The 141,739-nt window shown below is 35.1% G+C and overlaps 17 protein-coding genes and 7 pseudogenes across 23 annotated transcripts in view; 10 read left to right on the forward strand and 14 right to left on the reverse strand.

Annotated features, from left to right (window-relative positions):
- LOC120203943 overlaps positions 1-593 on the reverse strand; it is a 2,095-nt pseudogene extending 1,502 nt beyond the window's left edge.
- Positions 594-9,735: 9,142 nt separating this feature from the next.
- LOC120204178 lies at positions 9,736-12,059 on the forward strand (annotated as a pseudogene).
- An 11,763-nt stretch (positions 12,060-23,822) lies between these two features.
- LOC120204180 lies at positions 23,823-27,381 on the forward strand (annotated as a pseudogene).
- An 864-nt stretch (positions 27,382-28,245) lies between these two features.
- On the reverse strand, positions 28,246-31,019 carry LOC120204185 (probable glycerol-3-phosphate dehydrogenase [NAD(+)] 2, cytosolic). The gene is made up of 5 exons (XM_039204296.1): positions 30,344-31,019; positions 30,002-30,223; positions 29,320-29,567; positions 28,556-28,695; positions 28,246-28,458 (listed from the first exon to the last, which is right to left on the reverse strand). Exons 1-5 carry the CDS (start codon positions 31,002-31,004, stop codon positions 28,329-28,331), a joined length of 1,401 nt encoding a protein of 466 aa, XP_039060227.1. The 5' UTR covers positions 31,005-31,019; the 3' UTR covers positions 28,246-28,328.
- A 6,030-nt stretch (positions 31,020-37,049) lies between these two features.
- Positions 37,050-38,649, forward strand: LOC120204186 (transcription factor bHLH91-like). The gene is made up of 3 exons (XM_039204297.1): positions 37,050-37,883; positions 37,988-38,401; positions 38,482-38,649. Exons 1-3 carry the CDS (start codon positions 37,131-37,133, stop codon positions 38,587-38,589), a joined length of 1,275 nt encoding a protein of 424 aa, XP_039060228.1. The 5' UTR covers positions 37,050-37,130; the 3' UTR covers positions 38,590-38,649.
- A 224-nt stretch (positions 38,650-38,873) lies between these two features.
- Positions 38,874-40,534, reverse strand: LOC120204187 (protein IQ-DOMAIN 14-like). Its single transcript, XM_039204299.1, has 5 exons — positions 40,393-40,534; positions 40,059-40,316; positions 39,756-39,959; positions 39,550-39,681; positions 38,874-39,470 (listed from the first exon to the last, which is right to left on the reverse strand). The coding sequence occupies exons 1-5, from the start codon at positions 40,462-40,464 to the stop codon at positions 38,880-38,882; spliced, it is 1,257 nt and encodes a 418-aa protein (XP_039060230.1). The 5' UTR covers positions 40,465-40,534; the 3' UTR covers positions 38,874-38,879.
- LOC120204189 (U3 small nucleolar ribonucleoprotein protein IMP4-like) lies at positions 39,590-59,918 on the reverse strand. Its single transcript, XM_039204301.1, has 10 exons — positions 59,673-59,918; positions 59,513-59,596; positions 59,262-59,371; positions 59,114-59,164; positions 58,561-58,704; positions 58,384-58,473; positions 58,068-58,174; positions 57,785-57,869; positions 57,552-57,704; positions 39,590-39,842 (listed from the first exon to the last, which is right to left on the reverse strand). The coding sequence occupies exons 1-9, from the start codon at positions 59,782-59,784 to the stop codon at positions 57,567-57,569; spliced, it is 921 nt and encodes a 306-aa protein (XP_039060232.1). The 5' UTR covers positions 59,785-59,918; the 3' UTR covers positions 39,590-39,842; positions 57,552-57,566.
- LOC120204188 (G-type lectin S-receptor-like serine/threonine-protein kinase CES101) lies at positions 41,482-43,164 on the reverse strand. The gene is made up of 6 exons (XM_039204300.1): positions 43,063-43,164; positions 42,807-42,982; positions 42,512-42,722; positions 42,191-42,428; positions 41,902-42,052; positions 41,482-41,805 (listed from the first exon to the last, which is right to left on the reverse strand). The coding sequence occupies exons 1-6, from the start codon at positions 43,145-43,147 to the stop codon at positions 41,497-41,499; spliced, it is 1,170 nt and encodes a 389-aa protein (XP_039060231.1). The 5' UTR covers positions 43,148-43,164; the 3' UTR covers positions 41,482-41,496.
- LOC120204002 (G-type lectin S-receptor-like serine/threonine-protein kinase CES101) lies at positions 43,203-44,456 on the reverse strand. The gene has a single exon (XM_039204114.1). The coding sequence runs from the start codon at positions 44,421-44,423 to the stop codon at positions 43,203-43,205; it is 1,221 nt and encodes a 406-aa protein (XP_039060045.1). The 5' UTR covers positions 44,424-44,456.
- LOC120204179 (G-type lectin S-receptor-like serine/threonine-protein kinase CES101) lies at positions 45,702-48,773 on the forward strand. 3 transcript variants are annotated; one of them, XM_039204288.1, is made up of 7 exons: positions 45,705-46,947; positions 47,057-47,167; positions 47,247-47,422; positions 47,506-47,716; positions 47,800-48,037; positions 48,176-48,326; positions 48,423-48,773. In XM_039204288.1, exons 1-7 carry the CDS (start codon positions 45,777-45,779, stop codon positions 48,729-48,731), a joined length of 2,367 nt encoding a protein of 788 aa, XP_039060219.1. In that variant the 5' UTR covers positions 45,705-45,776; the 3' UTR covers positions 48,732-48,773. The 3 variants fall into 3 exon arrangements, with proteins under 3 accessions (XP_039060221.1, XP_039060219.1, XP_039060220.1); XM_039204290.1 differs by lacking the exon at positions 48,423-48,773 and having other exon boundaries at positions 45,702-46,947; positions 48,193-48,274; XM_039204289.1 differs by lacking the exon at positions 47,057-47,167.
- On the forward strand, positions 49,882-53,627 carry LOC120204182 (ubiquitin carboxyl-terminal hydrolase 24-like). Of its 2 annotated transcripts, XM_039204294.1 has the most exons (8): positions 49,883-50,258; positions 50,612-51,086; positions 51,120-51,298; positions 51,426-51,616; positions 51,843-52,090; positions 52,478-52,623; positions 52,772-52,948; positions 53,155-53,627. In XM_039204294.1, exons 1-8 carry the CDS (start codon positions 50,244-50,246, stop codon positions 53,341-53,343), a joined length of 1,620 nt encoding a protein of 539 aa, XP_039060225.1. In that variant the 5' UTR covers positions 49,883-50,243; the 3' UTR covers positions 53,344-53,627. The 2 variants fall into 2 exon arrangements, with proteins under 2 accessions (XP_039060224.1, XP_039060225.1); XM_039204293.1 differs by having other exon boundaries at positions 49,882-50,258; positions 50,612-51,298.
- On the reverse strand, positions 53,709-55,702 carry LOC120204003 (annotated as a pseudogene).
- A 1,422-nt stretch (positions 59,919-61,340) lies between the features above and the next one.
- Positions 61,341-62,947, reverse strand: LOC120204004 (annotated as a pseudogene).
- Positions 62,948-63,552: 605 nt separating this feature from the next.
- On the forward strand, positions 63,553-66,199 carry LOC120204181. 2 transcript variants are annotated; one of them, XM_039204292.1, is made up of 2 exons: positions 63,553-63,704; positions 64,295-66,199. In XM_039204292.1, exon 2 carries the CDS (start codon positions 64,296-64,298, stop codon positions 65,976-65,978), a length of 1,683 nt encoding a protein of 560 aa, XP_039060223.1. In that variant the 5' UTR covers positions 63,553-63,704; position 64,295; the 3' UTR covers positions 65,979-66,199. The 2 variants fall into 2 exon arrangements, with proteins under 2 accessions (XP_039060223.1, XP_039060222.1); XM_039204291.1 differs by having other exon boundaries at positions 63,553-63,712; positions 64,295-66,198.
- A 3,888-nt stretch (positions 66,200-70,087) lies between these two features.
- Positions 70,088-70,586, forward strand: LOC120204191 (wound-induced protein 1-like). The gene has a single exon (XM_039204303.1). The coding sequence runs from the start codon at positions 70,197-70,199 to the stop codon at positions 70,554-70,556; it is 360 nt and encodes a 119-aa protein (XP_039060234.1). The 5' UTR covers positions 70,088-70,196; the 3' UTR covers positions 70,557-70,586.
- Positions 70,587-80,214: 9,628 nt separating this feature from the next.
- On the reverse strand, positions 80,215-81,201 carry LOC120204190 (protein LURP-one-related 14-like). The gene is made up of 3 exons (XM_039204302.1): positions 80,952-81,201; positions 80,523-80,744; positions 80,215-80,357 (listed from the first exon to the last, which is right to left on the reverse strand). Exons 1-3 carry the CDS (start codon positions 81,180-81,182, stop codon positions 80,229-80,231), a joined length of 582 nt encoding a protein of 193 aa, XP_039060233.1. The 5' UTR covers positions 81,183-81,201; the 3' UTR covers positions 80,215-80,228.
- A 3,707-nt stretch (positions 81,202-84,908) lies between these two features.
- LOC120204005 (ent-kaurenoic acid oxidase 1-like) lies at positions 84,909-85,840 on the forward strand. The gene is made up of 2 exons (XM_039204116.1): positions 84,909-85,162; positions 85,477-85,840. The coding sequence occupies exons 1-2, from the start codon at positions 84,924-84,926 to the stop codon at positions 85,838-85,840; spliced, it is 603 nt and encodes a 200-aa protein (XP_039060047.1). The 5' UTR covers positions 84,909-84,923.
- A 2,881-nt stretch (positions 85,841-88,721) lies between these two features.
- LOC120204184 (ent-kaurenoic acid oxidase 1-like) lies at positions 88,722-91,326 on the forward strand. Its single transcript, XM_039204295.1, has 8 exons — positions 88,722-89,001; positions 89,322-89,799; positions 89,890-90,156; positions 90,263-90,352; positions 90,442-90,520; positions 90,638-90,744; positions 90,827-90,948; positions 91,046-91,326. The coding sequence occupies exons 1-8, from the start codon at positions 88,763-88,765 to the stop codon at positions 91,134-91,136; spliced, it is 1,473 nt and encodes a 490-aa protein (XP_039060226.1). The 5' UTR covers positions 88,722-88,762; the 3' UTR covers positions 91,137-91,326.
- Positions 91,327-91,997: 671 nt separating this feature from the next.
- LOC120204006 lies at positions 91,998-97,383 on the reverse strand (annotated as a pseudogene).
- Positions 97,268-99,490, reverse strand: LOC120204007 (annotated as a pseudogene).
- Positions 99,295-104,009, reverse strand: LOC120204192 (C2 and GRAM domain-containing protein At1g03370-like). Of its 2 annotated transcripts, none has more exons than XM_039204305.1 (9): positions 103,528-104,009; positions 102,068-103,297; positions 101,773-101,955; positions 101,371-101,654; positions 101,156-101,272; positions 100,777-101,039; positions 100,506-100,674; positions 100,040-100,312; positions 99,295-99,935 (listed from the first exon to the last, which is right to left on the reverse strand). In XM_039204305.1, the coding sequence occupies exons 1-9, from the start codon at positions 103,874-103,876 to the stop codon at positions 99,744-99,746; spliced, it is 3,060 nt and encodes a 1,019-aa protein (XP_039060236.1). In that variant the 5' UTR covers positions 103,877-104,009; the 3' UTR covers positions 99,295-99,743. The 2 variants fall into 2 exon arrangements, with proteins under 2 accessions (XP_039060236.1, XP_039060235.1); XM_039204304.1 differs by having other exon boundaries at positions 101,719-101,955.
- A 3,834-nt stretch (positions 104,010-107,843) lies between these two features.
- LOC120204194 (oligopeptide transporter 3-like) lies at positions 107,844-111,051 on the reverse strand. Its single transcript, XM_039204306.1, has 6 exons — positions 110,532-111,051; positions 110,312-110,409; positions 109,496-110,065; positions 109,154-109,409; positions 108,870-109,052; positions 107,844-108,778 (listed from the first exon to the last, which is right to left on the reverse strand). Exons 1-6 carry the CDS (start codon positions 111,030-111,032, stop codon positions 108,128-108,130), a joined length of 2,259 nt encoding a protein of 752 aa, XP_039060237.1. The 5' UTR covers positions 111,033-111,051; the 3' UTR covers positions 107,844-108,127.
- Positions 111,052-129,887: 18,836 nt separating this feature from the next.
- The window catches only part of LOC120204195 (protein PYRICULARIA ORYZAE RESISTANCE 21-like), a 22,189-nt gene continuing 10,337 nt past the window's right edge, over positions 129,888-141,739 (forward strand). The window contains exons 1-3 of one of the 2 annotated variants that reach the window (XM_039204308.1): positions 129,888-129,958; positions 130,196-130,277; positions 130,384-130,934. In XM_039204308.1, the coding sequence (XP_039060239.1) occupies positions 129,947-129,958; positions 130,196-130,277; positions 130,384-130,928 (639 nt within the window). In that variant the 5' untranslated portion in view covers positions 129,888-129,946 and the 3' untranslated portion in view covers positions 130,929-130,934. Of the gene's footprint in view, positions 129,959-130,195; positions 130,278-130,383; positions 131,000-141,739 lie in introns of those variants that run through there. The other variant, XM_039204307.1, reaches the window with a different exon arrangement.
- LOC120204197 (microtubule-associated protein 70-5-like) overlaps positions 139,036-141,739 on the reverse strand; it is a 2,848-nt gene continuing 144 nt past the window's right edge. The window contains exons 2-9 of the mRNA XM_039204311.1: positions 141,589-141,674; positions 141,438-141,503; positions 141,006-141,347; positions 140,766-140,921; positions 140,542-140,688; positions 139,907-140,470; positions 139,664-139,832; positions 139,036-139,308 (exon numbers count right to left, since the gene is read on the reverse strand). Of these exons, the coding sequence (XP_039060242.1) occupies positions 139,304-139,308; positions 139,664-139,832; positions 139,907-140,470; positions 140,542-140,688; positions 140,766-140,921; positions 141,006-141,347; positions 141,438-141,503; positions 141,589-141,674 (1,535 nt within the window). The 3' untranslated portion in view covers positions 139,036-139,303. The remainder of the gene's footprint in view (positions 139,309-139,663; positions 139,833-139,906; positions 140,471-140,541; positions 140,689-140,765; positions 140,922-141,005; positions 141,348-141,437; positions 141,504-141,588; positions 141,675-141,739) is intronic.

Raw genomic sequence — 141,739 nt, forward strand, 5'->3', positions numbered from 1 at the left:
GATGTATAACATTTCTAAATGGTGTTTTGTGTTTCGGCTTCGGGAAAGGGTAGGATTCTTCGTCTTTGGGACGGATGATGAGATCCCCATAAACGGTGGCTCTAACCCATGAACTGTGAGCATGCCACCACAATGTTCCCTCTTGACCTTGAACTGTAAACCTGTATGTGTAACTTCCTCCCGGCCTAATCGGACACTGAGTCATGGTTTCCGGACCATCGGCCCATCCCGTTCTCATTTGCCGAACACCATGCCTACATGCCAAATGTGCAAATGACTATATGTTAAAAGAAAGTAATAATCATAAGGATGATGGCATGCATGAATGAAAGAATTACCAGTGGATGGTGACATTATCACTAGCTTTGTTGAGAACAAGAACTTCAAGGGTGTCGCCATTGTTGATCTCCAAAGTAGGTCCAGGAAACATTCCATTGACAGTGATGGAGTTGTGAGTCTTGCACAGCCTCTTCACTTTTGTTGCCTCAACCTGTTTTACTCAAATCACCAACATCAACTCCTTGATCTAAATCAAATCAAAACAATGAAGAAATGAAGATCATGAGAAATAAATGAAGACGTACAACAAATTTGTAGAAAGTGTTAACTAGTTTTAGTGTAGTTGCGTAATATGTTAGTTTGTTAAGTTCGTTAGCTTTCAGTTATTAAGTTAGTTATAGGAGTTGTTTGTATATAAAGGACCTATTTGTTGTAATTGATACATTGAGGGAATAAAATATAATTCTACCCAGATATTCAATTTTAACATGGTATCGGTTTAGCCCAGGTTATTTTCGGGCCGCTTTCACTCTACTCGTTTGTTCCTTCAACCCATATTCCTTTCTTCTCGTTTAGTTATTGCTTTGGGCGATTCCTTTCGACGAAATGAATACTCTTGACACCACCGCCACCACCGCTGTGCTCGACATCAACCATCCCTTATTTCTGCATCCATCTGATACGTCGGGCGGCGTTCTTGTTTCACATCGCCTAGTTGGCATCGACAATTATAACATCTGGAGCCGCTCTATGAGAATCACGCTGCTGGCAAAGAATAAATTAGGTCTCGTTGATGGCACTTGCTGCAAAGAGGATTACGATGAGATCTTGCACTCTCAATGGGAACATTGTAATGCGTTTGTTCTGTCCTGGATTCTCAACACAGTGAGCAGTGATCTCTCGGTTGGAATTGTGTTTGCTTTAAGCGCTGCTCATGTCTGGAATGATTTGAAGGAGCGATTCGACCAGGTAGATGGATCTAGAATCTATTTCTTGCATCATGAAATTGCTACTTTAAATCAAGGTGTTTCAACAGTTTCGACCTATTTTACGAGATTGAAATTATTGTAGGATGAATATCACGCCCTAGTTCCTCTTTCAGCTTGTAATTGCGAGGCCTCTCAGCAATTGCAATTTCTTATGGGCCTTAATGATACTTACTCATCAATTCGTAGTCAAGTCCTGCTTATGCAACCTCTACCGAACGTGAATCAAGCATATTCTATGATTGTGCAAGAAGAAGCACAACGAGCTCAACTATCTGATGTTTCGGATGTTACTGCCATGTACTCCAATGCCTCTGGAAACTCTGATTGAAGGTGATTCACTGTCGTTTGTGATTTATGCAAAATAAAAGGCCATAAGCGTGACAACTGTTATCTCTTAAGAAGAATTCTCAAGCATCTCTTGCTACCAATCCCCCATTGCTTGAATCTGATCATGAGTCACATTCTGGTGATTCAAGCACAGTTCATACTGCTCCAGTTTTCACAACGGCTCAGTATCATCAGATCCTTGAGCTCTTGAGTAAAACTCCCTCGGTTGATGCAGCAGTCAACCTAGCAGGTATTATTTCTACGTGCTCACCTGCTTCTTCTAATTCATTTCATTGGATACTTGATACAGGGGCTACTGACCATATGGTGTCTGAAATCCATTGTTTGCAATCTCTAACTTCATGTGAGCCTAGTTCTGTCCACCTGCCTACTGGTAAAACTATTCCAATTACCCATAGTGGTAGTTTTCATTTTAACTCAGTTGATGTTATTCCAAATGTACTGTATGTTCCTAACTTTCATCATAACCTGTTGTCAGTGTTAAAACTTACTAAAGACCTCAATTGCAGTATTATTTTTTACCCTCATTTTTGCATTTTGCAGGATCTCTTAACTGGGAAGATGAGGGGGGTTGGTAGGGAAGCTCGTGGTCTCTATTTGTTTAATTCCAAAGACCTTGTTTCTGGTTTGTCTTCTACAAATGTTACTTCTGATTTGTCATCATCTGAATGCAAAATTGATTCTGGTTGTATGTCTGTTTCCTCTGATAATAATGTGATGCTTTAGCATGCACGTTTAGAGCATGCCACTTCTGTTAAAATGCATAAGACTCTATTTTTGTGTTCTGTTCCATTAAATGAAAATTCTGTTAAGCAATGTTCTATCTGTCCTCTTGCAAAACAATCAAGGTTACCCTTTCCCATTAGTTCATCTAGGTCACCTAAACCTTTTGATCTAATTCATGTTGACTTGTGGGTTCCCTATAGAATCTCATACACGGTGGTCATAGATCCTTTTTTACTATTGTAAATGATCACACTAGGTTGTCTTGGGTTTACTTGTTGAGACTTAAGAGTGATGCAATTCTCTTTCTTAAATAATTTTTTAATTTTGTTCGAAACCATCGTTCTGCTTTAGTTAAGTATGTTCGTAGTGATAATGATGGTGAGTTTTTTAGTGACAACTGTTATGAACTCTTCTCATCCCTTAGTATTATTCACCAAAGCTCATGTGTTCATACACCCTAACAAAATGGGTTGCTGAACGTAAACACAAACATCTTTTAGAGGTAGCCCATGCTCTAAGATTCCATTCTCATGTTCCTATCAAATTTTGGGGTGAGTGTGTTTTAACAGCCTGCTATATCATTAACATGCTTCCTACTGCTGTTCTAAATTGGAAAAGCCCATTTGAAGTTTTCTATCAAAAATCACCTAATCTTTCTCATATGAGAGTGTTTGGTTTTCTTTGTTATGCGACTAAAGTTAACTATAAGGACAAATTTTCTCCAAAGGCCTTACCTTTCGTTTTTATGGGTTATTCATCAACTCAAAAGGGCTATATACTTTTTGATCTTCATACAAAATCTTTTTTTGTCAATAGTGACGTAGTCTTTCATGAGACTATTTTTCCTTCCTCATTTCCATTAAACAAGCCTTCTCTTTTTTCCTGCTCAGCCTCTCATTGATGATTCTGATTTTCTTACTCTTGAAATTTCTACACCATCTAATCCAGTAAATTTTGTTTCACCTAGTCTCTCTTCCTCTTCTTCTTCTTTTTCTCCTCCTCCTCCTCATCCTCCTTCTTATTATTCTTCTGCTTCTGCATCACCTCAAGTTTCAACTAGTTTACAAATTCCATCTTCAAGTCCATGTTCTAGTTCACTTGCTCCACCTCAAAATTAGTGTCCACCTTAAAATCAGTGTCTGTCTCAGAGAAGGTCTACTAGGACTATCAAACCTCCTAATTGGCTACATGACTATGTTTAATCCTACCAATCTTCATATCTTCCAAGTAAGTATCCCATTTCCAATTTCATTTCTTATTCTCACTTACCTTCTAAAACTCAAAGTTTCTTATCTTTTATTTCTCACTTAAGTGAACCAAAAACCTATCCTGAAGCCATCACTAACCCTCTGTGGATTCAAGCCATGAAGGAATAGATTGATGCTTTGGAGTCAAACAACACTTGGACTATAGTTACTTTGCCTTCAGGGAAAGCTCCAATAGGTTGTAAGTGGGTATACAGAATCAAGTACAAGGCTAATGGAGATGTTGAGCGTTTCAAAGCTCACCTTGTTGCTAAAGGATTCAATCTAAGAGAATGAGTTGACTTTGTAGATACCTTCTCTCCAATTGCTAAACTAGTCACTGTTCGAACTGTTCTTGCTATTGCCTCCATTTTTTTCTTGGCCTCTTTATCAAATGGATGTGTACAACGCATTCTTACAAGGTGACTTAGTTGAGGAAATGTATATGGCACTTCCTGATGGTTTTTGCAGCCAGGGGAGTCCAAGGTTTGTAGGTTGCATAAATCACTTTATGGACTGAAACAAGCCTATAGGCAATGGAATTTGAAGCTAACAGAAGCATTACTTACAGCTGGTTACATGCAGAGCAAGTATGATTATTCAATGTTCACAAAACAACAAGAGAGTGATATAGTTGTTTGTTGGTATATGTTGATGATCTTTTAATCACTGGCAGTAATGAGATATTGATAACAAAACTGAAGCACATTTTGAATAAGAATTTCAAAATGAAAGATCTTGGAGAGTTGAAATACTTTATAGGATTAGAGGTTCTAAGATCAAAAGAAGGGATTGTGTTGAATCAAAGAAAGTATGCTCTAGAGTTTATTGAAGAAACATGAGTAGGGGGAGCTAAACCAGCTATGACCCCTCTTGAGCAAAACAAGAAACTTACTACAGCTGAGTCTGATGAAGCAGTTTGTAGCAATGAACAATTGTTGCAAGATAAATCTATTTTTCAGAGACTTATAGGCAGATTAATATATCTGACTCTCACAAGGCCATATATTGCTTATGTTGTACATTTCCTGAGTCAGATCATGCATAAACCAAAACAATCACATCTTGAAGCTGCATTGAGAGTGGTAAATACATAAAAAAAAATCCAGGACATGGGATTTTATTAAATGCAACAAGTGAGTGCAAGTTGTTTGCCTATTGTGATTCTGACTGGGTTGCTTGTCCTATGACCAGAAAGTCTATAATTGGTTTCTGTGTTAAGCTTGGAATGTCTCTAATTTCTTGGAAGTCTAAGAATCAGAACATTGTTGCACGCTCTTTTGCATAAGTAGAATATAGAAGCATGGCAGGGACGGCTGCAGAAATAGTATGGCTGAAGGGTCTGTTGGCTGAGTTGGGCTTGAAAAATATGACACCAGCTAAGCTAATGTGTGATAGTAAAGCGGCTCTGCAAATAGCAGCTAACCCAGTTTTCCACGAGAGAACTAAACACATTGAGATAGACTGTCACTTTGTCAAAGAAAAGATCCAAGAAGGCTTGATACAAACTGAACATATCAAGACAGGGGAGCAACAAGCAGATTTAATGACTAAAGCCTTGGGTGTACATCAACATGAATATCTAGTTTTCAAGTAGGGGTTTAAAGACGTCTTTGCAACCACCAACTTGAGGGGGAGTGTAAAAAGTGTTAACTAGTTTTAGTGTAGTTGCATAATCTGTTAGTTTGTTAAGTTCGTTAGCTTTCAGTTATTAAGTTAGTTATAGGAGTTGTTTGTATATAAAGGACCTATTTGTTGTAATTGATACATTGAGGGAATAAAATATAATTCCGCCCAGATATTCAATTTTAACAAAAATTTATGTATATGAACTTCAGCATTTGCAGACAATGCAGAACAGATGACAATGAAAACACCAAGGCAGACGAAGAAAAATGTCTTGAAAGTCTCCATTTAATCAAAGCTTGGTTAGCTAAAAGCTTTGCCTATGGCACTGACTTCTGAGATAGTGTATTTACAGGAAAACGAGGCAGTTATTTATCTACAAGTTAAAAATTTATTTTTTTAATCTCGAATTAACTTCAAGTTCGAATAAATTTTAAACCCAAAATTTCGAATTCGAACTTCTTACTACTACTTAAACACAAGAAGAGCTAAATTTTTTTAAACAAGTTTTCTTGAAATGACTAACCATTGGGTTAAAACATAAATGTAGTAGAGAGCGGACAGATTGAAAAACAAGTAAATAAAAAGTCCATTTTTATTAGGTGGTGATTATTATTAAAATAAAGAGAGTTTGATTGTCTAACAACAGATTTCTTAACGACATGTCGGGTGGAGACTTGAACCAATCATATGTCGGAATTAGTTAAGTTGTCGTAGAACAGTTAAGAGAAGATCCATGTGACGAATGCTTTGTATGCATGCTATCATGTTTGTTGAGCTAAAACATGATCATACGTGTATTGTTATATATCACGTTTTCATTTCAAACCGTTTTAGTCATATCGAAGACACGTTTAAGTATGTATTTTTTTCAATACTCCCGATTTCAGGGTTTCACTTTAATTAATCCGGATTGATACACGTCGCACATCTGATTTTGATATGCGAGTCTCTCAACGGGAATTTTCTGCATACACAATGACTCAAACCCGAGACTTTATTTGAGCGATATCAACCTGCTTACCAACACGGTTAACAATTTAAGTATGTACTTAACATCCATACGTGTAATGTTTTTAAACTTTAGGTTTAAGAGAAAGAGAAAGGATAAAATAGGTGAACAAAACAGGAGGAACAATTAACATAGTTGGTGAAGCTTGCTGCATACTTAAGAATCTTAGAAAGTAGATTTAAAGCACAATAAGAATGTCGTTATAAGTAATGAAACGAAATTTTCATAAAAAAATCCATCGGTCCATGACAGATTTAAAAATATTTGTTTTGAGATAGTTGTAATTAACAAATAAAATGAGGGGAGAGAGAGGACTTGTTACTGTAATTTTTTATTTATTTTAAAAAATATTAAATATAATAATAAGTATATTAAACTCGTAATTAAAAATTTAGATAAACTACAGAATTGGCCACTTTCGTTTGTGTTTTATAAACTTTTCTTCACTAAATTCAAAAACTATAATATTTGGTCACTTTCGTTTCGCATTAATTAAGATGTGACCACTGAATATTAATGGTAGTTATACGTTTAACGGTGTGCTGATGTGGTAGGGTAAATATTTAAAATTAAAATCACATCATTTCCACGTAGATAATGCGTAGATTAAGTTTTGGCCACTTTCTTTTAGGGGTGTTCATTCGGTTAAAACGATGGCCGATCGAACCGAATTAACCATAACCAAATTAACCAAACTTTTTTTTCTTTAACCGTTAACCGAACCGAATTTTTTTCGAACATATTAACCGAACCGAATAAATTTCGGTTAATTCGGTTAATTTCGAATTAACCGATTTTTTTTAAAAATTTTCTAATTTATATAAAATTAAATATTTTTTAATTCAAAAAAAGTTTATAATTAATTTAAATAATAAATAATTATAAAATAAAAATTTTAGATAAATTTTTTAATTAATTAATATTGATTTAAGTTTAAAAGTTATTAGATCTTAAATTATTAATTGGATTTTAAATGGTTTGGGCTTAGCCCATATGTTATATATAATATATTTAATATTTTTTAATTAAAAAATAATTTACAATTAATTTAAATAGTATATAATTATAAAATAAAGAATTTATTTAATTTTTTAATTAATTAATATTGATTTAAGTTTAAAAGATATTAGATCTTAAATTATTAATTGGGTTTTTAATGATTTGGGTTGAGCCCATATGTTATATATAATAATATATTTAATATTTAAAATTTAATTTCGGTTAATTAACCGAATTCGAACCGAATTAACCGTTAACCGAATTCTAAAAATTTTCTTAACCGTTAACCGACCGAACTAATTCGGTAACCGAACCGAATTAATCGAACTAATTCGGTTCGATCGGTTAACCGAATTAATTCGGTTATTTGAACACCCTACTTTCCTTTTATATTTGTACATTTTTGCTCGCCAAATTCAAAAATATAAGTTTTGGTCACTTACGTTATCGTTTTATTAAGTTTTGGTCACTTGGACGTTGAATGTTGTTAGTTTTTGACATGATTTGTTAATAAAATGGTTTAATTTTTATTTTAATCCCTAAACTTTAGACAAAATACTAATTATGGGTCCTTTTGTAAATTCAAATTAATTTAGGGACAATATTTAAATTTATCCATTTTTAATAGGTTTTCTTCCTAGCCCTATTTTTGTTCATCTTCTCCCTACTTCTTCAGACATCTTTGCTACATTACTCCTTTTGCCTTCTTTCAAGAGCGCATGTTGCATTTCAAGAATAATGCAATTCAACTTCCGATAACAAAAAGGGTAAACTATGCAAATAGTCTCCTATGTTTAGGGTATGACCGACTTTGGTCACTAATTTAAAAATTATGGAGAAATGGTACCTAATATTATCTATCTGTTCGATTTTAGTCATTCAGTCATTAATGTTCGTTAACCCCCTTTTGTTTAAGTCCCTAACATGACTGAGGGACTAAAATCGAATGGGAGTTAAAGGCTGAAGGACTAAAATCAAATAGATCGATAATATTAGGGACTAAAATCGGATGGATCGATAATGTTATGGACTATTCCCCCTTAATTTTTAAACTAGTGTCCAAAGTCGGTCAAACAAAAAACATAGGGGACTATCTGCATAGTTTATCCTAATAAATGGATCCAAAGAACCCGATAAATGAATATCACTCTTCGTGGTGATTTTCCCTTGAGAAAGCGCCTCCAGTGAGACATAATCAATAGATCTAAACAATCTGATAATAAGATCTGTGAATTCATCCACTGAACTCAATCCAAAATTCATGATATTCAACGTTGAATCTTTGTTTTGCTTAAGAATAAGTAATTTTTTTTATTCTGGATCCTTATAAACGATGTTCGCCTTAAGAATCACCATTAACACATGCGACTTGCGTGATCTGTCACACCACCACCATCGCGCCAGTCTCCAAGTATCTCATTTTCACGATGACCTGATCGAATAACTCACCGTTGAAATAGAGCTCCAGTACTAAGTGAATGCCGGTTTAATCTTCGTAAACTTTGTGGAGGTCGATCACGTTCATATGCAACGAAACGTTCTCAACGATCTTTTGCATCACGGGGATTTCATTAGTTAATGCGTCAGAGATGGAAACCTAGTTTTGTGTAGTCAATAACACTGTCATTGAAAAACCTCTAGTTTTATTGGCTCGAGACGGTGACATTGTCGTGGTGGCAAATCTTTTCGGACTTTTAATGGCGAATTCTTTGCATTCTTCACGATCTTCATTATTTCTTTTTATGCATTTTCTTATAATCCTAAACCCTAAACCTAATGTTATCCCTAAATTAATTTGAATTTACAAAAGGCCATAATCAGAATTTTGTCTAAAGTTTAGGGGTTAAAATAAAAATTAAACCATTTTACTAATGTGTCACATCATCAAACTAACGACATTCAACGTCCAAGTCACCAGTGACCAAAACTTAATAAAATTTAGTGAAAAAATGTACAAATATAAAATGAAAACGTGATATATAACAAAACAAGTATGTTCTTTTTTAACTCAACAAACATGACAGCATGCGTACAAAACATTTTGATACGTACATCTTCTCTTTTAACTGTTTTATGACAGTCTAACTAATTTCAATAAATGTCTGGTCCGAGTCTCCACCAGACACGTCGTTAAGAAATCTGTTGTTAGACACAATCGATATCTCCTTGTTCTGTCACCTAATAAAACTCGACTTCTTACCTAAACTAACTGAACTGTCTCAAAATTCTTCGCTTCACATTGTCATGGGGTCTGTATGGATGGACGGGTGTCGGAGCACTGTCGTACTTTTAAAATTCTCATATAATTTATGTATTTTTTTATATTTTCTATTAATGATATAAAATTATGTGTCCTTCTCTGAAGATGACATCGATAGATTGTGAACTACTTGCAGGTTTGAACTAAGTTTATGGCTGCAAATATCACCATTTTGCCGACCTCTAAACGACCATTTCTCTTCCCTATATAAACCCTTCTCTCAATATCTCATATCAGCACTCAAAACCCAAAGGCAAAGCTTTTAGCTAACCAAGCTTTGATTAAATGGAGATTTTCAAGACATTTTCCTTCGTCTGCCTTGGTGTTTTCATTGTCATCTGTTCTGCATTGTCTGCAAATGCTGAAGTTCATAGACATAAATTTGTTGTACGTCTTCATTTCTTTCTCGTGATCTTCATTTCTTCATTGTTTTGATTTGATTTAGATCAAAGAGTTGATGTTGGTGATTTGAGTGAAACAGGTTGAGGCAACAAAAGTGAAGAGGCTGTGCAAGACTCACAACTCCATCACTGTCAATGGAATGTTTCCTGGACCTACCTTGGAGATCAACAATGGCGATACCCTTGAAGTTCTTGTTCTTAACAAAGCTAGATATAATGTCACCGTCCACTGGTAATTTTTTCATCCATTCATGCATGTATGCATGCACCTTAACATATGGACATTTAAACATTTGAATTTACCATAACCGCTTTGATATATAGGCATGGTGTTCGGCAAATTAGAACCGGATGGGCAGATGGACCCGAATTTGTAACTCAGTGTCCGATTAGGCCGGGAGGGAGTTACACTTACAGGTTTACAGTTCAAGGCCAAGAGGGAACATTGTGGTGGCATGCTCACAGTTCATGGCTTAGGGCCACCGTTTATGGAGCTCTAATCATCCGCCCCAAAGACGGTGAATCCTACCCTTTCTCTAAGCCGAAACGCGAAACGCCGATCCTTCTAGGTAATATACTTCTTAACATCTGCAACTCCACTTAGAGTTAAATAGTGAATGGTGATCAAACTGAAATGTTAAGTGCTTTTGATGATTATGATTAGGTGAATGGTGGGATGTAAACCCCATTGATGTAGTGAGGGAAGCAACAAGAACAGGGGCAGCTCCAAATGTTTCTGATGCATATACCATCAATGGCCAACCTGGTGATCTCTATAAATGCTCCTCCATAGGCAATTTCCTTAATTCCCTTGGTTCAAACCGAGTGTTAACCGTAATAACCGAAATTCAAACTCGAGTTACTTGTGTTTATTTTTGCAGAGACTACAATAGTTCCGATCGACTCTGGCGAGACGAATCTCCTCAGAGTGATCAATGCAGCCTTGAACCAACCGCTTTTTCTTCAAAGTAGCAAACCATAAGCTCATTGTTGTTGGTGCTGATGCTTCCTATACCAAACCCTTTACCACTTCTGTCCTCATGTTAGGCCCTGGCCAGACCACTGATGTTCTGATCCGAGGTGATCAGAAACCATCTCGATATTACATGGCGGCTCGAGCATACCAAAGCGCGCGAAACGCACCATTCGACAACACGACCACCACCGCCATTCTTGAATACAAATCAGCTTCCTGCAATACCAAAAAATGCAAAGCAGCCACTCCAATCATGCCTTCTTTACCAGCCTACAATGACACCAACACTGTCTCCGCCTTCAGCCAAAGCTTTAGAAGCCGAGAAAAGGTCGAAGTCCCAACCGACATCGATGAAAGCCTGTTCTTCACAATCGGTCTCGGACTCAACAACTGCCCGCCGAATTTCCGCAAGCGTCGATGCCAAGGACCGAACGGTACACGTTTCACAGCAAGCATGAACAATGTCTCGTTCGTGCTCCCAAAGAACTTCTCACTATTACAAGCTCACCAACAAGGAATCCCAGGGGTGTTCACCACAGATTTCCCAGGAACCCCTCCGGTGAAATTCGATTACACAGGAAACGTGAGCCGATCGCTCTTTCAACCGGGTCCGGGAACGAAATTGTACAAACTGAAGTATGGTTCAAGGGTACAAATCGTGATTCAAGACACAAGCATTGTGACACCAGAGAATCACCCGATTCATCTTCATGGATACGATTTCTATATCATTGCACAAGGCTTCGGGAACTTCGATCCTAAAACAGATACATCGAAATTCAATCTCGTTGATCCGCCATTGAGGAACACAGTGGGAGTGCCGGTGAACGGATGGGCAGTCATTAGATTCGTGGCTGATAATCCAGGTAAAAAACATCATTAAAAAGACTCTTTCTTTGAGAAAATCATTGATTTTGTTTCTGTTTTTGGGAATAACAGGAGTGTGGCTAATGCACTGTCACCTGGATGTTCATATTAATTGGGGTTTGGCAATGGCATTTCTTGTTGAAAATGGAGTCGGAGAATTACAGACAATCCAACCGCCGCCGCCAGATTTGCCTATATGTTAACACACAGAATTCATCATCATCATCACCAAAAACTCTACAATTAGTGCAAATCATAACCCCAACGAGAAGGGTTAATTGCAAATTCATTTTATTAATATTTCTATTTGTTGGTGATTTGAATAGTGGCATTTGGGAAACTAGTTGCATCCTCTGTTGCATTGTTTTCTTTCTGTAGTCGTATTCTTTCATTACAGAAAACATTAATGGTAATTTTGAAGCCTTTCCTTTTGATTTCAGCTTGTTTATCTATTTTCATATTTTGTGAGATTTTCACGTAAATAGAATTCACATTCTCCCGTTTGGTTGGTCGGGAATGTCATTCTCGGTAATCTTACATTACCGTGGATTTTTTTGGGTATATTACCGGAAATGTCATTACCTCCATTTCTTTAAGTATTGTTGGATTACCGACGTTTTGGACTAAAATGCCCTTAAAAGAATTCTTTCAAAAATATCTTTATTATGTTATTGAATAATAAAAATTCTACGAAGATTAAATTACAAATTTATTCTTAAATTATTTTAGATTTACAAAAAAATATCTATAATTAAAATTGTATATGAAATTCAGGGTTAAAATAAAATTTTATCATTTCATTAAATCTTTTTATATTTTTAATTTTGTAAAAATATATATATAAATTTTATGAATTTAAATTTTTTAAAATTCTTTCAAAAATATCCTTATTATGTTATTGAATAATAAAAATTCTACGAATGTTAAATTACAAATTTATTCTTAAACTATTTTAGATTTACAAAAAAATCTATAATTAAAATTTTATATGAAGTTCAGGGGTTAAAATAAAATTTTACCCTTTCATTAAATCTTTTTATATTTTCAATTTTGTAAAAAATATATATATAAATTTTATGAATTTAAATTTTTTAAAGAAAATATATAAATATTTTCCAACTTGTTAAAAAAACAAATGTATAATATGGACAATTTGGTTAAATATACATTCCAATAATCTTTTATTCTTTTAACTAAACACAATAATCTTACATTCCTGCTAAATCAACCAAACACAAAATAGAACATTCTCAGTAATCGTATTCTCTGGTAATCTTACATTCCCACTGGTAATCTTACATTCCGTGAACCAAACGCACCCTTAGGGGGTGTTTGGATGGGGGAATGTGGGATTCCCATGGGAATGAAATCTACATTCCCCCGTTTGGTTAGCCCGAGAATCCCATTCCCGGTAATGTAAGATTACCAATAGTGGATTTTTTTAGGGTATATTACCGGGAATGTCATTACCTTCCTTTCCTTAGGTATTGTTGGATTATCGGTGTTTTGGACTAAAATGCCCTTAAATTTTTATTTTTTTAAAAAATATTATTATTCTGTCATTGAATAATAAAAATTCTACTAAGGTTAAATTATAAATTTATCCATAAATTATTTTAGATTTACAAAAAGAAATCTATAATTAAAATTTTATATGAAGTTGAGGGGTTAAAATAAAATTTTACCCTTTCATTAAACTTTTTTTATATTTTAAATTTTGTAAAAAAATTATATAAATATTATGAATTTAAATTTTTAAAGAAAATATATAAATATTTTCCAACTTGTAATATTGTACAAATATATAATAAGGACAATTTGGTCAAATATACATTCCAATAATCTTTTATTTCTTTAACCAAACACGATAATCTTACATTCTTGCTAATCCAACCAAACACAAAATACAACATTCCCAGTAATCCTATTCGCTGGTAATCTTACATTCCCACTGGTAATCTTATATTCCGTGAACCAAACGCACCCTTAAGGATTAATCATAAAATAAGTGCACAAAATATACAACTTTTCTTAAATAGGTGTGCATAAATATTTTTTTGAATTAATCAGGTGTCTAATGTTACAAATGTTACCTATTTAGGCGTTCGACCTATAACTGCTGTTAAATTCTGCCGTTAAAGGACACGTGCTATGTTCCGATAATTTTTAAAAAATTATTTAAAATTAAAATTTTATTTCAAAAATTGATTTTATTTCAAAAAACACGCAATTTTTGAAATACTTCAAAAGAGCCCCAAAGCTTTGAAAACTCTCATTTCAACCTCTAAATCCACGTCGGCAGCCGCCCTTTGTCATCGACAAAGCTCCACCCGACGATCGATAACCCTATGAAATCGCGACCAATCAATGTGTGTACCCTCTACGTAGCAAATTGCGACCCACGCGATCCCAACGACCAATCGACGATAAGTATGGCAGCGTATGATTAGGAAGATGACAAAGATTACATCTGCGGCAGTGATTGTGGCCGGCAAGGACGATATCAACGGGTAAGAGTTAGGAGTTTAGAATTTTTAGGGATTGAGTTTTTTTTAATAATTTAAGAGAAGTTAGAGTTTTTATAAAATAAATATAGTAATATTTTTATTTTTAAAAAAATAAAAAAATTCCAAATTATCATAACGTGACATATGTCACTTAACGAAAAATCTAACAATAATTACGGTCGGACAACTAAAATGGTAACTTTTGTAACATTAGACACATCATTTCACTTAAATATATTAATTTTAAAAAATTATTTTAACCTCATTAGTTTGAAAATCTAAAACTTCAGATTAAAAAAATACATTCGAACCGTAAAAACAATTTTGTTATGTTTCTATTTTATATTTTAATATTTACTTCCATGGCAATTGATTTAAGCGGGTGAATTCACGAGATAATGTTCTCGATTTTTTTTATTCACGATATAATGCACATTTCAGATTAATTGCTGGTATGGGGTAAATTCTACAGTGATCTCGTAGGACGCCATGCAATCCAGGCGACCTTGTAGGACGCCATGCAATCCAGGCGACATACGGGAGACATACGAGTGACATACGAGCCATACAAGCCATATACTCACCATGCAGACGAGCCATACCCATGCAGACGAGCCATACAAGCCATATACTCACCATGCAGACGAGCCAGCCAACGGAGAGGTCGCCATGCAAACGAGCCAGCCAATAGAGAGGTCGCCATGCAGTCTGGGCGACCTTGTAGGTCGCCATGTAGTCCCGGCGACCTTGTAGGTCGCCATGTAGTCCCGGCGACCTTGTAGGTCGCCCCGGCGTCCACTGCCTCCCGAGACCATGCATGCACATGCAGCCAAATAACTTCACGTGCTCCTGCTCCCGCTGCATGCCTGCATGCATGCCAAGATAACTTCACGTGCTCCTGCTCCCCGCTGCATGCCTACAGCATGCCATGTGATCCTAGCTCACGAGACGAGACCATGCATGAACAATAATTGAACCATTGTTGGTGAAATAATTGAGGCAGCCGGTTATATATGGGGTGTGCAAATTGCAAGAAGAAAGATCACACATAAAAGAAAGAAAGAAAGGGAGAAGAGATTCAGCCGAGAAAGAAGAAAGAGAAAGAAAAGTAAGAAGAAAAAGGGAGATAAGGTAAATTTGTTTATATTTAAATTAGTTTATTATTATAAATGTTAATTAGTTTATTAGTTTAGGGTTATATGATTGTTAGTTTAAGTTATAGTATACATAAATTAAAAATTATTTAATTAGTATATGTTTGATAGTTATATAGTTAAAAATAATTAATTAGTTTGTTTTGTTAATAGTTAGTTATATAAAAAAATTATTTAATTAGTTTTGTTAGTTAAATAGTTAAGTTATATTTGTTTGTTGAATATATATTATAAAAAATTAGTTAGTTTATTAGTTAGTTTTAGTTAGTAAGTTTATTAGTAGTATATTAAAAAAAAAAATAGTTTATTAGTTAGTTTTAGTTATATAAAAAATATTTATTAGTTGTTTAAGGGTTTGGTGTTTACGTTTATATTTTAAAAAGTTTAGTTTGTTAGTTTATTAGTTTATTATATTATAAGTTATTATATTAAAGTTTAGTGTTGTAAATTAGTTAGTTAGTTTATATTAGATTATATTAAATGATTTTTTAAATATTGTTGTTTAATTTTTTTACAGATTCATTCCAATGGCTGACCAAATTCCACTGTTGAGGCTTGACAATGAACATATTTCAAGTCATTTGGGAATAATGGTGAATAAAATATTTGTTTAATGAATTATAATTAATAAATATTTGAATATTATTTTATGATTGTGATAATTTTTTTGAAATATTTAATTGTTGGAGGACGAGCAGCGAGTCCTTCGTCTTCGACTACATAAAGTGCCAAGCCACACCCACTAATAGAAGAAAATTTGCAAGAGGCTGGATTTTGGTATGTCACATTTGTGCGAGATTACAAGTTGGTCCCAGGTTTGATCAGTGCGTTGATTGAACGCTGGAGACCAGAAACGCACACGTTTCATTTGTCGTGTGGCGAATGCACGATAACTTTGGAGGATGTGGCAATGCAACTCGGGGTCCAAACTAATGGGATGCCGGTGGTAATGTCACATGAGTTTAATAAGGTGGAACAACTTTGCAACTTGTTTCTTGGGAAGCGCCCGTACCACCAGAGTGTAAAGGGTGGCGGGTGAGGTTGTCATGGTTGAAGAATGAATTTCAACTTCAATCAAATAGTACGGAGCACGAATTATATATGCAACACGAGCATATATATTACAATTGATTGGGGGAATTTTGATGCCTGATAATCCGGTAGTTATGTTCACACTCAGTATCTTCTTTTTTTAACAAATTTTGAGAATTGTAGGCAATATAGCTGGGGTTCGGCGATATTGGCGTTCTTGTATCGTGAGATGTGCAAGGCGTCATTAGTCGTGAATGATAATAATACAGTAGAATCGGTGGATGTCTGTTGCTTCTACAATCATGGGCTTGGCATAGACTTCCGTTTCTGACACCGATTAGTCGGACTGCGGTTGACTTTCCACTTGCCGGACGGTAATATGAATCCTCTATTTTAATATAAAATATTAATTAAAATATTTATTTTGATTAAAATTATTGAACAAATGTCTCTATTTTTGTTTTGATTGATATACAGATGGAGGCATAAAATTGAAGGCACAGGTTGGTGCACAACAACATTAAAGAGTTCAGGTTGAAGATAGACATTAAGGCCAAAAAGGAGGTATGCATAATTTGTATTTTTTAATTATTATTTTAATTAACTATATTATCTAATTTAAATAAATTTTATTGTTTTTGTAATTTTACAGTTTAATTGGAGACCATACATGAATGAAGAATTATTTGCGTTGATACCGCACGATATTTTAGATGGGTTTCAATATTGTGTGCTGTTACACCATTGATCAATTTTGCTTTTGTTGAGATCCAATTTGGGGATAGAGTGCTGAGGCAATTCCACTTCCACAACCTATTCCGCGGAGTCCATGGGATCATGACCTCCTCCAAAACTTAGATGGTCGTCGTCCAGTGAATTGGGTTGAGACGCATGACGACCTGCACAGATTTGATGGTCGTCGTAAAGAAAGCGTTAATTGGGTTGAGAAGCATGCAACCTACATTAATGCTTGGAACAATAGGGCTTCATTCATGCCAACTCTTGACGCCATTCAAGACGACGACTTTAATTTTGAGACTTCGGCTTACCTTGCTTATTTTTTGGATAATGGAAAGCCGTTCCTCACAATAGTAGAGAGGCGACAATTTTTGAGGTTTAAGAAAAGATTTGGTAAAGCTCAATACTCTCTACCGAGTGGGAGTGGGAGTTCATCTCTACAAACTGAAGCGGAAATGACCGATGTGGATAATAGCGCACCACAATCGTTGCATCACGCAGTTGATGACTCTACTGGCCCGGCATACATACCAGAGTTTGTGCAGCCTGAGGCACCCATCTATTCTCCTACGTTTTCGTCGACGTATGACTTTGAACACATGACAGTTCAAATACCCCCAATGAATGAGGGGGATGAGTACAATACTCCTGAGCCACAACGCCACAACGTATCAGACGTCCGCCCCGACATTATCATTCAACAACACCCCGACATCGACAACAATTGTAAACTCGTTTGCTATTTATTACAAATTATTTATTGAAATTAGACTACTTTTTTTAACCTTAACAATGATGTTTAGTATCAATAATTACTAGTATCAAATAATTAGTATTAAATCATTAGTAATAATTAGTAAATCATTAGTATCAATCATTAAATATTTAAAAATCATTAATAAATTCGACTATGTATAAATTTAAACTCAGTAATCCACACTTGTACACTACTTGTTAGTATTCTATAATTATTAGTAATTATTAAATCATTATTATAATAATTACTAAATAATAACATAATTATTATAAAATCATTATTATAATGATTATATCAATCATTACTAAACATCAAATCATTAAATATTTAAATCATTATTAAATCATTTTTATAATGATTATTACTAAATCATTACTATAATGATTTATCAAATCATTACTAAATCATCAAATCATTAAATATTTAAATCATTATTAATCATTTTTATAATGATTACTAATCATTGTTCATTGTTCATTGAACCAAAAATCATTAGTTTGATAATTTTTTTATGGTTAATTGAACCAACATTGTTCATTGTTCAAGTCGTAATCATTACTATCAAATCATTACTAAATCATTATATCAAATCATTAAATATTAATAATAATTATTAAAAATTAATAATAATTTCATTATTACTAATCATTACTAAATCATTACTATCAAATCATACATAATTAATAAGTTCATTATTACTAATCATTACTAAATCATTACTATCAATCATTAAAAAATAATAATTTCATTATTACTAATCATTACTAAATCATACTATCAATCATACATAATTAATAATAATTTCATTATTACTAATCATTACTAAATCATTACTATCAAATCATACATAATTAATAATAATTTCATTATTACTAATCATTACTAAATCATTACTATCAAATCATTAAAAATTAATAATAATTCATTATTACTAATCATTACTAAATCATTACTACAAATCATACATAATTAATAATAATTTCATTATTACTAATCTTACTAAATCATTACTATCAAATCATACATAATTAATAATAATTTCATCATTACTAATCATTACTAAATCATTACTATCAAATCATTAAAAATTAATAATATTTCATCATTACTAATCATTACTAAATCTTATAAATACATAGAAATTCATAGAAATACATATCATTACTAATGATGAGGCCTATATCTTGGTAAATTAGGCAATTGTTTTTTGAATGGCCTTCACCCCTACATAATCCGTATCTCTTTGTTTGACCTCTCTCTCTAGCATGGAAATCCATACTGGTATGAATACGAGTGGACTCAGGTCGACCCTTTGGACTTCTGCGAAGCATTGGATTTGGCAGCCATTCGTCATGATCTTTTCTGAGCCAATGATTCATTTGGTATCTGTCTGAACTCATAGCTGTAGACATTTAATATCCTACGTAAGTGAAAGCACTCAACATAGTGTATGCGCTTACACCAGCATACATACATGTTGCGACTGCATGAGCACATGGATATTTCCATGCCTGAAAACGACCACAATCACACCATTTATGTCGTAAATCAACTCTAAATGTTTGGTCTTCTCCTCCGACGTTACGGCGTATGCACGACACGACAAAAGTATGACCAACTCGGTCGAAATTATGAACAACCATTGATGTTGCCAATCGCTCATTTGCTTCCATTGATTCCACCACTGGTAGGAGCCCAAGTTTTACCTCTATTTATAAGACTCTCTATTTCTTTGCCTTTGTCCGACCAAACTTTACCCAATCTAAAGTACTCTTTCATCACACTCGCAATTGGGAGATGGCGTGTACCTTTTAGTACCGAATTAATGGCCTCAGCAAGGTTTGTGGTCATATGTCCGTATCTCCGACCTTCGTCATATGCTTGTGACCATTTTTCCCGCGGTATTTTTGAAGCCCACTTCCAAACACGCTGATCATCGTAAAATACCTTCAAATTCTCCAATCTTATCAAAATTTGGTCGACGTAGTTCGTATCCTGTTTCATAATATACTGTGTTAAACCGCAATTAAAAAAACCATGTAAAAAATGCACAAATATTGAAATAAAACTTACCCATGCTGACTATCTCGCTACGAATGTGTGCGTTATGAAATTGGTCGATACTATTCTTGCCAATATGACGGATACAATATGTCGGATGCATACGGAGGTATCCAACGACTTCCTGGTCGTTCAATTGCCGCCAAAATACCCGTTCCTCTATCGGATATCAAGCAAACTCCATCTTCACGAACGACATTGACGTAGATTGGTCAGAAAGAAATCCCAAGCCTCTGTTGTCTCTCCTCAACAATGGCGAATGCAATTGAGAAGATATTTCGCTCACCATCTTGAGCAACTGCCATCAAAAGCACATGTCTATATTGACCATACAGCCACGTACCATCTACTTGGATCATACGTTTACAAAATGGAAATCCTTCAATACATGCCTTGAATGCCCAAAATAGTCTATGAAATATTTTCTTCCCTGGCAGAAGTTGACCTTCTTCGTCATATGCGGGCATGGTTTGAGACTTCACTATGGTTCCTGGGATAAATCGCTTCATTGCTTGTAGCAAATGTGGTAGCTCATTGTACGATGTATCCCAATCTCCATACGTCAGCTTCATTGCCTTCATCTTCGCATTCCACACCTTGCCATATTTTACTTGATATCCAAATTGGCTTCGAATAGATGCAGCTAACACTGAACAAGATATCCTTGGATCCTTTTCAACCATCGCCTTCACGTATTCACATATTACATCGGAGTCCATAGTCGGTGGTCTTGTTCGATGAAGTTTCGCAAACACGTGTGCGGACCATTGTACCTCGTGATGACCCAAACATCGTGCCTTTGATTTTTCGACACTCTGATCTTCCACTTGCACTCTAGGCCATATTTTACACACTTCGCGTATAGGGTTTTCTGGTTGGACTCTGCAACATGGATATCAACATGGCATTTTATGCAGTACTCTTTAATCGCTAGGGTAGCTTCATTTTTCCTCTGAATTGCACCCCAACTGAAAATTCACCAGAATTATCGAATGATGCAGTCATTTGGTATGGAGGTAAATGTGGCATGTCTGGAATTCAGGTGCCCTCATCGCATCATAGTCTATCTCGTACATGTGAGGAGTAGCTTCATACGGTGCCGGAACTTCATCAATTGCACCTCCACCAAAAATATTTCGTCGCCGCCCAAAACGGGTTCTTCGGTTTCTTCATCTTCGCTTGAATCATCATGAATTTCTCCCCATCGATTTTCAGCGTCAATATCAACCAATTCCGGTATGTTTCTCGTCTCACACTCTTCTGTTGCAGATGTCCCCCCGACTTCATTTACACTTTCCAATAGTGCCATAAAACTGTTCGGGAACCTGTATGTCGGTCCTCAAACTGACTATATAAAGTCATTTCAGATGGATTTTGAGCCACACCTCTTGATGACCCAGGAAACATCACATATGTTATGCACATCAACAAATAACTCAATAACTGCTATATTGGTTAACTCATGTAATCGAACCATGGTTCCAATATCATCATCTTCTTCAAGTGGAACTGCAGCATATTTGACTGGGTTGGGGCATATAAACCTATACCTCAAACCATCAACTGCAACTCGAATTTTCTTTCTATTATGCTTCATTTCTATAAATGTGATGTCTTTTTGAACATCATATTTATTGGTTTTTCAGACTGAAAAACTACTCCGATCTCATTTTCCATAATCTGTCCATTATAATGGACAATCGTGAAAAAGTTGTTGCTCATTCCTTTCCTTTCCTTTCCTTATTGTTTCTTTCTTCGAATCAATATGTACGTGGAAAAATGTTGTGGAATAATGCTCTGTACGTGTAAAAAAAATTTCTTTAAACAACAATAAATTAAAAAAATTAAATATATAATCTAATATATATAATAACTTAAACTAAACTTTTCTTTATTATAATATAATTTAGTTAAAATAACAACTAACAAACTAATTAAGCACTAATTAACTTTTTTAATATTTTAACTTAAACTTCAACAAACAACTTAATATACGTTTAAACACACTAACAAAAATTAAATATTTTTACATTTAATAACTTAAACTAAGAAACTAATTAACTAATTTTTTATATAATCTAATATATAACTTAAACTAACAAATTAATATAATATAACTTAAACTAACAAACTAATAATTTATACTAACAAACTAATTAACTAATTTCTGTTTTATCCTAAACCCTAAACTAACAAACTAATTATTTATAATTTCATATTAATAAACTAAATTAAACAATTAAAATTACTCACAAACGATATTTGAGCCTTTATCTCCATTTCCTCTTCTTCTTATTTTCCTTTCATTTCCTTTCTCTCGCCAAATTTTCTTTCTTTCTTATGATTCTACCCTAAACCCTCATATCCAATATATAATGATATTTCAACGGTGGTAGGTAAGTTGCAATCAATTTGAGCTGTATAATTCACGTTGAAAGCTGTAAATTTTTCAACCGTTGAACGCTGCAATAATACAACACAGCTGATTTTATGCTGCCCAATACATGATAACAAGAGTGAACAGTCTCGAAGCTATGGCATGAGGGACAAGCTATGGCTAGAAGCTAGGGCACGAATCTATGACACTTTGCAGCTCAAATCATGCTGCAATAATACAGCAGATGTAAGAGGAATCACGCGAGGAGCAGGAGGAATAGGTTCTCCTGAGCAGCTGCAAGTGGAGAGGATTGTATGGCTACCTATCCTGCATGGCCCAACGTTGTTCAGTCCAAGCATGGACTGCATGGTGACCTTTGGCGAGCTGGGCGTGCATGGAGGTCGTTGGGCGTGCATGGCCGTGCATGGAGGTCGTTGGACGTGCCTGGGCATGCATGGAGGTCGTTGGGCGTGATGGGCGTGCATGGGGGCATGGAGGTCGTGGGGTAGGTCGCAGGGCGTGCATGGCGACCTGGTGGTCGCCCGCGACCTGGTTGGGCGGGCGTGCATGGCGACCTGGTTGGTCGGGCGTGCATGGCGACCTACCCCCGGTATGTAGAGGACACTACTTTAGCAATTAATCTGGCGATCCCACTATTTAACGAATAAAAAAATTTCAACGCACTATCAACGAGATTTTGCCGTTTAAGTATCTATTTTGACATAAAAGACTTTAGATACCTATTTTGTCCTAAAAGATAACTTTAGGTATTTATTTTAACTAAAAAAATACTTTAGGTACTTAAATAAAAAATAGTCTATACTTTAAGTACTTGTTTATGATATAAGCTTTTTAGGTAAGGTGGTTAAGAGATGAATGCTTATATCAAAAGAGACTAACCGTCGTCATTTAACTGATTCTTGCCTTTTGTTGTTTGTTCCTCAATATGCGCGACTGAACTAACTTATAAAGCTAAATCTTCAACGTAAATGATTTTTGGGTAAATTACATGTTTAGTATCTATATTATTAGTTTTGATCCATTTTAGTATTTTAACTTTTAATTTTTTTCAAAATACACTAATATTTATTTTTTTGTTTTATGTTAGTACCCGCTATAAAAAACTTAACTCGTTTAATACTTAAACTATCAGTTTTAATACCTAAACTTTTAATTTTTTTCAAAGTTTAACTTTAGGTTTTTTTAGATGAATATAAGCATTTCATTCCAACTCAAAGCAAATAGCACAAACAATTTAACGTTAAGTTTTTAACGGATATTAAAATAAAATAAAAATTAAATATCGATATGATTTTAAAAACTGAAAATTTATGTATTAAAATGAATCAAAACTAATAATTTATGTATTAAACGCTGTATGAACTCGAAAGTTGAGAACTTTCTCTCATTTATATGTTACCCAAAGGTCGAAGCTTTGTTTGATTTTTTTCAAATCTATCCAAGCTTTATTAAGAAATTCAACCACCATGTCCATGTTTGCTTCTTTTGCTCCCTTTTTAAATCTCTTCACACGGGACTGGAATACTCCTTTTTGGCGCCTCTCTTTTCTCTTTTATTACTACTTTCTCTGCTGTATACGTTTCCTTCAAGCTCTCTCCCTTTTTTTTTCTCTTTCTTTAAAGATAAAGTACTTTTTTTTTTGTGGGAATAAATAAGATGGAAGGGATAAAGAGAGCATTGCAAACTGGTCACAACTCACCAGTTGGTAGGTGGAGCTTGTGGTTGATTAGAGAAAGATGTTTTACTTGTAAAAGACCTCACTCTCTCTCTTCTCTCAAAATCATACAAGGAATATAATACAGCAAGTGAAGGTTGTATTTTTTTTCTATTATGGATAGCTATGAAGCAACCAGAATTGTGTTCTCTAGAATCCGAAGTTTGGAACCAGAAAACGCTTCTAAAATCATGGGTTTGCTGCTGATTCAGGACCATGGTGAGAAGGAGATGATTCGTTTAGCCTTTGGTCCTGAAGCTTCACTTCACTCTGTGATAGTCAAGGCCAAGAAAGAGCTTGGTCTTCTACTTCCCTCTAACTCTCCTTCTACACCTTCAACTCCATCTTCTCCTTCTCCTTTTAGTATTCCAAGGCAAAACTCATCTGCTTCAAGGCTCATACCATCTTCTCTCACTATCCCTTCCAACCTCTCTTCTTCTTCTAGCACTTCTTCATGGAGTCCTTTGTCTGAACTACCAAACCCTGATGAGTTGATTAGTCCCAGCAGCGGCTCTTTAAATCCTTCTTCTTTGCCTTTCTATGGAAACGGGGGAGCCACTGATATGGTTGATGAATTTCAACTTCAAGATCAACTGGTTTTTCTCAACGAAAGCTCTCCCCAAAACCATGATTTCTTCTACCCCCAAACTGCTGACTTGTCCTCTAATTCTGCTGCTGGTGCTTGTGGTAGTAGCACTGACGCCATGGGGTTCTCTTCCTGCTGGGGAACCTCCTTTCACAGGAGGAGTAGCTCCATGAGTGATTTTTCGGGAGCTGATGACCAAGCTTCTGGGTTTGGGTGGCGACACTGCCTGTATTTTCTTAGAGGGTATTGTAAAAATGGGAATAATTGCAGATTTATCCATGGTGGACTTGGAGAGACTAGTTCAATGGTTACTGGAGCAGATGGTGCCACCATCGTTGGTTCACGTAACAAGATTGAGATGGATCAGTGCCATGAACTACTCAGATCCAAATCAGCTCAGCAACATAGGTTGGCAGCTGCTTCACAGCTCATAGGTTCTGCTTCTTTTCCTCCTTACTCCCTAAAGTGCATGAACTCGTTCCTTCAAAAGCAACAAAATGATTCTCAGAGGTACTTTGCAGTTGATCCCTTCTCTGTGTGCTATCTATCATGTAATACTTAAAGATCGAGTCTTGACTTCAATATGTGGTGTGTGGAAATGATCAAAGATTTCATTTTGGTTTGAAAATGTAGGGCTGCAGCTGCTGCTACTTTAATGATGGGCAATGATATCAACAAATTTAACCGTTCCCGGCTCGAAAGGAACGGCTTTTCGATAAACGGTGAAGCGGGCATGGTTAACCCGGCTTCAAGACAGATCTACTTGACTTTCCCAGCTGATAGCACCTTCAGAGAGGAGGATGTGTCCAACTATTTTAGGTATTTTGTTGAACACTCTACTTCTATATTGGTTCAGCTTGGTAGATTATGTCTAAAAACTATGTGTTTCTCCTTTGAAGTATATATGGACCTGTTCAAGATGTGAGGATTCCATATCAGCAGAAGAGAATGTTTGGATTTGTTACTTTTGTTTATCCGGAGACCGTTAAAATCATCCTGGCTAAAGGGAACCCTCATTTCGTTTGCGATGCTCGGGTTCTGGTGAAGCCTTACAAGGAGAAAGGAAAAGTCCTGGACAGGTACAGGCATCCTCTTTTCACTGTGAAATCTTTGTTCGGATGATTTGTTTACTTGGTCTAGATCTGTAAAATATACTTTGTTATCTTTGCAGGAAACAGCATCAAATGGAAAGTAGATTTCTCTCCTTGTGGTACTCCGATGCCCTTGATTCGAGCCCCCGAGACCTATTTGATCTTCAGCTGGTAAGCAGAAGCCATGGTCTATTTTCCTCGTGGTATATGGGATTGCCACTCTAACGATAACTGTGTTCACTGTAGGACCGAGGGCGTTTTACAATACCCAGGACTTGTTATGGAGGAGAAAGATGGAGGAGCAAGCTGAGCTTCAAATAGAAGGTTGATGGGCCTGCAACTCCTCGGTGCGAAGAGAATCACCATCACAGGGCTCTATCTAGTAGAAGTCCCATTCCATCACCTACTCACTCGCCAAACATGTTCAATCAGTCCCTTGTACTTCCTCAGTTTCACAACAGTGAAGAAGCTCCACAAGGTAGCTAACATGATTTTCATTTCGAATATAACAGTTTAATCTAGTCATTGTTTTCCTAATTCGTATGAAATGGCTTGCTATATCTCATTGCAGAGAATTGTTCTAGTCCTATGCCGACCGTATCCGCCAATGCTTTCGAGAAGCAAGTAGTGGGTACTGGTACTGCTGCTGGTAAAGCATCAGCCAGTGGTGACGAGAATGGTACTGGCAAGGAGAGCCCTCATCTTCCAGAAAGGTATTTAAGTAATTGAACTTTGGGCATTCAGATTGAAATTGTTTGCATTCAGATCGAACTTATTATGCATCTATTGTATCAAATTGCAGTTTGGAGCACAACCTTCCTGATAACCCTTTTGCATCTCCAACAAAAGCTTCTGGAGAGTACTTGTCTGCATTCTCTAATACTGAAGCGGATAGGGACGCATCAGTCTCGGCTTCTTCTATAACAAATAATTGGGTCCCTTCAACCTTGCTTCCAGCAAATAATGCATTAGACACGGCATCGTTCAACTCCTTCAACTGCCAAATTCCAAGGTACATGATTATAATCATTATTTTTCAAAATACTATCATATTCATCACGGTTATAAACGGAATCTTTATAAGGTCAAAATGATTTGTAACATGAGTATTGCTTCTCGATTCAGGTTCTCATCCGGACATGGGACCATCGGCATGTATGCAGGGATTGGTGGCCCAACTTGCCCTGTTGGAATTTAGCTTCCTATGCTAAGGTAAACGGACAGCTTCGGATTCCCTCTTCAAAGCATCATCTTTGTTTAACCTTTATTCTCACCAATCGAATCGTCAAACGAGGCCGGCTTCGCTTTACAGGTAGAAGACTGAAGGTATAAATCAAACAACATAATATCACATCAGAGATCTAATAGAGAGCGCCAACCACCACTATACTCTATTTACTACCATACAAAATGCGTACATAAAAAGGCAGTGAAGGAAGTGGGTCAGCCATTCCTTTTCTTTTGTTGTGTTATTCGTTACCTATTGTTTCAGTAGTTTGGACCACAGGTTAAAAGAAAAGCATAGAAAGAACAAAAGGGTCACACAGTCAATGTGTAGCTGTAACTCCCCTTGAACTGTAATTCCCCCTCCCCAATGGTTTCCCTGGAAGAAACAAAGCGGAAAAGCCTTGGGTAAAATAGTAAAAGCATGCATGTATTGCATTGTGTATGGCCCTTTCAGGGTAAAAATGAAGAACAATGGAGGAAGAATGTTTGAAATCTCAGTTCATAGTAATCAAAGATCATGTGGTACAAGAACTTTTCTAATTGTGTGTTAAAAATCTTACCTTGCACATTCAATGATGGCAAAATAGTAATGGCACTACTGGAATTATAAAGGGTGGGGTCATATCACTTGAGGGGGGGGGGGAAACAGGAAGGTCCACAAACGCAAACAATCACATGGGGGTGATTAGAGCGAACAGAACAAGTGGGTCCAACATCATTTTTTTAGAGATTTAGTAGATAATTAACATTAATCTATATAAATGCCAGGTTGTTAGTGCCTTAGTGGGGTCCTCTGCAACACCACCCACCCATTTGGCTTCATTTCACCGATACTACTTTAAGGATGAGATTAAAATTAATAATTACCTTTGATTTTCTCCTTTTGGGGGGTCTCTTTCTATAGTTCTAACTTCAGTGTGCCCTTGAAGTCTGTAATGTAATCAATCAAAGGCAAAAGGAAAAGGAGGCAAGCTGGCAAGCATGCAGGTGGTAGGGTAAAGTTGATGAATACAAGCCTTCTTGTTCTTTAACATGACAGGTAGAAGGAAAAAAATAACATCTTTTTCCATATAGTCATTTTCCCTTTCCGCAAAAATGGTTTTACTTTTGTCAAATGGACTTGTTTGGTTCCCGGGAAATTTACAGAGCTCTAATCATTTACATATATGGGTCAAATTCAAGTGTCCAACTTGATCAAAGACATGTCGTGTTTAAATGAATAAAAAATTCATCCAAGAGTTACAAAGTAAGAACGTTAATCTCCCAAGTCATCATATTGCATCCACTACAACTCCTACTTTCAACAATAGAACCTACACTAGTGATCATCTTTCTGTTATTTAGGCTGGTTACCAAGAAGAGATGATCTATAGAACACATGAGTCTGTGCTATCTCGATACGATCTTTCGGGTCATGCATGGTTTCGTCTCTTAACGCATCGAGGATGGCCTGCAAAGGGAACTCCCTTAACATTCAAACCAAGTTTTCATCAGCTCATACTCATGCAAGTCTTTTGTAATGAAAAGCATCACCTAGCGAGTGGGAAAAAAGAAATAGAGTACCTTGTGATGAGTATTTTATATAGCATCTTCAAGATGGGGCAAAGCTCCACAGGAGCTACTGGTTTGTTTTCTTCTGGATGCAAGACGCTTAAGCTGGACTGACTAAGAAGCTCATAAAAGCCTTTCACAGCAGAGACACCCTGTCATAATAATGAGATCAGTATTCGTAGAAGGAATAAAATGACGGACCGGATAAGATGTAAACAAAAGGAGTTAGAATCTGGTTCTACTACTAAACAGTTATTACAAATGCCACCAATTTATGGTTATTCAATTGACAATGACTATGCTACAGCGTGTCGGTGAGATCCAAGGGAGCTTCAAGCTGATGAAGAAATGGAGATGCAGTTATCTAAGCTTACACTATACACCAACAAAACAAATAAAATGGACCATAAAACCAATGGGAAAATGATCTTTAACAGTCCAGGAATGGTCTGGGATACTTAAACATGCTGAGCTAATGCAAAAGTTTTAAAGACATGCCTATAGACCATTATCATTCTAGACATTGAAAGCAAGCATTTTTGAGGCAATAAAGACAGGAACATGCATGCCTGAAAAATAAAAATAAATTTAAGAATCATCTTTCCAAAAGTTATCTATAGTTGCTTTAACAACACCATTTTTCCCCTGTTATGAAACATAGGTTGTCTGCATACGGAATTCAGCAGACATCCAACGATATCCTCAAGACTCTATCACCCAAACCAACCTAAAACTGTTAGCTCAAAATGCTCCATGGAACAGAAAAGATTTCTTACCTGAATCATACCCTTCCCCTTGATGCTATCACCCATTTCAAGGTTCAATCCCCCTTCGGCCAACTGTTGTCCATACCATGCATTACGACCTTTCAACAGGGTTACATAAGTGTCAGCCAACAAAGGCCCAGCAAGTTTTTCAGGCTCTTCTGCCAAGAGATGAGTGATAAATATCATCTCAGATGTACAGAGTGCAAAGTATACCGACTTGCTGGTGGCACTCTCATTGGTTAGGGCAGCTACCATTCCTGTGGAATCAATATAGGAAGTTAACTTATAGAAATTTGAATTCTCAACTTATTGCTGAAATTGAAGTTGAATATTTAGTTCAAATATCAAGTGTTGAGCAATGTCCTTTAGCATCTTGGAAACTGCGGGGTATAGGTTATCGAATATCAAGTAATATGTACCACTTTAAGATCAAACAATTCAAAATTACAATACCTTCAACTACATAATGAAAGTAGGACATTGGCTCACTCAACACCTTTGTTTTTCTTTTTATTGGGTAAATAAGTCCTGTTTTGATCAATCATTAGCTGGAATTGTGTTAATAAAATCATTAAATTGGGGAATTTTGCTGCCTTTTCCCAGAATATTCCTTATCATTAAACCAGTATTTCCATACATATTATCATGCGAGGTAGAAGACTTAGCATGCTTGCAAAAAACTAGATCTTACCAGCTCCAATGGCATAGACATTCTTCAAACCACCCATAACTTCATGAGTAACAAGATCACCATTGTCCCACACAATAAAATGGGGCTGCCTTAAGAACTTTGCCAATGGTTTCCTCCACTTTTCAGCCCCACAAATTCGAGCATTAGCATATTCTTTATTATAAATCTCTGAAGCTATATTAGGTCCTCCGAGATATAGAATGTTCTCAATGGGGATTCCAGCTGCAAGAACAGGAATCAAGATTCATATTGATATGAATTTTATCATGAAAGTCAGTAAATAGGCTAAAACAGTTGATATGGATATAGGCAAAACTTCAAGAAACGAAACACAATGCTTACTTGCTCGATTAATCATCAGAGTGGGAGTTATTATGCGAGGCTCAGGCACGAACTCAGCTTCTATACCCTTTGCCAGAGATATGATTATGGGCACTGTTATTCTTTCTTTCCAATACCTTCTAATTTCCTCGAACACCACACGGGTTTCAGTTGATGGCAAGCCGTTAATTACAATATCAGCATCCCAAACAGCCTCTTGCAAGTTCGCAACAACCTTTAAAGGGCAAACCGGAGTATCAATCATATTCAAGCAGAAACCATCTTTCAAAATCTCATCGGCATACAGGGTCCTATCACCTAGTCTAGCCTCAACGTACTTCAAGTAAGCACACCGCCTAATCAGTCTCCTCAAAACATCCTCCCTCGAATTGATCACTTCAAATAAGTGCTCAGCCGTAGCCTTATCAACTATCTTTCCAGGTCTCCTCCATATTCTTATCAGAACCTTATCTCTCAGATGACCATAACTGTCTTGCAGCAAAGCAGTGAATACACTACCCCAAGCACCTGCCCCGACACCAACGATTCTCAACGGATCGCCTTCGGTTTTTCCCATCAAACGTCGAAGTTCGTCAAGTTTCTCTTCTACAGAATCATTGGAGCTCTTAATCAAGCCAATGGCATGGGAACTCTGAGCCATCTCTTCACTAGAGCTTGTCATCTCTCTCTCTCTCTCTCTCTCTCGATTAAAACTAAATGTAAGAACAAATACCCTAGGCTTCTAATTCAAGAACTGTAGGCCTGCAATGTGTAAACAAAATCCGAAGTGAAGCTTTGTATGCATGTCAATTAGAAAAGACCAAAACCAAGTAATCAACAATAATTCAATATGAAATCTTTAGCCCCTCTTTGACCCCAAATTTTCTTTCTTTCTAATTCTGGGAGGTCGGCCGAGTGAAAAGCAACAACCAATAAACCACATGGTATGTTATCCAACAAGGCAAAATCAAACTTTGAAAACTCAGGCAGATAGCTTACTTTGGCAATCTAGTACTATCTACCAAACTACTAGAAAACCAACAAAAGAAAAAGAGAAGGAAAGTGATGGACCTCTTTTATTCAACGAGGTAAACATCGATTTGGACCTTTCTTTTCTAGGCCGGTTTTATGCAAATGAAAAAAGCATGTGATGGGAAAGCTCAAACCTTTCATAAATTCAGATGAAATTACAAAATGGGTACTCAAGAATGGGATTCATCAGCAGAAATGAAGAAGTTGGTTTTGTTCAAACCTTGAGAGTTGAAAAGAGGGAGACGACTCGAAACAGAAAAAAAAATGAAAAGGCGTGACCTTCAAAGAACAAAAATAATGATTGAGGATTGCTCGACCGAGTAAGGACGATATATGTAGAAGTTTTGTCTTATTATAAAAGAAACTTCAACTCAATTAATAGAACGTAAGGTTTTTAATCTTGAGATTTTGAGATTAAGTTTTACGGAAGATATTTTATAATTTGAAGGTCTCCCATGGAAGTTATTATCAACCTAGAGTTGGGGTAACCTACTATATTACCTCCCCTTATCCCATTACATATGAGAATAAAGATCAATTAATTTTTTTTATCTTATTATATTTAAATATTTAAAAAAAACTATATATTATAAATAATATAAAATTCGATAATCTCATAATAAAAATGTATTCATTTTGAATTACCAAAAAGATAAATTTTAAACTTAATCAGATAAATATTAGTACAAAAATAAAAGAATAATTATTAAATTAAATTCTAAGTATTTCGGAAGACAATAATTAAAATATTCATCTTTTCATTATTGAGATTAAGAAAAAATATGCTCTAACATCAATGAATCAAATGAAAGCTTAAGATATGAGTGTGAGAAATTGGGAGAAAAAAGTTTTAGGGGATGTTTCCATAAAACTAAAACGGTGTTAAAGAATTTTGACTGCATTAAACATTTTGATAATTGAATGATTAAAGTAAAAACATATTGAAAGTTTGATGACTAAAAAAATAATTTACCCCTGACATTTAATATTATGGAACCTCCTTTAAATAAAAGCACATCAGAAGTCCTTGTACTTTAAAACAAAAACCAATGTGACAATCGTATTATTTTGTTTTCTCAATGTGACACGCTAATTTAATATGTTTCTTTGACCAACATTCATTGTCGTTAACTATTACGATATCGATGTAGTAATTCACGGTGCTGATGTAGTAGTCTCTACTAAGTTGAGGACCAGAGACAATGATGGATTAGTGATGGAGGCCTCTCATTAAAATAGTGATATGAATGTTGGATCGCAACAAGAAACCCTATTTCTTCATTGCCCATATAACAGAGATGGTAATTTCACCCGTATTTGATGGGTTTCGACCGATTGGATAGGATTTTTTAAAAGAAATTTTGGGTTTTGGTAGGGTTTGGGTGGAGGGTGAAAAAATTCCGACCCAACCTTTCCCGATGATAATAATGTAATTTTCTTAAAAAATTATTATTTTTAATTAAATATTTAATTTGTATCGAGTCAGATCAGGTTGAATTTATACTCTAAAAAATAAGTCTAATCGAAAATATATATTTTTCGGGTCAGATCGAGTTGACCAAAAACTCGACAATAATCCGACCGGTTCTAGATAAAACAATGCTCAATTCTTATATACGAGAGTTGAATTCCAATTTAACTTTTATAATTTTTCTATAAATTCTTTTTTATTATACATAATTAAATTAATTATGTATAATACTTTATAAACAATTTAACTTTGATTCAACGAATGTCTACACGAAAGACCGAGTATATTAAACGGCAAAAGCATTTGTTCCCTTCTTTTTGATGTAATTTCCAAATTTTAGATTGGGTACTTTAAAGGCGAGGGCGATCCTTCTAACCTAGTTTGTTCCATTAAACATCAAGATTCGAACATATGACCTTATTTAAGGGGCGTAGTGCCTCATCCCACTAGACTAGGGATGGCAATGGGTTGGGTCGGGTCGGGTTTTTGGGCCACCCGACCGGAGAAGAAAGGGTCCTCCACCCGTAACCCGACCAGACCTGACGAAATTAAGGTTTCACCCGACCTGACCCGAACCGAAATAAAATATATATATATTTTTATTCAATAAAAACAATGACTTAATTAAAAAAATGATATATAGAGGAGTATTATTGTAATTATCCCTAAATATATAGGGTAAAATTATATATATTTTTCGGGTCGTTTCGGGTCAGATTTTTTCCACCCTAAACCCGACCCAAACTTGAATTTTTTTAAAAAAGATCTGACCCGATCGGGTCGAGTCGAAACCCGTTGTGTTCGGGTTGAGTTGCCATCCCTACATTAGACCAACTGGTTGTTAGTTTTTTGATGAAATCTTTGCTCATATATATATATATATATATATATATATATATATATATAATTAGTAATATTTGTTACACAAAATCCCTAGTCAATGGACTTGCTTTTCATTTTTTATATAAAAAGTATGATTATATATATCAACAAGACAAAATTCTATGAATATAAAATGTTAAGAATTAAAAATAAATTATTAATAAAAAAATATTTAAATTATAAAAAAAATTAAATTTTCCAAGAGACGACCATTTCATGCCATTTCAATTTATCTTTATATACGAATGTAATGATTGAGTTACATTAAGGAAAGAGATTAATTGATCTCTCAATTTTTCTAAATTTTGTATAAAAATATTAAAAATAAAATTGACACCATTTTTATCATAGTCCACGATGAATATAACGTAGTATTTATTCAAATTGTTTGAACTAGAGAATTTAAGAGAGGACACCACACTTTTTTATCATCGAAACCATAGATTCAAAATTAATATTATTTTAAAAAATATTAAATTATTTTAAAAAATATTGTATATTAATTTTCTAAATTCCGACCCAAAATCTAAATTTTTTTTACTCGTATATGCGTTTGCATGAAATATGAATGACTGATCTAATATTTATTCATTTGTTGATTGAATATTTATAAAAAAAAGAACCTTTTTTTCATGTTTTAGATACCTAAATTATGTATATTTTTATATTCTGTTAAATTTTATATTTTACATGTCAAAAATGGTATTAGAATTAAAATCGAATATTTTGATAAAATTTAAAAAATTAAAGAGCAAAATTTGATATTCTAATATAATTCACACATATAATCTTTCAATTTAAAAATTTAATAACTAAAACCAATATAATTAAGATATTCTAGACAAATAATTTTATTATAATTTCGTAGGTTAATGTTGAAAAAAATGCTAAACAAATAGCTAATAACACCACAAGTTTATAAGTAACTAAAGAACAAAATAAAGAATAAAGAATAAAAAAAGTAAAAAAAAAACTAATTTCGGCCATTTTTGGCAAAAACAGAGGAAGATAACAAATGAGAAATAAGGCCATTTTTTGGCCTAATTTCGGCCTCATATATCAGGCGCCATACGACGCCATTTTGGGGATGTAGAATAGCGCGTGGGTTTATTTCACTTTAGGTCCCTATAACTTTGTATCATTCCATATTTGGTCATCAATCGAAAATCTTATTTTGGTTCGAGTTCTTAGTTTTATTTTGCTTATATTTAGGTCACTGATTGTTAACTTTTGTCTATTTTCTGATATTTTCGTGGATGCCGTGTAATTATTATGTTTATTTACTTCGTTTTATTAATTTCATTTTAGTTCGATTTAGTCCTTAAATTAACTGTGCTCGTTTAATTTGTTTGTTGTTGTTCGAACTGAGCATGCTATTTTTCATTTTTTTTAATTTTAATCCTTGGTTGCCCATAAATGTATTTAGGTTAAATTTTTTCATTTTGGTTGTTCGATTTAGACATGTATATTATTGACTTTATTTTTTATATTTTGTATATAAATTATTTTTAGTCACGTATGCATATTTAAACTCTTATTAAATTCCTCTTTTTTATATTTGCCAATATTTATTCAACATTTATTACTCGGATTAATTTTCAAGAATATCTTTTCGTAGAATGGGCGTGAAAAACACAATTTACTAGAGGTAGTGCGATTCAATACGACGTTCAAACGAAAAGTGAACTTGGAATAAATCGAGTATTGTTTTAATTAACGTATATTAAATAGATCATTAATTTATTTTAGTCTATATTGATGATATGGATGTGTCCTTCTGTAGAATAACATTTTAATGTTTTAAGTCAAACGTATTTATATTCGATTCATGTTTAATGTGAGGTTTTAAATAATTAATTCGAATTAAATTGATCAATTTTCAATAAAAGGATCACATTTTAAATTTCGACTCGGAGGGTGTTAATCGTTCATCATACGTAACTTTTGGAAACAATTTTTATTATATTATCTAAATTTTGGAAACAACTTTATGTCCAATATATTATTAGTTAGTATATTAAAAATATGAGTAAATTATGTGTTTAGTACTTAAATTATTAGTTTTGATTCGTTTTAGTAACTAAACTTTTAATTTTTCAAAACCACACCTAACGTTTAGTTTTTGTTTCATTTTAGTACCTCGCCCTGAAAAACTTAACGGCACTGTATTTTTTTTATAAATAAATTACATCATTCATCACTCAACAATCTTCTCACCCCTATTTTGGTACTTGAATTAAATATGATACGTGATACTTAACGACATTACCATCTTTACTTGTCAATACCGATTAGATATTGGAATATAAGATCAACACTTGTATAAATTTAATAAATTATCAAATTTAAATATTAATTTTTATAAAAAATTATATTATTGTTATTTCATTCAGGGGTGAGTGTTTCATCGAGTCGAGTCTAGTCAAGAAATTTGAGTTATTCGAGTTGATGAGTCTTATTTAATAAGTCGAAGTTGACTCGAAATTTTTTCGATTGAGTCGAATTTTTGAGTTTCTGTTTAAATTTAATTATAAATATTTATAATATTATGATATTATTTGATTCTAATTTAAATGGTTTTTATAACCATATACAATACATATATATTTCTCTATATTGTTTTATATGTGATATACATTTATCATATAGAATCGAAAGACTCGAAAACTCGACTCAAACTTGAAATCAATTCACTAATTATTAAAAATTTCGAGTCGAGTTTATAAAAAAACAACTCGAAATCAATTCAAGTCAAGTTTTTTCGAGCCCATTCAAGTTGAAAATTTTGATTTCCCGAATCTAGTCTAGTCGAGTTTTGTTCACTCTTAATTTCATTGATATATTTTATATTAAAAAAATGTTGGCACAAACTTTGCATGAATCCGATGGAAATCAAATTGAAATTTAAAATATAATATTTGGACATAAAATTTTCATATAAAATTTTAAAATATAATATTTCAGCATAAAATTTTGTTTTCGTACTTAATTATTAGTAGATATTATTTAAAATTTAATATATGTTTAAAATTAAATCTTCAACTTTATAATATTAGACATTTATATCTCTAATATTTTTTATAATATTCAAATTCAAAATCTTAAAAAAAAATATTTTTTTATCACAAAAATCACTCCATTCGTTGGTGCTGTTATTCGAATTTAAGATGTCCAAACTACCCTGCAAATCGCGTGAACCTGGTTGGGCTGCAGGCAGGCAGTCAGGCACGCAGGAAACAATCAACAAAACCATCTCTCTCTCCCTTTCACTGTCAATACATTCATACATATAAACATCCTCAGCTTCAACCAAATTCTTCCATTTCTGTCTCAAAATCTCTGCAATAACTTCTTTCTTCTCTCTCACTTTAAAAAAAACAAACATTTATTGATCTTGTTTTGTTGCTGTCTGAAAAAAAATGAATGAAGGTGTACGAGGAAAGTGGTTGCTTTGATCCCCACTCCATCACAGATTTTCAGGACTTGATGGGTTTGCCGGGGGCCACCAACAGTTCGGAAGACAACCTCAATCTCTCTTCTTACCACCACCACCACCAGGAGGATGTCTCGGCCGCCGCCGCAATGGATATGGAAACCCACCAACACTATCTGCTTGATAATACTACCGCCACCAACAACAGCAATGCTCACTTGATTCCCTATCTAACACAGGAGCTTTCTTATGATCAGTCCAATTGGGAAGCTTTCAATATGATCCCTTCTTCTTCTTCAGCTGAAGCTGCCGCCACTGGAGGCGGTGGTTATACTCCTACGCCTGACCTTCTCAGCCTTTTCCATTTACCTAGATGTTCTTTCCTCCCTAATTCCTTCATTTCCTTCGAAACAACACCTGGCTCCCCCCCTGTTGTATACGACCCACTTTTCCATCTCAATCTGCCCCCTCAGCCGCCTGTTTTCATGGAGTTGCTGCAATCTCTGCCGCATGGCTACGCCGTGCCGGCCGAAGACAAAGATGCTGCTGGAGCCGGTGGTCTTTATCATGATGGTGACAATGGCATGATTGAGTTCACCAGGGACATCTCCATGGCTGGTCGTACCAAAGACAGAGATAAAACTGGCAAAACAACCAAACACTTTGCAACCGAAAGAGAAAGGAGAGTTCATCTAAATGACAAGTTCCAGGCTTTGAGGACAATGGTCCCTAGCCCCACCAAGGTACCCTCTCCTTAAAAATGCTTGTTTCTTTCATGATGAATTGCACTAAAAAAGTTTCAATCTTTTGGTGTTTGTTATTGTGTTTCATTGTCTATGCAACCAAGAATGATAGAGCATCCATAGTTGGAGATGCTATAGACTACATCAAAGAACTTATTAGATCGGTTCATGAGCTTAAAATACTGGTCGAAAAGAAGCGATGCGGCCAAGATAGGAGCAAGAGGCTCAAGGCTGAAGATGCTTCTAGTGCTGCCGATGCAGGGGATGTTGATATCAAGCCTGATCCAGACCAATGCTACAACACTTCTTTGAGGAGTTCTTGGCTTCAAAGGAAGTCGAAGGATTCCGAGGTCAATGTACGCATCATCGACGACGAAGTTACCATCAAACTTGTGCAGAGGAAGAAGATCAATTGCTTGCTGTTCGTGTCCAGACTCCTCGATGAGCTTCAGCTGGATCTGCACCATGTTGCCGGTGGAAACATTGGTGACTATTACAGCTTTCTCTTCAACACCAAGGTGAAATATTTCCTTTATACATACATGTTTTTTTTCCCCACCATAGGTGCATGTTTGACGGTTTCAAGTATATTTTGCAGATATACGAAGGCTCGTCTGTTTATGCTAGTGCCATAGCTAACAAGCTCATCGATGTCGTGGATAGACAGTATGCAGCCGTTCCGCCAACCAGTAACAATTCTCTGTAGTTTGCCAGTGATGGAAAGGGTTCATCTTTTATGTTTCTCTTTAAGCTGTTGAGTTTAACAAGCATTACTTTGAATAGTACTGTTAATCAAGTTTTCTTCCTTGATACTTTAGTATTGATATTGATGCAATAGATATGGTTGTTAAGTTTAACAGTTTAACAAAAATAAATCGAAAAACTGTGATCCTCCATTGATTATCCTGGTGATAGACATCCTCAATTTTAGTACTAAAACTGGATTCATTCATTCAATTGTTTAAGCACAAAGTAGCATCTAGTGTTCAAAGTCAATCACCTAAAGGTGCTTTCTTGCACCCAACTACGCAACAAACACTCGGAGTTCAAGCGAAGATCCGTTAAGGTTTGCTTCGATTTCACAGGACCCGACATGCCATTTAGGCTAGGGGATCTCTGGTGATAAGCACTAGTCCTTGTAATTGAAGATACAAGGCACAGTTTGCTCTTATATGGTGAGTAGCTTTCAGACTGAGCATCGAAACTCAGAGGCCTTAGCTTCAGTGAACTCATCGATCTTACCTTGGCCTTTGCAGATTGTGTAGCGGCCATGTATGTTGGAACTACAGGAGAGGCTGAAAAACAATGGTCTTCTCCCAAAGAAGACTGCTTCTTGTGAATCGATCTTTGAGGAAACTGTAGCATCGGAGAATCCGATCCTTCCAAATTATAATGATCTTGTCTTGGGGAAGTCTTCAGCCTTAGCTGTTTAGCTCTGTTTCCTTCCGTAGGCTGCTTGCGATTTGAATTCCAAATCGAGTCCAAATCTCCGAGTTCTTTACTTTTACCGACTTGAGTATCCACCCATTCATCTAACCAGTACTTTAACCTTCCATTACCCTTGTTTTTCTCTGATTCAGCTGACTTCTGCAATTTTCTTTTCAAACCCCTTAGAACAATGCACTTGGAAAATAAAAAATTGAAGACAGATACTCGAAGCCTTTACCCGATGAACATACGAGTATTCTTTTATCCTTTCTCTTTTGATTGCAGCTTCTTTCTTGCTTAAAGCCATTGCATCTGCCTCCTCCTTTGTCAAAATGCTATCATCCCATCTTCTTTGACTGTTTATGTCCACCTGCAATTTTATTTAACATTTCATCAAGACAAAATCAATGGTCTCTAATTGTGCCATAAGAGTTTGGCAAATACCTTAATTATTTTGTCTTCCAATGTCAGCAACTGTTTGGTCTCATCATATTGCCTAGTGCCTCTCTTTGCAAAAACCTGAGACTGAATGTTCACTATCGATTGTAAGCATCTTAAAGTAGTCATCGCTTGTCGTCTCACGGCCGTTCCGCGGATGATTGCTTGAAGCCTCACTATCCCCTTCAGCGCCCGCAGAGCTTTCCTTGTCTGCACAAGTTAGTAGTATGCAAATTTTGTTGTGTCAGCTCAGTTTTCTTACAAGAAACTAGAAAACAACTAAAGGAAAGATGGAGCAAGAGAACTTACAAGGTAGCCCCTAAAGGTAGCCTGGATTTCTATGGCTGCAGCTTCTTGGATATTCTTCATATGCTCATTAGATGAAGAGGAATCAGGTTGAACATTCTTGGATTGTTCATCACATATATGCTCGGGTTGAAGGGTATCGGTGAGCAGAGCAATCTCGGCTGAAACCGGTTCTTCGGCCACGGTATGCTCATCCTTTGTTGGTGCTGTCAACCTTTTGGTTCTTGACCTTCCGAACATCCATTTCCTCCTTTTCTCCTTCTGAGAACAGATGACATAAGGGATAATTTACATATTAAAAACACTGGGGAACATCAGTGAATGGAAAAAGAGTTACCTTTTCTGTTTTTGCAATTGTCTCAAAGAGGAAGAACCTCTTCACAAGACTGAACCAGTTCTTCTTAGCCATTGTTTATTTTTATACCAAATACCAAGAAAAGTGGGGATGAAGGGATGTTCATGAGATAAAACTGAAGAAACCCAGGTATTTTCCCTTGAAAAACTGAAGCCACAAACACCCAAAAGTAGATTAAAATCTAGCCATGTGTACAAATAAAGATCTGTCCAATGATTCTTAGTTTTCTATATTTTTCACGTTTTCATCTGTTCAAAGTTGTGGGCCTTCCTAGTTAACCATTGTATGACATATCTGTTGGGAGTAAAATTACTTAGTTACCCCTAGAGATACCGCTGCTCGAATTTAGATTCAAAAACAATATTCTTTTTTACCGCCGAATTTAGATCCTCTAGGGAAAACAACATTCTTTTTTACCACCGAGGACATTCAATGGATTCCACTTACCAGCATATGCATATGACATACATAGTGGCATTATTGAAGGCAGTGGGGACTATTGATCGTTGGGATGAGAGAATATTATAAGAAAACAAAGCAGCATTGTGTTGTGGAAGGAAATTACAGCTGTGAAAGGGTCCAGATGTTCAAGGAATGAACTATGAAATATCACCATCACTTATAATAGGGTGTTTCAGATAATGGACTATTTTAAGGTGTTTCAGAAGCACTATGACATCTTTTTAACAAAGTCTATGTTGTTCCGACTCTTCATTTTTTCTTCAAGACTCTACGAATACATGCGCGAAACTACGAGAAAACCGGCACGAGCCATGTTAAGGCTTGAAGATCAAGGCTCTATGTCGTAAGAGAGAAGCTAGTCAATGTTGCTAAGAACGATAGTAAGTCGCATCTTTTTCTTTTTCTGCAACAGGAAAATAAAGTTGAAAGCTACAACATTGTAACTTTAACTTTGATGCATCAAAACCATATTGATTGAATTTCACATGTTGGTGTAGTAGTATGATTACAAGAACCAACACAAAAGAAACATTTAGTCCTTCATCTGAATCCTGTAATTCAGCTCTTTTTTATCAAAAGATATGATAAAAAACATGAACACAAAACTGATATTAATTCTTTTAATCATCTTGCATCCATGGTAGACATGGTTAGGCCGTTCACAGAGTAATTTTCCATCTCTTTGTCCATCACATTTTCTTCCACAATCCTACTTTCGGTGGAAAACGCAGGGTGTTTTGGCAACGGCAACTGCATTTCTCCGTTCAGCACTGAAATAACATCGGACATCGTCGGCCGATCGGATGGATTATCTTCCACACATAGCAGACCCAAAGTAATGCACCTTAAAACCTGGTATTGTTTAGGAGATGAACCACTTAAACTCGTATCCATTAGTTCTAATGCCGCACCATGTTTCCATAGTTCCCATGCCTGCAAATAACAACCATTTACATCAGACATGGTGTTTGTTCGATATCGGTAAAGCATAGCTAAGCTAATTACTGTAAGATCATGATATGAACTTACATATCCAACCAGGTTAAGTGGACGGTCGAACTCGAAACGGCTTCTGTTTTTCCGACCGCTGACGACTTCCAACACCATAACTCCGAAACTATAAACATCAGATTTTTCGGAGAATATGCCATCCATTGCATATTCTGGAGACATGTAGCCACTGCATTAATTCATCAAACTTAGAGTTGATAACCATGTTCTTGTTTGGTAATATATTGGTATATCAATTGTAACAACCAGGTTCCGGGACATGGTGACACCGGAAAAACTCTGGTTGTTACAGAAAGTGTTCACTTACTATGTGCCGACGATCCGGTTCGTGTTTGTTCCGGCTTCATTTGTTTTGTAAATCCTCGCCATTCCAAAATCCGATATCTTGGGGTTCATGTTTTCGTCAAGCAATATGTTACTCAGCTTCAAATCTCTGTGAATGATTCTTAGTCTCGAGTATTTGTGAAGATAAAGTAGTCCTTGAGCTATCCCTTCAATGATGCTAAATCGCTTATCCCAATCTAATAGCTTCCGTTTCGATTCATCTGTCAGACAAAAAGTACTGGTTAAAACACATAACATTGAAACCGGCAACGGCTTTCCGAGAAACGGTTAAAGAGTTGCTAACCAAAGATGAAGGAGTCCAAGCTTTTATTAGGCAAGTACTCATAGACAAGCATTTTCTCATCCCCTTGAACACAAAAGCCTAAGAGCCGCACAAGGTTTGTGTGTTGCAGTTTAGCTATAAGTATAAGCTCATTTTTGAACTCCACTAGCCCTTGTGTTGATCCTCTTGATAATCTCTTTATTGCCACTTCTATTCCATCACGAAATGTTCCCTAATGATTAAACAAGTTTTCAAATGTTAGAGACAGATTGATGAAGTAACTGTCAATAATTCACTAATGGGGATTGGCAGACACCTTGAAAACGGGTCCGAAGCCACCTTTTCCGAGCAAATTCTCCGGTGAGAAGCCATTTGTAGCAGACATAATCATTTGTGCCGTATATATGTCTAGATTGTGACCTTTGTTTCCGGTTTGAAGCTCCCTTATGTCACTTGTGTTGTCCGAAGTCATTAAGTCAAGTAGGAACATCTCTGTTTAAACCGAAGTTGAAGTTCAGATAAAAGTTGCAAGTTTACATAAAAAATCAAAAGGTTTTCATCCGTTTTAGTACCTTCCTCTCTAGATCGCTGTCGTCTTCTCAAATAAAACACCGTCGAAAACAGTACTACAATGGTTAGAGCCATTGCTATAGACATTAAAATCCATATCCAAGTTTTAGACCCTGCAATCAATGCATGAATTTAGTTTTTTTTATACCATCCAACAGAATAGAAAGATGTTTATAGATCGAAACATGAGCAAGCTGCGAGCGGTATTAAACTTACTCGAACCGTTGCGAATTATAACTTGATATGAAGTAGCTTCCAGCCCACCTTCTTGGTAAGGTCCAGAAAGAAACTGACAACCAAGGTCCATCATGGCATTGACTCCCAAACAATTGCAGTCTTTCCAACACAGGTCCTTACAATCGTTTATGGAAAGACTGATGTTTCCCAATAGCGTATTGTTTAAAGAGTCTGTATGTGGATATCTTACGGACCTTATTTCAAACTTATCACCTTTGTTTCTGCACTTCGTTCCTTCCCATCGATCGCAACCATTATCTGTTCTATCACCAGCACAGGTTTTCGAATCGAATAGGACAAACTTGCTTCCAAGTAAACTCCCATCGTAAAACAACACTAACCTCGCATTTTTCCTACGTTCTTCAGGAGTAAATTGACTAATGGCAAGCGTATAATAGAGATATTGCTCATTTGGATTAGAAACATGAGTGAAATTATAGTTCATGCTCAATGGATCCAAAGGGGGAATATTTCTAAAACCTTCACCGGTAGTCCATAAAACCCTCTCTCTAAGCTGAACAACTAATCGGTTTCCTATAGGATCCCATTCCAGGGTAAACGATCCAGACGCCGGGATCGATCTGGTTAACCAAGAAGTCAGTGACAACCTTGCCCCATGGCTGACACCCAATTTCATCCCAGGCAGGAAAGTGTTAGTTGGATAATCAAAGCTTTGCCACAATACTTTGTTTGTACCTTGCAAAACAAGATTGCCCGTATCTTGCAAGACAAGCTTGGTATCTGAACTGTTAATGGTGATAGAGGTAGATTGAAGTGAGAAAAGTCTGATAGGATTCTCACCGGTGCGAGTAATTTTAAGTCCGGTAGTGTCTACGATGAGAACTCCCGAGTCGTCTGCGATCGGATCGTCTCGGTTAGCCAACCAGATCGAGCGGTTTGACTTGTCTTCAGTGTACCACATAGCCAAGTAATATCCAAATTGTTTGCCATCCCAAGTCTGACCATACTCTTGTTTGCAGAAGCCTAAGGCGACGGCTCCATTTCGGGATACAAGATAATCAGATGAATTGGAATTAAGCTTATCACCATGGTTGAGTACGTTGGTTGCAGCTTCAGTTAACCGAAGACATCCCAAAATTAGTATCACAACTCGAAAGCTGAACATGTTCCGGATGGAGTTTAAGTGATGTCTGTCTGGTTTGCATTTTCTTCATCCCTTACTTGGAACAAGTTTTCCGTTTCCTAGAAAGTGAAAGCAGTCATAAATTTCTGTAGCCATCAGCTGCACCGAAAGCAAAATTTGACAATTTCTTTTGAACTAGACAAGCACACGTTCCAATCAGAGACAAGTACGGGTGTTCTTTGGGAAGACTAGATGCACTTGGGGTGTTCAAACTTCGGGTTTAACTGATCGAATCAAAGTTTTTTTCGGTTAATCTATTAGTTAATTTTAGGTTCGTATTTTCTTAAATTATGATTATAGGTTAATTCGTTTGAAATCGATTAATTAATTGAATTAATTAAAATTATTAAATATTTAATATATTAGATATATTATTTATACTTAAGAGTGTTTTTTGATTTAAATCGAATTAAAAAATCAAACTAACTGAAAATATTAAATTTTTATTATATAATATACATAGTATTATTTATATATTTCGATTAATTCGATTAATCGACCAATTAACCAAATTTTGTTCGGTTCAACTAATAATTGAATTTTTTTTTTGGTTTGGTTAACAATTAAAGAGAAAAAATCGATTAATAAATTTTAGCAAGTTCGGTTCAGTCAGTTCAGTGAACACCCTAGATTGAGTGAGTGGAGTATTATTAGGGATGAGCACGGGACTTGAACCCGTTGGGTTGGGTTGTTTTAAAAAAAAATTGGGTTCGGGTCGGATCATGTTCGGGTTTAGGGTGAAAAATATTCAATTTGACCCGAAACAATATAATTTTACGTTATATATTTAGAGATAATTACAATAATACCCTTTGATATATATTTTTCAATTAAATCCTTATTTTTATTGAATAAAAATAATATTTTTAATAAATATATTATTTTAGGTCATATTCGAATTTTATCTTAAAAAATTAGATCAAATTTGAATCATATAGAGGTTGTATATTTTTCAAATCGGGTGGAAGATTGTAATTTTCGGGTCGGGTTGACCCAAACTCGACCCATGCCCATCCTAAGTATTTCGGGTCTAAATAACATCATTTTAAAATACTATTGGTTTTACGCATAAACGTACGTTTATTAAATAGATTTGATTGGTTACGTAGGAATATCTTCAAGTTCGAAAATAATATCTTCTTCATCACTGCGTAGAACGAGTCAAAGACGGCTGCTTCTATTCCGTAACATGATTATATAATCAACACGGAATGACAGAGAAAAGTCAAAAACATGAAGAACACAATGAAATCCAAACCAAACCGAATAAATTAATGGTTTCTGTCAGCTTAGGCCATAGCTTCCGTATTCATCGTCCTTGTCTTAACCAAAAAAATGTTTAGTTTCCGAGTTCTGGTCCTGGTTTTGGGATGCCTTTGGTTAACTGAAGCTGCAACGAACATGCTTAGCCATGGTGATCAGCTCAATTCATCTGATTTTCTTGTATCCCAAGATGGAGCTATTCGATTCGGCTTCCGCAGACAGGATTATGGTCGGACATGGGATGACAAACAATTTGGATATTATTTGTCTATGTGGTACACCGAGGACGTATTTAATCATTCGATCTGGTTGGCCAACCGTGACGATCCCATCGCAGACGACTCGGGAGTTCTCATCGTAGACGATACCGGACTGAAGATTAATCGCACTGGTGGGGATCCGATCCAACTTTTCTCACTTCAATCTACCTCTATGGCCATCAACAGTACCGGTATGAACCTTGTGTTACTTGATTCGGGGAATCTTGTTTTGCAAGGTACAGACGTAGGGAATGGGGAGAACTTAGTATTGTGGCAAAGCTTTGATCATCCGACTGACACCTTCCTGCCTGAGCCGATGAGATTGGGGTTCAGCCATGGGAGAAATCTGTCACTTACAGCTTGGTTGACTGATTCGATCCCGGCGTCTGGTTCGTTTACGCTCAAATGGGATCCTGTAGGAAATCAGTTAGTTGCTCGGCTTAGAGGGAGGATTTTGTGGACAACTGGTGAAGGTTTGCGAGATTTTCAAAAGATGCACCCCTTGGATCCACTGAACATGAACTATAATTTCACTTATGTTTCTAATCCAAATGAGCAGTATGTTCATTATACGCCTGTCATTGATCGATTTACACCCGAAGAACTTCGGAAAAACGCCAGGTTATTGTTCGACGGTAGTTTAAGACACAGTGGAAACCAGTTACTCTTGTTCAGTTTGAATGCATGTGATGGTGATAGCACCGAGTACGGTTGCGAGAGATGGGAGGGACCAAAGTGCAGATACAAAGGTGATAAGTACGAAGTGAGATCGATAAGACCTACACATATAGATTCTTTCGACAATACACTACTCGGGAACACCAATCTTTCCATAAACGACTGTAAGGACATATGTTGGGATGACTGCAATTGCTTGGGAGTCAATGTGATGAGTGACCTCGGTTGCCAGTTTCTTTCGGGGCCTTACGACGAAGGTGTGTTGAATGGACAATCATTCCAAGTTATAATCCGCAACCGTCCGAGTAAGTTTAACATCATTCATGTTCCGAAGTATAACATCTTTTGATTCTATTGGATGGTATAAAGAAAATCAAATTCATTGGTACTGCTGTTTTTGTACATTGATTGCAGAGTCGAGAACTTGGATATGGATAGTAATCTCTTTAGCAATGGCTTTAACGATCATACTACTGTTTTCGACCGTGTTTTATTTGAGAAGACGACACCGAGCTAGAGAGGAAGGTACTAAAACGGAGGAAAAACATTTGATATTTAATGTAAACTTGCAACTTTGATCTAACTTCAACTTTGCTTTGAACAGAGAAGTTCCTACTTGACTTAATGACTTCAGATGATGCAAGTGACATAAGGGAGCTTCAAACTGGAAACAAAGGCCACAATATAAACATATATACAGCAGAAATGATTATGTCTGCTACAAATGGCTTCTCACCGGAGAATTTGCTCGGAAAAGGTGGCTTCGGACCCGTTTTCAAGGTGTCTGCCAATCCCAATTAGTGAATTATTGACAGTTACTTCATCAATCTGTCTCTAACATTTGAAAACTTGTTAATCATCAGGGAACATTGGTTGATGGACAAGAAGTGGCAATAAAGCGATTATCAAGAGGATCAACACAAGGGCTAGTGGAGTTCAAAAATGAGCTTATACTTATAGCTAAACTGCAACACACAAACCTTGTGCGGCTCTTAGGCTTTTGTGTTCAAGGGGATGAGAAAATGCTTGTCTATGAGTACTTGCCTAATAAAAGCTTGGACTTCTTCATCTTTGGTTAGCAACTCTTTAACCGTTTCTCGGAAATCCGTTGCCGGTTTCAATGTTATGTGTTTTAACCAGTACTTTTTGTCCGACAGATGAATCGAAACGGAAGCTATTAGATTGGGATAAGCGATTTAGCATCATTGAAGGGATAGCTCAAGGGCTACTTTATCTTCACAAATACTCTAGACTAAGAATCATTCACAGAGATTTGAAGCTGAGTAACATATTGCTTGACGAAAACATGAACCCCAAGATATCGGATTTTGGAATGGCGAGGATTTACAAAACAAATGAAGCCGGAACAAACACGAACCGGATCGTCGGCACATAGTAAGTGAACACTTTCTGTAACAACCAGAGTTTTCCGGTGTCACCATGTCCCGGAACCTGGTTGTTACAATTGATATACCAATCATATTATCAAACAAGAACATGGTTATTAACTCTAAGTTTGATGAGTTAATGCAGTGGCTACATGTCTCCAGAATATGCAATGGATGGCATATTCTCCGAAAAATCTGATGTTTATAGTTTCGGAGTTATGGTGTTGGAAGTCGTCAGCGGTCGCAAAAACAGAAGCCGTTTCGAGTTCGACCGTCCACTTAACCTGGTCGGATATGTAAGTTCATATCATGCTCTTACAGTAATTAGCTTAGCTATGCTTTACCGATATCGAACAAACACCATGTATGATGTAAATGATTGTTGTTTGCAGACATGGGAACTATGGAAACATGGTGCGGCATTAGAACTAATGGATCCGAGTTTAAGTGGTTCATCTCCTAAACAATACCAGGTTTTAAGGTGCATTACTTTGGGTCTGCTATGTGTGGAAGATAATCCATCCGATCGGCCGACGATGTCCGATGTTATTTCAGTACTGAACGGAGAAATGCAGTTGCCGTTGCCAAAACACCCTGCGTTTTCCACCGAAAGTAGGATTGTGGAAGAAAATGTGATGGACAAAGAGATGGAAAATTACTCTGTGAACGGCCTAACCATGTCTACCATGGATGCAAGATGATTAAAAGAATTAATCTTTTTTTTAGATAATTTAAATGAATTGAGCTTAGTGTTACGTTGGTGTTATTTTTGTACTATATAGTTATTGTAATATTGATTGAATTAAATTAATTCTAAACTCTATTTTCCCCCTAAATTAATATTTTTTAATTTTTCTTGGGAAAATTACGTGTTTAATATTTAAACTATCAGTTTTATCGCGTTTTAGTACATAAACTTTTAAATTTTTTTCAAAATCATGGTTAAAGTTTAGTTTTTATTTTATTTTAGTATTCCGTTCAAAATTTAACATTAAGTTTTGAAAAAATTGAAAGTTTATGTATTAAAAGGGACCAAAATTGATATCTTATATACTAAACACGTTAAGTTTTTAATGGCGGGGTACTAAAATGAAATAAAAACTAAACGCTAGGCATGATTTTGGAAAAAATGAAAGTTGAAATACTAAAATGGACCAAAACTTATAGTTTACTAAATGTGTAATTTACTATTTTTCTTTTAAAGTATCATTTTAAATGATTAATATCGCTCGAACACATATTATCAACGAATAACAATAATTCTTTTAACATGGAGTCTACTTAATTCGTGCAGTTACTAATTTATTAAATAAAGTAAAACATATATTAAAGAAATGTTTTAATTTTATTTTATTTTATTTAACATTTTAAATTTTTATATTAAAATTGTATTTTTATTATACCTTATATTTTATTTTATGTAAAATCTAGTTTATTATTGAAAAATATATTCATTTACTGCTTAAGTTAGGTTTGAAGTGTAATATGTGAATTTTTTTTTTATAAATTTGTGATGAATACAAGATAATATTTTACAATAAATATTTGTATTTTTATCGGTGTCTGAACTCAAAATTTTTGAAGAAAATAATAAATCTATTAAAATTGAATTCATTTGATTCGTGCAAATATATGATTTTCAATACTAATAAAAGTAAAATATTAATCTATAATACTAATTTCATAATATTAATATATAATATTTTAAGTAAAAACATATATATTAAAATATTATTTTTAGAAAAAAAATAAAATAGAAAGAATTGTATATAAATTTTTTAATGAAATGTTTTAAGAGTTATTTATTCTCTTTCTTATATGATAAACCTAGAGTCCTAGTCCTTGCAAAACACCACCACCACAGCACCGCCACCATCTGCAATTGACAAGCACTCCCCTTTTCCCTCTGCCATTAAACAAAAATAATAAGTAAAAGAACCGTAACCCTAGAAATCCAAAAGGAGAAGGATTTAGATTCCGCGTCGGAGTTGGATTTCAAAGCCGGTTGATGCTGAGTTTTGGTGAAGTTGAAGAGGATCAAAGAGAGGGTCCTTCCGATAAATGCTCTCTCTATATCTCCCCTTCAAATTTTCTTCCTTTTTCATGTCTTCTCCCTCTTTATTCTCTGCACATTCAGGGTTCTCCCAAGCCCTAGACTTTGATCTTTGCTCTATACCTCTTGTTTCTTTTCAAACTTCTCCTTTGTATAAGACATGACTGATTCTAAGGTTTGTCCCTCCCCCTACACTCCCTTTTATATCTGGGTTTTTGTTAGATGTACGTAATATAACTTTCCCCTGAATCGTGTGATGGGTTTATTTTTGTTTCCTTGTTAAACACTTAAAAGTTTGGGATTTTAGAGAATTAAAGTTTTTTTTAATTGTTTGATGATTGATTGTTGGGTTTACCTACATAACAATTATGATTTGGTTGGAATTGGATTGTTTATGAATGATGAAAACGAGGATGTCTTTTCCTTTTTCTATGACAAGCCTTAATATGCTTCGGTTATGCTTGAACCATCACTGGCCTATGCTTCTAATCAGAACTGTGGCTCTATTGTTTTCCTTGGTTTGAACAGGTATTTGTTTTTGGATCCTTCACTGAAGATGAAACCAGGTCATTGCTGTCGAAGCAGTCCCCTGGAAAATCTGAAAAGCCTGTGGAAAAGAAGGAATTGCAATTTGGTTCTTTCGATTTTGCTGACGGAGGATCTTTGGGAAGTACCAATGGTAATTTAAGCTACAAGCCAAGTTCCATGAATGGACCAGTTGAATCTTTATCCTCGACTTCTCTAATTAAGGGTGTAAAAAGTAGAAAAACTACTACGGATTGTTCCTCAAGTGCACTTCAAACTCCAAAAGAAATTCAAAATGCTAAGAGTTCCAGAAGTAACTGTATCCTCAACAATGGCATAAAACAGCTGGATGCAGAAGGCATTGATTTAACTCCACTGCAATTATCCCATAATAAATGTGGTCCCTTGAATGGTTCTCAGAGTTCGAAATTTCATGTTCTTGAGAACGGAGTTATAGAGATTGGAGATCAAAATGGGAATGGGATGAACGATGTTTCGTTAAGAAGCTCTGTTCAAGGAGACATTGCAAAAGAAGCCGAGGATCAAATTAAACTTGTTAATAACTTATCTCCCCGTGGCTTGATTAACTCTGGGAATTTATGCTTTCTCAATGCCACTTTACAGGCTCTCCTATCCTGTTCTCCTTTTGTCCAGCTCTTGCAGCAACTTAGACTTCGTAATATACCCAAGGTGTGTTGTATGCTTGCGTTGTTTCCTTGAACTTATGTTCTAATAAATGATCATCTCAAGGTGAGTAAATATGAACTTCTCAATAGATTTAACCAACTGATGCGTTTTGTTGGTTTTGATTTGATAGGTTGGCTATCCAATATTAGCTTCTTTTGCTGCGTTTGCATCCGACTTTGATGTGCCATCCACCGATTCTAATTTGAAGAGGAAGGATACAACAGCCCTTGAGATTGGTAGACCTTTCAGTCCTGTCATGTTTGAATCTGTCCTTAAAAGCTTTACTCCAGATGTGCCAAATAGCATATCTGGTAGGCCAAGGTTTGTCTGCTTTCTATATTAGTCTTATTACTATATTTATATATGCTAGCCCTGGCCCTCTTGATTTCTTACTAATCATTTCCAAAATGCTATAACTATTTAAAAGAAATTATGATTGGTTTAAAATTTTAAATGTTTTTATATTCTTAAAATCAGTATGATAACTATTAACTATGTACCATATTTAATGAAATAACGTTGTGATAATTTTTGCTAATCACTTCAGGCAGGAAGATGCTCAGGAATTTCTAAGTTTTATCATGGATCAAATGCATGATGAATTGGTTAAGCTTCAAGGGCAGTCCGGTAGCTCAAATGGGGTCAGGTCATCACTAGTTTCTTCCGCAGAAGATGATGAATGGGAGACTGTTGGACCAAAAAACAAATCTGCTGTCACAAGAACTCAAAGCTTCCTTCCATCGGAGTTGAGTGATATTTTTGGAGGACAGTTGAGAAGTGTGGTGAAGGCTAAAGGTAAGGACGTTTACTACAGCTGGAAAGCATATTGGATTATATGAAAGCAGGCAATTCAAATGGTTACTTGTTTGGCTACATATTTTTATGGGTTTTGCAAACCCGTGTTTCTTTTATTTACTTTACAACTGCAGCTACCAGGAAATTAATTAAAAAAGCTAAAACACTAACATAGTGAAGTCACCTAGATATTTACAGCAATTGATGCATGTTAGCTTTGATCTGTGGACAAAGTGGAAATACTTATACAAATTCAAACTTGGTTGTCTTCATCTTTCATATCCAGATGTTAGCTTTGTTTTTTGGGTGTATTTTCTATCCTGTTCGGTTGACATGGTACTATTTATTAACATTGTATTCTTTTTCTTAATTTGCTTATTGGGGCAGGAAATAAACCTTCTGCTACTGTTCAACCATATCTATTGCTCCACCTTGATATCCATCCTGAAGCTGTTCATACTATTGAGGATGCACTTCATTTGTTCTCAGCACCAGAATATCTCGAGGGTTACCGTGCATCAACAGCTGGGAAGGTATTTATTTCTTTTAATTGTTTCCTTTTGTTGTTGGCTACTATATCCTTACTTTTATATATCTTAAGAGTGTTTGTTTTTGTTATGTCTCATCCTTTCCTGTATGTGCTTATGACAAATTGGATTTTCTTGTGTTCATATCCATCAGGCTGATGTTGTTACTGCCAAAAAATCTGTCAAGATACAGACACTTTCGAAGATAATGATTTTGCACCTGATGCGATTTAGCTATGGAAGCCAGGGGAGTACCAAGCTGCATAAGCCTGTACACTTCCCTCTTGAGCTGACATTGGGTCGGGAACTACTTTTTTCTCCATCCACCGAGGTAATACTTCTCTTCATTCAATAGTTTGAATGTGTGCATTGCTTTTTTTTCACATTTGCAAATTCACATCATGGATAACGACTTTTAATCATCTTTTACTTAAGTATCTGCTACAATGATGCATTCGTGTTTATTTTTTGCCGCCTGCTTTGTTGGCAATCAAGTGCTCTATATATTTAACCTTTATTACTGTACTTCATTTATAGGGCCGGAAATATGAACTTGTTGCTACAATAACCCACCATGGAAGAGATCCCTCCAAGGGGCATTATACTGCTGATGCTCGTTATCCCAACGGCCAATGGCTGCACTTCGATGATGCCTCTGTCACTGCCATTGGGACAAGCAAGGTGTTACATGAACAAGCATATGTTCTCTTCTACCAACAAACATAGAAGCTGTCATTTTATACCTCGTCGGTGAATATTCAACCTCTGATTTTCCCTTCCCTTTAACCGCCTTTCACGCCTTACCTTCAAATGGAAATTTTAACCGCAACTGATATATAATCGTTCTTAAGTAGTGATTTTGTTTTGTTTGTTTTCTTATTATCACGAGTTAAGAACACTGTCCTATTAGGTATAGAGGAATTATGCATGTATACAAAACATAGAACATACACTATTGTATTCTTGTGCATACATGTTATATTTATTATAAGGTATGCTTTTGGAGAGTATCCTTCAGTATTTATTTTTCTTTAATGTTTCTAACAATAAATTTATACTGCCTCTATTTCTTCTCACTCAACTTTAATCTGCTAAAAACAAAGGAGAGCTGCCTACAAAAGTTCACTCCAAGTATCTGTAAGGCCAGCCACACACCAATGGGTGCAAGTGCGCATCTTTTCTCCGTTGTGACAATGCTGTGATGTCCAACAAATGAACTGGCTTCTTGATCCCACTTATCACCTCTTTAACCACATACACTGCCTCAGGCAACCCTGCTGGATAAATTGTTCCGTTGAATGGTCTCATCTCCTTCAAGCAATTCGTCACTCCCAGCTCGCCCCTGTCCGAACCACTGAGACATAGTTTCATATGCCAGCTCGCCCCAGTCCGAACCACTGAGACATAGTTTCATATGAATATAGTCAGTCAAACAAGTGTTCGGATACGACCGAAGTCGAGTACCATTGGCTAATAAAGTTTTCAAAAGGAAAAGGTAGTCTCACTGGTAGTGTGAAGGAGAGATCCCTTGAAATATAACTCTAGTTTTATCAGTTTCCACATCTGAATCAACCCATTTAGCCCATGTTGTCAAAGCTGTCTTAAATGCAACTATTCGATCCATGTCTTTCACAATCTTCCCTTCCACTTTAATATAATCCCACCTGCAATTTAACAAACACAATCACAGAATTTGTTTCAGTTCCTGCTGTTAAAGCTAGCTAATCATGCTCGAGTTTCGATGCAAAGGCTGTTACTGTTGCTTCGGTTCTCTAAGGTACCACCATAACCAAGTGTTGAAAACTAAAACATCAATGTTCTTCCATAGATTCCCATTCCTCATTGAGTTCAGATTCAGAACTCTGCCGATCTTTTCCCCGTCAACGTCCACCAAGTACAGTGAATCCTGATAAATCAATGAATCACGTGAAACATTATTTTAATCACATATTCTTACATAGTTAATCTACTTGTCGGATTCTTTTTGCAGGTTACCTGGAATTTAACGGAAGAAATGGTGGTGGTGTTCAACTCTTGTCTGATTATGTTGGAATTCGGCACTGCAGCATAAAGCATGCATACCAACGATTGCCAAATGTTTAGACTTAGGGAATCCCCAATAAACATTATCTTTTTCCCACTGAATCTCTTCAAAAATGACTCTCCATCAAACCTGTTGGAATTGCAAACAGGAAACTATTTAATTCATAGATTGCAGTGTATGAGAATGAGAGCACATGGTCTAAGGTTGGTGCATTTCAAATCCCAGAATCATTGGGGTATGCATTACACTACTATCCATCCATCACTTCGATTCGAGAACGAGTACCGAATATGAATACATGTTCGATACGAGTATAAAATTTTAATTAAACCTTAAATGAGTACATAGAACACTCATGATTAACGTAGACGACACATAGAACTCTCACGTATATAAGATGTAGAGAGCAAAGTACCTCGGCAACTGGCAATTGCTCGGCTGTCATCTATACTTAAGGGAGAAATGATCGGGGTGGCCATACTTGAGGCAATCGAATTCCTTGCGGATAGAAGGACATGCCAATGAGTTGTGGAGAGGAAAAGACTCATCATACACCCATTTCCCTCGGTACATATTGCACTTGGTCTCCTTTTTTCCCCCCCTCAAATCAAAGCTATTGCCATTAGCAGATAACCACGAGAAGATGACAACAAAGGTGGCAATAGCTTGAAAAAAAATCCCATTTTGAAAATGGGGAATGAATGATGTGATGATGACGGGAAATAGAGAGAGAAAGATGAGAATATGAAGGGGACAAATACAATGACAGTGGGGTGCTATTTATACCAGCAAAAAAAGGCAAGTTTTCTAATTCTGCAGAAAGGTTTAAATTTGCATGGGAGGTGCTGATTAAGTAGGGATGGAGACAGGGAGGGTTGCATTTATCTATTTAGCAAAAGATGGTTATTTTTCACATGGTGAACAACTCAGTGAGTCAACGCATAAATTGCAGGTTAACTTTCAAAAACGTATGTTTTGGAGTTACTTTGGATTTTTGTGGAACCAAACCGCTAAATGCTTTTTAGTGTGCGGTGGAATCATCTCTTTGAAAATATTGCTTTAATTGGGAAAGTTTCGTCTTATCTTCTTGTTGAAATGTTGACATCATAGACTTGAAGAGAAAATGATGATATCATACTTTTTTTTAAAATTTGTGATTAAAATGAATTCATTAAACGAATTCAGTAGTAAAAGAGAAAATTATCTTTCAAAAGTTTTAGATTTAAATATTTTATTTTGCATAATATGTATTGCTAATAATTAAAAAGAATTATGAACAAAAGTTTTCTCACTAACAGTGTCATAAATAGACTTTTATATAGATAACGATATTATTTTGGTGAATTTTTTTTTAAATGACATTGTTTTGAAGTTGTTAACTATTTAACGACAGAATGACAAAAACAACTAATGTATTAAGTTTAAAGAGAAAATTGAAAAATTTTAAAGTTCAGAGTAAAATTTAGTGATGAAATTTATAAATTATCTTACAAAATATGATTAAATTAATATAATAAATAAACATGGATGATTAAATTTAATATTCTATTAAAATTATATTAATTTAATAAAAAAACATATGCGTTGTGGTTAATTAGTACAAGAACCATGGTTATCAAAATCGGCTTGTCCGGTTCGGTTACCTCACAAAACCGGCCTGACAATGAACCAGTTAAAAATCGGTAAAATCGGGGTGAACCGGCTGAAAATTGATTTGAACTGTCGGTTCACTTTTTTTCTTTTTAAAAAAAAATTAAACCAAACAACGTCGTTTGTTCAATGAGCCAAGTCAAATTCAAGTATTATTGAGCTTGACTCAAACTCAAAAACTTTAAAAGTAAGCTCAACTCGACTCAAAAACTCACGAGCTAAAAATTATCAAGTTCAACTCGAACTCAAAATATAATATTAAAACTTGAACTCGAAAAGGCTCAAACTCAAAAAAAATTTAGAAGTTCGATTGAAGCCTAAAATTTGAGCTCAATTGAAGCGAAATAATAGTTTGCTCTGTGCTCACCAAAAGGCTCCATGATTTTGAATGTCAAATTATCTCTATTATTTATAGAAGTAAGTTGGAATGCTCTTCTATGTTTCTTAGTCATGTGGGATTGTTTTGTTCTCATATTTTTACTCTTTAAACTTTTGGGATGCTCTTCTATGTTTCTTAGCCATGTGAGATTGTTTTTTTTAAAAAAAAATTAAACCAAATGACATCATTTGTTATGATTTTTTAAGCCCCAATTTTATTTTTTTGATTATAGTTATATAATTATATTTATTATTTAATATGTTTTACCTTAAATATTATGTTGTAGTTGATTTGAATCATTTTGTTTCACTTAATTTTATGGTTTTTAATTTATATATGTTATGACTTGTGATATTTTTATACCTTTTAATATTGTAAACTTAAAAAAAAATATTACATATATATTAATATTGCTTTGAATATTATGTAAAATTAAAAAAAATTATTTTATATAAAATCCGATTCAACCGCGATTGAACCCGGTTGAACCAGTACCTTCACCGGTTCAATATCCGGTCCGGTTTTAAAAAAATTGACAAGAACACACATACAACCATGATTGGACAATTTTAAAAAATAATAAAAATGATGATTAAAATGAGCCTTACTTTCAAAACAATATTAGAAATTGTTGATTAGTACATGTCAAATTTATAGTCTTGTTTTATATATATATATATATATATATATATGGGAAACTAGCCCTGGAAGAACTGAGAAAAGGTTAGTTACATGTAATCCTTGATAACGTAACCTGTTTCTGTAAATAAAATTTGACATGAAATATTCATAATTCAAACAACCTTAGAGACATAAAAGAAAGCCTAAATAAAACAACATAATCATAAGGATATGAAATGTTTCAGGGTACAAAGCTTAAGCTTTAATTTTCTTTCTTTTATCATCTGATTCTTGGTCGTTTCCGATGAAGTTTCGTTTCTTGGTCGTGTTCATGTAAGGTCTGATAACCCATTCGACCTGAGCTTCACTCTGCTCCATTGTTCCTAATTTTACCTGCAACATGAGCAAGTCGGTTGGATTTAAACCGCCATACAAAGCACCTGATGATTTCGTCGATATGGCATGATACTTGCCTGATAAAGCCGCAATTCAAACCTCGGACCAATTTCCTTTAACTCGACTGATTTCGGACCTCCAGGTTTCTCGTAGATGTGATGTCTGCGTGTTTACATGCTATCAATGAGTGAACATTTTATTACATTGAAACAAGAGGCAGAACAATCTGTCATGATTATATTATCCAGTGACTCACTTCAAGGTTTCAACAAGTTATCGACTGATTTTATCATCGGTTAATGTTATCAGTATCTCCCTTTTAAAGCTTATGAATGCAACAAAATTTACAAGAGAACCAACCTGAATGAAATATAGTCAGACCGATTAGCAAAAGTCACGATACGCTTTGTATCAGGCTTTGGCACTGGGAATAAATGTTTTAGAATGTTTGCTGTCCTTTCACCGAGCTGGCAAAAGAAATTGAAAAAGAATGTCACCCGTAAGGATCTTTGAGCACAAACCAGGCCTCGTTACATAATCAGCTATTAGACACAAGTGGCATATTAAAACCATTAAAAGAAATAACCCCAAAAGGTTCAGGTATGCACATATATACATTGTACCCAACTGCATCATATACTTCGTAAATATGATGCATATAAAGTGATAACAATACCTTGGTTTTAAAATTGTCAAGAATCAAATGTGGGTAAGCTTCAGGCATTGTTCCCATGGCTTTCTTGTCCTTAATGTCATGTCTTGTAACCTAGAAGGATATTTAGATTAAGAAAGCAAGCATAGAAATAGAAGACCAAGTAAACGTCTGCGTAGGCTAGAGTCATCAAATACTTGCCACATTGAGTAAACCAAAGTATGCAGTGGGACCGAAAGGTAGATGACTTATGATCAAACCGTCTGGTATACCCCGATGTTCATGAACCAAAATAACATCAGTAAATTCATGTGCCCGGCAACTTTCAATAATTTCAGATATAACCTGCAAATAAGAAAGGGGGGGTAAATAATCACTTTCTAAATCTCACTAGAAAACCAGCTTGATGTCAAGTAAATAAATGGGTGTTAAATAGGGGTGTTGGTGTTCATTATGTGGAGAAAAGTGTAGCTCCAAAGCTAGCCCAGACAAAATTGCATCAAGAAGTCTAATGGTGCAATGGTTCAAGGAAAAGCTCGGTTAGACGGAATGTTCAACTTAACCACTGAACATGACTTAAGCAAAGTTGCTGATAATAAAACCAATTGCGCAAGTGATAGAACTTCTATCTTATATCCTCGACATCAAGAACAAACCCTTGCCAACAATTCAAAACAAGCATCATAACAATAAGACAACCGATAGGAACCCAAGGAAGAAAGCATGGATGGAAACAATGCAATGCCGCATTCACCTGACCACCACGATTCATTCGCTCCGCATTGGGAAAGACGAACTTCAATTCCTACAAGAATCACTCCATAGGAAACCAAATTCGTGATTAAACTCACACCCAAAGTATCAAGGAAAATTGTATTCATCACCAAAATAGACAAACCAACCTTAACAAACTGTACAAGAGGAGCACTTGGATCCCGAGATGTTGTCAGCAAAATCTTAGGGTCTCGTACGGTTGCATTTGCATACTCATCATCGATATGAGATTTGGGAACTAAAATCCACCAAAATTAAACAATTATATATCAGCACCAATCCCCAAAAAAAGCTAAAAATATGAAAAAGGGGTTTTTTTCCTTTAGCTCAGAGCATAACAAAAGTTCAAAAAAAATAACAAAATAAAAATAAACATTACCGGCGGTGTAATTATCTTCAAGGTCAATTTCTTGGCGAAGCGCGGCCTCCTCATTGCGGAGCTCAGTCGGAATGGGTTTTCCTTCTGCAACGAAACAAAATTAAAAAAATGAAAAATTGAAATAAAATTATGATTAAAAAAATAGAAAATTTAATAGTACCATCAAGGGCTTCTTTGATCTTGCGTTTCTTCTCATAAAGCAAACGCTCTTTGCCTTCCAAGCTCTTCCTGTACAAATACTCTCTCCTCAATCGTATATTTCTTCTCAACATATTTTTTTATTTAGTTGTAAGCGAAGAGACTGCCCACCAGATTTTGCAGGGTTTAGGGTTTCTTGGTTTAGGGTTTTCTCAATAGATGGTCAAGGGAAAACAAATTTCACAGCAGCTTTTGAAACGACGACGTTCGTATTTTATTAGGCATCAGGTACCCTGCGCTGATGTGCATTTGCGTTAATAATAGGCCAAAATTTGTACCTTCGTAAAATTTGGGCTATATGATGCTATATCTCTCCAAATATTAAAAATATATAAAAATATTAAAACAAAATAAAAATTAAATTATTAAAAATTAAAAAAATAAAAATACCATAAATTATAAATAATTAAATTTTTTAAATTCTTAAATATTTTCATCGAAAAAAATCTGACTCTCTCTTTCTTCTTGTTACGCCTAAATCTACTATTCTATTTATTAACACAATTTTAACCAAAAATCTAATGATAATTTTAATTATTTTAATAGCTTATACATACATTTAGTCAAAATGACAATGTAATTAAACATAGGCAAATTATTTAATTATTTTTATGATCAGATTTAAAGTCTTTTTTATATAGGATTTAATTATATCTCACTTATTTAAGGATATAAATATGTCAAAACATATATATAACCCCCTTTATTATATAATTCATATTGAAGTTAACATGGTTTCATGAATATCTAAATTTTATTATTTAATTCAAATATTATATAGTATAATTTATTAAATATTATACCTAATATATACATATAATATATCTACATACTAACATTAATATACTTTTAATTAGGGGTGTGCAAAATTACCCGACTCGGTTGACTCGACCCGCCGACCCGGATATAAAAAAACCGGGTAATTCTCTAAAAAAAATTACCCGGCCGGGTCACAAAATTACCCGGTTAGTTTTTATTTTTTTTATTTTTTTATATATAATTATATAAAATATAATGAATTATTTATATTATGGATTATTATATTTTGTATTTTGAACTTTTAAATTTTATGTTCGGATATTAGAGTATGTAATTCGAAGTTTTGAACATTTAAATTTCTGTATATATTTTTTTAAATTAATAATTTGAAAATAAAAAATTAAAAATCGGGTATCGGGTATCCGATTACCGGGTACCCGTAAAATCCGGGTACCCGATTACCGGATACCCGTAACATCCGGGTCGGGACACGGACCGAGAAATCGTCGTCCCGGAAGTTCCGGATTTGCACACCCCTACTTTTAATATATCTACATATAATATATACATAAAAATAAATTAAACATATTCATATAATCAAATTAACAAAATAATATATATATATATATTGCACTTTAATCTTATACTTTTACACATACTAAATATGCTTAATATTTATATCGGGTTAGTAAAAAAATCAATAATTTTGCATTGTAATATAATTAAAAAATATCGTAAATTATTTGAATTGATCGTACATTAATTTAATTATATTTCAAATAATTCGAATAATATTCGAAAATTCAAGTATGCAAGTGCTTTTAATGAATCAAACAACAAAAAGAAAGAATACACCAGGGAACATCATGATTCATGACCCAGTTCCCGTGAAGAAGCTATATATGTTGGTAGAAATGGCGATTATGCTTGTTACTACTGTCAGAACGATCATCACTGCCGCCAAAATCCGATCCCTCGCCGTCGATATGCCCCAAGCATCCCTGTAATGGATAACAAAGTAAAACACTATGCATATGTGTATCTATGTATGTAAACAGTTTGCAGAGGTTCCATGAAAGTGCATGAATTGAGAGACTACCTAAGAGCGACGGCGCCCGGGAAGATAAACCCGAGGGAGACGGCGGACATCGATCCCATGAACTGAAAGAAGTACCATATGTTAGGAATGGATATGGCCGCCATGTAACTGAAGGCTAGAAGAACAAGTGTAATGCAAATAAAACTGGTGTATCTTTTGCCGGGGAGTCTTGTTTAGGAATAGAAATTCATCCATGTTGGCTCTCAACGAGAAGTTTAAAAAAGGGAACACCAGCATGAGGTGCAATGCGTAGCTCAATCGAATAATGTCGTTGAGAAATGATCCGATCGCTGAATCGGAGTTTTGATCGAAGTTTACGAGTATATCTGCCATCATTGAATCACCAAACAGAATGTAACCGAAGACTCCGATGAAGTAGATTTCAGCACATTTTGTGACAAATACAACCAAGTAGGCCAAAGTGTACTCACCATTGAAATGAAATGTGAAAGCTGTGACAATGACCGGGACAGCAGTGAAGAGTTAAAAGAAAGAAGCTTTGTCGTCCAATTCTGGTACCAGTCTCGGACTATTCGTTTTCCCTTCGAAAAGAGCCATGATCGCCATAACCGATCTTATGCCAACGAACACCACAGCTAGAAAAACTGATATTGCAGAACTGAACCTGAATGATTCTGCAAATTAAGCACACTAAAGCTTAGTCCTTAGGCCACTAGGAGGATTATAGAGACGAAAAGGCGTTTTGAGCATACCGACCTACGCGCTTGAACATAACCAACGGAAGCAGAACAAAGCCAAGGGTGAAGAGGAGCGCGAAAGCACGCGAATTCCACCAATGAATGCCGAACCATTGTTGCAGGACACCCAAGTGAACTGATCCTTCAGGTTGATTCCCTGATAGAACATCCCCTGAGGGAACAAAAACGTGTTCTCAAAGATCGGAACAAACAATATCGGAACCGACACATGATCATATAGACGAAGCATATAACATAAAGATCACATCAGTGAAGAACACGGTGAATCCAATACTTACCTATGATGATCAAATAAATGATGAGGCACCCAAGATTAGTGATCATGACACATATTTGCACCAGGACCGATCCGACCTTCCCGAACGACTTCCTTAGGACACCGGCATACGTCGTTGTGTCCCCGGCACGGGTGTATCTCATCAAAAACTCAACTGATCTCTCTGCTGGCCAAGCTATGGCCGCAATCATCACAAACGCTGGAATTACACCTAACACCTTGAGTGTTGCAGGGATTGACATTATCCCAGCACCAATAATGCTTGTGGACACATTAAACACCGCGCTGGATACCGATGGAGACTTTGTCGGCAACTTTCTGCTATCAGAAAGCAGTGGTGCATTTACTCCGGCGACCGGCGACATTTTTCAGAAGAGAGCGTTCAATAATTTATGTTGTATTTTTATGCATAACTATGCGAAGGGCATTTTTTTATTTTTGAAAAAACACCCTCTAAACGTTATTTGTCAATCTAACACATGTTCTTGATTCATTCTTAAAATAATTAAATAACTCGGATCAATTATCCTGGAAATCATTTTATAATCAAAGGACAATCGATACCGTGACTAAAATTTTATGTTATAAGATAAACTTACAAATTTTAGAGGATAACAAAATTATAAAATTTTCTTCTATTAAAGTGAACGAAATTAAATTATCTCCATGTGCAAATATGCAATCAAATAATGAAAAAATTTTGGTTGGTCTGAAAGGATAAGGCTTTCTGATAGAGAAATCAGCTTATGCAAATCATTTTCTCTTCACGCCCCAACAACCATGGTAAATGTTTGATAGACTGCATGCATATTGGAAGATTCAAAATGGTGTAATACCACTTTTGGTTCCTGTATTTTGTCCAAAATGATAATTTGTGTAAAGTGTAGGGACCAAAACTGGTATTAAGCCTTTCAAAATGCTTGAAGCCATCTGATGAGTATTAAGACCACTTTTATTCAAACTTTGGTTGGACGAAGGGTGGTGTCAAGTCTGAAAGTGGACATCTGTACATGTGCTTCCACTAAAGCAAAAGTGTATCTTTTTTTTTTTGAACAAATTCCATTACAGCTTGCCCCATGAATCCCTTTCTCAGTTTTCCTTAACCCTAAGTTTCAGCCCATAAGTTCCCTTCTGTTTCAGGTGATCAGGTTCGTCTTCCTTAAAATTCTTTACCTCCAACTCTTCTTTTTTGTATATATATATATATATATATATGCTGTTTTCTATTCGTTAAATGAAAACAATTGAGCAAATTTCTGGGTGTTCTTTCATTTACGTGTAACCCTTCTGATGCTAAAGAACAATTTTTTGATATAAAACATTGTGCTGTGTAAGTTAAAGGTCTGGATTTTAGATTTCAGAATAGATTTTATGATCTGCTTTTGTTTTTCAAAATATTGATCTGTTAGCTTTGAAGATTCCATGTTTCCCTTTTGTTTTGCTTCAATTTTAGGGTTTCCAATTCAATTTTACAATCACACTTTAAGAGCTTATGACACTCGCGAATTTCTTTTGTTTTTAGTTTATTTAGGTTCGAAGATTCCTTAGGTTTCCTGTTGTTTTGCTGCAATTTTGGTGGTAGTTAGTAACTGCTGGTTTATAGATTAGATTGTGTGTCTTCGGGTTTTCGGATTCGATTTCAGAATTATACTTTAAGAGCTAATTCATATGAGCTTCTCTTTGTCTGCATATTTCTGGGATTTGATTTGAGGGTTCTGTTTTGATATTAGAATGGCTTCGAGTGATAACGGGGACCGGAAAGAGCAAATTGAGGAATCCAATGACGATAAAATGGCGGGGCATATTTCTCTTCCGGTGTCGTCATCACAAAGGACACTTCTAAATGGTGAAAACCCTCAAAGAAAGTCCCTTATCAGCTCTATGTCTCCACCGAGTAGACTCAAGTTTCTTAATTTTGGTTCTGCATCTGCTAGATTCAAGCGTTTAGCTCAAGATAGAGATGAGGTTTCTCAGTTGGTGGCTTCTTCAAGTGGCCATCGTCGTCTGACTGGGGTTTTCGCGAAAAAAATCGATTGGGTTTCTCTCATGAAAATGAGCAAGGAATGGATTAGGGACCCCATGAATATGGCCCTTTTTGTATGGATTGTGTGTGTTGCTATCTCAGGTGCTATTTTGTTCCTCGTTATGACTGGAATGTTGAATAAGGCGCTCCCTAAGAAGTCCCAGAGAGACGCCTGGTTTGAAGTCAACAATCAGATTCTCAATGCTCTGTTCACTCTCATGTGTTTGTACCATCACCCTAAGCGGTTTTACCATCTGATACTTCTTTGTAGATGGAAACCGGAAGATGTTTCCCGACTCAGACAGGTATACTGTAAGAATGGGACCTATAAGCCCCATGAGTGGGCTCACATGATGGTGGTGGTTGTGCTACTCCATATCAACTGTTTTGCGCAGTATGCCCTTTGTGGTCTGAACTGGGGATTCAAGAGATCCGAGCGACCCCCGATTGGTGTTGGGATATGTATATCATTTGCAATAGCTGCACCGGCATTGGCTGGTCTTTACACCATTGTTAGTCCTCTTGGGAAGGATTATGTTTCTGAAATGGATGAGGAAGCACAGAAGGTGGTTGATGATGGTGAAAGTAATAGATCAGAGTGGTCGAGACTAAAATCATTCGAGAAGAGATATTCATTCGCATCCGGAGATGACGAGAGAATTGTGGAGATCAGACCGCTCTGGGGTGGAGGGATACTAGACTTTTGGAATGACATTTCTCTAGCTTACCTTTCTGTTTTTTGTAGCTGTTGTGTCTTTGGGTGGAACATGGAGAGACTCGGATTCGGGAACATGTATGTACATATTGCTACTTTTCTCCTGTTTTGTATGGCTCCTTTCTGGATTTTCAATTTGGCTGCTGTGAATATCGATAACGAGACTGTCAGAGAGGCTCTTGGTTTTACCGGAATTGTTCTTTGTCTGTTCGGTTTATGTTACGGCGGCTTCTGGAGGATTCAAATGAGAAAGAGATTCAATTTGCCAGCGTACAACTTTTGTTTCGGTAATCCAGGAGCCGCTGATTGCGCGCTATGGCTATTCTGTTGTTGGTGCACACTTGCACAGGAAGTACGCACCGGGAATTCTTACGACATTGTAGAAGATAAGTTGTTCAGAAAACAAACAAACAACGGTAACGAGCTGCCAATGTCACCTTTACCTCGTGAAAGCGGGAGCGTCCAGTTCAGTCCCGACCCTAGTTCGTCACCCGGGTCCAATTCTATCCCGACCACAAGGTTTACAGCCAATTCTTCAAGTCCCAAAATGATTTCAAAGGAGTTTCGTAGTCCAGACCGGCAAGTTTCTACAGAGAAAGAAGAGTTTCCAGTAGGAGGTAAAGATGAAACCATGATTCCACCTACTCTGTCGTCGATACAGAGAGACGAAACATAATTGGGTAAAATTTTCAAGCATATCATTATCATTGTCGAACGAATTCATGTTCATACTACACCGATGTTTTCGAGAGCATCGACAAGCATTATATAATCTCACTTTTCCCCATATTTTCTTGCTTCTTTTTAATTTTTTTGGGTGAATATGTATGTAAAATTTGCATGGACCGTATACACTACACAACTGTTCTGGAGAAACCCAGTTCTTGGCCAGCCCTAGTTTTCACATGTGTGCATAGTCATCCTGGTACTCTGTCTGAATATGTGAACACAGATATTTCGAATGAGTTGTCGAAGCAACATTTGCTTTTTAGTTCGTGTAGTTTGTCCATTCCGAAAGAAACTTGAATCCGATGGTCTAATTTTTTTAGATATAAAATAAGATTCGAATAATTCGAAATTTTTAATAATTGATGTATTGGTTTTCAATTTTAAATCGAGTCTCTTAACTTTATATGATATATCAATATATGTGTTTGTGTCATATATAGTTATAGAAAGTAATTTGATTACAATCAATTAGTATTATGACATTAAAAATATTTACAATTAAATTTAAACATAAACTCGAACAATTTGACTTTAACTTATAAATTTAACTCGACTAAAATATTTCAAATTAAATTATAATATAGTACTCGTTAATTCATTTGACTCAAAAAAATATTTTTTTTGACATAACGTAAAAATGGACGGTGGAATTAGGGATAAGTATGGGTCGGGTTTTTGGTCTACCCGACTCGACTCGAGAATAAGGGAGTCTCCACCCGAGACTTGACCCGACCAAAACAAGGTTTCACCCGACTCGACATGAATATATGATTTAGAAATCCGACCCGAAATAATAAAAAATTATTTTTATTCAATAAAAACAGTGACTTAATTGAAAAATATATATATAGAGGGGTATTATTATAATTATTCCTAAATATATAAGGTAAAATTATATATTTTTCGGGTCGGATATTTTTCACCCTAAACCCGACCCCGATCCAAATAACACACTTAAAAAACCCGACTCGACCCGACCTAAACTCGAATTTTTAAAAAAAAATCTGATCCGATCAAATCGATTCGAAATCTATCGGATTCGGATTTAGTGCCCATCCCTAGGTGGAATGGAGGTCGCACAATAGAAACTATTGATTATTATATCATCAGAGATAAAGTTTATGAGTTTCTGCTGAACATTCTACGTCCCACTAAATCTGTACTTAATATGATTTTTTAAAAGTTAAAATTTATAAAGTTAATTTTTTTTAAAAAGTTTAAAATTTTTAAACTTTGATCATGATTATTTTAAATATTTTAAACGATTAGATTTTTAAAATATATATTAAAAGCTACTCAATTGAAGGTTTTTAAAATATATTTTTATTAATAATAGATAATAATGAGTCAAAGTTAAAAATATTAACCAAAAAAACCAAAAATGGACAGATTTAATTATTTTTAGGACTAGTTTCAAATTCAAGTAAGTTTTTAGTTTTTTATGGTATATGTTGTTTAGATTTTTTTTGTATTATTTTATGAGAAACTTAATATTATTTTTAAGAAATAAATTATGATTGTATTGCGTGTGTAATTGTATTTTTAAAAATTAAATTCAGTTGTTAAAGTAGCTTAAATTAGTCATGAGATAGTAAAAAAATAGTACTGAAAGGACTAAATTAAAAAAATAGAAATAATTTGGGGCAAAATAGAATTATAAGAAGCAAAAGGAGGTTAAACTGAATAAATGCAAAATATGAAAAGACTAATTCCTTTCTCAAAATGTTGTCCGAAACCGCTTGTATTTATTTTAGTAATAGTCCCTATTTTATTAAATAATGAGTAAATTTCTTTAAAATACATAAGACTTTATAAAAATAATAATAGACTTATTATATTTGTCACACATATCCCTGAAATTTATCAAAGTTCACAAATTAATCACTTCAAAATAAAACATCATCATCAAAAAAGTAATTAAACCATAACTAGATAATCCAGACAAATGATAAATACAAACAAATATCGTTACAGACGGTACGAAGGACAAACATAAACATAAAAATACATAAATTCGTAATGAAATTGGTTTCTAAGTCGAAAAATTAATAAAGCTGATTAGAAGAAATAGATAAATGGGATAAGAACGTCCAACTCAGTTGGTAGAGCGCAAGGCTCTTAACCTTGTGGTCGTGGGATCGTGTCCCACCGTGGGCAATTCATAGTTCTGACTGCCGGAGGTCTCCCACGGAAGTTGCTCTCAACCTGACGTTAGGGGCAACATACTATCCTACCTCCCTCTTACCCTATTACATATGGGAATAGGGTCAGCTGATAGGGTAAGAACGTTGGATAATGGTGCAATTTGTCAAGTTGAAATGAAGAAAATTTGTCAAAATATTACGATTAACGATAGATTAGGGAATACAAGGGACTCTTTTTGAAAAAAAAAAATAAACTTTACATGTAGATTTCATTTTTCAAACAAAAGTAGAATCCACTTGTATGCCATTTGGATGAAGTTTTATAAAATATAATTAAATGTATTTAAAATTCTAAAATAAATAATATAGTCTAGCATGTGATATTATTTGAACACTAATTATAAAATTAGATTTTTTTTCTTTAAAAAAACAAGGTTTTGTTTTTAAAAAAATACCATTTCAAGGGGATCTTATATTTATCAAAATAAAAAAAGGAATCAACGGGTTTGGTTCAAGCGGTTAACAGTTTAATATTACTTAAGTAAGATCTCAGGTTCAAGTTTGTGTATGTAAAAAATTCTCGTTGGGAGACTCACCTACTAAAACTAGGTATGTAATGTAAGTCAGTTCGGATTAGTAAGGCTAAATTGATTCGAAAATAAGATAGGAACGAAAATAATAAATTAGATCTAATACAAAATATGTAAAATATTATTAATTTCATATCTTTAGCTTTAAAATATGAAATTACATTGCTTTAACTAATACCTAGTTTAAGCAATAAATGGGGTCAACAATGGTCGGCTTATCCAGATTTCCTGGCTGCTTACGCCTACCCGCATAGGATTAACATCTTTAAAAAGTTATTTACCAACAACATTGAGGCCCAGTCTACCGTATCGCCACTCTGATCCTGCCACGCGTACCACTATTTTCACATTATTTTTTTAATATAAAATTTCACATTATTTTATTTCGATAAATTTTCCTTTTTGACGATATTTTTACGTAAATAATATCACTACTTAAATTATTTAAATAAAATTTCACATTATTTTTACATAAATAATCTCGAATTTAATATTTTTTTTTGATGATTCGATGTGTTATGTAGATAAAAGACGCGATCAATCATTTAAAAATATTATCGGTTGGATGTGTCCTTCACTTATATGGTATACTAAACCCGAAAATAAATGTTATTGTTTTATTTTATTAAATAATTTAAGAAATATTACTATTTATGTAAAATTACCCTTCTTAATTCAAATTATCAATCCAATTAAATTTCTATCATGCAAAATTAATAAGAGTTGTTATTTTATATATTATTCAAATGAAAAAAAATCGAACAGTGTTCAAATCATAATAATTATCTTTTAATATATATATAATTTTAAAAAATAAATATAAAATGTTTAATAATATTCCAATAATCCTTATTTATAAAATATTTTCATTGACAATATATCATATAATAATTCAATTATTAATATTAAACTTGAATCTCAATTGACTTAACTTTAACTTGATATTAATTTCAAAATAAATTTTAAAATTAAAAATAATTTCAAACACAAAATTATTGAAGTTATATATGATTGAAATTCATAATGACCCGACTTAAAAAAATTAAATCAATAAACTCGATTAATTTAAACATATAATACAAATACGAGATTGTTTTAACTAAAATAATCCAAAATTTGAGAGTAGAATACGGGAGGAGAAACGAGCGTAGAGAATCAAAGCCAAGTAGGCGTCTTCATTTTTCCTATATAAACTCTCATTCATCCTCACAAAAGTTCCATGCCTGTTTCTCTCTGGTTTTGTTTTTCCATTCTTCTCGAGAAATCTCAGCCCAGAAGATTCTTCTTCTTCAAGAACTGGCAAACACGCAGGAGAAGGTGGTTATTGCCCTCTATGAGGCCTTAAACACTCGAGACGTCGACGCCGTCCACAAAATCCTTGCCCCCGACCTCGAATGGTGGTTCCACTGTCCCCCGACTCATCAGTTTTTGATGCGCCTTCTCACCGGAGCTTCCTCCGACGATTCTTTCCGTTTCGAGTTTGACCCTCTCTCGCTCACCACCTTCGGATCCATCGTCATCGTCGAAGGCTGCGATCATAGCCGTTCAACCACCTGGGTTCACTCTTGGACCGTCACGGATGGGATAATCAACCAAGTGAGGAAGTATTTGAACACTTCTCTCACCGTCACTTTACTCGGGAACTCGACACAATCTCCACCGTCCGATTACAATCCGTCACCGTCGTCATCGACGGCCGAGATTACCTCGCTGCATTGTCCTTCCGTCTGGGAGAGCAGCTTTTCCAACAGGGTTGGGAAATCCGTGCCGGGTCTAGTCCTGGCAATTTAGTCATTTCACGCTCTCTGATCAGTTGCACCCTTGAGTATTATAAATATAAATAAATAAATAAAAAGACTACATTAAATTTATTTATTTTGATTTTAAAGGTTATATTAAAAGAAAAATACTACGAGAATTATATTCATTACTTTAAATTATATGACATCTCCTATCTTTTTGCTAATTTTTGAAAAAAATATTAGATTTATTATGTACAATAACAACGATGTAATAGTCGAGCGACTAAACAAAATAACATTCTATAGTTGAAAGATCATTTTATGACTTTTAATAGTCGATGAACTTAATAAAGTAATACATATAATCGAGGGATCATTAACATTCTTTACCCTATATTTTATAATATCCTAAAAATTGGTTAAAATGAAAGTCAACAATTCATCAATTTATATGTTGAGAATTAACAAAAATCAATAATTCAAAATTTATGTTAAAAATAAGTAAAAATCACAATTTAAATTTTCGCATTTACTGATAATTAGATTAACTTTAAAATTTTTATGAGATATGGTGATCAAATTTTGATAAATCGAAAAAATATATTAAATAAGTCATAATAAATATTACATGATAGGCACTGAATCAGATAAGATCAATGATGGGTACCAAATCAAGGGCATACCCAATTTGCTTTTGTCTTCCTATTCTTTAAAATTAAATTCATGAATTTGAACGTGTAACGCCCTAAACCAACACGATACACAGTCGATCGATCAAAATGCTACACGGAACCATTGGAGTGGCTAACCAAATTTTTTAAATGAGCATTTGTAACCACTCATGCTAAAATAATCAACTAAAATTTAAATAAAATAGTTTACATTAGGAGCTTCCAAAATAATGTTTAAATCATAAAAACCATAGTGGGGTTTACAAATTTACATGCCCTCTAAAGATGAACTCGAGACGTACTCTGCACTAGCTGGTTTGGATCACTGCTGTCAAAAAGTCCTCGGACTTATTCTCGACTAACCTGCATAAGGAAACAAATTCCAAACGCTGAGCTAACTAGCCCAGTACCAAACTAACAACTGAGTCATACTAAAAGTGTTCGTGGCATGCTCAAGCTATCAAGTCTACCGCTATCTGTTCTGTTCTACTGGCCCACTCATTAAGTGTTGGATCTTGCGCCCAATCTAGTTTGCTTTAAATCTGCTTTAGTGAGTATTATCGAATACTCATTGTTTACGTTATGGTAGACATAATGGTGCGGCTGAGGGTTCTGCATCTCGGATCTCACACACCCTTATAGTCTACCCTGGATATGGCCCCCAAAATTCTATACCTCAAAAACCATACCCCTGACTAACCCACCCTTTATTCTAAACAATGTTAAGGCCTCGGCTGTAATACCCCAAATTTTGACCAGTGACTAAAATGTAAGTTTTGAAAGTATAGTGGCTAAAGTATAAACTTTGAAAAGTTTAGGACCCAAAATTTGTAATTTTTAAAAATTATATATATTTTATGTCTGTAAATGAAAAATTTGGATTAAAACAGAGATTTTAGTAGTGGTCATATTTTTGGTACGGGAATTGTGATAAAAGCTATAAAGCATTAAATTTCAATAGTGAAATCAGATAATCAGATCGAACCGGAATTTTACGAAAATTTGAAGGATGTTATAAAATGGTTGGAAATATTATTTTCATATTTTTGATCAGAGAAATTTGGCTCAGAACAGTGTAATTTTTCAGATTTGACCGAACAATGGAATTTTAGTGACTAAAATGTAATTTTTGAAAATTACATGGTCAATTTCGAAAGTCAAAGTCAAGTTGTATCATCTTTGACCAAAGAATATTTTATTGGAAGATAAATACAATGGCATTTGGTAATTTTCAAGATTTATTAAGGGCAACATGATAAAGTGTATTAAATGAATTTAATATTCATTTATATTATATAATGACATGTGTATTAAGGGATAAGGTTTAGCAAATTGAAGAAAATTTCAGTTTCTTCTTTCTCCAGCAGCCGTGAGACTCAAATTACAAGGTGAGAGGATTTGCTTTTAAAGTTTTGGTTCATTTTATTAGAATTTTAAGTTAGGTTATTAAAGATAAAATAACCTACATGAATTTCTCTTTCATTTGGCATAAAAATCTTCATGTTTTATGCTCAAGTTGGTAAGATATTGATGAAGGGTAAGTGTGATTTTTATGATTAAAGATCAATTCTTGATATTAGAAGTGTTGTAAGAATTGAAGAAGAACCAAGGATGCAAATTAATGAAAACAGTTTAGATTTTCGAATCTGGCAATGAGTTTGAAAATTCACCAGAAATTCTATAAAAATTATTTGGAGGTGATTTTTATATATTATGTTCATATATCAATATAGTTTTGTTTAAAACAAACAGGAATCAATTTCAAGGTGTATACAAAAAGATATGAATTTTTAACTGAGGAAAGGTCAGAAAAACGAGTAGCATATTTTGCACAAAACAGATTCTGTTGATCAACTTTAAAAATTCACTATAAATTATACATAATGAATTAGAAGGAGTTCTTTATATGGATAGATTCATATTCGAGTATATTTTTCAATGGAAGAAACAGAATTAAATTTCAGTGTGTATATCAGTACAAAATATTGATTCTTTAAAGATAGTACAAGTTGTCTGAATATGGAAATTTTTAGAATTTAAGTTGAAATGGATTAGAAGATGAAGAATAATGTTTAAATGTTGAGTATATTTTTGGATGCTTGGAATTGAAGTTAAATGGCAAGATACCATTTTGAATAAATTGGAAATGTTGAGAAGAATTCTAAAAGAATTCATTTTAATGGTTAGATGGTGGAATTCGAAAGGTTTCAAAACTTTGGGGACTTGTTTACAAGTTCTTAAATGAAGAAGTATTATTTGGGTATTTTATTCAAGTGCTGGAATTTTAGTAATTAATGTACAATTATCATAATGGCGAAGGATCATTATGAATTAAAGGAAATGTTGAGTTGAATTTTAGAAAGAATTCAAAATATGTGGTTTGAAGTTATAATGGAGTTATGAGTTAGGTTGATATCGATTTAGTTATCAATTTTATTCTATAGATTTTCAAATGTAAAAAAATGAGTTTATGTTAGAATGATACTAATATGTAGTTTAAATATTTTGTGTTATAATTTGGTATTGTCAGATTACAATAAAACTAGCAATCTGAACAATCTGAAAGGAAAAGACAAAGCTTGTGACTAGTATTATCGTATACAAGTTCTGTAGTGAGACAAATGTGAGTGCAATTTATTTATTTAATTATTTGATCGAGGATGACTTGCGATAAGTCAACCTCACATTAGTTATTTCAAATATACGAATTATGTTTTGACTATGGAAGTATATCCGTAATATTGTTAATAAGTTTTATGAATGATTTTGGGTATGAACTGCCCATGTCATAATTTACGAATGTGAATTAAATATATTTCTGATTATGATATGATTTTTTTTATCAAATGATTACGAAATGACTAAAAAGCCCACTGTATGTTATATGGAGAGTCATAGGTACAATTGGCATGTCATGAGGTGGAGTGATTATATGTTCTGATTTTGATATATTGTGGTGTATCAGAGTGTACACTAGTATATATATATATATATATATATTCTGATCTGAATGCACTTGGTGTGCATATTGTTATTTCCGATGTGATAGCACAGTGTGTGCTTATCTGTTTCGACTGATGATCTGATATCTGTATTGCGCACACTCATCTGACTCGCGTATCTTATATTCTCTTAAAATATACTTTGGGCTATAAAAATGAAATAAGAAAGTTCTGAAAAGTGTCTGACTACAAAGAATTATGAACTGATTATTCTGTCTGATCTGATTTTTTTTATGATCTTGTGAAAATTATCAGATGATTATTTTCAGGTTTATTATAAAGTTCAACATGAGATATCTGGTTTGAATGTTCTGAAGAATTTCAGTCTGTTTTATTTTAATGATTTTATATATTTCGATTTTTTATTTAATTATTCTCACCTTTACTATTACTGTCTCACTAAGTTATACTTAGCGCGTGATGATTTTCATGCGTAGGTTCTAGTAATGATAAGTACGATCAGTAAGGAGCTATCGGAGCATCTTTTGGAAAGACATACATATCATCAGTATCAGTAAGACATCTATGATGTTTCTTTTGACTTATAGTGGCATGTATAATTATGTCAATAGTTTCTAATTATCGTATTTATTTTAAATAAATTGTAATAGTAAACTAGAACTATTTTAGTTTATTCTACTTAGTTTAGTTTTATTGGTAACTATGCATGACAAAAAATTTATTATATTATTATGTTTTTAAAATGTTTTACGAAAAGACATGGTTTAGTAAAATTACTGAATAAATAATGAATTTATTTTCCTATAATAAAGAAATAAATTATAATCTGAAATATACTTTAAAATAAATTTTTAAAGTTAGAACAAGAGTATTTTCAAAGAAACAAATTTTTACGAAAATTTCAGTTCAGTAAATGTATTTAGTTGATGTGACATCTTTAACTCGTATATCGAGACATATATGGGTTAAGGGTGTTACATCGGCCCTACCTAAGGATATTTCCAGACTGAATCTATACTTTCGATAATGCTAGCATTTTCTAAAGGAACTCACGTGTCCTAGTCGTTTCCGGAGCATCATCCAAGTCTATTTTTTTGTCATCCTAATAAATCTTGTTTCTAAGTGTAATTAATATCATTAATATTCTCACTTGCAGTCTTATTTGATGATAAAAAGAAGTGTTGATGTACCTCGAGTCTAATTCCCTTAAAAAATGATATTTTTGCCCAAAACAGACTGAAAGTATCGATACTAACCCAAGAGTATCGATACTACTGCAAAAGTTTTGATACTTTATAAAAGTATCGATACTTTTAAACATTCTGTTATGCCTAGTTTCAAAACTTTATGGGAGTTTCGAAACTATGACCCAAAGTTTCGATACTCTTGAAAGAGTATCGATACTTTTGCCCAAAAACTCATGAATTTCCCTAAACGAAGAACTAGTATCGATAACATCCCAATAGTATCTATATTTTACCTACATAAATCATATAACACATACTAAAATGCTATAATTCAATCCCCAAAGACCTTAGTGCGGTCCCCAAACATGCTTAAAGTTTTATTTGATCAACAAGGGTCATAGTAGAGGCTTTAAACACATTTATAACTCTAAAAGAAGAATTTCACCATAAAAATGCTTATCATGCTCAACTCAACCATTTAAACTATGTTGAACTTCTAATGACTCAATAAGTGCATGGAAGAGTTGTAAAGATGTTACCTTGCTTCTTGGATGGCTAGAAACTTTCTCAACTCACTCAAGATTCAACTTTTCTTTTCCTTTAGCTCGTGAGCTTTCTCCTATCTCCTTCACTAAACAAAATGAGAAAATGGATTACCAATCCATCTAGGGGTTGAATAACATCTAAACAAACTCCCTATAACTCAAAACTTAGTTAGAATCCATAGATTCCCACAAATCTCTCAAGACCCATTTTTGGTTCTATGGATAAAAACTAGTGAAAGGGAACTCAAAATGAAGCTAGAAGGATGAGGTTTAATAATCTTACCTTGGATGGATCCAACTAAGCTTGAATTTCTTTGAGATTCTTACTTAAAGAAAGATGAGAAGATAGTAAGAGTGTTTGGTGAGTTGTGTAAGGGGGTTGTTCACGGTGAAAACATAATATAAGGAGGGATTTTCAGCTTCCAAAATAGCTACGAGTAAACTACACTTTTAGTTAATTTACTTTTATTAGCATGAATTACTCATCTCCCTTCATTAACTCTCTTGGGTCCTAACTCAAGTCCACTAACAACAACTTGGTCCAAATAATAGAATAAGATGTAATGGCTCAACTTTGGGCTTCGGATTGACCCGAACAACTTGCAAATCCCTCGTGGTACATTATTAATAAAACAATTCAATCAACTGGACTTATTAATAAAATTGGGAATATTCTGTGAGTCGTTGCACCAAATTTCTTATTGATAGAATTAAGAAGACATGGAGAATAATTTTGCCCCCTAAGCATAATTACAAGCTAGTTCGAACCCCAAAAGGGCATTTTGTTTATCATGTTTTTGCACACAATTAATTATTGAGTTAATTTCACAACACATCCTCAAACTATGGCCCTCATTTTTAGACTGTTGCCTAAACTATGATAAGTTCTAAATTAGTCCCAAAACTTTTAAATATTTCAAATTAATCCTTAAACTATGACCCTCATTCTAGTTCCGTCCCCAAACTTTTGAACATTTCAATAATACCTCTCATAAGCATTCAAAAGTTTGAGAGTGAATTTGAAATAATCAAAAGTTCGGAGACCAATATAGATTGAGAGTCATAGTTTGGGGATGAATTTGAAGCACTCAAAAGTCCGGTGACCAATTTACAATGAGAATTGTAGTTTAAGAGTGAAATTAGAATATTAAAAGTTCAAAGACTAATTTAAAATTTGAATAATAGTTTAGGGATGTGTAATTCAATTAACTCTTAATTATTTAAAATTTCTCCATTCGTTACTCTTTTATATCTACACGTAAACTGATTGAACAGATTTATACGTAGGTCATTATCAGTATTTGTCGCCAAAGTCATCGGTAAATGGGCACGATTCGACAAGGTCATTAAGTAGGAAAAATAACTCAAAAACATTATTAAGAAGGAAAATAACTCAAAAACATTATTAAGTACCGTTTGAAATTGTATTTTTTTATAACCACCAATATCTGATCTTTTGATCGACTAATCCGGATCAAATACAGCAGAGGCAAGGACGACCCTCTTAACCCAGTTTACTCCATTCGCAATCACCATGATTCAAACCCTTGATATTGCTTAAGAAATTTAGTGTATCATCCCACTAGACCAATTGATTGTCGGTTTTGAAATTGTTTATTAACTAGTCGTTGTGCAACGAGAAACTTTTGAAATTTTAAAAAATTAACCGTTGAAACTCGTCACGTCGACGTGATGAGTTTCTTCGAATATATATTTTAAAAAATATATTAATTAAAAATAATATTAAAAAATTAAATAAATATAAAATAATTTAATTACAAAAAATAATAAAATAATTCTTACTAACTAATACAATGAATAATAAAATTTATTTATATTTTCATAGTTATTGACGATGTCGAGAAGTGGTCGAATGATAATGACACGAGGCTCGTCGAGTAAGTCGGGGTCGTCTGCCTTGATCGTCTTCATCTTCATTGGCTACTTGAAGAGGATATGTACTGAATATCACTCCATTTTGAGATCAACCTTCGAAATATGGTGATGAGCTTATGGTATTTGACTTCATCATTGCTGTCATTGACTTAAGTTTACTACCTTGTTGACCATATATAACATGATCTCATTCACCCTTATTCGCATGTTCGGTCGAAGATGATTGAGTGCTTTGTATTGCATCCTATGAACCTTTAATCCAATTCGATTGACTCTCCATTGAAGCATGATATAGGCTTGTTCTCATTCTTCCCACTTTTTCGATGTCGTTAAATATGGTTTCTCATTTGCTTCATAATTTCGGAGGTAGGGAGATGTCAAAATCAAGGTAAGTGTGTATAATCTCGTAACGAATAGGGACTGAAAAATGACGCTGGTTTTATTTCTCAATGTAGACATCATGCTTCCTCGGCCAATTATCTTTATGCTTTCTACGTGTATCAATTCTATGGAGCGTGTCCATATCAAATATTTATGTGAGAATCAGTTTATAAGACGCAAATTGTCGCAACACTCTATCTACGACGTGCATCTCAACAATCGCAAAGTGTAGCAAAGGTGTAATGACACACTACAACTCTGAGGCTTGAAAGAATTCCGATGGCAGTAACCGGTAGATATCATCATCATAATACGATATCCAAGAAAACTGTAAACATTAATTATAAAATTTAGTATAAATAAAGTTTAAAAAATTAAAAAAAAAACTAATATTTACTGCATGTCGAATGGAAATATCGATCCTCATTCATATATCTATTTTAGTTGTACCTGACAACTTAGTCTTGGTAATTTTATGTCACTATCTAAATAATATAAAAATAAAAATTACAAAAAGCCTACAAAAATAAATTTAAAATTTTACTAAAAAAAACAATGTTAAAAAATTACCTTGCAACGAGAGGAAACTCAATCGAGACTGCTGTAATTAGCGTAAAAAAGGAAATTGATACCATGCTCACGATTTTAGCAGGACTTGACAGCCCGTTGCATGAACTTTTTGACCCCGTTCGACCATTGTAACCTTGAAAAGTTCCCAGTATAAGAAAGTCAAAATCGTCGAACCACAACTCTTGTTGCGACACTCAATAAAATTCTCCAATATCGAAAGATAGTGAATGTGCTCCAAATTACCAGATTCATCTGGTAACAATATCCCTCCAATCAATTAAAGCAAATATGCGAAGGCTGTAAAAATAACCTCATCCCTGGTAGAGTCGTTTGGCACATTAAATTTAGACTCCAACCAAGTGATATGTATCCAGGATCCCTCTAAGACCTCTGATGGTGGTCTTTCCCAAAACCTAGTGAACAATGCCATACTAGTTGAAATCGTTGTGCCTCACTAGTACTGCACCGTTAACCGGAACACCGAATCGGTAAGCCGACATCTTCCAACGTAATAATCATTTAAACACTCAGAAAATTAAAAGTATGTGTCTCAGTGTCATTCCTCGCTGACGAATGCCCCGTTCTTCTTCCGGGCCGAGTTCGAGTGAAGAAATATGAACATGATCAAGGTGTAACATTTCATCTTGGGTAGACATTTTTCAGGAAATTTTCAGAATATACGAATTTCTCTATATTTCTTCTTAACAAAATACAATAAAAAACCTAAACCCCAAACTCATTTATAACCCCAAACCCAACGGCATAAACAACTAGTTTTTTTTTCGAAAGTCCCACCAAACTCGTCGCCTCGAGGGGACGAGTTCCATGATGTCCGTTGAAATTCGACCATTGCAATTGTCCGTTGCACAACGACTATAAACAACTAGTTTTTTAAAATTCAAGGCAAACTCATCATCTCGACGTGATGAATTTTTCAAAATTTTCTTTTTAAATGATTTTAAAAAATAATTTTTTAATAGACTCATCACATTGACGTAACGAATTCCTCTGAATTTATTAAAATATTGGTCTATATGGTCTACTTACCTGAGACCATTAAAAATATATTTTCAAATAAATTTGTCACATTGACGTAACGAGTGTACCCGTTACCATAATATTTGTCATAGATTACAAAATAAATTCGAGCGTGGCTGAGCCAATTAGTTTACCCGCTTGAGGTATTGGAAAAAAACCTCCAAATATAGGTCTAAAATAAATTGGCTTCAAATAATTTGGATTTGGACAGAAAATGAAACGAACAAATAACCTTAACATAATGCTTCGGAGTTGAAATGTTTAAAATACATGACAATTTTAAATTTTCAGAGAGACGACTGTCCTCACCCGACCCCTTAATCTATCCCTGATCACCTGTAAATATAAAAGGTCTGTTCTCAATCCAAATTTTCTTTTAGTAAATACGACATGTTATAACGATTGATTATTGTTTCTAATTCTTATTGTACATTATATGGATTACAAGGTCTGTCCTCGCCCGATGAAGATTATCTGTTATTGTTTTCTAGAATAATCACCACCAAAGCTACAATGAAGGCATAGTCCACCTCTGCATTAACTTTTATTTTGAATCTTTCTCTGCCGATAAAGCTTTTCCATGTAAAGCTGTGGCTAACCTGTGCTTTTCCATGTAAATCTCAATTAATATATATATATATATATATTAAATGACTTCAATAGTTAAAAGAATGTTATTATCTCTAGAGATATCGGGTTAGAACAGTTGTATTTGCAATATGTGTATGCATTATCAATAGTTAAGAAAAATTATAAACCTATACCTCGGCAATGATTGAATTCTCTCTCCGAACTGTAAATGAAAGAGAAGTAATATTCCCGATCACTTGAAAATCGCCGGCACCTTGCTCGCCTCGGCTTTCTAAGTAAACATCGAGGTTGTTGATACGAAAACCACTCGATCGTTTCACACGGAAGAGAAAGTGGTTCAAATCCGAGCTTTCACCGTCGTAAATTCGCCATTCTTGTTTCCACGATATTGGTTTCTGAAGTTTTTCATTATTCATTAATTAAACATAAAAACAATGCTCTTAGGGATGGACTCGTGAATTTACGATACAAGTTCAAAGTAAGTAAAATAAAGTTAACAAAGAAAAAAAAAATCAAAATAAACTAAAATTAGAAGGTCAAAGCATGGCTTCGTCTATGCTCGTGTAATCGTGTTGTATTTGGAATTTTCAGGTCTTGCTGACCTTTTCCCGTAGAGTGATGACGGGGGAGCCGGCAGGATCCGTCATAACCCTTCTCCGCTTTAAGTTCCAGACACCGCCGTGGACTCGAAGCAAAGTGTTTCCGGTGGTGTCGGAAACGTCGTAGCGTGAACTAGAAAGCCATTGTATTTTCTGCTTCACGAAAAGCTCCATCGTGTACGGGACACAAAATCGATCCCCGACAACCTTCACCATCTCATGGTTACTTGCCATGTTCCTGAATCTGTCTACAAATTCTTTGCTAAACTGAAATCAGACCGGACACCATTTTATTTTCCTGGAAAATGAATCTCTTTGAACATGGGAAACTGAAAAAAAAAAATCACATATACGTAGGCAAATGTAGATACATACATACATATATATATATATATATATATATATATATATATATATATATATATATATTTGCTTTCAGTCAACTCATTGACTTGAAGTTTAGCAAAATTTAATTTGTAAACCAATAAAATTTTACAGTTATTAAACAAGTTCATTAAACAATTTAAAGGCATAGATAAGAACTGATGTAAGAAATAATTAAAAAATGAAGTTTAAAGCCCAATAAGAAGCTGTTATGCTAATTGAGTGTTTGAATGAATGAACCATGAAATGTATTAACGTGTGGAGAGCTTTTGGAAAATTTTATTTTCAAGTTGTAAATTTGATAACCGAATTTTACACTCTCCTATTGTACTCACTCACTGTACTTTAAATCTTTTAATTTCTTCACTGGATTTAATACATTAAATTTTTTAGTCACTCGATCGTTTTCTCACTAATAGTGTTATGACGTGGCTTTTTTGTTGTTAACGGGGGAGTGACTGAAAAAATCCAATGCAATAAATTTCAGTGATTAAAACCACTCGATAGTTTCACACGGAAGAGAAAGTGGTTCGAATCTGAGCTTTCACCTTCGTGAATTCGCAATTCCTGTTTCCACGAAATTGGATTCTGCGATTTTCCATTACCCTATAACATCATTATTCATTTACTAGACATGGATACCGACTCAAAAGAGAGAAATTATAATTAACACTAGAAAATAAGGAGTAAAATAAAAATAAACTAAAATTATGTGATCAAAATATAACTTCGTCCCGGATCGTGTAATCGTATCATGTTTGGAATTTCCGGGTCTTGCTGACATGATCACGTAGAGTGATGATGGAAATACCGGCAGGATCCGTTATAACCCATTGCCGCTCTATGTTCCAAGCACCTCCGTCGACTCAAAGCAGGGTGTTTCCGGTGGTGTCGGAAACGTCACAGTGTGAATTGGAAAACGATTGTATTTACTCCTTCATGAAAAGCTCCGTCGTGTATGGGAAACAAAATCGATCCCCGACAACCTTATGCTCCTGAATCTATTTATGATAACCGTCGTTTTGTTATCAAAATAATTCATGGTTTCTTAATAAATAGAAAGAAAATGGTAGTATAGAGAAGCAGAGTCGATCTACAGGGATTATGATTTTTGTGATTTAGTAAAACTCTTTGATTTAGAGGAGGATCGAATTCGAGATAAAGTTGAAAAGATATAATATAATAAAATAAATAATTATAATTTTTAAAAAAAATAATAATAAATAAAAAGGGAAAATAATAAAATAATAAATAATAGTAGTAAAGATAAAGGGGTTTTTAAAAGTTTTTTTAAAAATAAAATATAAGAATTAAATAAAAGAAAATAATTAAATAAATAATCTAAGAGATTGAGATAAAGAGAAACTTATAGTGAAATCAGCATCATACTTCAACTTTGCCTCAAATTCCTCGGATCATCGAAATAGATTTTTACTTCAAGATTTAACGTCGGCTTACAAGGACAATTCTTCACTGCCAACTTTGATTATGTCGTTTCAACAATAACTGATTCCGATCTTAGTTTCCTCTTAACAAACAATTTTGTTAAATTTGTTCTTAGGAAGTCGAATGTGCTTCAATAAACAATCTTTCTTCAAACGTTAACCATAATAGCATCCAGACCAATGTCGAAATCGTTTTGATTTAAAAAGTAAGTTTAGAAAACAGAGAGAAAAATCTGAAGCGATTTAAGTACCTTACAATTCTCACATTTGGAATTGAGTCTTCGCTTTAGCCTTCGGCTTGAAAAAAAATTAGCTAAGGATGACTAAAGTCATACTTAACAATTGTTGAAAACGAAATTTTAAAAGAAGAATAAAGAAGTGTGCGAAAATATAGAGAAAACTAGAGAGAAAATATAGATTTAATTCTCATATGAGAGATATGTTTCTATGCTCATTTATAGCCTTCAATTTCCTAAAACAAGTTAAAAATAATTTCTAAAATAATAATTTAAATCCTAATTAAAACTCTTAAAATTATTTAAACTAAAATACCTAAAACAAATATAAAAGAAAATACTATTTAAAATAATATTATAAATCATAATTAAAATACTAAAACATATTTAAACTAAAATACAAAGATAAAATATAATATTTAAAATATTATCCTAAAATTTAATTAAAATATTAAAACATATTTAAACTAAAATACCTAAAACAAAGATAAAAAATATTATCCTAAAACTTGAGTTTAATTCAAATCCGAATTACAGAAACGTGCGGCCAATCTATTATTGCTTCTAGAAACGCTGACTGAATCTTCTAGAAGGTGTTGATGTCATCGCCTCGTCAGATGTTTCATGTCCTAATTCATGCCCACTAATCCAGTTTCGATTTCGAAAATAAAATAAAAACTGCAGAATTCTTTTCTTTTAGAGCAATTTTCAGAATCCGACGTCATGCAGAGAAAATGAATAAAAACGAATAATGAAGTCACAAAAACCAATAATTAAAAAATAATTTAAAATCAAAATATTAACTAAATTAATCACTTATCAGTTTACAAATTCTTTGCTAAACTAAAAACTGAAAGCAGACCGGACACGAGAGGCTGAAACCTTTATTTTATTTCCCTGGAAAATGAATCTCTTTGAATATGGGAAACATAAAAAAAAAAAAAAAAAACACTAACATATACGTACGCAACTATATATGCATATATATATATTTGCTTTCAGCTAACTCATTGACTTGAAATTTAACAAAATTTAATGTGTAGACCAATAAAAAGATTTATGGTATTTTTTGGAAAATTGTCACATCAAGACATACATATTACCTTTGACAATTGCAAATATTATTTTTAGAAATAAAACAAGATTACAAGTTATATGTGAAGAGGGTATCGATATCATCCTTCAACATTCATTTTGTTTTTATAAAATACTTTTCTACTCATTTGTTTTTATTTCTCAAGTGTTATTATTTGTTTTTGAATTACGCAAACATTTTTCTAACGAGATTTTTCTAAGTTCGTAATTTATAATTTTATCTTTGAGAGTGTATTTCAAGAAAATGAGCTTTTACTTATCAATTCACCACCCTCTTGATTGTTTCATCATTTTTTGATTGACTCGACAAAGTGAGTTTTAAATTTTGATTTTTTCCAGAAATTTAATAATTCAATTTAATCCATTTTAATGATTAAAAGAATTATTATTATTTTTAAATATTACGATATTGTGGGGGTGATTTAACGTTTGTTATTAAATAATTAAGAGTATTTAGAACATATACTATTTTATAATCATTTTAATTTAATAAAAAATATTATTTATTCAAAGATAAATTCTTAATTAGATTAGATTAAACATTTATATTTTTAACATTTATAGTATATTTTTTATATTTTATCCTATAATAAATGGTACTAATTAATATATGGTACCAACAACAATACTTTCCTTGTTTGTTTATCTGAGCTGTCATTACCATCTTTGTGCCCTTTGCTTCTATTTCTGTGTCACAATCCAAAAAAGCTACCTTTGCAGACCACTATATATATGTTTTGATACTGTGTTTGTAATCACTTCCTTGTGAGAGCAACAGGTGTCTTCTTCTTCTTCCTCTTCTTGTTGCTGCTGCAATGGACATCATGGGTTCGATGTGGTTGACGGTGGCCTTGGCTACACTGGGTGCCTTTTCGTTTTTGAAATGGGTGCTGAAGAGCTTGAATCCGTGGGTGTATGAATCGCCGTTGGGCGATTTGCGCTACTCTCTGCCGCCGGGGGATTTGGGTTGGCCTGTCATCCGCAACATGTGGTCGTTTCTCCGAGCTTTCCGGTCCGTAGAGCCCGATTCCTTCATGGGTTCCTTCGTTTCCAGGTACTTTTCATTACTAAAAAGTAAAGATTTAAACTTTGCTCGCTACAAAGGATGGAAACGTGTGAGCGGTCACTTCATTTCCCACTTTCATTTTGTTTTTTAAAATATTATAAAATACAAGGTAAAGGTGTAGTTTTTTTTTGACACCATGTGAAATGAGTTTAGCCTCAACTCGGTGTCTTGTAGTCGAAGACCCAGTCAGCTCCGGTCTCGAGAATGGAACAGTTGCATCTCTTGTCGCCTACTGCAATGCCTTTTAGCATCTCACTGTTTTCCAAGACATTTAGCTCAGTGTTAATGTACTGATTATGCAGATTTGGACGCACCGGAATCTACAAGGCCTTCATGTTCGGGTGCCCGAGTGTGATCGTAACCACGCCGGAGACGAGTCGGAAAGTGTTGAATGATGATGATGCATTTAAGCCTGGATGGCCTACTTCCACAACCGAGCTCATCGGAAAGAAATCGTTCATCGGTATTTCGTATGAAGAACACAAGCGTCTCCGCCGTTTAACTGCAGCTCCGGTCAATGGCCATGAAGCACTCTCCATTTACATCCCCTACATTGAGGAGATTGTGATATCTACCCTGGACAAATGGTCTAAGATGGGGAAAATTGAGTTCTTAACCTGGCTAATTTTTTTTATGATTGTAACACAAATACCTCTACAAATGTAAAACAAATATATTATAGCACATTATTTTTTAAAGATTAAAATTTTAAAGATCAAAAAAATATTTTTATGATTGTTTTAGTTTATAAATGTATGAATTTTAAACAAGATTAAATTGAAATAATAAAAATAATAACTAATTGAATTCAAGATTTTCAGAAAAATAATAATCTCTTTAATCAATAAAATTACTTAATAGATTCCACTATTATTATGATGATAAATTATAAAAAGTGTAAAATAACAAAAACACATGTATGGAAACATATCAAAATTTATATAAAACTAATTATTAATTTATTCAAATATATATATATATATATATATTTATAATACTTTAAAAATATGAAAAATAATCATAAGGACACATTACGGGATGGCCTTGACCCTTTTGTTACATGGTACATGGCACTTTTAATTCTTCATGAATGATAAATAATACATTTTTTCAGTTTCGATTAAAGTGTGTGTTCGGCATATTTTGATATACTAAAAGTAATTATATTTGATTCGATCATTCAAATATAATTTTTTTAAGATCAAGAATTTCAATTTACTCCTTGTTTTATTGAAAATCGAGTCATATAATGTAAATAATTTTCAAATATTTTTACAGGGTTTTAAATTTTAATCGAGTTAAAAAATTAATTTTTAACTCAACAGTACCGTTACTGCAAGAACAATACAATATCTATACAAATAGCTTAAACATGTAAGGGAGTATCGATACTGCTCATAGTAGTACTGCTACTCCTTGTGTCATGCAAATTCCAATAAGCTATTTTAATATCGATATTATAGTATCGATACCAATATCGATACTCAAAGTGGAAGTGTCGATACGCTCCTTATCTTTTTTGCAAATATAAATTCCAGTATACCATTTTGATACCGATACTCATTCAAACATCGATACCAGTATTGATACTTTTTTTGATGAGTATTGATACTCCCCTTCCCTAATGGTTAGATTTTTGTATTTAATGCAAGTAATACCGATACTCCAAGCACGTGTACCGGTACTCAAGACATCTGGACAACATTTATTGCGAAAAAATTCATCCAAACAAATCTATTAACTCCCATAACAACTCAAACAACTATAATCGAATGAAGATGTATCAAAACAAGATTCCAAGTTATATGTGAAGGGGTATCGATACCATCCTTCAACATTCCTTTTGTTTTTATAAAACACTTTTGTACTCATTTATTTTTATTTGTTTTTTAATTATGCAAACATTTTCTCAGTGAGTTTTCCCTAAGTTTGTAATTTGTATTTCAAGAAAGTTTTTAGTTATCAATTCACCACCCTCTTGATTGTTTCATCATTTTGATTGACTCAACAAAGTGAGATTTAATTTTTTGGTTTTTTTTCTTCAGCAATTTAATAATTCAATTTAACCCATTTTAACATAATTCTCAATTTTGCCCCTAAAACCTTTTGATTTTATCGTAATCACTCTTTAACACAAAATTTTATTAATATAGAGTAAATACGAGTTAATATCTATCTAATTTATTTAATCGTAAATGTTCATACACTTCTTCATGCATGGCGCTTAAACTCAAAATTTCAAACAAAAAATTAAATGCTAAATTCTTTTCTTTTATTTTCTAAACATTAATATAAAATTATATAAAAATTTAAAAACAAATCCAGATAAGGTTGACATATATACATCTCAATAATAAATTAGTATATGTTAAGATTTTTCTAAATATATATGTATTATACATATAATTATTTGAATATTAATCCAAACAACAATATTTGAGAGTATTTTAATCAACATATAATTACTATATGTTTAGATTTTTCTAAATCCATACATATATATATGTTTAAAATTTTCAAATTATTTTAATAATTAAAAGAATTATTGTTATTTTTAAATATTACGAGATTTTATTTCTTAAGATTTTTCTCTAAAAAGATAGTATTCGCGCGGACGTGTCGAAGACACGTATTATCACGACCACGACCACGACCACGACCACGACCACGACCACGAGACGGGACGGAGGCGGCGGCGGCGCGCGAGAGTCCCCCTTGTTCTCTATCACTCAACAAGGAAGTGGGAAAGCTAAGCCTTAAATACTATTCCCAATAGTGTTTCCAATACTATGTGAGATTGAGTATTACCAACACTTGTTTCCAATACAATGCGATTATTCAGAAAACAATTAACAATCATGCACCTTAAAACAACTGAATCAGCAACCAATTGCATTAGTATTATACGATTAAATATGTCATAATTAAAAGTCAATCTACAATCAATCGCGATTATTGCAATTTTAAGCAAAACATTCAAAAATAATATCACTATTTAAGACTCAATCCCACATAGTATTGGGAACAAGTGTAGACTATCGCAACGAATTTGAAATATCGCAACGACAACTGTAGACTATCGCAACGCAAAATGAAAAATCGCAACGCGAAATGGAAAATCGCAACGCAACGCGAAATGCAATGCGAATTTGCGATAGTGGAGATCGCAATACGAATTAAAGATCGCATTGCGATTTTGTTGGTCATTTTCGTAAATTCAAAAAAAAATTAATCAAAATCGTATATTATCTGAAATTTTTAGTCACTGAAGTTATTTTCTCTATTTATAATATGTAAATTTATAATCTCAAAAAATAATAAATTTTTTACCAAATAAATATTCGCGTATGTTTTTATATTTTATCCTATAATAAATGGTAATAATTAATATATGGTACCAACAACAATTCTTTCCTTGTTTGTTTATATGAGCTGTCATTACCATCTTTGTGCCCTTTGCTTCTATTTCTCTGTCACAATCCAAAAAAGCTACCTTTGCAGACCACTATATATATATGTTTTGATACTGTGTTTCTAATCACTTCCTTGTGAGAGCAACAGGTGTCTTCTTCTTCTTTTGCTGCTGCAATGGAAATCATGGGTTCGATGTGGTTGACGGTGGCCTTGGCTACACTGGGTGCCTTTGCGTTTTTGAAATGGGTGCTGAAGAGCTTGAATCCGTGGGTGTATGAATCGCCGTTGGGCGATTTGCGCTACTCTCTGCCGCCGGGGGATTTGGGTTGGCCTGTCATCGGCAACATGTGGTCGTTTCTCCGAGCTTTCCGGTCCGTGGAGCCCGATTCCTTCATGGGATCCTTCGTTTCCAGGTACTTTTCATTACTAAAAAGTAAAGATTTAAAGTTTGCTCGCTAAAAAGGATGGAAACGTGTGAGTGGTCACTTCAATTCCCACTTTCATTTTGTTTTTTAAAATATTATAAAATACAAGGTAAAGGTGTAGTTTTTTTTGGACACCATGTGAAATGAGTTTAGCCTCAACTCGGTGTCTTGTAGTTGAAGACCTAGTCAGCTCCTGTCTCGAGAATGGAACAGTTGCATCTCTTGTCGCCTACTGCAATGTCTTTTAGCATCTCACTGTTTTCCAAGACATTCCGTTTTAGCTCAGTGTTAATGTACTGATTATGCAGATTTGGACGCACGGGAATCTACAAGGCCTTCATGTTCGGGTGCCCGAGTGTGATCGTAACCACGCCGGAGACGAGCCGGAAAGTGTTGAATGATGATGATGCATTTAAGCCTGGATGGCCTACTTCCACAACCGAGCTAATCGGAAAGAAATCGTTCATCGGTATTTCGTATGAAGAACACAAGCGTCTCCGCCGTTTAACCGCGGCTCCGGTCAATGGCCATGAAGCACTCTCCATTTACATCCCCTACATTGAGGAGATTGTGATATCTACCCTGGACAAATGGTCTAAGATGGGGAAAATCGAGTTCTTGACCGAGCTCCGAAAGCTCACTTTTCGGATAATCATGTACATTTTCCTAAGCTCGGAAAGCGAAGAGGTGATGGAAGCTTTGGAGAGGGAGTACACAACTCTCAACTATGGAGTTAGAGCCATGGCAATCAATATCCCAGGGTTTGCTTACCATAAAGCCCTCAAGGTGGGAATTTCCCACTTCTTGCTTGCATCTGAAGTTAACTGTCTTATGCTAGCAAAGTATAAAATTGAAATTTGTTTTCGTTTTCTTCAGGCTCGTAAAAACCTTGTGGTGGCTTTTCAATCGGCGGTGACCGAGCGGAGAATGCAGAGGAAGACAAGCACATACACCACAAAGAAGAAAGACATGCTGGATGCCCTGATAGATGTTAAAGACGAGAAAGGTGTAACACTAGATGATGAGGAAATCATTGATATCATGTTGATGTACCTGAATGCTGGCCATGAATCATCCGGCCATACGACAATGTGGGCCACTGTTTTCCTGCAGCAATATCCTGAATACCTAAAAATAGCTAAGGTGGCATTTACGATTTAGATTTCGTAAATGAACATTCGTTTTCGAGCATTGTTTGAGCTTTAGTGTGCTTCTTTATCGTTATACTTGACAGTATTGTTGTATACAGGAAGAGCAAGAGAGGATTCTGAAGAAAAGGCCAGCAACCCAGAAAGGTTTAAATCTCAAGGAAGTTCGAGAAATGGAATACCTTTCTAAGGTACATCTTTAACCGAGTCTTTGGATGCTAAGTATAATTCGGAACCCTTTATTTTGCAATGCTTAATTTGATTATATATATATATGAAGGTGATTGATGAGACGCTTCGATTGATAACATTCTCCTCGATGGTCTTCCGTGAAGCAAAAACAGACGTCAATATAAGCGGTCAGTTCTAATGTTATGTGTGTATGTATACTGCATACATGTCCTCGGCTGAGGTCGGGGACCATGCGTAGTGATATTTTTACATCATTCATTCATAGAGTTATCCGTTTTTTTCAGGTTATACTGTCCCAAAGGGATGGAAAGCACTAGTTTGGTTCAGAAGCATTCACTTGGATCCTGAGATTTATCCGAATCCAAAAGAATTCGACCCTTCCCGATGGGATGTAAGATCCATAAAGCATTTCATATTTCCTGTATGTATGCATGTAATGATGGTCTCTTAAGTTCAAAATTGTTCATGTTCAGGACTATAACGCCAAAGCAGGAACTTTCCTTCCCTTTGGAGCTGGAAGCAGACTGTGCCCTGGAAATGATCTTGCCAAGCTTGAAATTTCTATCTTTCTTCACCATTTCCTCCTCAACTACAAGTAATTTATTTTCTATTGTCGATATATTTCAATGATTTATATTATAAATTCAAGCTTAAAATCGTTGGTTTTAATGTCGATCGATGTCGCAATGCAGGCTGGATCGTCTTAACCCTGGGAGTAAAATTAGGTATCTACCTCATACAAGGCCTCAGGATAATTGCTTGGCAGTGATCAAGAAAAACTAGCCTTTTCAGGCACTAGCAAGTTACTGGGAAATTCTTGACAGTAATAATAAAAGTAGTAATAACATCTTTTCTGGGGGATTAGGAGTGCAGGATAACTCAGTTAGAATGTAAGCGAATCGACTGTCGTATGAAACAGAAAAGATTGGATGAAACTGATGTGTTGAGATCAATATGCAGAATTCTCTATTCATGTGTGCGGTGCATGTCAAATCTCTGCATGAAACAACTTTGTTTTTCCATAGTAATACAAGAGATGAAAGGATTGCCAGTGAAATGATACACCTGAATTTCCGATTAAATACCTAAAACGTCGCATAAACACAGCTTCTACGCATTGCGGTAAGAACCAAAAAATCAAAAACAAAATCAACGATGTATACAAGCACGAATTCAACCAGATGCCTCTGAACAAGATAAACCTATGAAGTGACAATCAAGATGAATCTGCATGGTTAACATAGCTCACCATCACTCTTTAATGTCCCCCGTGAATGTTTTTTCTACGGGTTGATGTTGCACTCTCGCAAATACGTGACGTCGTAATCTACGTACTTTGTCCAGTGGCTTTTATACTTGGGCCTGGCGATCTCCAACCATGGTTTCAAGTTGCCATTATAGTGTTTTGTAATCTACGTACTTTGTTCAGTGGCTTTTATACTTTTTTTTTTGATAGGAATTGTAGGTCTCATTAAAAACCCCCTTCTTGAATAAGGAACTTATAATGAGTTCCTTCATCAGAGGAAGGAGGAAAAGAGTGCCTTAAACTTCATTAATGAAAATACATAAGATTACAACAAGAAGATAAGCCCCTTACAACAATTTGAAAATCCCAACATAAAATACCCCTAAGACACACTGGAATTAGCCAATGGCGGATTTAGCCAACCCATCAGCCTCAATATTGGCTGTCCGAGCAACCCATCTAATAACACCCTCAACTTCTTTTAGCTTAATTGTTATGTTCCTTACAAGAATGACAAAAATCTGAGGGCAGAAAGTTCCATTCTTAACCCAATCCACTGCCAATTTGCAGTCTGATTCTAACAACAAACGACCATTAATACCTCCTTTCACTGAATCAAAGAAAATTAAGCCCTTCTGAATAGCCCTTAGCTCCATCATAATAGGTGGACCTGGACCCGTGGCCTCCTTAAAAGATCCTAGAATAAGACCTTCCTCATCTCTTAGAATACCCGCAACTCCACTGCTGTTCCAATCAGAATTTGTAGCTGCATCCACATTCAATTTTACAAAGCCCTTAGGAGGGGGGACCAAGGAATTGTAGTAACAATCGATTTGTTGAGAGGAAAGCATGAATCCCCAAGAGAAGGGTCCCCGATTAGAGAATCCATTGAAATAACAGAATCTGCAAACTTAGCTGAGAACCAAGATGCAAGTCGTACTCTTGCTAGGAAAAATAGATTAAGATGGTCAAACTTCCCTCTATCAAAAACAATATCATTTCTTACTTTCCAAACAGTCCAAATAACAACGGCAGAAATGAACTTTCAAATAGCAGACCTAGGATTTAGATCTTCCCAAGCTTGAAGAAACTTCTGCGCATTTGTATGAAAAACCACAGAAAGACTCCAATACTGCACAAATTTGTTCCAAAGTGACCACACTTAGGCATGGCGATCTCCAACCATGGTTACAAGTTGCCATTATAGTGTATAATGGAAGCTCCTTCGATCTCCCTCTGGTTTACATTAGGATTGTAGCCAAGTCCGAGCACATGCCAAGATTTGGCCAGGGAATATGTGCGTTTCCAAAATGTTACGAGACCAGGAGGCAGGGTCCCCAGCTTCCACAATTGCCGGTCGCGATTCTGCGTATAAAAGATAACTTCAGAATCAAAAACAAAGATGATACACCAGCATAACACTATGTACAAGGTATAGGGTATGTCCATAGTGAACCACGAAAATTCCGAGCTGCCTTCTATCATTTACATCGGCACTACATCTCTACGTGTACGATAATGTGTGATCAGGAGGCTTAGGCACCCAAGGCGAATAACCAAGCAATGCTAAACTAGCCATTTAAGCGTAGTATATGTGAATTACATCTAACTTGGTATGTGAGGAACTTTCACGCCTACTTTACTATCTGCTTAGCCAAGATCACTTACCAGCCTCTGCCATCGATGATATACCTCCGTGATGTTTTGCCGCCTCCATTCATCCAAATAAAAAATATTCATTCCATATGCCCATCCACAAGCATGCGGGTCGAAATTCTTTGAGATTAGGGGATTTGAGAAGTTGAGTACCGATAAAACCGATGGAAGCTTTCTCCACATGTTTCAACCGCTCCATTAACATTGCCCTTCAAATCAAGGGACCACAGGCCAGAAAGGTCTTTCTGGACCACTATATCATCATCTAGGAACAACACTTTATTTAATTTTGGGAAGATCTCCGGTAGATAAAAGCGAAGATGGTTTAGGATGGACAAGTATTTTGGGTTCCGAAACTTCAGATTTTGATCACAATTAGCCCAATGTGCCCTGAGGTAATAATCAATCATGGAAGGAGAACCTAACTGCTTAAGAACTGGACTGTACCTTGCGTTTAACCACGTAAATTCTTCAATTTTCTGGACCTGAATAGCGGCTTTCCCTGGTGGATTACCCAGAAACCACATTCTCATTGTCGCATAATTAAGCCTATCCGTAACGATGTGGAAGACATGATTTGAAGGGAGCTGCAAGGAATCAAGTAAATTTGATGAGTTCAAAAGGTCAACAAAAAGCAGGGAGATCAAATGTCATTATCTACATACCAAGCTGTTTTATACAAACATACACATGCATGCGTTCGAACAAACACTCCGATATTTACTTCATAAGTGTATAGATTAAAATGAGATGGAAACGAAAAACTTAAGATTAAAATGACAAGCAGTCTTTTTATCCCACATCAACTGAAGGAAGGAGTTAAATCTCTGTAGAAGACTACATTTTACCTTAGCATGGGAAACAGTCGAGTTTACAACAACTGCCGCTGCCATTATATTGTCAGAGAAAAGAGCATAATGGTACAGACGAGGGTCTTCTAATTTCTGCTGATTCGGAAAGTTTTGTTGAGAAGAATTCAAGCTATAACACTCGGTAGAAAGGCGCAAGGGCAGGCAATGAAGACCCTTGGGAAGAGTTTTTACAGTTAACCGTGTCAAGAACATGGTCCGCTTTTTGTGCACTTGAAGTTGCTCTTCAGATGACTGAAGCATAGCTCGCAGCTTCTTTACCACAACAGTGCAATCATCTTGAACCTGTTTCGCCTTTTCTAATGATTGATCCATTGCTTTCATCTTATCAACGGCACTGCAAAAGGAAAAAAAAGAGAGAAAAATTAACAAATTAGGTGATTGAACCTGAAGAAATAAAGGAACAAATGCAGGAATTTGACAAATGAAAAGAAAAACCAAGAAAGTTTAAACAGAGCAGCAATCCTATTTTCAGAAAGAAGAGTTACCTTTTTGCCAGATCTGTGTCCTTAGTTGCATCACCAAGAGATCGTGTAACTTCCTTAACCCGCAGTCGAAGCCCCCTTGTAACATGTGGGTTGTTTTTTATCGATGGAAGGGAGAGATATACTTTTGCATGGATGAGCTGATCTTTGAGGTGGCGCACCTGAGCATCTGCTGGTTCAGTCTATCTGTCATGTTTGTTATCTGAACGCTCTGTCTGATCAATCTTGCGAGCCGGTTGAGTTGGTTGCTGCTCAAGCTTTACAGCCTATTCATAAAGCAAACAGGTTATAGTAACTGTTAGCTAAGCATACAATTAGATCCAAAATTTCCTCTCATTGTGAATCCTGAAATGTGGCTGCATCAAGGAACTGGTCTTAGCCGTGTAGAAACGACGATTCGGAAATGCAAAACAACATTAGCAAACGAGAATAGCACAAAATACCAACAAGCATGAAAGGGTTACGGATTAACATCCCTTGAAGGAAACAGCTTAAGGCAAAGACATTTCCGTATTGGTGACAATTGAAGCACAGTATGTAGCAAAGGTTTAGAAAGTACAGACGGCACAGTTCAAGTTTAGATAGTACCAAAACAGTATCAAAATACTCAAATATATGAACAAGAGGCAAGTAATAAAATCAAAAGGACATACAAAAACCGAAATCAACAGATACCGTGAATTCCAAGTAAAATGCTGCTATGGCAATACGAGAAGACTCAACAACAGATCGATTTTTAGTAGGCAAAAACTGGAAGCAATTACCGATATGTTAGAGGCATTGGGATGGGAATCGATAGCAGTTGTGAGATTGGGAGGTGCACCATCGACGACCTGCCTAATGGGGTTAGATAATTGCTGTTGCCGTCCTTCGTCGGTAGCAGAAAGCACCCGTGTCGACTTATGCTCCGTAGTCACTGTCGTTGAGAATCAACAAACGCCACCAATTCAAATTCACATTGCTCCCTTTTTTTCTTTAAAAAAAGCAAACAACAAAATAAAAAATTCACCTTTGGGAAAGGAACCGGTAGATTGATCAGAATACACGACTCCAATGGGTTCTTTCCTGAAAGTTTCCTAAAACAAAATTTAGACATTGAAGACAATTAGATCTGACATCAATCAACAAAAATTCCCTTCCATAAACAACAAATGGAACTAATCTACTATGTTGAAAATTGAACTACCTAGTGTTAATGAGACATCTGGTATTATCACCATACATCTGCAGAAGAAAAGAAAGAATTAAACTTTTCTTTGTGCTTCAATATTCTATACCATCAAAATCATTAACCCCCAAAAGAAAGAAACTTACAAAAGCTCCAACATCATCAAGAAAATAATTCATGTTTGTTCAACTTGAACAATTCATGGAGGAAAACAAGAGTGTCGGCAGATGCTGCTGATTCAATACTCTTCCACCCGGCTGAAAGTGTGTATGAATTGGATTGACACAATTATAGTTACTTCTTTAAAAATAATTTATGTTTGTTCAACTTGAACAATTCATCTTATTATTTAAAATCATTAAGAAAGAAGAAAAAAGAGAGAAACTTACAAAAGCTCCAACATCATCAAGAAAATCGCGTCTTGCTGCAGAGATCAAGCAAGGGGGAATGAAAAACAAAACCCATGATTATAAAAACGAAGAAAAAAGAGAGAAACTTTACATACAAGAAGCAGGATCGACGAAGATGGCGACTCTATCGGTGTAAAGAAAAATGGGAGCAATGACTGTAACCGAGAGCAAACCCAATACTATATGCCTCAACTTCAACTTCATGGTTTTTTCATTACTATAATATCCACTATCTAATTATGCTCATTTCTTTTACCACCACAACCAAGAACAGAAAAGAGAATGAAACCCACCCACCGTGTGGAGGAGAAGAGGAGATTTTTTGTATGAGAAAGGATTCTATTTCTGGGTTTCTAGTTGTAGTGTTTGTAGATCTAGATGTTATAAATGAATGTTCTTTTTTCTTTTCAATCATTAAAAAGAGAGCCATGATTACTTTAAGTTGTCAATGATCAATCATCGCTGTTTCCCGTTGCTGCCTTTGGTTTTCCATTCTTAAAAATGTTATTATGATTCTCAAATTACTCACTTAATCATATGCTTAAATTCATGGAGGAAAACAAGAGTGTCGGCATATGCTGCTGATTCAATACTCTTCCACCTTAGATATCGATAAATTCGTCTTATCATCCTCTGTTATTTTATCGGTTTAAATTGTTTCGAAAACATTTTTAAAACTTACAAAATTAAACATTAAAAAATCATATTTTTTGAGTTTAGAATATATTTTTTGGATTTGAGGGTTTCTGAATATTTATTTAAAAACGCAATGGTGAGAAGCATTCTTTTAAGAAAATGAGCAACATATTTCAAAAATACTCTCATCATATGATTGTCGGGGAATCAAAGTATCGAGACATCAAATATTTAGATTAATATCGATTTTAAGAGGATTTCATGAAAAATCAATCTAAGAGTAAATTGCATCTTCTTCCACAAATTGTATGTAAGCTTGTAATAATACCAAAAGAAGGCCTATGACTATCATCATCATAAGAAAGAAGATGATGTGCGGCCAACAACTGCATAACTTTCCCTGCAAGTAAAACAGCAGTAGAAACCTAAAAGAACAAAACAAACACAAGTGAACAACATACCAGGATTCAAAAAATTTCTACCACTACTTTCCATTTTTCTTCCGGGACAACATGATCCTTAAAATCACCAAATCTCGGTAGTCGGGTTGAACATTCCATTGTACAAAGAAAAATTTTCCCAATAAACTACAACAAAAAAATTCTGCAACTTCAGATGAAAACAATAGCTTGCTACCTCACACAACATATTTTCAGTCATTTTGTCGAACCAAAGTGCGAAGAACGATGCAAGTTGCATTAGCATTTCAGCTTCATTCAATCAGTAGTCACCGAATAAATCATCTTCACTATCACCATCAGTAGAGGCAGTATTACTTCCAGGTCTTCCACTTGAAACATCAGTACGCTTTCCTGTAATAGCGTCTTTTGTAGGACAAGATGACCTTTGTCTTCCGGTCAAACTATCGGAAGTGTATGCCCTGGAAGAACCCACTTTTTCGGACAAAGATTCTCCGTAAAGATCATTGTAAATCTCACCTTTAGTATTGTTTTTTACCTTATCCAAGACTTCCTGCAGTTTATCAGTCACACCTTTCTGAATAACATTTTCTTCCTTCATGGATGATTGATCCTTACCTTTAGGAATTACGGTTGTCTGTACAAGAGATTCATATTTTCCGAAAAGACTTCCTTCTTTAACACCTAGGGGCCCGGGTTCGGTTTCTACATCTGCACCATCTGAAATTCCAACAACTTCAACCAGCTCTCCTCCAGCGTGATCCTTGAAGGTCACTTTCAGTTTCCTCATTCTCTTAGCGTATCTCTCTGACTCTGTGCTGTCTTCTTTTCCAGATAATGAGATGGAAGACACACTGGAATTTGGCATCGTATCAGGTTTACTCAGACCGTAACGATTTATAAGTGTATTGTACGCAGCAACAGCTTCTTCATCAGAAGGATCGGGCATTGGGGGTAGATTTATCTCGGTGGGAGGTGGAGGACGAGGAAATAAAGCCACATTATTCTTCCGTAAGATATAAGTTCTTGTTGATGCAGCAAAGCGCAAAGATTGCCCTACTTCAAGTTCAACTGGTGTATCTTTTGTCAAAACTGTCATTTGCAACAAAATGTTCCATGTGCTGACCCCATATCGATTACATATATGCTGTTAAGATTGTAACAGCTTTATAAATCAATACTATATCCAAGAATGAAGATGAAGATCCGATTCAGATAACATATATAAGCCAACTGGAAGAGAATCAACGTCAATTCGAAACATCAACTAGTAATCTCAACAAAGTAGAAAATACAAAAGAAACAGAAAAGGAAGCGACCTATCATTCTTGTGAGGAACAACAGCAGCATGCTGACATGAAACCGACTGATGATCAAGCACGAAATCGCAAGTATGATGTTGTCTCCCAAAGATGTGCCTGCGCCTATCGAGTTTAATTCGATCAAGCACCTGTCCTTCCTTCACAACGTCGAGATAATAGACACCAGGGCGAGGCTCAATAGCCCAATCAGGAGGCAACCAGGTGGATTGACCCCCACCAAGCTGAGTGGCCGGCTTAACCTGAGTTTGATCCTCCTGCTGAGACTGAGCAGCCACATTTTGAGAATGCGAATGTTGTTGAACTCGAACAGGTGCGGTTTTCGGGGCAGAATTTATCGAGACCTAAAAGGGTTCCAAAGATTGAGCTTTCCTGAACTTCTCAAGACCACCTCTCCCGTACATTTTCCTTCCCCCCCCCCCCCCAATCAATGATATTACCCAGGTTTATTCAGTAGACATCAAGTTTAGCAGTAACCCTCTCCACCTCAATGGGAATTGGATTTATTTTATGTCATATGGAGGTACTGCGGATAAACGAATAAAGTTCGTAACTTTGGGTTGCAGCGTCGGCACCTTAAGCTCAGTAGTGACGAAAAGGAAAAAAAACTCGAAACCATCCGGTTTCAATTCAAAATAACACGTGGCATGATCTTATTGGATATCGATAATCGTCGGTAACAACCACCATATGCATCAGTACACTAATCCCACATCTCCATTGGACTGATTTACACTGTAAAAAGAATCATTTCTTCTTCCTTTATTGCATTTAAATTATGATTACAGCAGCTCGTTGATAAACAATGGTTGCTCTTCGCAATTCCGTTCCGGTTTTTAGAATACAATGATAATCAACAATCTTACAGAAACAATTCAAAGAACAAGAAAGCTCGTATCTCCGGCTGGAATCTGGTTAAAAGCAGCCATGGCACACTTATATTTTACGAAGGCCGTAACTTCAAAAGCCTGCTTCGATGAGGGGATTCGGTCGCTACTAGCATTAAACTCTGCTACATTCTAAAAACAAGTTTCGGTTTGACTTTGAGTGAGATACTCGTGCAGATCACAGCTGTACTGCAAATCTGGATAAATCTAAATTTCACAAACATAACAAGCACCGAAGAAAACAAACCAAAGAATGCAGTCAATCGGAAGTTGTATCAGCAATGCCAGTCACATACTATCTTGCGGTATATTCCTTCTCAACGACACCAAATATCACCTTCAGGCGACCTTCTAGATTCGAGAAGATGTTGTTGGCAATCCGTTTTTCATGCTTTGTGCTTTTCAACCAAGCGATTCCGAAAAATACTCGCACCTGACGTCCCTTTGCTCTTGAGTGTAAGTCCTCGATTTGGTATCTAAGGTGAAGCTGTAAAATATTGAAAGTTTAAAACTCGGGTCCATAATGAGGAAGCCTCACACATGAAGATAAAATCGATAAAATCAATAAACTGTTCTTCGTGGCATTCATACATTGAAATGGTCCCCGAGTGGAACACCGTGGAGAGTCATAACTTCTTCAATAAGCCAACCGTTTTTATCAGGAAGTAGGGATTTCTGCTGTGTACTAGTCACCTCTCCTCTATAGCCGGATACACGCTTATCGAATCTGTAATATACTTGCCTCTCGTACACATCAGCCTTTTCTGACTCCCATGGAGTGCAAGAATAGTTAAGACCGCCAGCTCTCTTCATAGCTTTATATTCCAATTCACCACCACTGAATAAGTCCATGACGAACCCGATCTGAATCACCAATAAAACAATCACCATCTGATCACAGGAAATATATCTAAAAAACATGCATATGAATGGTCATATGCTACATTTACATATTAGAATTCCATTAATAACAAAAGGACTGGCAGTGGTCAACCTGCATGATGCGGGAAACTAGTTCCATAGGTTCACATAGGGAGAGAAGATGTAGAGGACTTACGGGAATAGGAAGAGCACGCGAATAAACCTCAGACATAGTGACGTCCTCGAGGACTAAGAAAGATCCACTCTCGTCAGGTTGGAGGCCTTTTGACTCGGACTCTTCTTCAACTATTTGCACTTTCTGCTCTGGGCTCAAGGCTCTGGCTTTCCACAAAGCCATGATTGTTCTAGACAATAAAAAAAATGAAAATTAATAAACATATCAAAAGATACAGAAAAGCATAAACTAAATAAAAACAGAAATCACAGAAGATAGATTGCTCTTTTACCGATGAGCTATGTTGAAAGAGACAAAAGACTGATAATGGAACTTCAACCGGCCTTCCTCATCTTGATTCTTTGCACCGTGTCTAGCATCCAATCCTCTTCCTGGACGGAGAGTCACAACAATAACTGGACTGCCCATTGATGACAGAGTAGGTGGGAAAACCTGAATATCTTCAATGTCTTCCCAAAGGAAGAAGAATTTTGTCCGGTGGCCGAATAAATTGGCATGAAACCCAATTACTCTTGGTGATAAAAACAAGCGACCCTGCATAGATGCAACGCCAGAATAACAAAAAGGGGCAAACACAGTGTATTGATTACTGATATTAATCATAACAAAAGTGAGCTTTACAAAATATTATATAGCTAGACAGACAGAACCTGCAGAGGCATTCTCCGTTTCAAGTGACAGGTAAAGTCGTTGATGAGAAATTCCTCTGGAGGAAGACCGAAGAGTTTCTGAAAGGTCGAATTCGTTTGAGGGGACCTCACATTTATCTGCAAAATAGAACATTTGGCCTAAAGTAAATAACAAGAATGGACAACAATACTTTATTCTTGGTCGGTTGAAGCTAAATGAGTAACTATCTATTTACCTTCTTCCCCACTTCTTTCTCCATCTTTTTTAAGTACTCTGTAACTACGTTTCCACCTCTTGTATTTTCCACAAAAACTCTCAAGTGCAGCTTAGACTGGCATGCCTGAGCCAACTTACCTTGCAGAGGAACCCACACATCAGCTAGATCAGATATATTAGATCTTACAAAATTAACCTCAGAACGTCCCAAAGATGTAGGTTCATCAAAAGGCCCGTCAAAATCAAAAACTTCAACGTCCAATACGGAAGGAGGTTCTTTCATAGCATCGAATTCAAGTATTTCTGCAAAAAGCAATACTCGAGAATTGATTAAAGTGACTCATTATTCAAAACGATGCTAGTGCAGCTGCAAACATGTACACTGAACCCAAACATAGACAAAGAGCAATGTTGAATTCACCATTCCACTGGGGGGCAGATTTCTGGTACTTGATTGAGCTGGTTCTAGTTTTCCCATTGCACGTGAACACCACATATGGATCACAAAAGCCGCTGGAATCTACAGCGGCTAAAGTACTTCCCTCGATCAATGCAACTGTTAGTAACCATCCATCCCCTTGTGCTTTCACTCCATGATCACTCCCTATTGTTAGAGACATGAAAGAAAAAGAAAATCAAAGGCCGAGACACGAGAAACAAGACATTGCAACTCTTCTCACGAGCTTGGCAAAGTAGTTATTAAATGTAAATATTACCTTTCTGCGCTCTGGCATGCACGTAGCGTGAGATTAACCGCAGCACCCTTTCACCTTGAAGAACCAAAACAGCACACACAATCAATTCACCAATTGAATCAGGCAAGTCAAGCCCAACGAATTCGAGTCCTTGAATTGTACTAGGTCCAGCTAGGCAGATATGGACTATTACATATAAGCTCATCAAAACTGTGGAAGCCATGGTAAAATTAGCCAAGTACTGGAATGCCAACTTCCAATCTGACTGGGGTTCAGCCTGCAATGATCCCAAAAGCTGTTCTTTGTTCAACCCGAGATCCTTTGGATCAACTGGCTTAACAGTCTGCTCTAGTAGAGTAGTGAAATGCTCAAAGCTTTCCCTTAAACCCTGTCGGGTTCCATTTTCTATCATACTTTTCATCATGGTGCTCTGCAAGAAATTTGTTCGCCATGAAATCACCAAATGGGAAGATTGTTCTCCGGATGGAAGCTCAGTCCCAGGAGTAATGCAGTACAGCACTTCAGTTTTGAAGGTGCTCCCGTACATAACATCGGGAGTGCTCACGACAGCTAAAACAGAAAAAGTCTTCCCATCAGCTTTTATATATGTGTGCTCTTCGGTGGCTTTCACAGCTTTGATTAATTTGGTTGGAGCCCTGATGTACGAATAAATTCTTTGCAAGCTCTCACCACCATTCTCAAATTTCCAAGGCCCAAATTGTGGATCAGTAGATCCCTGCAACTCTGCTACTGATCTAGGAAAACTTGAATCAGGTGAGAAAAGCAGAGAGTTTAGTTCTTTCTGTGCAATCACATACAATTGGTCTAGAAGCACTCCTCCAGGTAAATTACTTGGTACTTCACTCCCCTGATCTCTCGAGCACAGTGCTTCAATCGCTTCCTCAAAAGAAGATGACTGATCATCAGACTTGTTATCAACAATATCAGCACTCGAAATTTCAGGTATCTCTGTCAAATCAGTACCCCTAGTGGATGTAGTAGAAGCAGTGTCAACATTTCTATTAAACATTTGAGTGATTCGACCTGCTAGGGATTTCTGTGCAGATGATTTCTCTTCCTTGGAAGACATATTATCGTCTTGTATCGGCGGAGAAGACAAGTTCAATGAACCACTAAAAGACCTAGAAAGATCATTACTAGCCATGTCTTCATGCTTCCTCAATGTCGGTGCAGGATCACCGTCACAATTCAAATTGTTTAGGGAAAAGTAGATATTGAAAAGTATTTCACCTACAACCAAAATTGAAACAAAAGTATGTAGATAAAGATTCTTGCAGTCAGTATAACCAATAAAAGTTGAAACATGTATTTCAAGACTGGAATCTTTGAACCCTAGATTCAAACTACTTAGATAAGCACTTTTTTTGGGGTGGGGGGGGGAGAAAAAGTGAAATTTGTACAATGATCCTCATATATAAAAGGGTGTTGCAGATTCTGAGAAAGCAAAAAAGAAAACATACCACGATCCTTGTTCTTCAACCTCTTGTTCTTCGGGTGAAGCGCATACCAAGCGGTGCCAAGTGATTTGTTACGAGCACCGAAAACCTGGGAAACGGGGACTTTAAGGTGACCAACAAAATCATCATTAAAGTACTTATCCTCGTCCAAGACAGAGATTAGCAGGTCCTCATTCAAATCCTCCACCTTGAAACTAAATTCCTCACCCCAAATTGGATTCAATGTCTTCTTCATCACTTTGGTTTTGTACCTCTGTTTCCCAAGCTGAAGCTTCACGTAGGGATCACTGAACCCATTTATATCCATGGCGGGTATGTTTCTAGCTTCCATTACGCCCACGATAAGCTTCATTCTGGGAATTTTCCCCCCTCTCTAGATTCCCTCAATCCAATCAAACTGTGGCCTTGATTGATAATATTTAATTCTATAAAAAAAAAACCCACCCACCGACAAGCAATCAACACTGTCTAACAACAATGTCTAGCAATATTCCACTTCTTCCAAAGTATTTATATTTCTTCAATTTCTGGGAGAAAGAAAAAAATAAGCACGACTCTCCCAAGCTAAAATCGTTTAAAAACACATAAGGGCTGCTTCTAAATTGATATAAAAAGTCAATCAAACTCGAATACTTATCATTTTCCTAGAACTAAAGCAGTTCCCAGTATTACCTGCTAACTTAAGAGCTCAAACAGTATCAACTATCAAGTTTCAAAATTGAAGAAGAAGATAAGATCAAAAACAGCAGCTACAGAGACACGTATATGTATTATAAGCTAAAGATCAAAGTTGTTAACTTTTTTCTTTCGAAAAGATACGCAATGGACAAACTAAAAACGGGGAGGAAGAAGAAGAGAAATTATGGTTTGATTTTCGGAGTTGAGTCGGTTGAAAGAGAAGGGAGAGAGCCTTTCAGTTTTCAACATTGGCAGCTTTTGTTTTTGATTCGTTTCAACGTTGCTGTTACGTCTGCGTGTTTTGAGTTTTGTTATGGAAAAATTATGATTTAGTCCCTGTATTTACATTTCAAAATTTAAAATTTTGATCCTGGATAAATTGTGATATTGCTATTTAGTTCATGATCATTTTAATTCACTATATTTTGATCCATATCATCTTTGTATGGTTCGTATTAAGAATGAGTTTTGGAAATTTAAAGATATAAAGACTAACGTCAATTAAATTATTGTTTGGCAAACTAAAATCTTAATACTTAATTTAATTTACAAATTTTGTTTGACATATTACTTAAATTTTACTATATACAATTAAATTGTTTAAGAAATATAAATTTTTAAATGATAAATAGTTTTTAAAAATTATATAAGTATTTATTTACTTACTATTTTTATAATTTTATAGAAAGAATTTTATAGGATGATTTTAATCTTATATTGTCAAATATATTAAATAAGAAAAGTATTATTTTTAGGGTAAATTATGCATTTAATACCAAACAATCAGTTTTGATCCGTTTTAATACATAAACTTTCATTTTTTTTCAAAACCATGCCTATTGTTTAGTTTTTTGTTTCATTTTAATATTTTTTTCTTTAAAACCTCAAGTACCTAAAATATCAGTTTTGATTTGTTTTAGTACCTAAACTTTCAATTTTTTCAAGATTTAACGTTAAACTTCGAACAGGGCACTAAAATGACAAAAACTAAACTTTAGATATAGTTTTGAAAAAATTGAAAGTTTAGGTACTAAAACAAACCAAACTGATAGTTTAAGTACTAAACGCATAATTTACCTTAATTTTTATTTGATTGACTCTCTTCGACAAAATATCAAATAATAGCTAAACTAGAATTACATTTAGCATGGGACTAGTAATATAATTTGACCAATAATTCATCACCAATCTCAATAGAAAAAGATCAAGTAGTGATTAAAAAAGAAAGAGTAAGGGATTAGTTGAGGTACCAAATAGTCAAATACCAACAAGAAGATAATAAAGTTTGTAATTGTAGGTTATGCAATTAAGTACCCAAAAGAAATGCATATTAATGAGACATTGACATGGACATTTGGCTAATTTATTTTGATGGTTGGTTATATGTCAATTAAATAATTTAATTATTTCCTTTCTCTTCCCTCTTTTAGATGTTCTTATTTAATTTTTTATCTACTTTTACTTTAGATTATAAATATATTATATTTGAGATATAATAAAATTAAGGGTAAACTACGAATTTAGTACATGATCTATTAGTTTTTGTCTGTTTCAGTATTTAAACTTTCAATTTTGTCAAAAACATACCTAACGTTTAGTTTTTGTTTCATTTTAATACTCGATCATTAAAAATTAAGGAGACTTTTTCATGACATTTTTCATGGGTAAATTACATCATTCATCCCTTAACTATCTTATCGCACCTATTTTGGTCATTAAAGTTTAAAGATTTTTAATTTGAATTGTCAACTTTCAAATTGCTCATGTTTTAATCACTATAATTTATTTTATTAATAATATTTTGGGACATGATATTTTCTTATCATTTTATTAATATATAATTAAAAAAATTGAAAGTTAGAATGATTAAATTAGGAGTAATTTGAAAGTTAAAAAATTAAATTAAAAAAGTAAACTTTAATGACCAAAATAGGAGTAAGAAGATAGTTAAGGGATGAGTGATATAATTTACCCATAAAAAAGTGTCAAGTTATAACATTTACGTTAAATTTTTAATGGTGGGGTATTAAAATGAAACAAAAATTAAACATTAGGTATGCTTTTAAGAAAAATTAAAGTTTAGGCACTAAAGCGGACCAAAACTAATAATTTATGTAGTAAACACGTATTTTACCCTAAAATTAAATGTATTTGAACCCGTCGAGTGGTCTTGTGATAAAAATATAGTATTATTCTTCTTAGAGATCTTTCATTTGAACAACTGCGTCAGCATGATATGTATTATCAACAGATTAATTTTTTTTGAACATATACTAATATACTATCTTATAATTATCTTAGATTATTCTGAAAAATTATAGTCTATAACTCAAATTTATTTGGAGTTCAAATTCATTCAAGGCCCAAACAATCTAAATTCGAAACCACCGGCCCGTTTTGGTCCAATCCGGTCAAAAGTCAACCTCTTCCCTGCACATCTCGATCCAAAATCTCTAAATCCTTCAACAGAACATTTCAAGTACACCTAAAGATGATTATTTAACTCGAAACTAATAGATTTCGATTTGACCCAACTTGATAAAGTCGTGTTTTTTTATTAAAAATTTTGAGTCGGATCAGATTTGAATTGGGTTTTATATAAGGAAGTGTCAGGTTCGGGTAGAAGGTGAAAAATATTCAAATCAAGCCAGCTCGATGATGATAATAGTATAATTTATATATATAAATTTATGAATAATTACTATAATACCCTTTCTACATATTTTTTAATTAGGTTTTTATTTAATGTAGGGTCGAACTGGATAGAGTTTATTTCTAAAATTTCAAGTGGAGAAAATATTTTCTTTGAGTGGAGTCGGATTCGAGTGCCCTGCGTTCATTACCTTGGCTTGCTTGTTTGAGGATCCATCAACCTCCGCAGGTGCGAGGTGTTCGTGAGTCGGATCGGACTGAACCGATATACGACATCACCGTCATTCATAATCATCATCCAAGTTCGGCAACCAGATTGAGAAACAGCCATGTCTGCATCAATGAATTCAACTCCAAATGTGAATGAAAATGAAGAACAAGGAACTCTAGATTTTAACCTACTTAATGCAGTGAACAACAGGTAACGGAGGAGTAATCGTTGACATGACTCGACCTATGGACTCGCCCTCTTTGCTTCTCTTCTTCGAGCTTTGCATGGTGGCGGCACCAGAGTAATCGTCGAAACTGTCGTTAAGGTGACTCATTTTTGTTTAGAGCCTAATTATCGAATTCTTATGTATACCCGAAATGCCTTTTTGTTGCTGCTGCTGAAAGGATGTTGGTTGGTATCACCATGCTGAACCAAATTACTCGATGCTTGTTTATTGGATTCCTCGTGGCCCACACACTCTTCCGGCAAATGCCTTGCAGCGAGTCGGCATTGACGCTTTTGTAATGAACGGAAACAGAGAGGTACTTTCCGAGTTCCATGCATCTTGAAGATGGTTTACATGATACATATGTTCAAACCAGCCTGCAATTTTCCCTGCACATAATATGCATTGTTGTTCCTAGGTTCTGGCAGTTCAAGAGAACATCGGATGATTTCGAGGGACCGGTGTGTGGAAGTTCCCTACCGGGGTTGCGAATGAGATATGCGTATCACCTTCGCCTTAGATATATATAGATCAGGACCGGGACTCGGGAGGTAGGAGGAAGTAATAGCTTCATATTATTCATCAAGCTAGCTAGCAACAGCCATATCAGAAGCAAAAACAAAATGCAGATTTCTGCTATATATCAAACAAGCAGGCACAAAGATAAATATTAACTACCACCTCTCAAATGATGAGAGGAAGAGGATGATCGGGAAAAAAACATAAGCTTTACTTTACAGCATAGACTATAAATTCTGCAACATACGCAACGTTTGTACGTCTGTAATCTAATGTCTTCACAAAACTAAATCATTTCTGCCTTGCATTCCCAGTCTTCATTCATGTTGCTGTGTGTATGGTTGATTTAGTCTATTAGAAACCGGACATCCTTCAACCGAGATACCTAGGGCTGTCGGACAGCTTGCGAGAGGACAATGGTCGACCTCAGTGCCCCACCATTTCAAGTTATGACCCTCGTTTTGCAGAGCGAAGAACAGTAAAACACCCATGAAAGCAGTTCCAGCGTCTAATGCTGCAGATAGAACGTAGTTATATTTCTGCCACCACCGCTTGTTATACTTGAAAACAAAGTAGTTGAAGATGGTTCCAGTGACGAGCCAACTCGCGATGTTGGTCGGAGTTGCGGGTGGCATTCCGGCAAAACCATAAGATATAACCGGTATGTTAATCAAGGGGATCCATTTCTTTTCTGGGAAAAACTTGCTCAACACCCAAACAGGAACTGGCAAGACAGCTCCGATGAGGAACAACCAAACTAAGTTACGGTACATCCCTCCTGGTCCGAAAAGCCTCTTTGGTCCAATTAAACCCCAGATAACAGAGGCGTCAAACGTGACACGGTATTTAGGACAAGTCCATGGACTATCAGGATGTATTCCTTCAATATCACAGATGTCTTGAATGCTATCCAACATCCACCAAGCAACTCCAAGGTTGACCATACCTGCAACTACAGTTCCCACAAGCTGCGGAAACATAATATCGACTATTCTTATTTAATGTTCCGAAAGCTGTCTAAGATCCTTAGAACTAAAAGCTCATAAGCAGAAAGTATACCTGAGCCGTGTACATACAGCGTGGCGGGATTTTCATGTAGTGCCCAAGTTTGAGATCAGACAAGAAAGAAAGAGCATGAATCGTGCTGATCCGCCCATAAATCTTGAAAATCAGGTTTGCAATAGGCTTTCCGGGCAAGACATAACCAATCATGAACTGTGCTATAATGTCATATCCAGGTTGCTGCATAGTTCCACAAGCGGAAACGTTGTTAGACACCACTTCATCGAGTCGCCGTTCCATGCAGGTAAAGTAACTACAACAGACAGCATAGCATACTTTACCTGGTTCGTAGTTGCCTGAATGACTCCAATTGGAAGTGTGACAAGCCAGGCCAAACCAAAGGCGAACAGCATACCCCACCATGGAAGCTGCACCTCCTTCTTATACACAAAAGACATCAAAAGCGACAGAGCCATACTTCCGATTAATAAAACGAGAAACCACCATTCAGGAACTTGTTTGTACTTTTTCATCAGCTTTCCATGGATGTCCAACTTCACAGTCTTAATTGCTGATCTGCTCTGCCTCAGAATATCCCTACATAAAACAAACCCGGAGTTGACTTCTTTTTTCGATGTGATGACACTACTCAAAAAAAGGTCTTGAAACAATATAAACTGTACCTGCCATTAAACAATGCCACATGAGTGAGGGTCGCTGTGAACCGAGCGAACCCCGATCCAATCGATAAGGCAAAAAGAGGGCTAAGGTAGAGTTTGCTATAACTGTTATACGCAGGAATATTTAGCTGATACTGCGGTGTCAAGATCTTAGTTGTATCATATTTATGCCCACTGGAAGTAAACAACTGATTAGAGAATATAGGGAACTTTTGAGCATCAAAGGTGTTATACTTCCAATAACAAATAGGAACAATGATGTAGATAAACATGATAAAGCCGACCCCAACATTGACGATCGACGACCAAGGGGCAACCAGCGGACTACCATGGTAAGCCGATATCCCAGCCCAATCAAGGGTGAAAGCGCCAACGCCGAGTCCATGGTATCCTGACCCTATTTGCTGAGCTGTGATACTATGTGGCCATGCCCAACACACCCATGAGAAGAATGTCAATATTGGGAATAAATAGCCTGGCAAAGCATAATACACAAAGCTTGCCACCATTACAGCTAGAAAGAATTGCATCCGAGTCAATCCTTTCTTTTTCTCTTCCCTTTCATGCAGTGCTCTGAGAATCAAAAATAAAAAAGCAAAACTTACCTTAAGGCATCAAGCATCCATCATCTTCAGAATATAATCTAACACATATGAAGTTAAATCTTCCAAGCATAACACAGGCAATTGAAATGATTAAGCTTTCGCCTAAAGTGAAAAAAAGAAGAAGCTTTTCTTCAAGATTCTAAATTTTCTCTTCCAATAAAATTCCTATGGACCAATCCAGAAAATGATGATAATGGAAGGTGAAAACACTGACCTAAACAGAGAAACTTGAGCCAAATTTGATGGCCACCACATTTCTGCAGGATCAACCAGGTACCTCCTAAGCATTCCAGCCCATCCATACCCCAAAATCTGCATATAAACAGCAGTATGAATATTAATTTTAGTTTCATATGAACTTTATTACGAGTGTCAGAAGAGTCGAAGTTTCAGTCAACGAAATTAATTTTAAAATAGCTTTAGCCTTTAATAACCTGAGTAGTCAAGACAATGAGGACGCCACAGAGGAAATTCAAGCTCTGCTTATAATAAGCCTTCATGACAGTTATGGCACCGATCGAATAAGCATCGCCACCACCGAAAGACACCCCACAATTGGCGAAGATGGTGATAATGACATGCTCCTTGATGTTAAATGGCCCGGGGTTCAAGCTAAACCGCCACCCCAGGAGGCTGTACTCGGTGGTCGGAAGAGTCCTGGCCATGAACTTCCCAATGGGCAAGACGGAGATTTGCATGAGGATAGCGGAGATGGTGAGTGGCTGCGTACGGTAGGTGAAGAAAGTGTTGAGGAATATCAGAAGCACGCAGGATGTCAATCCTAGGAACCAGGCACGAAAAGTCATGACGGGGAGGGAAGGGTCGTCGGTTTCCGGTACCACCAAAGCCACCTCCTCCACCGGACTCCAGTCGTCGTTCTCGGTGGTCTCGGCCCCATTTGGTTTCTCTGGATCTGTATGGGTCTTGCTGGCCATCGAAGCTGGAAAAAAGGTTTGAAACTTTAATGAGACAGTGAGAGATTCCAGCAGCGTAAGAAATAGCTTTATCTTATCTGTAATTCAAGAAGACAACGAAGTGTAGAAGAAGAAGAAGTGAAGTCCAGGTGTTAAGTCTCGAACTCAAAGGTCTGGTTTTCGTGTTGGAAAAAGTGACGATAAATACACGTATAATATTGGCAAGAAGCTGTGCCTGTGGGGACAAGGGAGAGAAAACGGTTAAATCTACGAGATAATGTGTTAGAATTATTTATTTCACGAGATAACATTCTCTCAAGATTAATTGCTGAAGTAAATTACATAGTGTTGACCGTAGGTTGTCATGCCTTCCGGGCGACCTCTTCAGATGTCCCATGCACAACCTAACTCATAGGTCGTCATGGACTCCCAGCGACCTCCTAAGTCGCCATGCACTCCGAGAGACCAAGGAGGTCGTCATGCACGCCCGACGACCTTGTCTCCTTGCATGACCATGTGATATTTCTGCACGTCCCGCTCTATGGATGCAACGCATGCATGAGGGAGCAGAGGGTTAAAGCTTGGTCGTCTGGTAGAAATCTCCCAGATATGACATGCAGGGCGTGCAAGGGTTAAAAGCTTGGTCGTCGGGCGTGCATGGCGACCTCCTTGGTGGCCCGAAGTGCATGACGACCTAGGAGGTCGCTGGGAGTGAATGGCAACCTATGGGTTGGGTTGTGCATGTCCCATGCACACGATCATTCCCTCGTCGGAAGCTGCCACGTCGTAGGTCGCAAGGAAGGCATGGCGACCTACGGCCAACACTGTGCAATTCACCTTACTTCAGCAATTAATCTTGGGAGAACATTATCTCTTGAAATAAATAATTTCAACACATTATCTCATAGATTTAGCCGAGAGAAACACATATAATATGACAAAATTGCCCCTTCTTGTTTAATTAACTAATTGAGAAAGAAAATTACATGTATTATTTACGTCGCGTGTATACTGTAGATAAGCGTGTGTAAATCACGTGCTGCATGTGTGGATTGTTTCTAAATTCGTTTTGATTTAATTTTTAACACAGATAAACGTATGTAAATTTGTGTAAATTATTTCTATGTTTATTTTAGCTTAAGTTTTACCGTGCGTAAACTACAGATAAATATATGTAAATCACGTGTGGTAATTGTAATCTTTAAATTTATTTTAGGCATAATATTAAAACCATCCTCAATATTTATTAAAATTTTCATTTTAATTTTTTATTCTTTGAGTAAAGTAGGAATACAAAGACGATAAAATGATCTCATCAAATATAAATGTGATCAGATTTTTCATCAAAGAAATAGAGTCGTTTCTTTGATAAAAAAAAACAAGTAATGATTGGATTACACTTTCAAAATTAATTAAATATAAGGACTGATAGTGAAATTATGAAATTCTAACATTATTTCTTTTCTGAACGTAATTCTAACATTATTTCAACTACATTGGTTATTGCTGGTGTTTTATGTCTTCTAATCTTGGATGCTATCAGTGTTGATAGCGAATATGGTAAATATTTTTTTGAATTTAATAATAATTGTAAGATCTCTTTATTAAATACTAAATTATATTCTGCTAAAATTTAAATATTTTCTTCTAAAAACATCGTTTTATTTTCCTATTTTTTAAAAATTGAAAAATTTTGTTAAATAAAAAAAATAAATGATGGAAACATATTTGGTTACTTACTTTCTTGTGATAAGAATACAATAAATAAATCAAATAAAATATCGTACATCTATATGGATTTAAATAAGGATCATAATTTTATAATATATATATATATATATACACCTCAGAATTGACGGGAGGAGGATAAAATTATAAAATGTATGAAGACATGTTATAATATAATGATTTAAATATATATTTACAACTTGTTTATAAATATAACTATGAACAATTAGTAGAGTATGCGATTGATAGTTTTTAGTTTACATATTTGTTTTTTTCATAACCTGTTGATTAAATATTTATTAAGATTAAAATTTATTTTCCTCCCTTACGTAAGAATGGTACAAAATAAAAAGATTATCGTTAAATCGCGTCAAATTTTAATTAAAATCTACAGAATAAAGTAACAAATACTCTAATATAAATTTTCATTGGACGATCTCAATGGTAAAAGAAAGTGATATTCTTCATAGAAGATACAACTCAGATACACCCATGTAAACGCATCCGTTTGAACTTGAAATATTTATAAAATTTAATTTTCTCTCTTTTTTTTGGATAATTCCATTTCAATTACCCAAGAAGCAGAAAACTGCTACAGTTTACAAAATACAATAAACAGGGATACATAATCAGCAACCAACAAGTCAAAACTGCAAACACAGTAAGAGTAGCAGAATAACCAAACTCCCGCTAAGTGATACCCCAACTAGCACAAAGAGTTGCATTACGTGGGTCGAAACTGCTAATAATGCATCCCATCAACCAAATCCGAACGGCAGTTTTGATGTCTTGCAGTAACGCATCCATTGGGCGAGCACAGCCCCCATAGAGTCTGCAATTCATTTCCCTCCAAATGTAATAGACATGGCCTGCTCAGGCGAGTCGAAGAATTCTCACAATAAGGGACTTGCCCTTAAGGCAACATATTGCCCAAGCCAGTTCACTATCCCAGCCTCTAACGCCTCTATACAGACCACACAAAATAAGAGTAGCTCCCCATAAGTCTTTAGCAAAATTACAGCCAAAGAACAAGTGATCTCTACACTCAGCCGCATCACCACACATTAGACATTTATCATTCTCGATATTTAAGCCCATACTAAGGAGCCTAACACGAGTAGGGAGACGATTAAGGATGGCCATCCACATTATAATGTTGTGCTTAGGGATATGCCCAGGAAACCAAATAAGATACTGCCAAGAGACTTTGGGGATATTTATGTGCAAGTCATCCCGAATACTTCTAACACTTCGGTTCTGGATAGGGCCAGCAAAGAGATGAATAACAGTAGGTATGATTTTCAAGATGTACTTGAATGACCAGCTTACATTCCAAGGGATTCTCATCTGCCAGAAGTCTACATCCCCGATCACATAGGCACGCATCCAGGCCACCTAGAGAGAGCCCTCATTGGCTAATAATTTTTTGATAAGGTGAACAGTGCAGGCTTTATTCCATTCGGCTACGTCTTGGACGCCTAGGCCACCTTCTGACTTCAATGTACAGACTTTTTTCCAGCTGACACGAGCACCTCTTGCAGGTAAGTCGGACCCTTTCCAGAAGAATCTGGAACATATATGCTCAATAGAGTTGATAATCTCTTTAGGAAGAACGAGCTGCCTGCACCAGAAATTTGCCATGCTGAAGAGAACATAACGAATCAATTGAAGCCTCCCTGCAAAGCTAAGGTGTTTGTTGGCTCACAAATTCAACTTTGCCCTTATCTTGTCAATTAAGCTTTGGCAGCCCTTAACAGTGAGCTTCCTAGTTACCAGTGGAACACCCAGGTAACGAACAGGGAGATTACCCAGTTTGAAACCTGTTAATTCCTTGATGGCAGCACATTGTTCAGAAGAAATCCTAGCATAGAAAATTTCACACTTACTAGCATTTAGTTTTAGTCCAGACATGGAATAGAAAGAGTCAAGAATAGTTTGTACACCAATTACAGAGTCCAGAGAACCCTTGCAGAATATTAGCAAATCATCAGCGAAGCAAATGTGAGTGAGCCCAACCTTTTTGCACTTAGGATGATAGCTGAACACTCCCCTCTTAGCAGCTACATTAAGAAGGCTCGATAAAACGTTCATGGCTAAGACAAAGATATAAGGAGAGAGGGGATTACCATGTCTAACACCCCGAGCCCCTTTGAAATATCCAGCAAGAGTACCATTGAAAACAATGGAGTAGCTTGGAATAGTAATACAAGCCAAAATCCAGCCTATGAATTTCCCAGGTAATTCGAGAGCATGCAAAACAATTCTCACAAAATCCCAGTTTAAGGAATCGAAAGCCTTCTGCAAGTCAATTTTGAGAGCACATCTTGGAGAAATTTTCATCCTAGAATAACCCCGAACAAGTTCTTGAGCAAGTAGGGTATTATCAATTATGTTTCTCCCTTTCACAAAAGCATATTGGTTCATTGAAATCATGCTAGGAAAGACAGTAGACAGTAGGTTCACTAGAATTCTAGTAACAGTCTTATATATGATAGAACAACAAGAAATAGGCCTAAAGTCTTTGACCATACTAGGATTAGGAACCTTTGGGACAAGCACAACAGCTGTAGCATTGAAGGAAGGATACATGAATGAGTTTGTGAAGCAATACCTGATTGCTGCCAAGAAGTCATTTCCCACAATATGCCATGTCCGTTTAAAAAAGAATGAGTTGTATCCATCAGGACCGGGGGATTTATTGTTCCCTTGTCCCCATAAAGCATCTTTGATCTCAACATCAGAAATCTCTCTGATTAAAGCCTCAGAAGAACCCTCAGGAAGGGAATAGCCCAGAAGCTCCTTTAAAGTGGTGACATTACAACAATTTACCTCAGGATCGATCACCCCCAATTGCTTTTTAAAGAATTTGATAGCCTCATTAGACATATCATCAAAGGTGCTAAGTCTAACGCCTTCTTGATTAAAAATGACTCTAATGGTGTTGTTCATCCTCTTGCTAGCCACCATGGAGTGAAAAAATCGGGTTCCCTGATCGCCTTCTCTAATCTAGTCAGCCTTAGCTTTTTGTTTATAGAAGAGAAGCTCCAACTGTTCAAGGCCTCTTAACTCCTCCTCAATCTTAAGTTCATCAATCATGAGGCAGCCAGCTGAAATAACATCCAAATTGGCAAGCTGAATAGCCCTCAATTCATCTCTTTTACACTAAACTCGCATCAAAATATCAAAAAAAGTGAGCTCTATTAAGGAGCTTAAGACAACTCTTCAACCGCTTTAGCTTTAAGAACAGAGCATGGGCTGGGTTCCCAATAGCTGGTGCCTGCCACGAGTCACTAACAATGGATAAAAAATCTGGGTGCATAGCCCAGAAATTAAAGAAATTGAAAGGCTTCGGTTTATTTGAAGCAGCTTCCTTGTGCAGCCAGACTAAGGCTGGACTGTGATCAGACTCCCCAGGTGCTTGAAACTCAACTTCAAAGGACGGGAAAGCCTCAGACCAACAATGATTAAACAGAACACGATCTAGTTTGTGGGCAAGGAAGGAGTTTTTCTGCTTGTTAGACCAGGTGTAAAGTGGGCCAATAAATTGGTGATCGAATATTCCCAGGTCCTCAACACACATCTGAAACTCGAGGACGTCACTACTAGTGCTAGAGCTGATAGGATTAGAACTTTCCTCCCTTTTTAAAATGACATTGAAGTCGCCCCCCACCAACCAGGCTGCATCACCCACAAAGCTATCTATACTACCAAGTTACGACCAGAGTTGCCTGCGGGTAATGCTATCATTGGAACCATACACCGTGGTAATGAAAAAAGGTAAACCATTGAAGGTGATACACTGCTCGAAAATAAAGCAGATGGAACAGTCCAAACTTCCTTGCCATAAAACCCAGATTCGACAATTCTCAGCATGAGAGTAATTATAACAGGAATTTCAGCCCTCAAACTTTTTAGACAAAATATCAACAACATTAGCCTCCTTGACTCTAGTCTCCAGAAGACAGAGAATATTAATGTGGACCCTTTTTGCCCATTTTATCACAATGCTTTGCTTTAGGGGACTATTGAATCCCCTAATATTCCATAAGCAAATTAGCATGATAAAATTGTAGAGGATAAGGCACCACCCCTTTCCTCTGCTCTTTTGACCTTATCAACCTGTTCTTTCTTTTTTAATTTCAGTTCATGCACAATCTTTGCAACACCCAAAGAAGCCCCTCTCTGTTTCTTACCAGAGTCAACAGAAGGGATCCCAATCAAACTGTCAGGGTCAATCGAGCTTAGGACGTCAAATTTTTTTATAGACCCACCTCCCACAAATTTATCAACTTTAGCAGGCCTGCCCCTGCCTCTCTTTGCATGGGGATCAATAGTATGTATAGGGAGTTCAAGTTGTTTAGACCCCTGGCCAATTCTCACAACATTCCCAGGACAAATCTCAACAGGCGCTGAACTATCAACCAAGCTTCCGCTACAAACCCCAACTGGCACCTCATTAACAACCGAGATCCCAGGACAACCCCCTTCAGGAATTAAAGCAGCAACCGGGAGACTGGCACATGCCTCATCAACAGTCAAAATATTACCAGAACCGGAAGACTTATTTTCCATAGTAGCACTACTAGAAACAGAAATGCCATTCAAGCATGCAAGAGCAGTCGATGAACCATCCTTCAAACCTACATATCCTAAAGCGTTCAAAGTCTCACCCTCAAAAGCAGTTTGAGCAGGCCCTTTGACTCTCCATATTTGCTCAACTTTCTTCCCTTGAGGACAGTACTTCATCGAATGCCCAAAACGACCACAGTCAACGCAAGAGTTAGGCATCCAAGGAACAAAGACTTTAACCTTAGCTATTGACTCATCACATAATATCACATCTATGCAATTTGGGATTTGAGACCCAGCCAAAATCTCTACACAGACTCTCGCATATTCCAACCTTTCCCTATTTGCGGTAATCGAATCCATATGGAGTGGCTTACCAATTGCACTAGCTACATAGCTTAGCCCTTTCTTCGAAAATAACTCCAATGAAACATTATACAAATGAATCCAAATAGGCATACAATGTAAATCAAAACTCAGCTCCTTCAAGTTAGGTTCCCATTTCCGAAAACAAATAGATTTATGTTGAACGTGCCAAGGAATGTTCTCTAAAACCCAGTCCCTAGCTAAAGAACTAACAAATGAGAAAACAAACAGGTTTGGTGCAGCTTGACTCACCTTCACCGGAGACTGTTTCCCCCATAATAGGCTAACAATCTTCTGAAGAGAAGCAAAGTTCGGGGCTGAATCAATGAATTGGCCAACCAAGGCGTACCTCCATTCCAAGATTCCCTCCTCAAACACGTAGCGAGGAGGTTTCACTACGCAGGAACCCTCGATCATCGAAGGAGGGAAGAAATTTAACTCCTGTTCATTCCCCACCGAGAAAAACTTCCTCCAGTCAGAGGCACCCTCAACCTCCATGACCACACAAAAAAAAAACCCTAAAAAACCCTAGAAATTGCAGAAGAAAAAGTAAGAATTGAAGAAGATGGCCCGTCTTCAATCGCTATTAGCCCAGCTAATATGCACCGAGAGAGAAGAGCTTAACGTGCGCCATCAACATCAATAATATTATTGAATTCGTTCAATAAATTACCCATCTAATATTATTATTACATTACCGTTAGACAGCTAATTTTGTTGTTCTATATCACATTAATAATATTATTAGTAGTATTAAATAAGGCATTAACATCATACAGCAGCTTATGTTGTTCGGTCTAGTTTCAGCCTACACAGGTTCCTCTCATTTCGAGGGACGTACCCGAGGGAGGTAGCTGCCTCCCTCAATTTTTTAAAGGTCTTTTTTGTATTTATTTGTGTTATGGATAACGAGTAAATGATTATAAAATAAGAATTACATATATTTATATAAAACGTCTTAAATGAAAAAATATTACAGGTAAAGAAACTGGGGGGGAAGTTTATTATAATTTGTGGTAAATTATGAAGTAAATTATGAGTTTAGTACTTGTACTATTAGTTTTGGTAATTTTAATAGCTAAACCTTCATTTTTTTCAAAATAATACCTAAAATTTAGTTTTTGTTTTATTTTAGTACATTATTCAAAATTTAACGTTAACTTTTTAAAAATTGAAAGTTTCAGTATTAAAACGGACTAAAACTGATAGTTTAAGTACTAAACGCGTTAAGTTTTTAATGACGATGTACTAAAATGAAACAATAACTAAATGTTATGTATGATTTTAAAAACAATAAAAGTTTAGATACCCAAACAGACAAAAATTGATAATTTAGATATTAATATATAATTTACCCTAAATTATAAGATAATTACACAAGAATAGGTTATACTCTAAAACTATCCTAGATACATACATATATATATATATATATATACAAATATAAAAATCCTAAATATACGAACGATCTAATAGCTTCTGCATCCATCACATACCTCGTCATGAACTTTTTGAATTAGACCAAACTCAATTTGGATCATAAATTCTAACAATTTAAATAAAATATTAAAATTATATTTGAATAGTCTAAATTTTTTTAATTATGGTTTTTTAAAGTATATCAAGACTTGAAAATGATGTAAAATTATATTTTTTTATTCGTAATTTTTTATTAATCTAGGGTAAATACAAGGCAATATCTATTCAAAGATAAACTCTCAACCTTTCAACATTGAACGCTCACACCCCTGACTTCTATGGTGCTCAAACTCGGGTCCTCGAGGAATAACAACAATTCCTTTATTACGGAGGCCACTTGGTTTGTGCTTCTTCGCAAATTTTCAATTTAGTCCTTGTAAGATTTGTAGTTTAATGTGATGGATACTTTTAGTTCTATATAATTTATTACGGTTAGCTTAATTTTCTGTAAATTATTTCATTAATGAAGTTGATTGATTGTTCTTTGTTTTGATATTGAACCTGTCGCAATTGGAGTGTACTCTCTTTGAGGTATCATCAAATTTTAAAAAGTAATTATATTTCGATCATTTACTTTATCGATTTGTTTTAATTTAATCATCGAGTAGTTAATTTATGATACTTTAATGATTTGATACGTTGAAAATGAATATTACTAATTTGACCCTTAAACTTTGGGCAAACTATCAATTTATGCCTAAGCTTTTGTTTCATTGGTTTTAACTTTCCTAAAAACTCTCTCAGTCTTGGAAAAAAAACTCGAAACCATGAATTGAAGCTCGAAAAAATTAAAAATGAAAAAAAAAATAATCTTAAACTCAACTCGTTTAAAGCCTTAAACTTAAACTCGAACCTGAACCTTAAACACATGAAAACCTTATATATATATATATATATATATATATATATATATATATATATATATATATATATATATATATATATATATAAAAATTAACATATAAATATTAATATTATTAATAATTTATTCTTTAAGAAATAAAATATTAATATATTATATTTTCGAGTTGCTCGCAAGCCTTTTGAGTCGAGTATTTATCGAGCTTTGATCGAGTCGATCTCAAATAACTCACGATCTATCACATCTCATTTACAACCATATAGAAGGGTGGTAGGTGAGATGAGAATTCATGGAATCAAGGTAGACGACTCGAGATCACCATTCTCATAAACACATAAATTATTTTTATTCTTTTATTGAATATATTTTTCATCTTTTTATTTAAGATTTTGTTGTTTTTTTAAATATATTACGTAATTTTCATTGTTTATTTATATTAAATTATGAGATTGAAAGAATTTTTAATTTTTTTAAGGATGTGAAATCAATTAATTTTATTTAATTAATCAATCAATTAATTCTTTTCGGCGTCTGACACACTTTCATCACCATCTGTCCAAAACCCAAGCTGTCTTTACATGTGGTTTTCAACTCCGGGACCCACACCTGACCCTCCACGTCGGATACCGCACGGCACGATGCTGACCTAGCAACAGCGTCGTCATTAATTTCAGTTCGGTGTACGTTACGACGCCGTTAACATCCCAACAGTGTATGGCCACGTGGGACAAGACGCAAGTGGCCTGCTTATGTCTTGTAAGTAAAAGTGCGAGAGCCACTTGGCAGTAACAAAAGCACGTGATGAGATAAGCACACGTGGCGCTCGTAATAATATAATCGCCAATCTAACAACCGTAATTCCAAGTTAAAAAGGAGTTGGCTACAAAACCAAGAATGCCTTAAACCTCCACCATCCATTGCTCCATTCTTTGCTTGCGAATCATGATCTTGTATATATTCGTCGCACTATATAGTTTTTGTATGATCTCCATCTGTTCGGATTTAGACCAGATTCATGTACGGTGAAGGATGAATGTGCGATTTTATGTTAATGGGATAAATTTAAACTTTTCAAATTTTAGGAGAATGAATTTAAACTCATTAAATTTCAAGGGACAAAAATAAAATTTTAATAGAAAATATATAGAATGAAATCTAAAATATATACCTTTAAATTTTCCAGGGACGACTATCCTACCTGCCTCCTTCGGTCCATTCCATACAAAACTTAGAGATTTTTTCAGTTTCAACATAATAAATATTTGAAGTATGATCTCGTTAAATAATCAATAGATTTCTCAATAGGTTGGATATTGTATACTTATAATATTTGTCTTCGGATTTGTTTAAGGAGATAAAGTATAATTAATCATAAAAATAAAGGGATAATATAATTAATCATGGAAAATGAGATGGACAAAATGAAAGTAGACTAAATTTAAAATCATAATTTAATATTTTTTCATATATATTTTTAATAAAAAAAATGGAGGGGCAGTGACCCGGGGACAAAGGGTAGTTTCGTTCTTAGAGGATTGATGAGGGCAGTGGAGATAGTCGACCCCTAAAAATTTAAAATTATCATATATTTTATATATTTTCTATTAAAAATCACCTTTAATCTCCTGAAATTTTACAAGTTCGTTCATTCTTAAAATTTTAGAAGTTCACCTCTAACATAAAATCGTACGTATATCTTGCATGTGAGGAGCTCATATTCCCCAAGTTTTTCTATTTAATGATAATTTTAGTCCATGCTAGGTTAAATAGTTGTCAAATTAAATCTATATTTCTCAAATTTTAAATTAAACACATTTAGATCCTTGTAAATTATGAAGTTAAACAATTCAATCCCTCTTATTATCTATCTTGAGTCCGTTCATCTAAACATCTTAACATGCTTTTTTTATTTATTTATATATTAGAATACAATATATAATTTTTATATGATATAAATTATATGATATACAAAAGAAGAATATTTGGTGTAAATTATAAGATGAATATTATAGAGTTTTATCATGTGGTGGTGCTATTATATAATCGGTAGTAGGGCAGAGGGGACACTTAGGGTAGGGTGGAGGTGAATCCACGAAGCAGCGGACGGAGGGCTGAGCCCCGATCGTTTTCCGTTTGTGGTGGGAACCCTTCCCTTTCTTCTTGTTGGTGAGTCCCCTCCTAACGCCGCGCTGCATGCACCAGTTGCTCCCAACTCCAACCAATCAAGCTATCCACAAGTGTACCTTGCATATTGGATGTGTATTTTCAATCCATTACACTAATAAATTAAGATTTAATGCTAAAAACGTCTTTAGCATTTGATTAAACGGTCACTTTGATTCATATTCTTTTTCTATAATTTTCTATAACATTTTATTTCCAAGGTTTCATTTTAAGATAAAATATCTCTGGTCGGATGAAAACCGCTAATTAACTAATGATCAATATTTATCAATGATGTGAGAAGTTATATATGTCATAACTCGACATATATACACACACGATCAAACTAATAAGCCATTTTAAATTTTGGACACTTTAAAGTGTATTGAAAACCCCTTAAGGGCTCAAAGCCCATCCCGAGATAAGATATTAAAGCCCCTTAGAGCTAAGCAACAAAGCCATGATGCATGGCCTTCTCTTTGACAACTCCCCATACACTATTACTTGCAACTAGCTAGGTTTATTAGCATGATGGACTGAACGAGACGGTTGGATGCAGTCGTTCGTTTAAAATTTTTGAATTAATATATATTTTAGATATTTTTTATATTTTTAACTGATAATTTGTTTTCGTCCCTAAGACTTTATAAAATTATCCCCTAAAATTTAAGAAATTCATCCTCCAAATTAAAATTATGCGTCCACCCTTAATCAAGTAAAAATAAATGATTAATAACGTGGTTAATGATAAAAATAAAGATAAACAACAAGAGAGAATAAAAATTAGAGTTTCAGTTTCAGTTAAATTTTTTTCAATTCGTTTTGAGAAGTACGTAGTTTCATGTTGATTATTGTTAGTTTATCATTGACAAAATCTATTATATGATAATCATGTCTATTCATTCTAACGACTTACAAATCGTCATCATTGTCCTAGGCATGAGACCAACGTTAAGAAAATATATACAAACCGTCATAGAAAATAAAAAGGGAGATTATCTCTCTCTTATAATCAAGTTCTAGTGTTCTTCGTCCAAATCAAAGAAGATCTGTCTATAGTCATCATAATTCATAACCCTATTTTTCCATCAACAACAACAATAATAATATCAATTATACTATATTATCCTAAAACTATAAGAACCATAGAGTAGAATAATGGCATGGTTGTGCCAACCACACCCACTCGAGGATCACATGACAACTTACTTAGATGGACCACCTTAAGATACCATTTCCATACCAAAACATGGATGCTTCCATGTCCAATTAAAGTCAAGTTACACATATTTTCGTCAACTGGACGAAAGGTACGGCGTGTCAATCAATCCAACTAATACTATTTTACATATATATGCAAACCCAATAATTGGACATAAGAAAATTCAACACCAAGTTGGACATTTTATTACATAAAATGACAATCTTGATCGTTCAAACAAAACATATGTAGGGTCGGATGGATGTGATTGGTCGTCGACCATGCATACAGTACGACGAAGTCTTTTGCTCTTTTTAAGACGCCAAACGTAGCAGCTTAGGGGGTCACATTGGAAGACACCCACACTCCCAATTTCTCTCTTTGTCTGTTTCACTTGGAGCCACTCCCAATTTCTCTCTTACTTTGTCTGTTTCACTTGGAGCCACTCCCAATTTCTCTCTTACTTTGTCTGTTTCACTTGGAGCCACTCCCAATTTCTCTCTTACTTTGTCTGTTTCACTTGGAGCCACTTGAAGACGCTATGGCACAGGTACTCTATACGTATTAACAGTGGCGGATGTATGTGGCTCCCTAGGACAACCACTGCACACCCATTATTTTGAGAAAAGCGTTAAATTCAGTTTAATTAGTTAACGAGAATAATGAAAAAAAAAAAATTTGCATACCCAAAATTTTTCTTATAAAGTATAAAATTTTGGACCCATTTTTTAATTTCTAAATCCGTCACTGCATATTAATTTCATGAACCCTAAATTATAGGTATAGTTATGTATATATACATATTAACCCTAAATTATACGTATAGTTTCATATATATACATAGCATCGCATTAATTCTCCTTTTATTTCATTTGTAATACTAAATATTAATACGTTTCGTTGAATATTAAATAGACTGATAAATAATTTATATTTAAATCTCATATATAACTATTGAATGACTTAAGTAGTAAAAGAGAGGTTTCGAGATTAAGCAGATACATGGAGTGTGTGTATTGTCAATAATTAAGAAAGATTTTGAACATATATTATTTTATAATGATGTAAATTATTACGGAAAAAGAGTTTAATTTCAATGGATAATAATACATGGTACAATAACACCACCTTTTCATTTTCTTCTTATTATCGCATTGATTGATAATAGCATTGTTGTAGACCACAACAATGGTGTTGAAAGCTAACCTCCACTGCGACATCTGCTGTAAGAAGGTCAAGAAAGTGCTCTGCAAATTCCCGGGCAAGTCCGATGGGTCTCTTCTCTTTTATCATTATTTTCATTTGTTTGTGTATAAATTATATGCATGAAAAAATTACTTTTAATTATTACAATATACGATCAAATTAATAATATGAACCTATTCAGATCTATATAAAAATAAATCGAGAAAAAGCATATTAAATATAAGATATAGTCTGAAACTTTATTTTTAATATTTGATAACAATAATCAATTTTATTTTTATTTTTCCGCATTTTTTGATCCTCAATGTTTCATTTGGATAAAATACGTATGATTGAATATAAATAGTTAGTTAACTAATGGTTAACATTTGTTATTGACATGTAATGTATTATATGTTCAAAATAATAATGTGACATATATCATATCATTTGTATACGTGATCACATGTCTCGTATCATCATTTATCTACATATTAGATGTGTTTACTTATCACTTTAGATTTACAAGACTCGTCATGTTAATGATAAGGGTTCACTATTAATTAACTAACTATTTTTATATAAATGAAAACTGATTAAGTGTGATGTAATGGTGTAATTGAGCAGAAATAAGGGACCAGAAATACGACGACAAGGCAAATACAGTGACCATCACGGTGGTATCCTGGGACCCTGAGTGTATCAAAACCAAGATAAGGAGCAAAGCCGGCAGTTCCATCGAAAGCATTGAGATTAAAAAGCCTGAGGCTAAGAAACCCGAAACCACTAAGATAGTGTGGATACTCTGCAAGGAATGTCACAAGTGGCATCCCGAAGGTCCATGCATCCAGAGCAAGTGCATTTCGTTCCCACTGAAAACGTGCAATGACAACTGTGGGAAGAAAATGTGTTGCAATTGGTGTGGAGGCAGTGGCTGCAAAGGCTGCTCCGGTCATGGCTGGATCAGCTGGAATTGTTCCGCATGCACCGGTGTGGCTCCGTGCAAAGGGTGCGGTAGCTCTTCTTGTGGCGGATGCAACTGGTCTTGGTCATCTTGTAAAGGGTGTGGTAGCTCTTCTTGTGGAGGATGCAGCGGCAACAACTGGTCTTGGTCATCGTGCAAAGGGTGCGGTAGCTCTTCTTGTGGAGGATGCAGCGGCGGCGGCAACTGGAATTGGTCATCGTGCAGAGGGTGCGGCAACATGTCTTGTGGTGGAGGCTGTAGGGGTGGTGGTGGTGGATACAGCTACTACAATAGCTGGAGTTGTTGTAAAGGGTGCGGCAGCAGTGCTTGCGGCGGATGCAGCGGCGGCAATACATCGTCTTCATGTAAGCGGTGCGGTAACTTCTGGTGCAGCGGGACTTGTGGTGGGTCATGCGGTTGCGGAAGGTGTGGCCAGTGTGAGCAGAGAACGTCAGGTTGTGCAATCATGTGACGTTGAGACATGTATAATCTATTCTACTGTCTGCCTGCCTGTCTCCCTTGGCTTGTTATGTCTGTTATTTCTTACTTTAAGTTTGGGTTCGTCAATGTTGACTTGTGAGGTCTGAAAGCAAGGGGCCAAAAGAATAACAAATTATTTAAGTTTGTCTTGTGCTTGAGCTTTGTCAATTGTGGTTGGTGTGGGAGTATGTCACTGTTATGTCTTTCCTTGATCCTTTTTTCTAACTAATAATGCTTAATTTACTTGTTTTCCTATTATGCATCACATGTCAATCTTTGTATTGACCTCTAATATAAGCCTTTTAAGGTTTTTTATTTGTCCTATTGTCATCTTTACCTAATAAACTCTTATATATCTATACACATAACATTAATGCTAATAAATTTATTTAATAATCATATTTTTGAGTAAAACTAATAAATTTTATATAATGGGTGCATATATATATATATATATATAGAATACAAAAGTGTCGCTGATGCTGTCGCTGAGATGACCTGGATAAGTGTCTTACCGTCTGATCTTGGGTTACAACAGCATGAAGAGCCTGTTGTGTGGTGCGATAGCTCTAGCGCTGTGGCCTTAAGCACTAATCCGGTGCATCACACTCAGTCTAAACACGTGGAGTTTGGCATTCATTTTGTTCGAGAGAATGTGTAGTCAAGCAGTTATATGTAAACTATATACCAGTTCATCTCAGCTGGCTGATGGACTCACAAAACCTTTGTCGAAGGCAGCGTTTGAAGACTTTCGAGATAAGATACGTCAGGGATGGGGATGGGCATGGGTCGGGTTGGGTCAGGTTTTTTGGTCCACCCGACCCGACCCGAGAACAAGAGAGTCTCCACCCGAGACCCAATCCGAGAACAAGAGAGTCTCCACCCGAGACCCGACCCGAGAACAAGAGAGTTTCCACCCGAGATCCGACCCGACCAAAACAAGGTTTTACCCGACTTGAATATATGACATAGAAACCCGATCCGATTCGACTCGACCTGAAATAATAAAAAAATATTTTTATTCAATCAAAAAATTGACTTAATTGAAAAAATATTATATATAGAGGGGTATTATTGTAATTATCTCTAAATATATATGATAAAATTATATTTTTTTTCGGGTTGGGTCAGATTTTTTTCACCCTAAACCCGAACCCGACCCGACCCCAAATATTTTTTTTTAAAAATCCGACCCGATCGGGTCGGGTTTAAATGCCCATCCCTAGATATGTGTGTCATCTTGTTAAAAATAAGGAATAAGAAAGAAAGGAGACGAAAATAGCAGAGGGAATATTATAAGCTAAGAACGTGTGTGGTGTTGGCTAAGGTCTGGGTGGTTAGGTAGTTGAGCAGTTAACGTTCTGCTAGGGTTGTTGTGTGTGTGTGTGTGTTACATGCATGTAGCTATAAAAGCATGTGTAGTCTTTTCATAAAATACAATATAATAATAATACTCCTCGTTTGTATTCTAACTTTCTTGAAAGTTCTATAATACTCGATTAAGCACGAACCAAACTAATTAAATAATTAAATAAATGATTGTTATTCATCGAGATTTTAAATTTGAGCATAAGAGATTACAATAATTTTTAAATCCGAACCTGAACACCCCAAAAGCCAATATGCCTACACTATGTCCAAATTCAAGTTAAAACCCAAATCCACTTTCAACTTAGAATGATTTTCAAACCTCAATGAAGACATAAATCAGATTTAGGTATTCACTCGTATTTAACCCAAAATGATGGATGATAATTTTAATTACATGACAAACTTCTTTCAAAAACTCATCACATCATAACCAGTGCAAGATGACTTGGACACCCTACTAAAATATCAACCTGAATTTTCAATCAAGTGTCCCGTTTCCAATAGGTAGGTGGCTAGAAGACAAGAGAGAGCATAGGGTAAATGTGATCTTCACTCCTCGTTAGCCAGCAGTCGTAGGACACCATGACAACAGATGCAACTCCTTGTTACACGTGTTTGGTTTCCATAGTTGTTACAATTCGGATTAATCTAGGATGTATTGATTAAAGTGTTGCCAAAATTTGGGTTTGCAATGACGTGTGAGGTTTGAAAGCAGGGAGTAGATTAATAGTAAAATGGAGTTGGCTTGTGCTTGATTTTCTCTCTCTTTCATTTACGGTTGGTTGAGGAGTGTGGCAATTTGGTATCAAATTACATCTTTAAGCTAACTTCAAGTATCAAAATATATGTCTACTCTCGTTAGAATTAACGCTAATATTTTATGGATCTAAAAATATTTTTTAGAGTTGCCACACATTTATTAACGATATAAAATTTTTGTGTGTAGTAGACACACATAAAATTTCAGGTTAGACTCGTGCTCACCCTAAATATTATGTGGATTTTACCCTAAACTCTCTCAAAAACTCAACACAAAATAACCAATGTAATTTACCCTTCGTAAAATTCAGAACTCGTCACTTTGAAAAGTAATCAGTTAACCTAAAATAGTTATTTTTTGTTTTAAAATTTAACCAAAAAACCTTTTTAATTTTCTTTCTTATTATTTCAAGAATTCAATTGTAATAATATTTTTTTATAAAAATCATCAAATTTATGACGTTTAACAGATAAATTTTTATTTATGTTCATCTTAGTTTTAATCTTTTTAAATTTTAATATTTTACATTATTATAAAATATTTTAAGAACCTGATTTTAGAAAAGAACGTATAACCCATATATCCAGGGACGAAGTTCCCTTAGGGCGGCCCAAGGGGGCTCCGACACCTGTTAAAATTTATATATTCTATATAATTTTGGTTTAATAATATTTTGGTCAATGTAAAAATAAATATTTAAATTTAAAAAATATAAAAATTTATTAAATATTTAATCAAATATAAGTTAAACTAAAGAATGATAAGTCTATGTTCTCAAATTTTTGGTCTGATTACAATTTAAGTCATTGTAAGTTTAAATATTAGACAAATTAGAAGTTGTCTTTCGAGTTTTGAGTTTTTTTTTTCTAATTTAAGGTGAATACAATGTAATATATGTACAAAAACTTTTAGCTATTTAATAATGAAACCTTATATCCCTACATACGTGCTTGAACTCGGGACCTCAAGGATAACAAAAATCCCTTAATTACTAAGGTCGTTATGTTCGTGCTGAATTTCGAGTTTAAATACCTAGTAAGTATTTATATTTTTCTTAAATAATCTAATATTTCAATCATTGTCAATATTTAATTTTAAGTCCATCTCTGCGTATATCTTTTGAGACAAACTTGCCAGGATCAAATTTCCAATGCTCTGTTTACTAATCGTGTCCTTGCACCATCACCCTAAGCGATTTTACCATCTTGTACTTGCTTGTAGATGGAAATCAGAAGATGTTTCCCGACTCAGAAAGGTGTACTCTAAGAACGGGACCTATAAGACCCATGAATGGGCACACATGATGGTGGGTTTACTCCACTTGTAGTTATACCATCACTTCCATTTAAACGTAGTCAATGAAGGGTTATGTAGATTTTTGTATCTATATTTGATAAAAATGGAAAGATTTAAGATTACAAGTGCAATAAATAAATAAATTCACAAATATAAATGATTGTCCCTTGTTTCCATATATAATAGGGTAAGGAGAGATAAGATAGTAAGCTGCTCCCAACATCAAATTGAAAACAGCTTCTGTAGAAGACCTCCGAATTATAAAATGTCCTCTGTGATACTCGATCCCACGATCTTAAGGTTAAGCCTTATTCTCTACAAATTTCTACAGAAATTACACGTTGCACCAATCGGTTGGTTTGGTGTACTCCCTCACCTTGGCTGCCTGCCTTGCCTTTAATGGATTAAAGCTTCAAGTTCAAGGCTCTCTTGAATCCTCAATATCTCTTCCCCGAACTCATTTCTTCATTTCATCGCTGAGTTCGGATCTCAGATTCATCGGTTCCGATCGATGGCCGAGAAGGTTCTTTCAATCTTATCCCTTTGCAATTCCTCTGTAAATTGCAATGCATTTTTTGTGTGTTTTTGTGGCTGCCACTTTTTTTTAAAGGAAATTATTATAATCATTCTTTATTTCTTCTATGTCAGAACCTGAATATAGTGATTGTACTTTACCCTTTTCCCCTCTTTGTTTGCTAGCGATGATATATGGAATTATTTATTGTTTTTTTGTTGTTGTTGGTTGTGTGTACGGATGTAGGTGGTGATAATGGCGCTGAAGGTGGACCTTCAGTGCTCCAAATGCTACAAGAAGGTGAAGAAAGTGCTCAGTAAATTCCCTCGTGAGTTTCTATTCTTTGATTTTTGTGGTGTTTGATAATTGCGAATTAGTTTGATTTGCTTGGTGATCTGAGTTGATGTTTTGATTCTGGGTTTTGCGAACAAGAGAAATTCGAGACCAGATTTATGATACCAAGGCTAACACGGTGACGATCAAGGTGGTCTGCTGCGATCCTGAGAGGCTCCGGGACAAGTTGTGCTGCAAGGGTGGCGGATCCATCAAGAGCATTGAGATCAAACCGCCGCCAAAACCGCCGGCACCGGCGAAACCGAAAGAACCAGAGAAGCCGAAAGAGCCCGAAAAACCTAAAGCTCCCGAAAAGCCGAAAGAACCGGAAAAGCCGAAAGAACCCGAGAAGCCCAAAGAACCAAAGAAACCGGCACCACCACCAGCTCTACCTCCAGCGCCGCCACCAGCTCAGCCTCCAGCGCCGAATCCTCCACCGCCCATGGGATGCTGTTGCACGGAATGTTATCATGGGATTCCAGGGGGACCATGCTATTACGGCGGACCACCTCCACCACCGGTGGCGCGTTACGAGAGTTACGGTAGGCCGGTTTACGATAGCTGGGGCGGGTACAACTACTGCTACACCAAACGGCCGGGCGAATGCTTTAGCGACGAGAACCCAAACGCGTGCTCAATCATGTAATGTAAAAGCGGCGGCACACGAGTCAATTTCATCTCTGATAATAATAACGACGAACATGTGTAGATTAATAAGGCGGGTGGTCGACAATTGTTGGGTTATAGAAACAAATATTGTTACCAATAAACATATAAATAATAATGAATGAATGAATGTTTCCACTTATAATTATTTGCTTTTTTTTGGTATCCTAAGTAGGGATGGCAACTCAACCAGAATCCGACGGGTTTTGACACGATCTGACCCGATCGGGTCAGATTTTTTTTAAAAAATTCGGGGTCGGGTCGGGTCGGGTTTTTTTTAAATGCACTGTTCGGGTCGGGTCGGGTTTAGGGTAAAAAAAATTCGACCCGACCCGACCCGAAAAATATATATAATTTTATCTTATATATTTAAGGATAATTACAATAATATCCCTCCATATATAATTTTTTTCAATTAAGTCACTGTTTTCATTGAATTAAATTTTTTTTTTATTTCGGGTCGGGTCGGATCGGGTTTCTAAGTCATATATTCGGGTCGGGTCGGGTGAAACATTAATTTTGTCGGGTCGGGTCGGGTCACGTGTGGAGAACCCTTTCTTCTCGGGTCGGGTCGGGTGGCCCAAAAACCTGACCCGACCCGACCCATTGCCATCCCTAATCCTAAGGTGTCCTTAGATTTCACATGAGACTAATCTTTCGAGATACTATTGGGCACGAAAGGTGGAGACCTCTTCCAAGAAGATTTTCTGCATTCACAAGGACTCGAACTTGAATTATTTACTTTTTTTTTTTTTTTTTAAGTGTAAAGTTGGAATTATTTGTTTTTTTTTCTAAACTTAAATAAAGTTCAAGTGGATAGAATATGTTTCTCAGATTGTATACCCAAAGTGTCGGTGGTGAGGTCAGCACGGACGACCCAAAGTGTCCAATTCGTTCAAGTTTCTACTAACTTAGCGTACAAATTAGCTCGGGGATTAAAGTTAGGTTCATGTGATTGAATTAACTAACTAAAATTTATTTCACCATTTAATGTTGTCTTTTACTGGTTATATAGGGACAAACATTTAATTTTTTTATTAAGGGTAAATTTAAATTTATAAAATTATAGGGTGAATAATATAATTTTATTAAAAATGTATAAAAATATATATGATAATTTTAAATTATCAAAGGACGATTGTCTCCGCTCACCCCCTAAATATATATATATATATATATATATATATATATATTAATCAAACTCTCTAATTTTTTTTCTCAAAAAAGTTGTATAAAAGCGAAAGAAATTTTAAAGAAATTTAATGCATTATTTATTCGTATCACATTCTTGTTATTTTCAATTTGCATAAATAACTTAATTATTTATCATATTACATTCATGTTGCATCTCAAGTCATTATATTTTATATACTTTAGGTAAATTATGTGTTTCGTATTTAAACTATCAGTTTTAATATGTAATGCTTAAACTTTTAACTTTTTTTTTAAAAATATATTTAAAATTTAGTTTTTTTATTTTAGTATCACGTTAAAAAATTAACATTAAGTTTTGAAAAAAAATTAAATTTAGATACTAAAATAGACCAAAACTAATAGTTTAGGTACTACACACGTTAAATTTTTAACGACATATTCTAAAATGAAATGAAAACTAAACGGATAATAAATTACCCATTGTTTTATTTTTTTAAATCTCAAAATATATTTCTTTATTTTAAAAATAATAATAGGACAAAATCATAATTTGATATTTAAATATCAAATTTTAAATTTAATTCAGATAACATTTTAGGCAGTTCTATATTGTAACATATCTTAAATAAAATATGTTAGAAAATTGTCTGATTTGAAAATCGTTTCTATCATAAATAATTATGATTTAATAAAGAGAAAATAACCTCAGTGACAAAAAATCCTAGATAATATACGATTTTGACCAACTTTTTTTGGATTTGCGAAAATGACCAACAAAATCGCAATGCGATCTCTAATTCGTAACGACACAACGGTAGACTATCGCAACGAATTTGGAAAATCGCAACGACAACTTGCACTATCGCAACGTGAAATGGAAAATCGCAACGCGATTTTCAACTATCGCAACGCGAATTTGCGATATTGGAGATCGCAATGCGAATTAGAGATCGCATTGCGATTTTATTGGTCATTTTGGTAAATCCAAAAAAAAATTGGTCAAAATCGAATATTATTTTAGATTTTTGGCCACTGAGGTTATTTTCTCTTTAATAAATCAATATTCATAAGTAATAATGTCTTTTGTAAAACCAAACATTCACAACTTAAACATAAATATCTTAAATATATTCGAATCAGAACAACAAGAAACTTCTTTAATATACATGTTACTGCCAAATAAATTAACAAACAAGATGTCTTTACTTATCGATTCGGGTGGTAAATATGATTCCTCAAAAATGATACGGATGCGCCCCTTATTTTCTCCTTCTAGCTTGCACCTACGTGTTAAACACTAACATGATAAATTTTCACTTAGTGAGGCAACCAAGTAAAATAAAATATTTAACTTATAAAACAAACAATATCATATAAAGATTGTATTGTGCTATTATAAAATCAGATGTCAACTCGTAATAAGAATTTATATAAAAAATTTTAAATCAGACTGTATTGTGTTATTTTATATATGTACTTTTCTATTTCAGTTCATATCAATGCAAAATTGTACTTTTCTTTTAAAAATATGATCATTTCAAATCTATATTTTTCTTATTCATATCAAACCTTTGCCCACTGTATTATCATGATAATACGAGGTATGTGAGTCAAATAACAAGTAAGTGAAGTATATACAAATTTATTGTTAGAACAGATTGCACCGAGTCACTCCACCTCGTATACCACTAAAGCACCCAAGTCAGACCACGAGTGATCCATATTGGTGCCATATAATGCACATATAAAGCTAATCAAATGCACCGAATCACTCCACCTCGTGCACCACTAAGGTGCACCGAGGCAGACCACAAGTGATCCACACTGGTGTTATATCAAAAACATATCCAGATTCACTCCACCTCAAGGCATGCATGCCATTGTACCACTAACCCTCATTTTCATATCATGGGCTTTATTTTAAATTAATTACTAATTTGCATATAAAACCATTCATCCATATAATTGAATATAAAATGTTTATATAAAATCAGTTCTAGGCAGTTCATACCCAAAAATATTCACATGCTATGAAATAAAATACCAAATAAAATAATTTAGGTTATTCAAACCCAAAATCATATAAAAAACCATTTAGTAAATCAATATAAAGATATTTCATAAAATGTTTCAAATTGTTTCAATCGAAAACCCTCGAGGTTGGCTCATTGCAAACGTCCTTATATAGAATATAAATTAAGTAGGTTGCACTTACCTGGTGCCTCACCAGCTTATCCTACGATTACCTTTATAATCCTCGTATCCGGTTCATTTTGATCTCGATTATAATCACAAACTAACCGATCATCGATTTTCAACATATAAACGATTCACATACATTAGTACTTGTACTATTATAATAAAATCAAATTCGAATCGTAATTCTAAAAATTCGAGTAAGGAACATCCGATACTAACTTCTACACCGAAATTAAAATCAACCTTAACTTAATCAAATTCACTCTTGAACTATGTTCTTTTTTCTTTTTGCTCATTTTGTTCTCAATTCCAGTCACGGTCTACTTAAAAATTAATTATCCGACATAAAAAATTTCGAACATATGTTAGTATCTAACTAATTTGTTAAACAAGTATCCAAAATAAAATATGGTAAACAAATATTCAATGCTAATTTATATAACTAAATTAATTCTACTCAACTATTGCAAAGAAACCTTCCTAGTCCTTCAAAATAATAATTCTCCACCTTAAATCACTTAACTTTTCAAAATTTAACATTTAACCCACAATTACGCATTTCTTCAAATTAAACCCCCATATTTCAAAACTGGTCAAATTGGTCCTTACTATTCCCTTTAATCCCTAACAACCATCATACTAAACTAATTTCATTATATTTCCAAATTAGTACATTAATCTTGCACTTTTGCAATTTCACCACTAACTTTCCAAAAACTTACAATTTAATCCCTATGAATTACTCAACTTCCAAATCAATCAAATTCAACATTTCATCGTTCCAACTATAATTTCAGGCATAGTACATTATTTTTTCAACATTTACTTTACAATCCTCCAATTTCTCAAAACTTGTAAAAAGATCATCTAAGCTTAACATTGATTCAAATTGATCCAAAACTTAATTCAAACCTTATGAAATCATCCTTCTATCTAATTTAACCCCAAAAGAAATTTTTATACAAATTTTCCTAAATTTTTCTCCATGGCCCAAAGTTTTGGATACTATCCTTAATGGTCTCCAAGTTTGATTTAAGATTGTTTTCATCACCTACAACTCATTTCCATTCATTCTAATCATTCCAATAATAGAAACAAATCAAATCAATATTTCTTCATTCAAACTCACCATGACTGAATGCTTTCAACTTAGTCCCTTAATATTTTTAATCAAAATTTATGCTTGTTTATGCTTCAACCCTTTCAATTTTTCAAAAATTCAATTTAGTCACTAAATTTCACAGTTTCACTAAAACAGGGTAAATTCTTTTAATTTGAACGAACCACTTCGAATTCTTCACATTAAAAATACTAAAACAACATTTTTAACCTCATACTACCATCCTTAAAATTTTTGTAAATTTTTTATTTGATTTGGATATTCGATTATTTTATTGAACTTTATCAATTAATATCATTTTCTATAAATTTCAGCAAATCGAAAATCTAACAAACATAAAAATCATTCTTTTAAGGTAAGTTATCCATTTATGGAACCAAAATATATAAAATTTTCAAAATTACACTTTAGATACCTAAACTTTTCTAATTTTATACTTTAGCCACAAACTTTCAAAATTTACATTTTAGTCACTTTTTGAAATTTTTGGGGTATTACACCTTTTTTCTTCGTTCTTCTTTCTCTTCTTCTTACTCTCTCCTTCATTTTCCCCTCAAGTTGAAGCTAGCAAATGAGGCGTTTTTATAGTTCATTCATCCTAGTTCGAATTGGTGAATGTAGGTTTTGAAATCCTATTACTTAGAGATACAATTTGAGCTCACAACCTTAGAGTTTGACTATGGTGGCCATGGTTGGGTTCAAGAAGTGTTTTCTGTTTTAGATCTAATGGAGGCTCTAAAACATTCATGAGCCTTATAAATATTGTTCCTATGTTTCTTAAGCTCCTAGATGAGTTAGTAACTCATTCTCTTACTTGTAATTAGTGAAAGAGGTTGGTGAAGGCTCAAAGATTAAAGGCAAGGAGAAAGAAGTCATTGGTTGAGTTTGAGGTTGTTCATACAACTCTTATGTGTAAGGTAACGCACTCCTAACCTTTCCTTACTGCTTGTAGATCAACATGTGTAGTTTTGATGCTTGTATGAGTCTATGAAGCATTTAGGTGCATTTGGGGGCTCAAAGCATAAAAATGATAATTTTTTATTGTTTATGCATAAAGTGATGACCTTTTATAACCCTTAAGTACTAAAAAGTTTTAAACTCCATTTGGGGGTATCGGGGACACTTTATGAGTGTTTTGGAAAGTTTTAGACGAGTGAAATAGAGTTTTTTGGGCATAGGGTATCAATATTGTTCTTAAAGTACTGATATTGTTCGTCGTGGATGGGCAAAATTTCAAAGGGAGTTGTGAGGAAAGTATCAATATTGCTCATGTAGTACCGATACTCAAGGATTTGGTCAGATTCTAATAAGCTATTCGGTATCGATACTCCCTTGAGTATCGATTCCTAGGGTAGAGTATCGATACACCCATATGGGGATATTGGTACCGAGGAATTTTTCAAAACATCGAAGGTAAAATTAGTATTTATACTTGATGAACTATCGTGTTGAACTATATTTTGATATAATAATTTATGGAAAAATGTTTTTGGACTTGAATTGAATTTATTCAAAGTTTTCAAAAATAATTCAAAGTCCATTTTAATTGGAATTGAGCACAAAATACTTTTCTGAACAAGAAGTATTGATATTGTTCTTACAATATCGATACCTCATGAACAATACTGATATTGTTAATATGGTGTCGATACCATAGGTAAGGGAAGTATCGATACTCACTAGGTAGTATCGATACTACCAACATTGCTCAAATTCCAGAATGCAAAAATTGTACCGATACCCAAAGGGGTACCGATACTACTTTGTATAGTAGTATCGATACCATAGGTATAATATCGATACCATCAGGGTCCAACGGCTAGTAACAACTAGTTGATTTAAAAATAACAAAGGAAGTACTGATACTCACTATAGGAATACATATACCCTCTGTTCTGGGTAGTTTTATTTTGCAGAGAAAAACGTCCCCAACGGCTCCAAAACACTTCCAATGGCTAAAAATGGCCACAACTTCATTCCAACATATAAATACAAGTTCAAGACACTTGAAGAAGGGTTAGAACACCTATCCAAGCAATCAAACACAAGAGAAGAGTTTTTCACTCTTTATTCCAATTCTCTTGTAAATATTTTGTTCCTGTGAGCTTTAATTTGTAAACACCCTACCTTAGAGAGGTTTTTATTTGTTTACTTCTTTTATATGTTTGTAAAGGGGATTGGTTCTAGTTTAGCCAAGTGAAAAACTAGGGAGTTGTAAATGTTACTCTTGATCCTTGAAAAAGAAAGAACAAATTTGTGAATTTGTTAGAAAATACTTAGTGAGGAGCTAAGGTAGTGGAGGTAGACTTAGTTGAGAAGTCGAACCACTATAAATCTCTGTGCAAAAGTTTCTATCTTTTCATTCTCCTTACTCCCTACACCATTTTTGCCAATTTATCCCTCTTGCAACTTTTTTGGTTGTTCAATTGAGCCTCTTCGATCTTAACATATCGATACCCTAACAGATGAAGTATCGATGCCCAAAAGGGAGTATCAGTACCCTTGTAATTTTTTGGGCTATAAGGTTAACTTGAATTGGAATGATGAAAAAGGAGTCTTAGATTGAGGAAAACCTTACAATAAGCTTACAAGTGAAAACCTTAATAATTATGTGATAACATAAGATATTTATGAGACAAGATTTCATAAGACTTATGCCCTACTTGATGCTCAGGAAAACATTAAGGACACCTGAGTTACTTATGTACGAAGTTGGTATAGTTGAGTAAGAGATTATCCGCATATATCCAAACCAGAACTTAGGCATTATATTTGTTAGTTGGATGTTGTGCCGATGATTTGTGACTCGGACACGTCCCGAGTACTCTAGAGTAGTAGACTAGTCGAGCGAGGCACCAATGGTATGTGACTCAGACCTAGCTCAAGGTTAAGGAGGTGTTGATGCTCTGTGACCCAGGTCTAGCCTAAAGTTCTTTAGTAAGCAAATATGGGTGTGAGTTCTGTAATGCTAAGTGACCCCGAGTTACACCATGATGCTTACTTTGGTTGTTGTGATAGTGTTAGCAAATATTCACAACTATACTTGTAGCATGCTTATATGTTGGATGCATGTAGTATAGTAGGGTTATTTATGTTACACTAAGTTCGTAAGCTCAACGTATGAAATGTGTTTCCATGAGCAGGTTCTTAGGTGCTAGTTGAGGAGCTCTTCACCAGACTTGTTCTTCTTACAGAGCACATCTTGAGCATTATAGTGGGCATGTATTGTCATAGACCCTTGTTGTTTATTTGAATCGTAAACTCTATTTGCACTTAAGTATTTTGGAGACTATTGTTGGGAACTCCCCGTATGTTTACACTTACCTTCACCAAACTGTGGGTCCACCACTAAATATAAAAAGAACGATGAACTATCTTCCTCATCTTTTTTTTCCTTTCCATAATTGTCTAAATCTTCATTAATCTCCATGAAGATTTTGATTATGAAATGAATTTTATTTTGAAGACTTTGATAACCGGATAATTGACAATTTTAAAAAAATTAAAGATATTTGTAACAAAGTATGCTATTATTCAATTAAACAAGAAAAAAAAAAGTATACCACTTACAACAAAACCAAGCATTAGAAATCACAATTCATCGTCCTGGGCATTGCTAGGATGTTACTAATGTCAAATCTCCAACCCTTTTCTTCTTCCTTTCACAATTACCATCAACAAACCAACCCAAATTCATCATTCACAGAAACAACCATATTTCCAACCAGCTATAACAAAACGATTTAATTCAATATCTACACCAACAATCATATCCGAGACATGCACAACGAATCAACTGAATACCAATTTTTCTTCAGCTTCAACCATCCATGGCAATCTTCAAGATGCTTGGCTTACCCTGCTCAACAAACACTGTGATTTCAGTGGCCAAACAATCAACCAAGTGCAGAAAAAAATAAGGGTAAACTATAAGTTTAGTACGTAAACTATTACTTTTGTTTCATTCTGGCATCCACTGTTTAGTTTAGGTTTTAATTTGATATATGTTGTTAAAATTTAACATAATTGTTGACGTGACAATTTTTTTAAATTTTTACAATGATGATATGGAATTACCTTACGGTGACATGTCAACAACACTATTAAAATTTAAACGGCAGGTACCAAAATGAAACCTAAACTAAACTTTAGTATGGTTTTGAAAAGAAATAAAATTTGGGTACCAAAACTGAACAAAAGTAATAATTTAGGTACTAAACATATAATTTATCCAAAAATACAATTACATCGAACCAACCTTCTAGGGGAGTTGTTGATGCTTTTCATCTTTCTGGTGTCCTCCATTTTGGTTGATCCAATCTTCTTTTCTTTAACAACTGCTTCTTTCTTCACACGTTTACACTCCACTTCCATAGCTCTTGACAATGCTTCAAACTTCTTCATCAGCATCTGTAAAAACAATCACATCTTTCATACATACATACATACTTGCATAGACAAGGGAACAAGTACTAAAGTGTCACCTTTATTTCTTCATCTTTAGCATTCAAACTGCTTTCTTTAGCCTCACAAAACTTCCTTAGATTGATCACCTCTTTCTGAAGCCTATCGTACAAATACCCCGAAACCATATCTTCGGCACCACAATCTGCAGTGTCGCCATCTTTAAGATCCGTGTTTACCTTGGTTTCAGCATTTTCCTTCTCACTACTATCTGCAACCTTGCACCTAGACGCCCACAAACTTTTCCTTACCATGTTTTCTTCTGGTGCAGCCCTGTTTTTCAAGCTGCCACCTTGTTTCGTTCCGGCATTGGCTGTTTCGATTTCGATGCTCGGCTGAAACGGAGAGCTACTTACGGTCGAACCCCTCGGCTGCGAGGTAGACCGCTTCCTTAGTCCACTGCTGCTTGTTAAAAGGCCTAAGATATTGCTGGACTTGGCTGGTTTAGGTGACAAACATGGTACATGTTTTAAGCCATCTTCTAATATCTTGAGCCTTAGCTTGAATTTCTCCTTAAGCTGTGCTTCTGCCTTTGCTGTTCTCTCTGTCACTGCTAGTTTGTCCTTCAACCTCTGCATCTCCGCCTGTAAACACACGAATTTCATGTTTCACTGATCGATAAATAAACGGTGTGGGAGAATTTTCGAGAATGTACCTGCAGCAGCCTCCTATCTTCCAGCCATTGCTTGACGGGCATTACTTTGTCATTCTCATCCTTCCACTCGTTTGCCACCACTGTCGCCACACGGTTCACCGAGACTTTAACTCTCGCAAGCTCCCTCTCGAGTGTCCTCTTTTCGTCCTGCATTAGTCGAATTGTTTCGGATAATAACTACACGAACAACAATCTACAATAGTTCTTGTAACCATGGAACATACGTTAAGTTCGGAAATTCGTCTCTGATAGTCACGGATAGTATTCGCTGCAGCCCCACCAGCCAAGATCGCCTCTTCGAGTTCCTTGATAGTTTGGCTTAGCTTTTCGACCTCTAACACCTTTTGTCGATTGGTTTTCTCAAGGATTTTGTTTTCCTCCTGCATTAAGGTACATGATATCGATCAGTTATTAGCAAACAAACGCATAGAGTAAAGTGTTCAATCGGTCAATTTGACTCTTGCCTGACAAATCTCAATCTGTCTCCTTAACTCAAAGTTCTGGTTCTGAACTTCCTCAACTATCAAGGCCCTTTCTAAAGCACTTCGCAGAATCCTCTCCGCCTCGAGCAGAGCGGACTCTTTCGACTTGGTGAGACGTTCCAACGCTCTCTTATCTTCGCTAAGCACCGCGATCTCGTGTTTGTACATTTTGATCTCTGCCTTCAGAGGAGCAATGACGGATCCAATCGAAACATCTTCGTCATCCTTTCGATTCGCATGCACTCTTCTAAGAGTCGCCTCGGCAGCAAACTGCGCAGCCAATGCATCTTTCTTCTCGTTCGTCAACCTCTTGATTTCGAGGTTCTTCAATCGAATACGATTAAAACAGCACCATTAGTAAACATGTAATAGAAGAACAGATATCAACGTCAAGAAAACTTAAAAGGCACTGACCTTATATTCAAGGACATTCTCAGTGACCCTATGTTTCTCATCCAACTTTTGAACTTCACTCTGGAGCTGATTATTAAGCACATTAATCCAACATAATTACATTAATTAAGCACATTAATCCAACATAACAACATTGAAAAATTTTGATTACCTCTTGTATGGCCTTATCCTTCAATGCTTCAGTTGCTTTCAGTGCTTTGATTTCAGCCTGAGCAGAACCTAACTCCCTTTCCTTTTCTGGAACAACATTCACAATGGTCAGTAACATACAACATGACATGTTTCAGAAACAAATCATCAGA

The sequence above is a fragment of the Hibiscus syriacus genome, unplaced genomic scaffold, assembly GCF_006381635.1.
Source record: "Hibiscus syriacus cultivar Baekdansim isolate YM2019G1 unplaced genomic scaffold, ASM638163v2 tig00010533_pilon, whole genome shotgun sequence".
NCBI lineage: Eukaryota > Viridiplantae > Streptophyta > Magnoliopsida > Malvales > Malvaceae > Hibiscus > Hibiscus syriacus.

Excerpts from the sequence above, each read along its gene's own strand:
- LOC120204185 (XM_039204296.1), bottom strand. The coding sequence starts at position 31,004 with ATGACAAGCTCTAGTGAAGAGATGGCTCAGAGTTCCCATGCCATTGGC. Across the intron at positions 30,224-30,343 it reads TCTGATGATTAATCGAGCAA|CTGGAATCCCCATTGAGAAC; the intron begins GTAAGCATTGTG and ends CTGTTCTTGCAG. Across the intron at positions 28,459-28,555 it reads TATAAAATACTCATCACAAG|GGAGTTCCCTTTGCAGGCCA; the intron begins GTACTCTATTTC and ends TTGAATGTTAAG.
- LOC120204186 (XM_039204297.1), top strand. The coding sequence starts at position 37,131 with ATGAAGGTGTACGAGGAAAGTGGTTGCTTTGATCCCCACTCCATCACA. Across the intron at positions 37,884-37,987 it reads TGGTCCCTAGCCCCACCAAG|AATGATAGAGCATCCATAGT; the intron begins GTACCCTCTCCT and ends TATGCAACCAAG. Across the intron at positions 38,402-38,481 it reads GCTTTCTCTTCAACACCAAG|ATATACGAAGGCTCGTCTGT; the intron begins GTGAAATATTTC and ends TATATTTTGCAG.
- LOC120204187 (XM_039204299.1), bottom strand. The coding sequence starts at position 40,464 with ATGGCTAAGAAGAACTGGTTCAGTCTTGTGAAGAGGTTCTTCCTCTTT. Across the intron at positions 39,682-39,755 it reads TGGAAGACAAAATAATTAAG|GTGGACATAAACAGTCAAAG; the intron begins GTATTTGCCAAA and ends ATAAAATTGCAG. Across the intron at positions 39,471-39,549 it reads AATACTCGTATGTTCATCGG|AAGTCAGCTGAATCAGAGAA; the intron begins GTAAAGGCTTCG and ends AGAAAATTGCAG.
- LOC120204188 (XM_039204300.1), bottom strand. The coding sequence starts at position 43,147 with ATGTCTATAGCAATGGCTCTAACCATTGTAGTACTGTTTTCGACGGTG. Across the intron at positions 42,983-43,062 it reads ACAGCGATCTAGAGAGGAAG|AGATGTTCCTACTTGACTTA; the intron begins GTACTAAAACGG and ends CGGTTTAAACAG. Across the intron at positions 42,053-42,190 it reads AACCGGATCGTCGGCACATA|TGGCTACATGTCTCCAGAAT; the intron begins GTAAGTGAACAC and ends GAATTAATGCAG.
- LOC120204002 (XM_039204114.1), bottom strand. The coding sequence starts at position 44,423 with ATGTTCAGCTTTCGAGTTGTGATACTAATTTTGGGATGTCTTCGGTTA.
- LOC120204179 (XM_039204288.1), top strand. The coding sequence starts at position 45,777 with ATGTTTAGTTTCCGAGTTCTGGTCCTGGTTTTGGGATGCCTTTGGTTA. Across the intron at positions 46,948-47,056 it reads TATAATCCGCAACCGTCCGA|AGTCGAGAACTTGGATATGG; the intron begins GTAAGTTTAACA and ends CATTGATTGCAG. Across the intron at positions 47,717-47,799 it reads CTTGGACTTCTTCATCTTTG|ATGAATCGAAACGGAAGCTA; the intron begins GTTAGCAACTCT and ends TTTGTCCGACAG.
- LOC120204182 (XM_039204293.1), top strand. Across the intron at positions 51,299-51,425 it reads GACTTCGTAATATACCCAAG|GTTGGCTATCCAATATTAGC; the intron begins GTGTGTTGTATG and ends TTGATTTGATAG. Across the intron at positions 51,617-51,842 it reads AGCATATCTGGTAGGCCAAG|GCAGGAAGATGCTCAGGAAT; the intron begins GTTTGTCTGCTT and ends TAATCACTTCAG.
- LOC120204189 (XM_039204301.1), bottom strand. The coding sequence starts at position 59,784 with ATGTTGAGAAGAAATATACGATTGAGGAGAGAGTATTTGTACAGGAAG. Across the intron at positions 59,165-59,261 it reads CTCTTGTACAGTTTGTTAAG|GAATTGAAGTTCGTCTTTCC; the intron begins GTTGGTTTGTCT and ends TGATTCTTGTAG. Across the intron at positions 58,705-59,113 it reads GAATGAATCGTGGTGGTCAG|GTTATATCTGAAATTATTGA; the intron begins GTGAATGCGGCA and ends TCTTATTTGCAG.
- LOC120204181 (XM_039204292.1), top strand. The coding sequence starts at position 64,296 with ATGGCTTCGAGTGATAACGGGGACCGGAAAGAGCAAATTGAGGAATCC.
- LOC120204191 (XM_039204303.1), top strand. The coding sequence starts at position 70,197 with ATGCGCCTTCTCACCGGAGCTTCCTCCGACGATTCTTTCCGTTTCGAG.
- LOC120204190 (XM_039204302.1), bottom strand. The coding sequence starts at position 81,182 with ATGGCAAGTAACCATGAGATGGTGAAGGTTGTCGGGGATCGATTTTGT. Across the intron at positions 80,745-80,951 it reads TCATCACTCTACGGGAAAAG|AAACCAATATCGTGGAAACA; the intron begins GTCAGCAAGACC and ends GAAAAACTTCAG. Across the intron at positions 80,358-80,522 it reads AGAATTCAATCATTGCCGAG|GTTAGCCACAGCTTTACATG; the intron begins GTATAGGTTTAT and ends GGAAAAGCACAG.
- LOC120204005 (XM_039204116.1), top strand. The coding sequence starts at position 84,924 with ATGGACATCATGGGTTCGATGTGGTTGACGGTGGCCTTGGCTACACTG. Across the intron at positions 85,163-85,476 it reads ATGGGTTCCTTCGTTTCCAG|ATTTGGACGCACCGGAATCT; the intron begins GTACTTTTCATT and ends CTGATTATGCAG.
- LOC120204184 (XM_039204295.1), top strand. The coding sequence starts at position 88,763 with ATGGAAATCATGGGTTCGATGTGGTTGACGGTGGCCTTGGCTACACTG. Across the intron at positions 89,002-89,321 it reads ATGGGATCCTTCGTTTCCAG|ATTTGGACGCACGGGAATCT; the intron begins GTACTTTTCATT and ends CTGATTATGCAG. Across the intron at positions 90,157-90,262 it reads AATACCTAAAAATAGCTAAG|GAAGAGCAAGAGAGGATTCT; the intron begins GTGGCATTTACG and ends TGTTGTATACAG.
- LOC120204192 (XM_039204304.1), bottom strand. The coding sequence starts at position 103,876 with ATGAAGCTTATCGTGGGCGTAATGGAAGCTAGAAACATACCCGCCATG. Across the intron at positions 101,956-102,067 it reads GCATGCCAGAGCGCAGAAAG|GGAGTGATCATGGAGTGAAA; the intron begins GTAATATTTACA and ends CTCTAACAATAG. Across the intron at positions 101,273-101,370 it reads AGAAAGAAGTGGGGAAGAAG|ATAAATGTGAGGTCCCCTCA; the intron begins GTAAATAGATAG and ends TCTATTTTGCAG.
- LOC120204194 (XM_039204306.1), bottom strand. The coding sequence starts at position 111,032 with ATGGCCAGCAAGACCCATACAGATCCAGAGAAACCAAATGGGGCCGAG. Across the intron at positions 109,053-109,153 it reads TTCAGGCAACTACGAACCAG|CAACCTGGATATGACATTAT; the intron begins GTAAAGTATGCT and ends GGAACTATGCAG. Across the intron at positions 108,779-108,869 it reads GCTGTATGTACACGGCTCAG|CTTGTGGGAACTGTAGTTGC; the intron begins GTATACTTTCTG and ends ATGTTTCCGCAG.